Source organism: Melanerpes formicivorus, unplaced genomic scaffold (assembly GCF_026170545.1).
Source record: "Melanerpes formicivorus ecotype bairdi unplaced genomic scaffold, bMelFor1.0.p_v2 SCAF_166, whole genome shotgun sequence".
Taxonomy (NCBI): Eukaryota; Metazoa; Chordata; class Aves; order Piciformes; family Picidae; genus Melanerpes; species Melanerpes formicivorus.
This window is the reverse complement of record NW_027142518.1, coordinates 370,404-510,443: the sequence shown is the minus strand read 5'-3', so window position 1 is coordinate 510,443 and position 140,040 is coordinate 370,404. Positions and strand designations below refer to the sequence as shown.

Here is a 140,040-nt window from a genome sequence, read left to right as displayed (position 1 = left end):
CAAGCAAGGAGGAGCAAAAGCAAGAATGGAGTTGTGCTAGAAACTGTGGAAAGGTCAAGGCAGGAGGTTTGCAGAGCAGGGAGAGCAGAATGAGTGAGGTAGGAGCCTGGCCTCAGCAGGTCAGGAGCCTGGCCTCAGGAGGTTACCAACCTGCCCAGGCACAAAGTCATAGGATGCCAGGGGCTGGAAAGGAGCTGCAGAGAGCATCCAGGCCAAGCCCCTTCCAGAGCAGAAGCACCCAGGGCAGCTCCCACAGCAACACAGCCAGCTGGCTTTGCAATGCCTCCACACAAGGAGACTCCACAACCTCTCTGGGCAGCCTGCTCCAGCCCTCTCACACCCTCACAGCCAAAAAGCTTTCCCTCCTCTTCCCCTGGCACCTCCTCTGCTCCAGCTGACACCCAGTGCCCCTTGGGCTGGCCTTGCACATCCCTCAGCAGAGCCTGGCTGCCTCCTCCCCACACTGCCCTGCACATCTTCAGCCCCAGCACTGAGGGCAGCCCTCAGGCTCCTCTGCTCCAAGCTCCAAGCCCCAGCTGCCTCAGCCTGGCCTCACAGGGAGATCTTCCACTGCTTGCAGCAGCTTGGGGGTCTGCCATCGACTCTCTCCAGCAGTTCACATGTTCATTATAGAGCCTGCTTGTACTGACCTCAGTGAAGCCCCAAGCCATCTTCAGAAGCTGAAGTCCTATGTCTGGTGGGAAGGTTTAGCTTTCTTTTGCCTGGGGGAAGAAAGAGAGAAACAGGACTCCTGAGCCATTTTCCAACAGATTTGAGGACCACCATAGAGCTGGTGGGAGCCTCTTCTCCCCTGTGGTAGCAGCCAACACACTTAGAATCACAGAATCATAAAGTTGTCAGGGTTGGAAGTGACCTCAGGGAGCAGCCAGTCCCAACCCCCTGCCATGGCCAGGGACACCTCACACTACAGCAGGTTGCTCACAGCCACAGCCAGCCTGGCTGCAAACACCTCCAGGCAGGAGGCTTCCACCACCTCCCTGGGCAACCTCTGCCAGGCTCTCACCACCCTCATGGCCAACAACTTCTTCCTCACATCCAAGCTCAATCTCCCCACTTGTAGTTTTGCACCCCCTGCACTTCCACACACTGTTGATTACAAGGTCAAAAGCAAAAAAGCATGAATCACTCTGGACATGAAGCTCTGACCCAGCTCCGTCAGCAGCACCCACAGAGAGGTGCTCCACTCACAGCCTGAACTGCCTCCCAGTCCAGCCCTCCACATGGAGTTGGTTTAGACTTCCCTGGGATGTCATCAATGCCTCTGCTATCTGCTTTTAAGGTGCTCTGGAAGATGTTTTGGCTCTTACAGCTCTTGGCTGCAGCAGACAATCTCCTGCTTGATGGATTCCCCTTTACTGTGATGTTCTGCCCTTGAAACTCATCCAGTTGGAAGGACACAGCTCCCAGTACCTGTTGGCTGTACCCCATGCTGCAGTGCTGCCAAGGTAACCCCAGCACACCAGGAATGCAACTGGAGTTGAAATAAAAACATGCAAGGGCAGTTTTTAAGGCCTGACTTCATCTAGGGGCCTGTAGATGAAACTTGAAAGGACAGCAGATAAGGAACAAAAAGCTTCTGAGCTGTAGCTTCACATAGAAATGAAAGATGAAAGCTTTCCAGAGGTGAGGACAGCTGAGGTATGTGGAATTTTAACCTCAAGGTGTCTTCAGGGTGTGCATCATGGTGGGCAGGAGGGGAGTGGGCAGAGTCCTCATTTCTCCCCAGACTTCCCAGCTTCCATCTCTAGGGACACTGGCTCCTGCTAAGGGGTTGAGAAAAGCAGCCCTGAGTCAAAGCAAAAAGGAGCTGCTGCTGGAGAGATTCAGTTCAAACTCTGTCCTCTTATCTGTGTCCAGAACTTCTGGCTTTGAATCCTTGAGTCACCAACCCTGGAAGGGTTTCTAGCTGGTTTGGATGTGGTGCTTAGGGATATGGTTTAGGGGTGAAGCTTGTAGAGTAGGGTTAGTGGTTGGACTTGGTGACCCTGAGGGTCCCTTCCTTGGACTTGGTGACCCTGAGGTCCTGCTCTGGCAGGGGGCTTGGCCTGGCTGCTCTCTGCAGCTCCCTTCCAGCCCTTGGCACTCTTTGATTCTGTGATCTCAGAGGAGTTTTGAGTCTGTATGGTCCCTTCTGTGTTTGTGCATCCCTGCTATGGAGCCTGCTCTACTTCCAAGTCTTGCAGGTGCTATGGCAATTGAGGCCATAGCTGGTAGTAAACAACACAGCCTCCTACACAGGAGGTCTGTATGAGTGAGAGCAGATGACTGAGAGCAGGACTCAGGATCCTTTCAGCAGGGGATGCAATTAATTTGTTAACATTTCCCTGCAGCCTCACAGAGAAGCTGAACCACTTGGAAGTCTAAACTGGGTACTAAGCAGAGGCTGTTGTTTCACCTCAGCCCTCAGGTCTTACCTATCCTATCTTACCTATCCTTACCTATCCTTTCCACTGAGCCTCTTGAAGCAGATTCTCATCTGCTGCAGGTGCCCAACACATCCTGCAGACCCTGAGGTCCTTTCAGACATTCCCAAAACTTGCCACCAAGGCAGATCTTGCAGACTTCATAACTCAGGGCAGTTTGCTGTGGGGGTGGGATGTGTGGCACTGACCAACATCCCTGTCCACTGCTCTCCAGCCTGCCCCTTGCAAAGCCAAAGGTCTTGATCTAGCTGCAGAAGCATCCTTTGCAAACCTCTTTGGTCAGGGATTGGCAGATGCCTCCTGTCCTCTCCAGAGTCCTGCCTCCCAGGGGCAGGTTGTGATAAAGTCCACCTTTGGGAAGCACTGCCTGGCTGAAAGGCCAAAGGGAAGCAAACAGAGAGATGGCAGCAGCTGCTGGCTACCCCAGAGTTGGGGATGCAGGGGGCAGGAGTGCCTGCATGCTGTGAAAAGATGCTTGGAAGGAGCAAAAGGAAGTGCACCCCAGCCCGTGTACCTTACCTCCCCAGGTGTGCTACAGATCTCCACTGCAAGGAGAAGACTCCTCAGAGACATGCTTGTACACTTCCTTGTAGCCCTCTGTGCTGCTGGGGTCAGGGGAAGGCTCTGCAGCAGTCACTGCCAAGCTGAGACACAGAATGGCTTAGGCTGGAAGGGACCTTAGAGGCTGGGAGGCATCTAGCTGGTGCTGAAAAGACTGAAGAGCATTTTACAATATCACAGCACCACAGGAAGGAGAGGTTGGAAGGGGCCTCCAGAGAGCATCCAGTCCAGCCCCTCTGCCAGAGCAGCACCATGTAGGAACACATCCAGGTGGCTTTGGAATGTCTCCAGAGAAGGAGACTCCACAACCTCTCTGGGCAGCCTGCTCCAGCCCTCTGTCACCCTCACCGTCAAGAAGTTTCTCCTCATGCTGAGCTGAAACCTTCTCTGTTCAAGTTTGTCTCCATTGCTCCTTGGCTTATTGCTGTGCACCACCCAAAAGAGCTTGGCCCCCTCCACTTGACACCCACCCCTCAGATATTGATAGGCATTGATCAGATCCCCTCTCAGCCTTCTCTCCAGAATAAACAGCCCCAGGGCTCTCAGTCTCTCTTCACAGGGGAGATGCTCAAGTCCCCTAAGCATCCTCCTGGCTCTCTGCTGGACTCTCTCCAGCAGGTCTCTGTCTCTCTTGAACTGGGGAGCCCAGAACTGGACACAGGATTGCAGGAGTGGTCTCAGCAGGGCAGAGCAGAGGGGGAGAAGAACCTCCCTAGCCCTGCTGGCCACACTCTTCTTGCTGCACCCCAGGATCCCATTGGCTCTCTAGGGCACATTGCTGTCCCATGCTGAACTTGCTGCCCACCAGGACTCCAGGGTCCACTCCAAGGTTTAGCTCCTATTGTTGACAAAGCAACAACAATTGCCATTAGCAAGGGGCTGCCCTATTGGACTGGAAGAGACAGCTTTGAAGACCCTTTGCTGCAGCAGTGCTGTGCTGGCAAGGAATTGCCACCCTGGCAGCAACACAGTGCTCCAGCAAGTCAAAAGAGCTTCATTTGAAGCTGCTTTCCTGAGAACCTCGGTGGTGAGCTCATCCTCCAGCCGAGCAGTGGACATCCCTGCAGCTGCTCCCAGCAAGGAAGGAGCAGCTCAGAGGTCCTCCTCCTTCTCCTCAATCCTGGATTTCTGATTCCACACAGCTTATGCTTCTGACAGCTCACATAAATAGCCTCATGTGAAGCAGAACCTGATGATCTCCTAATGCTTTTCTAGGCTAAGGTTTCAAAAGAGAGTTTTTCCCCTCGAATTTGCTTTATGGCAGGGCTGCCTTCTGCAGCTGGTTTTAATGTATTCCTGGAGAGCACTTGAGTCCTGAGGTATGCAGATCAGATGGAGCCACAGCCACCCTGCCCTGGCAAACTGGGAGATCAAATGAGCTGAATCTCCTCTGCTTTATTGCCCTAATTCATTCTGGAGCGATCAGCGAGGTGCAGGAGTGGGGAAGCTGCCAGGCTGGGTCACACTCTGAGCCCTGTGCTCAGCACTGCTTAGGCCACATCTGGAATCCTGTGTCCAGTTCTGGGCTCCTCAGTTTAGGAAAGATGTTGAGCTGCTGGAAGGTGTCCAGAGAAGGGCAACAAAGCTGGGGAGGGGTCTGGAGCACAGCCCTGTGAGGAGAGGCTGAGGGAGCTGGGGTTGCTTAGCCTGGAGAAGAGGAGGACAAACTAAACCATGGCTTCAAGTGCCACATCCAATCCCCTCTTGAACACCTCCAGGGATGGGGACTCCACCACCTCCCTGGGCAGCACATTCCAATGGCCAATCTCTCTTGCTGGGAACAACTTTCTCCTCACCTCCAGCCTAAACCTCCCCTGGCACAGCTCAAGACTGTGTCCTTTTGTTCTGGTGCTGGATGCCTGGGAGAAGAGACCAACCCCCACCTGGCTACAGCCTCCCGTCAGGGAGTTGTAGAGAGTAGTAAGGTCTTACCTGAGCCTCCTCTTGTCCTGTGCAAGCCAGCCTGGCTGCAAGAAGCTGTATGAAGGGCCATGAGGATGAGCAGAGGGCTGGAGCTGCTCTGCTGTGAGGACAGACTGAGGGAGTTGGGGTTGTGCAGTGTGGAGAGGAGAAGGCTCCCAGGAGACCTTCTTGTGGCCTTCCAGGATCTGAAGGGGGCTCCAAGAAAGCTGGGGAGGGACTTTTGAGGGTGTCAGGGAGTGATAGGACTGGGGGGGATGGAGCTAAACTAGAAGTGGGGAGATTGAGCTTGGATGTGTGGAAGAAGTTGTTGCCCATGAGGGTGGTGAGAGCCTGGCAGAGGTTGCCCAGGGAGGTGGTGGAAGCCTCCTGCCTGGAGGTGTTTGCAGCCAGGCTGGCTGTGAGCAACCTGCTGTAGTGTGAGGTGTCCCTGGCCATGGCAGGGGGGTTGGGACTGGCTGCTCCTTGAGTTCCCTTCCAACCCTGACAATTCTGTGATTCAGCCAATTTGGCTAAGGGGGGGAGGTGGAAGCCTCCCTGGCAAGGAGTCTGGATTGTCAGGTGGTGTGGCTATGCCTGGTCCTGGGATGAAAGGTGCAGGTGAAGCTGCATGAATGAATGCCACTAGTTCCATGCAGTGTGCACACAAACCTGGGGCAAACCTCCCTGGGAGCATAACTGAGGTCAGGGGCATAACCTCTTTGTTTCCATGAGTGCAAAGGAAAAAAGGGCCAGGGGCTGATAAAACATTCAGGAGCTGACTCTGGGTCTTAGTGACTGCCCTAGGTTTGGAGGTCAGGCAATCAGCTTTGGACAGCTATCCTGGGTGGCAGGCAGCTCTTCTCCAGCAGCAGATTGAAGCTGTTGGAGAGGAGCCAGCTGGAGGTGTGGGAGCCTAGAACTGCAGTAAAGAGCAGCAGCAGACCCAAGGCACAGGTTCTGTAACAGCCCTGGGGCAGGTTTGCTCTTCTGCCTTTCCCAAACGATCTGCCAACCAGCAAAAACTCTACACTAATGCCAGCTGACCAGCTCTGCAGGTTCCATGGTTCCACTCCAGGTGCCCAGGGACCTTGCTTTGCCTTACCACCCTTCCCTCCCTACCCCGTCTCCTGCTACCTGCAGGCCTGTTGCACTGTGGCACCTCAAGGAGGCAATGCTGCAGCAGGCAGGGCTGCCAGCCCTGCACACAACACCCTGCCTGGGGCTCCTGCAAGCCTTTCAGGACACTCCCTGTCCTGCACAGCCACGGGCACTGGTGCAGCTTGGCTCATGCCAGCATCACTGATGGAGGTGCTCAGGATTCTTGTGGTCAAGAGAGCCAATGGGATCCTGGGGTGCAGCAAGCAAAGTGTGGCCAGCAGGGCTAGGGAGGTTCTGCTGCCCCTCTGCTCTGCCCTGCTGAGACCACTCCTGCAATCCTGTGTCCAGTTCTGGGCTCCCCAGGTCAAGAGAGACACAGACCTGCTGGAGAGAGTCCAGCAGAGAGCCATGAGGATGCTTAGGGGACTTGAGCATCTCCCCTGTGAAGAGAGGCTGAGAGCCCTGGGGCTGTTTAGTGTGGAGAGGAGAAGGCTAAGAGGGAATCTGATCAATGCCTATCAATATCTGAGGGGTGGGGGTCAAGTGGAGGGGACCAAGCTCTTTTGGGTGGTGCACAGCAATAAGCCAAGGAGCAATGGAGACAAACTTGAACAGAGAAGGTTTCAGCTCAACAGGAGGAGAAACTTCTTGACAGTGAGGGTGGCTAAGGCTGGAGCAGGCTGCCCAGGGAGGTTATGGAGTCTCCTTCTCTGGAGACATTCCAAACCCACCTGGATGCATTCCTGTGTGGACTACCCTGGGTGCTCCTGCTCTGGCAAGGGGCTTGGACTGGATGCTCTCTGGAGGTCCCTTCCAACCTCTAATGCACTGTGTGATGCTGTGACCTCTTGGCTCCCTTCTCCTCTGTGCTGTGCTAAGGCTCCTTGGACAGAATCACACAAGGATGCCATCCTAAGTGAGCTAGCATAGAAGGGAAGCTTTGACTCAGGGAGCATTTCTTTGCTCTGGCTGCAAAGCTCTGCCCTGCCTGCACCACTGGAGCCTTCATCAACAGATCCAGAGCTGTGTTTGCACACTCAGCACCTTTGCTGGCATCTGAATTTGTTCCAGACCAACCAAGCTACACAGCTCTGGCTGATAGGTCTGGAGCCTACAAGCTTCTTTTCCCGCCCCTCTCCTCCTGTAATTGCTGCCTGCTGGTGGTTAGGCTGCTAATTAGGTAAGGCTGGACCAGAAAGAAGAGAAGACTAATAATAAAGAGAAGTGCTTTTAACTCCAAGACATGACCCCCAGGCACATCATTTAGGGCTCACCCTCTCCTCTTGTGTTCACACTTCACGTGGCATGCCACCTCCTGCACCCTCTCTCTCTCCAAAGACTTGAATGCAGCAGAAAATTACACTTCATAGTTTTTAACAACCTTCCAACCTGAACCCCAGCCTCACAACCACAGAAAGGAAGAGACCTAGGGGAAGGAAAACCACTGAGAGGGGAAATTTACATTAGCCCTGCAGCTTGCTTGGGACTAGTGCAAGGCTTTCAGCACCCTAATGAAGGTTTGGCTCCTTGGGCTTGCTCATGCAGAGCCACCTGGAGTTACAGAGCTCCAGCAGATGCAAACCCAGCAGCACCTTCCCTGCCATACACAACACTGCAGCACCAGGACAGCCTTCTATGTTTATGGGCTAAGAAGAACAAGAATTACTTGGTCCACATCGCCCTCCTCTAAGCAGCAACACGACGTGAGCTCACAGCACGGGAGGCAAGTCACAGCCTGGGCTGCATCCAAAGCAGCAGAGCCAGAGAGGTGATTCTGCTACTCTGCTCTGCTGAGACCTCACCTGGAGTGCTGTGTGCAGGTCTGGAGCCCTCAGTGTAGGAAGGACATGGACCTGATGCAGCAGGTCCAGAGGAGGGCCAGGAAAATGATCAGGGGGTTGGAGCAGCTCTGCTGTGAGCACAGGCTGGGGGAGCTGGGGGTGTTCAGCCTGCAGAAGAGAAGGCTCCCGGGGCACCTCAGAGCTGCCTGCCAGGACCTGAAGGGGGTGACAAGAAAGCTGCAGAGGGGCTACAGGAAGGGTGGAGAGAGACTGTTGCCAAAGGCCTGCAGGGCCAGAACAAGGGGCTTCAAACTAGAGAAGGGCAGATTGAGACTGGATATGAGGAAGAAATTGTTCTTCAGTATGAGGTGGTGGAACACTGGAAGAGGATACCCAGGGAGATGGTTGAGGCCCTTCCCTGGGGATATTCAAGGTAAGGCTCGACAGGGCAGCCTGATGTAGCTGGGGATGTCCCTGCTGACTGCAGAGAGGCTGGACTGGATGAGCTTTGGGGACCCTTTCCAGCCTGGACCATTCTGTGATTGGATGCAGCCTCTGCCAGAGAGCTCCTGGTGCTCAGAGAGCTCACAGAATCACCAAGGTTGGAATAGACCTCAAAGATCATCAAGTCCAACCTGTAACCACAGACCTCATGACTAGACCATGGCACCAAGTGCCACATCCAATCCCCTCTTGAACACCTCCAGGGATGGGGACTGCACCATCTCCCTGGGCAGCACATCCCAATGGCCAATCTCTCTTGCTGGGAAGAACTTCTTCCTCACCTCCAGCCTAAACCTCCCCTGGCACAGCTTGAGACTGTGTCCTCTTGTTCTGGTGCTGGGTGCCTGGCAGAAGAGACCAACCCCCACCTGGCTACAACCTCCCTTCAGGGAGTTGCAGACAGCAAGAAGGTCTCCCCTGAGCCTCCTCTTCTCCAGGCTAAACACCCCCAGCTCCCTCAGCCTCTCCTCACAGGGCTGTGCTCCAGACCCCTCCCCAGCTTTCTTGCCCTTCTCTGGACACCTTCCAGCAGCTCAACATCTTTCCTAACCTGAGGGGCCCAGAACTGGACACAGGACTCAAGGTGTGGCCTCAGCAGTGCTGAGCACAGGGCACAATGACTTCCCTGCTCCTGCTGGCCACACTCTTCCTGATGCAGGCCAGGATGCCCTTGGCCTTCTTGGCCCCTGGGCACACTGCAGGCTCCTGTTTAGGCAGCTGTCAATCAGCACCCCCAGGTCCCGTTCTGTGCTCACAGAGCTCTGGGTGCTCACAGAGCTGCTCACAGCACACAGCCAGCTCTAGCTCCAGCTCCAGCTCCTCTCCCCGGCAAGGGGCAGAAAGGATGCAAGCCGCACTGCTTCCATCGGCAGGGTCCTCCTGGAGGACCACACAAGCACATTCCTCTGCAGCCCCGGGAGTGCAAAGCGGCCTCCAGCCTTTCCCTGCGTCAGCACAAAGAGGAGCTCGCATTCGCATGCAGATGAAGGCGCTCGGCTAATCGCAGCGCAGCGGTGATGCTCGGGGTGTAATTACACGCTGGAGTAGGCAGTCAGCGCTGCGGGGAGGGCGAGGGCTGCTTGCAGAGAGGAAGGGGGCTGGAAGGGTATTACCCAAGGTTGGCAGGACAAAAGGGCAGTTCCAGACCTGCTGCTGCCGTGTTTTGCCCAGACACTGAGCTGCAATCTGGCTCTAGCTCAGTGCAGTCCTTGATTCAAACCAAAAAGGAGCTGCTGCTGGGGAGATTCAGTTCAAACTCTGTCCTCTTATCTGTGTCCAGAACTTCTGGCTTTGAATCCTTGAGTCACCAACCCTGGAAGGGTTTCAAGGTGGTTTGGATGTGGTGCTTGGGGATATGGTTTAGGGGTGAAGCTTGTAGAGTAGGGTTAGTGGTTGGACTTGGTGACCCCAAGGGTCTCTCCCAACCTGAGTGTTTCTATGCTTCTGTGAACACAGGTGGGAAGGGACCTCAAGGATCACTGGGTTGATCCCTTCCTGGGAAAAGCAGAGTCCTCATTTCTTCCCAGACTTCCCAGCTTCCATCTCTAGGGACACTGTTTCCTACTGAAAAGCCAATGGAAGGATGAGTGCAAAGGGCTGCCCACCTCCAATCCTCCAGCACTACAGGAGGCCTCTGCACAGGGATCTCCACCATGCTGACAGCTGAAGCTGCCTGGCCTGCTGGATTATTACTAAACCTGGTCCTACAAAACACCTTCTGTGGGCAGGAGGATGCCCCTGAGCCAGCAATGTGCCCTGGTGGCCAAGAAGGCCAAGGACATCCTGGGCTGCATTAGAAGGGCTGTGCTCAGGAGGTCAGAGAGGTTCTCCTGCCCCTCTGCTCTGCCCTGGGGAGGCCACAGCTGCAATCTTGTGTCCAGGTCTGGGCCCCTCAGGTCAAGAAGGAGCTGAGGGAAGTGCTGGAGAGAGTCGATGGCAGAGCCCCCAAGCTGCTGCAGGCAGTGGAAGATCTCCCTGTGAGGCCAGGCTGAGGCAGCTGGGGCTTGGAGCTTGGAGCAGAGGAGCCTGAGGGCTGCCCTCAGTGCTGGGGCTGAAGATGTGCAGGGCAGTGTGGGGAGGAGGCAGCCAGGCTCTGCTGAGGGATGTGCAAGGACAGCCCAAGGGGCACTGGGTGTCAGCTGGAGCAGAGGAGGTGCCAGGGGAAGAGGAGGGAAAGCTTTTTGGCTGTGAGGGTGTGAGAGGGCTGGAGCAGGCTGCCCAGAGAGGCTGTGGAGTCTCCTTGTGTGGAGGCATTGCAAAGCCAGCTGGCTGTGTTGCTGTGTGAGCTGCCCTGGGTGCTCCTGCTGTGGCAGGGGGCTTGGCCTGGCTGCTCTCTGCAGCTCCCTTCCAACCCCTGGCATTCTGTGATGTTCAGTGTCTCACTTTCAGAAGTTCTGAGCAGCTGTGCTCCTCAGACAGCAAGAGATTAACAAGTCCCTGGTATCCCTCAATCCCAGGACAGCTTTGTCTGACATCTGTGAGTGAAGGAGAAAGATGGAGGGTAGAAATGGGCTAACATGAAGCTGAAATCAGAAGGTGCTTTCCCCTATTTCTTAAATGTATGGAGACAAGTGCAACCCAGAACTGAGGAAGAGATCAAAAGACCAAAAAAAAAAAAAAAGGTAGAGCAGAGGCCCTGAGTCAGGTGCCAAGGAAAAGGTGGAGACAGCAATTCACAACCCAGAGGCCACAAGGCACAGGAGAAAGCAACTCACAAACCTGAGGCCACAAGGTCCAGGCAAAATCTTAGGTATCAGCACCTCAACTGCAAGAGGGATCCACACAGCCACAAAATCTGAGGCTGCTTTCCAAACCTGAAGAGTCAGGCCAGGAAATGCTGAGGTCTTTAAAAGAAGAGCAACTTCTACCCCAGTTCCTAAGCCTGGAGAAGAGACCTCCCCCCAGCCCCCACCCCAGCCTTCTTTTCTTCCAAGCTATTTTCTGCTCTGCTGTCAGCACAGCCAGAAGCTCCCAAGTCAAGTCTGAAATTCCTGAGCAATTAGCTGGCTTTCTAAGAGACACTAAATATGAACAGAGCCATGAGAAAGCCCTCTGCACTGGCCAGGCAGAGCCAGGAGCCCCTCACGTCAGAGGGGCAAAGGGAATTGCTGACTGAAAGCAGGGCAGAGCTCCCTATAAATCCTGCATGAGGCAGTGACTCCCTGAGTGACCTCTGGAAAACACTTGGCTCGTGGGTTGTTCCTCTGTCTACTCAGCTGGAAAACTGGGTTAAAAAGAAAGAGGAAAAAACCAAAACTAAGGCAGCAGCAGCAGGAGCTGACAGAGCAGCAGATGCTTAGCATGAGCTAAGCCTCTCCAGGTAGATAAATGATCTTACACCGCTGATGATAAAAGGAAAGGTTCAGCATACCTCCCGCTCTCCTTGCTGGATTTACTGCTCAGCCCAAGCCCACCCAGCCCCAGGGGAATGCAGATGATGACAGCTGAGAGGAGGGATCCGGTGCCAGGTCAACAAGGAGAGCCATCAATCCATGCAGGGAATGCCAGGCTGCCAAAGACAACAGTGTGATCACAGAGAATCCCACCCAGGCTCCCAGCCCAGCCCATGGATGAGGCCAAAACACAGCATCACAGAGCGTCAGGGGCTGGAAGGGAGCTGCAGAGAGCAGCCAGGCCAAGCCCCGTGCCAGAGCAGGAGCACCCAGGGCAGCTCACACAGCAACACAGCCAGGCTGGTCTTGAATACCTCCAGAGAGGATGTGGAGGTTAAGCGGAGCCCCTGGTTCAGCAGCAAGAAGCAGCATGGAGACAGACTGAGAGAGTTGGGGTTGTGCAGTCTGGAGAGGAGAAGGATCCCAGGAGACCTTCTTGTGGCCTTCCAGGGTCTGAAGGGGGCTCCAAGAAAGCTGGGAAGGGACTTTTGAGGGGGTCAGGGAGTGATAGGACTGGGGGGGATGGAGCAAAAGTAGAAGTGGGGAGACTGAGATTGGATGTGAGGAAGTTGTTGGCCATGAGGGTGGTGAGAGCCTGGCAGAGGTTGCCCAGGGAGGTGGTGGAAGCCTCCTGCCTGGAGGTGTTTGCAGCCAGGCTGGCTGTGGCTGTGAGCAACCTGCTGTAGTGTGAGGTGTCCCTGGCCATGGCAGGGGGCTTGGAACTGGCTGCTCCTTGAAGTCCCTTCCAACCCTGACAATTCTGTGACTCTATAATATATTCTACCAGTATGGATGTCAGAGACTACAGCTAAGGCTCAAACTGTGTTAGAAAGCTACAGTCGAAGCAGCTGTGCTGCTTTCCCTGCTCTCCAGCTCCCTGCCTTGATGGGGTCACAAGGATGTTGCCTTCTGAGAGTGGAGAAAGCTAAGGGAGAAAGGATTTTTCAAATCATATTTGGGGTTTCTCAGCCTGATCTGCAACTTCCCTGCCTGCAAGAGGCTCTACTGAAAACAAACCTTTAGCTTCACTGATTTTCTTCCTCATTTATGGGGCAAATATTTTTCTGCCTGCATAGGACAGGTATCACAGACTGTGTTCAAATGGAGTGTGAGGGGTTGGAGGGGAGCTCCAGAGAGCAGCCAGCCCAAGCCCCCTGCCAGAGCAGGAGCACCCAGGGCAGCTCCCACAGCAACACAGCCAGCTGCCTTTGCAATGCCTCCACACAAGGACACTCCACAACCTCTCTGGGCAGCCTGCTCCAGCCCTCTCACACCCTCACAGCCAAAAACCTTTCCCTCCTCTTCCCCTGGCACCTCCTCTGCTCCAGCTGACACCCAGTGCCCCTTGGGCTGTCCTTGCACATCCCTCAGCAGAGCCTGGCTGCCTCCTCCCCACACTGCCCTGCACATCTTCAGCCCCAGCACTGAGGGCAGCCCTCAGGCTCCTCTGCTCCAAGCTCCAAGCCCCAGCTGCCTCAGCCTGGCCTCACAGGGAGATCTTCCACTGCCTGCAGCAGCCTGGGGGCTCTGCCATCGACTCTCTCCATCCTCTGGGCACTCACCCTACACCTCTTTATCAACATGAATGAGGTCGATCCTCAGGCTCCTCTGTTCCAAGCTACAGAGCCCTCAGCTTCCTCAGGCTCTCTTCACAAGGAAGATGCCTCCTGTGTAGGGGTCTTCAAGACCAGGCTGGATGAGGCCTTGAGCAGCTGAGTGGAGCTGAGAGGTGTCCCTGGGCATGGTGGGGAGCTTGGAGGGGATGAGCTCTGAGCTCCCTTCCAACCTGAGCCACTCCATGTTTCTATGAGAGTTTGGGGACATATCCCAGAAGCAATAGAGGGGTGAAAAGAAGTCGATTTGGGGTTTGGGGTCAGGATTTTTGTGTGTGTGTGGCTTTGATTCACCGCCAAAGGTCACTAAGCAGCAGTTATTTACTGCTGCTGGCAGGCTGAGCGTGCAGGCTGCCCAACAGATTTATCTGCAGTACAGCTGGGTGGTCACCATGCTTGTGTTGGAAGATTAATTGTACAGGCTCCTAGGGCACTTGGTACAGGGAAGTTTAAGCTATTTAAGGAACATAATAATGCATTTTTCTCCATGGCCCCATCCATCTGCACCGGGGAAGTCAGGGGCTGCAGCAGACGAGCCGTGCAGCTCCACAAGCCGCAAGGAGGAGCAGGGGCTGCCACAGAGCAGGGAAGGGTTGTGTCAGACCTTATCAGATCATCCTCCAGGCTCAGCAAGGCAAGGCAGAGCTGAAAATACTGAAAACTTGCCTTGCTGCTCCCTGTGTTCCTATGGGAACACAGCTGAGGGCTGTAAATATTTCCCTCTCAAGGACTCACCAGAGAACGTGAAACAAGTGCCTGGCTTGGGATCACAGAGTGGCTCAGGTTGGAAGGGAGCTCAGAGCTCATCTCCTCCAAGCTCCCCACCATGCCCAGGGACACCTCTCAGCTCCACTCAGCTGCTCAAGGCCTCAGCCAGCCTGGCCTTCAACAGCCCCAGCAAGGAGGCAGCCACAGCCTCCCTGGGCAGCCTGGGCCACACTCTCACCACCCTCACCCTCAACAACTTCTGCCTCAGCTCCACTCTGACCCTGCTCTGCCTCAGCTCCAAACCATTCCCCCTTGGCCTGGCTCCAGACCCCCTCAGCAAAAGTCTCTCTGCAGCCTTCCTGCAGGATGCCTTCAGCTCCTGGCAGGCAGCTCTGAGGTGCCCCTGGAGCCTTCTCTTCTGCAGGCTGAACACCCCCAGCTCCCTCAGCCTGTGCTCACAGCAGAGCTGCTCCAGCCCTTGCAGCATCTTTGGGGCCTCCTCTGGCCTCATCCCAGCAGCTCTGTGTCCTTCTCCTGCTGGGGACCCCAGAGCTGGAGGCAGGATTGGAGGTGAGGTCTGAGCAGAGCAGAGTCCAGGGTTAGAACCATCTCTCCTGCCCTGCTGCCCACACTCCTCTGGCTGCAGCTTGGCACACAGCTGCCTGCTGGGCTGCAGGAGGGCACTGCTGGCTCCTGGGGAGCTGCTCAGCACCCAGCACCCCCGAGGCTCTCTCTTCAGAGCTGCTCTCAACCCCCTCTGCACCCAGCCTGGATTTGTGCCTGGATCCTGTTAATTGCGGTGTGTGTTTTTTTCAGTAGTTCTGAGGGTGAGGACACAAGCCAGCCACCTCCCATGGATCTGCACTGGCAGTGGCCTCCCTGCCAGCTCCTCTATCAGCTTTAACAAAGCTTCCAGGCCCTTGCCAGCTCAGGATCACTGGATGCCATTTTTCTGGAGCGTGTCGATTGCTGGCTGGGATTTTCCCCTCTTTTTGCTACTTCAGTGACCCCTGCTTGGCACAGCATCAGCCTCTCAGTTCTTTACAGCTGAGTGGGCAGTGACAAGAGCTCCAGCACACAGGGACTGCTGCTAGCCCAACAGCCACACACAGCAAGCAGCACAAGCCTCACAGTACAGCAGCCAGACTGCAGGCAACAAAACCCCTCCTGGGCTCCTAATGCTCCAGCCATGGTACAGAAGAGCCGCCCCAGCCCGCGCTCCCGCGGGGCCAGAGCCGCCCCAGCCCGCGCTCCCGCGGGACCAGAGCCGCCCCAGCCCGCGCTCCCGCGGGACCAGAGCCGCCCCAGCCCGCGCTCCCGCGGGACCAGAGCCGCCCCAGCCCGCGCTCCCGCGGGGCCAGAGCCGCCCCAGCCCGCGCTCCCGCGGGGCCAGAGCCGCCCCAGCCCGCGCTCCCGCGGGACCAGAGCCGCCCCAGCCCGCGCTCCCGCGGGACCAGAGCCGCCCCAGCCCGCGCTCCCGCGGGGCCAGAGCCGCCCCAGCCCGCGCTCCCGCGGGGCCAGAGCCGCCCCAGCCCGCGCTCCCGCGGGACCAGAGCCGCCCCAGCCCGCGCTCCCGCGGGGCCAGAGCCGCCCCAGCCCGCGCTCCCCCGGGAGCAGTGAGCTCTGGCCCTACAAGTGAGATGGAAGCTTCCCACCATTCACCAAGCTGCTGCAGGCTTGCCAGCAAGCACAGCATCCTGTCTGCTCTCATGCTGACCAAACATCCCAGCATGGCTCTTCCTTACCCTCCATAATTCCCCTTCCCAGAGACATCTAAAGGTTCCTGCAGCACCTCTGCAAATCGAGCCCTTCCCTTTTGCCTCTCCTCTGCAGCATTGCCCTAGCTCGGGCTGCAGCCCTTGCAGCCCGCTCCAAGGAGGAGATCTTGCTCAGCATCCCTGCAAGCATCCCCTCAGCAAGGCACCCTTTGCCAGCTTTGACTTGGAGCAGGCTCAGCCTTTTCCCTTCCCAGCTGCCAGGCCAAGACAAGAGTGATCACAGCAAGGCTGTCACACTTGCACAACACATTCCAAATCAGACTTGTCACACTAAGTTCCAGCACCTAGAACCCCATCCATCAAAGGCACAGCACGAGCAGGAGGGTGAGAAGGCATCAAAGAACTGCAGTGAGTGTCCTTTAGCTAGCCCTGGGGAACCCCAGGACTGCAAGGGCAGCAAAGGAAGGGGAGATCTGCTGCAGGCAGGAGAAGCTCTTCAGCAGATCTGTGGACAAGCTTCTGACTTGTTGGTCCACTGAAGGACCTGCCTGGTCCTGCAGCAAACCTTCTTGGTGCCATGGTTTAGTTAGTCATGAAGTGTTGGGGGATAGGTTGGACTTGAGGATCTCAGGGGTCTCTTCCAACCTAAAGTTTGGTGCAGTCTGGAGCTTTGTTAAGAATATGAAGGAAGCAGCCAGGAAGGCCAAGGGCATCCTGGCCTGCATCAGGAAGAGTGTGGCCAGCAGGAGCAGGGAAGTCATTGTGCCCTGTGCTCAGCACTGCTGAGGCCACACCTGGAGTCCTGTGTCCAGTTCCGGGCCCCTCAGGTTAGGAAAGATGTTGAGCTGCTGGAAGGTGTCCAGAGAAGGGCAACAAAGCTGGGGAGGGGTCTGGAGCACAGCCCTGTGAGGAGAGGCTGAGGGAGCTGGGGTTGCTTAGCCTGGAGGAGAGGAGGCTCAGGGGAGACCTTCTTGCTGTCTGCAACTCCCTGAAGGGAGGTTGTAGCCAGGTGGGGGTTGGTCTCTTCTGCCAGGCAGCCAGCACCAGAACAAGAGGACACAGTCTCAAGCTGTGCCAGGGGAGGTTTAGGCTGGAGGTGAGGAAGAAGTTCTTCCCAGCAAGAGAGATTGGCCATTGGGATGTGCTGCCCAGGGAGGTGGTGGAGTCACCATCCCTGGAGGTGTTCAAGAGGGGATTGGATGTGGTGCTTGGTGCCATGGTTTAGTTGATGAGATGGTGTTGGGTGACAGGTTGGACTTGATGGTCTCCAAGATCTCTTCCAACCTGATCTATTCTATTCTATGAAGAAGAAGGAGGAAAGGCTTTCAGAGGTTGCTCCTCTTGGGCAGCCTGAGTCACTCATCACCTCTGCTTCCCAGGTTTCTTTCTTCCAGCAGAGTTTGGGGCAGGCCTTCAGCAGCCTTCTTAATAAGAGATGATTGCTGTAAGAGGGAGCAGGGAGGGAAATAGGAAGCAGGAAATGTGGCTTACATACATGGATGAGAAGCACAACCAGGGAGGCTTGAGCACACCCCAATCACACCATAAAAGCGCGCACACACACAAAGAAACCCCAGAGGATTGGTTCTGGAGCCATGCAGAGCAGCCAAGAGCTTGTGCACTCCCCAGATTAGCTCTGTGGTTTGGAGATCTCAGTTCAGACCACACAGCTCAGAGGGAGCTGGAAATGGCAGAGGGTGGGAAGGGAGAGACCCACAGCAAATGAAACCCTAGAAGAGCTGTGTAGGAAGCGCCTCAGCCACCGAGAAATCCCTTTCAAGTGGGGCAGGAGGGAGAGCCCCTGGCTGCCTCAGCATCCTGCTGCACAGCTTTGGAGCAGCCTGCTTGGGTACTGAGGGCACCAACAGATGGAACAGATTGCCCAGAGAGCTCTGCAGCTTTCTCCTGCGGTACAACAACTTCTCCCACATCAGCCACGAGTGTAAGAAATCATTCAGCAAAGAGATTCTTTTGCCTTCAGGAGGCTCTAGCTTTAGCTTCACTGCACACAGAGGAGGAGGAGCTGGGCTGGCTACCCACCCTCCTCCGTGGCTGAGATCATTGGCCAAGTGGCAACTCACTGTCCAGAGTGTGAGGGGTTGGAAGGCACCTCCAGAGATCATAGCATCAATCAGGTTGGAAGAGATCTGAAAGACCATCAAGTCCAACCTGTCACCCAACACCTCATGACTACTAAACCATGGCACCAAGTGCCACATCCAATCCCCTCTTGAACACCTCCAGGGACATTCCTCTTTGTGGTCTCAGCACCCATCTCTAAGAAGCCAAGATGCCTCCATTCCAGCTGCTGTGAGCCTTGGAGATCATTAAGTCCAACCTATCACCCAGCACCATCTCATCAACTAAACCATGGCACCAAGTGCCTCAGCCAGGCTCTTCCTAAACACCTCCAGGCATGGGGACTCCACCACCTCCCTGGGCAGCACATCCCAATGGCCAATCTCTCTTGCTGGCAAGAACTTCTTCCTCACCTCCAGCCTAAACCTCCCCTGGCACAGCTTGAGACTGTGTCCTCTTGTTCTGGTGCTGGTTGCCTGAGAGAAGAGACCAACCCCCACCTGGCTACAACCTCCCTTCAGGGAGTTGCAGACAGCAAGAAGGTCTCCCCTGAGCCTCCTCTTCTGCAGGCTAAGCAACCCCAGCTCCCTCAGCCTCTCCTCACAGGGCTGTGCTCCAGACCCCTCCCCAGCTTTCTTGCCCTTCTCTGGACACCTTCCAGCAGCTCAACATCTTTCCTAAACTGAGGAGCCCAGAACTGGACACAGGACTCAAGGTGTGGCCTCAGCAGTGCTGAGCACAGGGCACAATGACTTCCCTGCTCCTGCTGGCCACACTGCTCCTGATGCAGGCCAGGATGCCCTTGGCCTTCTTGGCCCCTGGGCACACTGCTGCCTCATGTTCAGCTGCTGTCCAACCAGTCACCCCAGGTCCCTCTCTGCCTGGCTGCTCTCAGCCACTCTGACCCCAGCCTGGAGCACTGCCTGGGGTTGTTGTGGCCAATGTGTAGAACCTGGCACTTGAATTTGTTCCCAGCAAGAGAGATTGGCCATTGGAATGTGCTGCCCAGGGAGGTGGTGGAGTCACCATCCCTGGAGGTGTTTAGGAAGAGCCTGGATGAGGCACTTGGTGCCATGGTTCAGTTGATCAGATGATGCTGGGTGATAGGCTGGACTTGACCTCAGAGATCTTTTCCAACCTGGTTAATGCTATTCTATTCTATGGCTGTCCCGTTGGGCTGGGACTGGGATCCTGGGAACTGATCCCATGGTTTCTGACAGACAGGTGATATTCCCTAAATCTCTTCTCACTCCAAAGCAACTCAGGCTCCATAGCTTTCCTGACACACACCACAGAAGCTACTTCTGGGAAGACTTAAATTCACAGAGCAAGGTCCTGCATCTGGGATGGGCCAGTCCCAGGCACAAATCCAGGCTGGGTGCAGAGTGGGTTGAGAGCAGCTCTACAGAGAGAGCCTTAGGGGGTGCTGGGTGCTGAGCAGCTCCCCAGAAGCCAGCAGTGCCCTCCTGCAGCCCAGCAGGCAGCTGTGTGCCAAGCTGCAGCCAGAGGAGTGTGGGCAGCAGGGCAGGAGAGATGGTTCTAACCCTGGACTCTGCTCTGCTCAGACCTCACCTCCAATCCTGCCTCCAGCTCTGGGGTCCCCAGCAGGAGAAGGACACAGAGCTGCTGGAGGGAGGCCAGAGGAGACCACAAAGATGCTCCAAGGGCTGGAGCAGTTCTGCTGTGAGCACAGGCTGAGGGAGCTGGGGGTGTTCAGCCTGCAGAAGAGAAGGCTCCAGGGGCACCTCAGAGCTGCCTGCCAGGAGCTGAAGGCATCCTGCAGGAAGGCTGCAGAGAGACTTTTGCTGAGGGGGTCTGGAGCCAGGCCAAGGGGGAATGGTTTGGAGCTGAGGCAGAGCAGGGTCAGAGTGGAGCTGAGGCAGAAGTTGTTGAGGGTGAGGGTGGTGAGAGTCTGGCCCAGGCTGCCCAGGGAGGCTGTGGCTGCCTCCTTGCTGGGGATGTTGAAGGCCAGGCTGGCTGAGGCCTTGAGCAGCTGAGTGGAGCCGAGAGGTGTCCCTGGGCATGGTGGGGAGCTTGGAGGAGATGAGCTCTGAGCTCCCTTCCAGCCTGAGCCATACTATTGGATACAAACCCCAGATCCCCCCTCAGTGCTCACTGGTGCGGGCCCATCTGCCCACACTGTGCCAGCTGGAGCGGCACTGCTGTGGTGCATGCACAGACCCCTGCCTGCTGGGCAGGATGGCAGCAGGGAAAAGCAGCTCTCCACAGAGGCTTCCTGCTGGAACAGCACAACAGCTCAGGGAGATTTCCACTGCTCCCTATCAGCCTTAAACCACACATCTGTCATCTGGCTGGTCCTGCTGACTGCAACCCCCGGGTGTGTTGTTCTCACACACAGACACCCTGCAGCTGGGCTCAAAAGGTAGCAGAGGTTGGACCTCAGTTCTCACAGTGGCCTCAACCATTTAGCTTTGTGCTGCTGTAGTTACATAAAAACAGAGGGTTGCAGGTCAGCACTGCCTTGAAACTGCTGCTGCACACAAGAGGAAAGGGATATCTCTCTCTCCTCACTTAAAGAAATGCAAGACCAAGGCCATGCCCTGAGCACAGAAGTGCCCTTAGCAGAGTAAGGCCAAGAGAGACAAGCAAGCAGCATCTCTCTTCCCTCTTTTTAAGGAGCCACCTCCCTAGCCCTTGCCCAAGAACAAAAAACTGCTCCAGCAAGAAGGTAGCAGAGGCAGCAGGCAGGACCTGGATGTCTTCCCAAGAAGCCTGCATGGGTCTGGGCTCTAAGATTCATTTCCCTCAGCCATGCCAGGCAAGAGCAGGCACAGCAAGGCTGCTCCAGCTTGCTTTTTTTTGTTGGTGCCTGGCAGACAGAAGCTCAACAGCTTCAGAGTTTAACACAGCTGGGGATATTCAGCTCCAGTGACTAAATTTGCCTGCAAGATGTGGTGGCTGCCTGGGAGGGTTTAGCTTTTATTCTGCCCAAAGCTTTGCTGTCACCGCAGGGAGCCAGCCCTGCTCAGCCTCTGTGAGCACCAAAGACAAGGCTCCGGGTTTCCCTGTCTGTGGGTGAAGGACAGAGTCCTTCAGAGGGGGAGCTTGCAAGGTTTCTCTTCGAAGGAAAAGAAAGCACAGAAGCTCACAGCTGCTTCTGAGAAGGCCTTCAAGGCAGCTATGGATTCCCAGGGATCAGCAGAGCTGAAGGCAGGAGGGGAATAAAAACCACTCCTAAGAAATGTGCAGCTTGCTCTCTGCCATCAGCAAGCTGCTGCCCAGCTCTGGGAACACAAAACAGTTCTTCTCCCCTCCCCACTTCCTCTGACTTGCTCAAGTTGTACCTGGCCTTACCTTCCCCAGGCACTGTCACCAGCACTGCCTTCTGCTTCTGAGATGGTCCTGCCAGAGCCAGCACCTCCCAGCCTCTTCCCCCTCCTGGGGCACTAAAGGGCTGATAGCTCCTCCTCACCAGCACTGATTGCCCCACACTGAGCACAGGTGGAGATGGTTCCCACTTCAGGGTAAATAGAATTGTCAGGGTTGGAAGGGACCTCAAGGAGCAGCCAGTCCCAACCCCCCTGCCAGGGCCAGGGACACCTCACACTACAGCAGGCTGCTCACAGCCACAGCCAGCCTGGCTGCAAACACCTCCAGGCAGGAGGCTTCCACCACCTCCCTGGGCAACCTCTGCCAGGCTCTCACCACCCTCATGGCCAACAACTTCTTCCTCACATCCAAGCTCAATCTCCCCACTTCTAGTTCTGCTCCATCCCCCCCAGTCCTATCACTCCCTGACACCCTCAGAAGTCCCTCCCCAGCTTTCTTGGAGCACCCTTCAGACACAAGAAGGCCACAAGAAGGTCTCCTGGGAGCCTTCTCCTCTCCAGACTGCACAACCCCAGCTCCCTCAGTCTGTGCTCACAGCAGAGCAGCTCCAGCCCTCTGCTCATCCTCATGGCCCTTCTCTAGACACCTTCCAGCACCTCCAGATCCTTCCTGGCACAGAGGCTCCAGAACTGGCTGTCCTCCCTCACCTCCCTCACTTCATTGTGCTCAAGGGATGGTTACCACCACCCTCTCAAACCCCTGCTCTGCATAATCCCTTGGCAGCCCGGCAGGGTGCTGGGTGGGGATGGAAGGGATGAGTGGGAAAGGGTGAGGGAGAAAGTGCAGCCAGGAAGTCTGGGCAGAGCTGAAAGAGGAGCTGCTGCCTGGTGCAGCTGTGCACAAGGACATGAAGCTGTGTCTGTGTCTCACTGCTGGAGACACAAGTCACTGCAAGCAGCCACACTCTGCTCTGGGAAGGATTCCCCTGGTTAGAAAATGAAAACCAAACCCCAAGCTGGAGGGAGGCTCAGGAGGTGCCCTGCCCAAAGCCATCAGAAGAAGGTTCTCAGTTCCCTTTTGAGTGTGGAGTGTGACTGGAGATGGCACAGCAGCTCTGGGCAGCCTGGCCCTCTGCTCAGTCATCTTCTCTGGGACTGATCAACATTTCTCATGCTGTAATCCATACCCAGCACCTCCTGCCCTTCCCCTGTGCTGCTCTGAGGGGAGCCTTGCTCCACACCCTCCCAGGCAGCAGCTGCAGACAGCTAATGGATTCTCCTCCGGGGTTTCTTTGTCAGGATGAACAAATCCTGCTCCCTCACCCCCTGCTCACTGAACAAGTTCTCTTGCCCCTCACTATCTACCTCCATGGCTCACCACTGAGGTCTCTGCCGGGTGAGAGGTGCACCAGCCCTCCTCCAGCAGTGAGGGAGTTTGGGAGCTTTGGCACTGCCCTCTGCTCACTGCCACCCCTGCCTGCCTGCATGCCAGGGGTGCTGCCTGATGTGATGAAGGCTCAGTGCATACTGCATGGGCTGCTCCACCCTCAGCTCCACCTCAGTCATGCAAGGCCCTCTCTGGGGATGGGGAGGAGCCCTGTGAGGAGAGGCTGAGGGAGCTGGGGTTGCTTAGCCTGGAGAAGAGGAGGCTCAGGGGAGACCTTATTGCTCTCTCCAACTCCCTGAAGGGAGGCTGTAGCCAGGTGGGGGTTGGTCTCTTCTGCCAGGCACCCAGCACCAGAACAAGAGGACACAATCTCAAGCTGTGCCAGGGGAGGTTTAGGCTGGAGGTGAGGAGAAAGTTCTTCCCAGCAAGAGAGATTGGCCATTGGAATGTGCTGCCCAGGGAGGTGGTGGAGTCACCATGCCTGGAGGTGTTCAGAAAAAGCCTGGATGAGGCACTTGGTGCCATGGTTTATTTGATCAGATGGTGTTGGGTGAGGGGTTGGACTGGATGATCTCCAAGGTCTTTTCCAACCTGGTTAATTCTATTCTATTCTATTCTATTCTATTCTATTCTATTCTATTCTATTCTATTCTATTCTATTCTATTCTATTCTATTCTATTCTGTTCTATTCTGTTCTATTCTATTCTATTCCATTCCATTCCATTCCATTCCATTCCATTCCATTCCATTCCATTCTATTCCTTTCCATTCCATTCCATTCCATTCCATTCCATTCTATTCTATTCTGTTCTATTCTTCTATTTTTCTATTGCCTCTGGTGAGAGTGAGCCCTGTTAGGAGGGCAGGAACAGTTTACAGCAGGCTCCTGGGCTGTCCCCATGGGTGCTGGGCTGAAGGCACCAGCAGCACTGCCCCAGCAGCACTGCCCCAGCAGCACTGCCCCAGCAGCACTGCCCCAGCTGGCATCCTGCATGGTTTGCAGTTCTCTTGTCCATGTTCATAGAACCATAGGATCATGGAATCACAGAATGGGTTGGAAGGGAGCTCCAAAGGGCATCCAGCCCAACCCCCTGCACTCAGCAGGGACATCCTCCACCACAGCAGCTTGCTCACAGCCTTCTCCAGCCTCACCTTCAACAGCTCCAGCCATGGAGCCTCAGCTCCCTCCCTGGGCAACCTGTTGCAGTCTTGCAGCAGCCTCCTGGGGCAGAACTTGTTCCTCACAGCCAATCTCCAGCTGCTCTGCTCTCCTTTCAAACCCTTGCCCCTGGTGCTGTCCCTGCAGGCCTTTGGGCACAGTCCCTCTGCAGCCTTCTTGGAGCCCCTTCAGGTCCTGGCAGGCTGCTGTGAGGTCTGCCTGGAGCCTTCTCTTCTGCAGGCTGCACACCCCCAGCTCCCTCAGCCTGGCCTCACAGCAGAGGTGCTCCAGCCTCCCCCCTTGATCCTCTCCTTCACAGAGAGGAATGACAGGCCAGAAAATCTCCTACATCCTGTCTGCAAAAATAGAGTCAAAGTAGGACATCTCCTGTGCCACTCCAGGGCTCATCCCTTTTGTCACTGAAGCACATCACTGGAGCAGCTTGCAATTAAAACCATCAACAGCATGGAAGGGCCAGGGCACAATGGCTTTGTAGTCAATGATTTGATTTATAATTAAACATCTACAATTGCAGCTTACTGCCTGGAAAAGTAGGACAAGCCCTTTCTGGCTGCCTGTTTCTACCACACAGAGACAGACAGACACACACACACAAAACCCACCCCAAAGCCAAGCAGGAATCCAGGCTGCCATTCCTCTAGCATGGCTAATTTCTGTCCTCCAGCAAGGGCTGTCTAGACAAGGAGCAGGTTAGAACAAGGTAAGGTTTGGGATGTGTGTGTGTGTGTGTTGCAGGGTTACCATGGCAACGATTAGAAACCCACCCACCCCCCCCCCCCCCCCAAATATACAAGCTCGGAAGCAAGCTTGGATCACAATCAGGCAGCACTGCAGCCCTGCACTGTGATGATGCTCTCCTGGACACTCCTCAAGTGCTGCCATCAGCCCTCACAGCACAGTTGGTGGTGCACAGTGAGTCAGCAAGCTCAAGCTGACCCCTCTTCCAGCTGCCTTTCCTCACTCACACATCACTGCTCCATTATTCTCCCCCCCTCTCCCTGCCTCTCCTGTGTGTGGGGGGGAAGTCTCAGAGCTGGACACAGCCCTGCAGGTGAGGTCTCCCCAGAGCAGAGGGGCAGGATCCTCTCTCTCCAGTTCTGGCAATGGGCACTGGCAGCCCAGAAGGCCAAGGGCAGCCTTGGGGCTGCCCTTGGCCTTCTGGGCTGCCAGTGCCCATTGCTGGCTCCTGCCCAGCTTCTCCCCATCCCCCCCCAACCTCATTTCTCCATCTTTTCCTTACTCTATCATCTTTTTTCCCCTCCCCACCCCAAATCAACTTCCCAGCTTCAGAGGGCAGCAGTTGAAGTATGAAGCAACCAAGTGGGATGACTTTTTGTGTGTGGGGGATGACTAAATCTTTACCCCCACCACCACCCCCAGGGTCTGGGGAACGTTTGCAGCAGCTGCTGCCAAGTCATGCCTGCCTCCCAGCTAAGTGCAAGGCCATGGCCTCTTGCTGAGGAGGGGAGAGATGCTTCTCAGAGCCCTCTCAGTCCAGCAGGAGGTGACTCAGAGTGGCATGGAAGACATCCCCAGCTCCCAAGTGCAGTTATTTACCTCTCTGCAGGACTCATTTTCCATGCCAGGGGGTCCAGAGGAGGGATACCAAGATAAGGAAGGGGCTGGAGCAGCTCTGCTGTGAGGACAGGCTGAGGGGGGGGGGGGGGGGGGGGGGGGTTGGACTTGATGATCTTTGGGGTCTCTTCCAACCTTGGTGATGCTGTGATACTGTGACCTCAGTCTGCCATGTGAGTGCCATGTGAAGCTGCTTACCTGAGACACTGGGGCATGAAGAGCACAGAAGGCTGCTGGGGAGCCAGGAAATCTATCAGCAGCTTCAGGACTGATCACCTTTGATGGCTGTCAGAGCTGCAGGGAATGGAGGCAGAGATGGATTTGTGCTGGCTTCCCCCTGCCTGAACTACCAGGAATTTCTTATTCAGGGGGCTTGGGGCAGCTCTGCTCTGAGCACAGGCTGTGGGAGCTGGGGGTGTGCAGCCTGCAGAAGAGAAAGCTCCAGGCAGACCTCACAGCAGACTGCCAGCACCTGAAGGGGCTCCAAGAAGGCTGCAGAGGGACTGTGCCCAAAGGCCTGCAGGGACAGCACCAGGGGCAAGGGTTTGAAAGGAGAGCAGAGCAGATGGAGATTGGCTGTGAGGAACAAGTTCTGCCCCAGGAGGCTGCTGCAACACTGCCACAGGTTGCCCAGGGAGGGAGCTGAGGCTCCATGGCTGGAGCTGTTGAAGGTGAGGCTGGAGAAGGCTGTGAGCAAGCTGCTGTGGTGGAGGATGTCCCTGCTGAGTGCAGGGGGTTGGGCTGGATGCCCTCTGGAGCTCCCTTCCAACCCACCCCACTCTCTGATCCTATTTCATTTGGCAGGCACAGGACACAGGACTGTTTTCTGCTGTTCTTCCCCATCCATGCCCTGGCCCTTCAGTCAAACATGGAGCTTGCCACTTCACCAGCTCTGACTTGAATCCATTGCCCCCTGGCAAGCACTGAATGCTTCAGTCTTTAACCAGGGTCTGTAATTTCTCTTGCTTGGGCAGCAGCTGCCTGCTCTCTGGCTTCCCACATGTGTCTAACTGCAGAGAAGCTCTCTCTGGGCCAGCCTCGGAGGGCAGCAAGGGGTAGATGCTTCCTCCCTCCAGCTAGCTGTGTGTTTGCTTTCCTGTGGCCAGCAGGCATGAATCATTTACCCCAGCCAGGTGTCTGAGTCTCACCCAGCGTGGCCTGGCTGCCTCCCAACAACCCAGAGCTGCTCTCACTTCACATCCAAGCAGCAATTTGTCTCTGCAAGCCTGCAGAAAGCCCAAGCAGTTCTCACTGGTAATTGGCACCAAAAAAGACCCCATGGTTGTCTGCTTCTCACCAGGCTTGCTAGATCTCATTACTGGAACTTCATTGCTAACAGCCACTCTGCTGGACATGGGCTTGGGGCACATTAAGAAGCATTAAAGCTCTGGCAGCAAGGGTCCAAAGGCAGCCTGTGCTGCCAAGCCTCACACCTTGCTCTGCCATCCTGCTCACTCAGCTGCAAAAGCCCACTTGCTTATTTGTGGGGAGTGTGAGAGCCTTCAGGGGGAATTAAAGAGGATCTGCTGAGGCTGAGGAAGAAAAGCTAAAGCATCTGCACAGGAGGGAGGGAGGGGAAACTGCTGCACATTGGTTTAAGGCTGTATAATTAGAGCTGAGCACGCTCCTTGGAGAGCAGAGGGTGCCTGCAATCCAAACCTGTGGTCCAGAACCAATCTGGTGCTGGAAGTGCTGATCTCCATCGTGTGGCTTCTCAGCCAGGGAGAGGATAATTTCAGCCTGCAGGCTCCTGAGCACAGCACAAGCAGGGAATAAGACGTGGCAAGGGGAGAGCCAGTGGCACTTGGTTATCCCTGAGGGGAGGCAGGGAGGGATATAGAATAGAATAGAATAGAATAGAATAGAATAGAATAGCATAGAATAGAATAGAATAGAATAGAATAGAATAGAATAGAATAGAATAGAATAGAATAGAATAGAATAGAATAGAATAGAATAGAATAGAATAGAATAGAATAGAATAGAATTAACCAGGTTGGAAAAGACCTTTGAGATCATCCAGTCAAACTTATCACCCAACACCATCTGATCAACTAAACCATGGCACCAAGTGCCTCAGCCAGGCTCTTCCTAAACACCTCCAGGCATGGTGACTCCACCACCTCCCTGGGCAGCACATCCCAATGGCCAATCTCTCTTGCTGGGAAGAATTTCCTCCTAACCTCCAGCCTGAACCTCCCCTGGCAGAGCTTGAGACTGTGTCCTCTTGTTCTGGTGCTGGGTGCCTGGGAGCAGAGACCAACCAGGCCAGAGGAGGCCACCAAGATGCTGCAAGGGCTGGAGCAGCTCTGCTGTGAGCACAGGATGAGGGAGCTGGGGGTGTTCAGCCTGCAGAAGAGAAGGCTCCAGGGGCACCTCAGAGCTGCCTGCCAGGAGCTGAAGGCATCCTGCAGGAAGGCTGCAGAGAGACTTTTGCTGAGGGGGTCTGGAGCCAGGCCAAGGGGGAATGGTTTGGGGCTGAGGCAGAGCAGGGTCAGAGTGGAGCTGAGGCAGAAGTTGTTGAGGGTGAGGGTGGTGAGAGTCTGGCCCAGGCTGCCCAGGGAGGCTGTGGCTGCCTCCTTGGTGTTGAAGGCCAGGCTGGATGAGGCCTTGAGCAGCTGAGTGGAGCTGAGAGGTGTCCCTGGGCATGGTGGGGAGCTTGGAGGAGCTGAGCTCTGAGCTCCCTTCCAGCCTGAGCCACTGTCATTCCCTGTCCTGCTGTAACTGTCAGACCTAGCAGCTCACTACCCAGCTCTGGGATCTTTGCAGGAATCTCTGAACTCTCTGCATGTGATCTCCCCAGGGGAGCTTTGGCTTTGCAGGGATCAGCTGTGAGCTCCGTTCAGCGGCACTGAGCTCTCATGAACACCTACATAAAACACATGCAGGAGTGGGAAAGTTGTTCTTTAAGGACTGAAGTTTCAGTTTGATTCTTCCAAGAGATTATTGCAAATGACTGTGGGAAAAGGGGGGGAGGGGGGGTTGGAAATAATGCATCTGGAGTGCTTTTGTAATCCTTGTGCTGAGAATTACAACAAAAGGCAGAGATCTCCCCTTTTGTCTCCCTTTCCTTGCACAATCCTTGGTGTTAAAGCTGTGATTGTATCTCTAAGCCCTTCTCTTAACAATGGTTGGCTGCTGTGCTCCAGCCAGGTTTGCTCAGATCCTAGGCTCAGATCTGGCTGTGCAGAGCATTCACAGACTGCCTCCTCCCTCCACTCAGCTCCCAGTCCAACAAGGCTCAGCCCATGCTTGGAGAAATGCTGCAAGCCAAGACCCTTCCAAACAGTCTCCCCCAGACCATGCAAGCTGGTGGAGCAGGTCCAGAGGAGGCCATGAAGCCCTACTGGTGAGCTGAGGTGCAGCTCTGTAACCCAGCAAATGTTCCAAGAGATGTCAACATCTTTGGTTTCACAAGAGGAAGAGCAGAGAATGAGTTTTGGTCTCTGAATGTGTCTCCTGTTGCTGCACCCCAGGGATATCCCCACAGGCATTCCTGGGGAGTCTGTTAGCAGAGAAGCTTTGCAGGAAAACCACTTCCAACCTAAGCTGGGCAGGGACTGGCTGGAGAGCAGCCCTGAAGGAAAGGCCTTGGGGTGCTGGGGGAGGAGAAGCTCAACAGGAGCCAGCAGTGAGCACTTGCAGCCCAGAGAGCCAAGCAGAGCCTGGGCTGCAGCAAGAGAAGTGTGGCCAGCAGGGCCAGGGAGGGGATTCTGCCCCTCTGCTCCACTCTGCTGAGACCACAGCTGCAGCTCTGGGTCCAGGTCTGGAGCCTCTGTGCCAGGAAGGGTCTGGAGGTGCTGGAAGGTGTCCAGAGAAGGACCACGAGGATGAGCAGAGGGCTGGAGCTGCTCTGCTGTGAGGAGAGACTGAGGGAGTTGGGGTTGTGCAGACTGGAGAGGAGAAGGATCCCAGGAGACCTTCTTGTGGCCTTCCAGGATCTGCAGGGGGCTCCAAGAAAGCTGGGGAGGGACTTTTGAGGGGGTTAGGGAGTGATAGGACTGGGGGGGATGGAGCAAAAGTAGAAGTGGGGAGATTGAGCTTGGATGTGAGGATGAAGTTGTTGGCCATGAGGGTGGTGAGAGCCTGGCAGAGGTTGCCCAGGGAGGTGGTGGAAGCCTCCTGCCTGGAGGTGTTTGCAGGCAGGCTGGATGTGGCTGTGAGCAACCTGCTGTAGTGTGAGGTGTCCCTGGCCATGGCAGGGGGGTTGGGACTGGCTGAGCCTTGAGGTCCCTTCCAATCCTGCCAATTCCCTGTTTCTATGACTGTGATTCTGTGGTTCCCACTCAGCAGCCTCCCTGACTGCTGAGTGATCAGCAGGTTGAGAGCAGCACGTGGACCTTGGAGTCTTCCTTCAAAGAATAATAAATTATAAGCAGATCACAATACTCAGACCCTGCAAGGCACATAAACAGCTTCTCAATCCCTCCCTTGGGAGAAAAGCAAAGCAAAGCTGTGGTCAGCAGACTTAAATTCCCCCAGGCAGGGATCCTTTCCCCCAGGGACAAAAATGCTAAAGGCTCAAAAAGCTAAAATGGTTCTAAACTACCCAGCTTTACACAGCAGGTTTGCTCTTGTCCCTTGTGTCTGGGATGTGATCTTAATTACTGAGAGATAATTATGTCAGAATGAATCCACAGCCTCCCTGGGCAGCCTGTGCCAGACTCTCACCACCCTCACACTCAACAACTTCTTCCTCAGCTCCACTCTCACCCTGCTCTGCCTCAGCTCCAAACCATTCCCCCTTGGCCTGGCTCCAGACCCCCTCAGCAAAAGTCTCTCTGCAGCCTTCCTGCAGGATGCCTTCAGCTCCTGGCAGGCAGCTCTGAGGTGCCCCTGGAGCCTTCTCTTCTGCAGGCTGCACACCCCCAGCTCCCTCAGCCTGTGCTCACAGCAGAGCTGCTTCAGCCCTTGCAGCATCTTTGTGGCCTCCTCTGGCCTCCCTCCAGCAGCTCTGTGTCCTTCTCCTGCTGGGGACTCCAGAGCTGGAGGCAGGATTGGAGGTGAGGTCTGAGCAGAGCCTAGGGGCAGAATCCCCTCTCCTGCCCTGCTGCTTGGAGCATCTTTTGCATCACTTCTGTATCCCATCAGAACTAACAGCTCACAGCCTTTGGAAGTCTCTCAGGCTCTGTGCTCCCTACTGCTCTGCCTTGCTCACCTTGAGCAAATCCAGAGGCTCTCACCCACCCCCAGCTCAGGCAGTCTGTGCAGCTGGGACTGCCAATGGCCTACAGAGTAGCTGAGGGGTGAGAGCCAAGGGTCACTTCTAGGGAGCCATCCCCAAAACACTGGCAAGCTGCCTTCAGTTGTGGCCTCAGAAGGGATCAGCTCTATTCCTGTCCTAGGATGGACCACTCAGGGGAGAACAGCTCTGCTCACCTCAGAAAGCCTGGCCAGATAAAAGAGACTCCAGGCTCTGCTTCAAGAATTGTCTGTACATGTCAGCAGAACACAGCCACCCCGTGGTGGCAGGGTTATTCTCTTCCTCTCCTCCTCACCTAATTCATATGTATTGATTACATGAAAGGGGAACAGCTCCAAGCTTGACAGATCTGTTCTTGGGACTACTTTCTGACTGATTCAATATTATCCAGGACTAAATCTCTTCATGACAGGAGGTAATCCCACAGCCTGTACAAGATCTTCCTTTGCCACTGATCAGCTCCTAGCAGTGATGGAGAGCATGATCCCTTCTGGAGCTTTGCAGAAGGACTTTCAGGCATTTATTGCTAGGAGAAGGGCTAAGGGGTCTCAATCTGACTACTGAAGGCCAAGGCCAACATCCAGCCCAGCCCCCTGCCAGAGCAGGAGCACCTAGGGCAGCTCACACAGCAACGCATCCAGCTGGCTTTGCAATGCCTCCACACAAGGAGACTCCACAACCTCTCTGGGCAGCCTGCTCCAGCCCTCTCACACCCTCACAGCCAAAAAGCTTTCCCTCCTCTTCCCCTGGCACCTCCTCTGCTCCAGCTGACACCCAGTGCCCCTTGGGCTGGCCTTGCACATCCCTCAGCAGAGCCTGGCTGCCTCCTCCCCACACTGCCCTGCACATCTTCAGCCCCAGCACTGAGGGCAGCCCTCAGGCTCCTCTGCTCCAAGCTCCAAGCCCCAGCTGCCTCAGCCTGGCCTCACAGGGAGATCTTCCACTGCCTGCAGCAGCTTGGGGGCTCTGCCATCCACTCTCTCCAGCACTTCCCTCAGCTCTCTCTTGACTTGAGGGGCCCAGACCTGGACACAAGATTGCAGCTGTGGCCTCCCCAGGGCAGAGCAGAGGGGCAGGAGAACCTCTCTGACCTCCTGACCACAGCCCTTCTAATGCAGCCCAGGATGCCCTTGGCCTTCTTGGCCACCAGGGCACGTTGCTGGCTCAGGGGCATCCTTCTGCCCACCAGCACCCCCAGGTCCCCTTCCCCTGTGCTGCTCTCCAACAGCTCAGTCCCCAACCCACCCTGCTCCATGGGGTTGCTCTTTCCCAGCCTTGGGAAGCTGAAGCCTTGTGCCTTGATTTCCCAGAGCCTGCTGAGCCCTCAGATCTCCTGTTGGATTCAAAGGAGCTGGAGGTTCTCGGCACTGAGATGAGTCTCAGATGAGCCTGTGCCAGTTTTTGCTAACAGAATGATGCCATGCTGCACTTAAAAATAAACATTTCTCCCCCCTACCCCTACCCCTATGTCCCATTTTAACTCCCTCCCCCCTTTCCCCCCCCCCCCCCTTGTATTTTATCCCTGGTTATCTGAGTCTGAGCAAAGGGAAGGAAGTGCCTAGCTTTTAACTAATTAATCTTTCAGCCCACAGAAGAAAGCTCAGCAGAAAGTGCTGTGCAGCCTCTTAGCCTGAGCTGCAAAACCAAGATGCAGGCAACACCACCACCATGGCCTGCAGGAAGATCCTTTCAGCTGCTCTCTTTAGTAAAGCAATATCTGAACCCTTCTTGTCTTACTCTCAGTCTCCAGCAGCTCAAATGTTTGCTCTACCACAACTCTGACAATGTCCCTTTAAGTTTCCTGACTCTGGAGGAAGATGTAGCCCAGGGCTTTCTTGGCTTAGACACAGCTCTTGTCAGAATCCTTCAGACTCTCTTCCTGAAGGGGCTGATGCTCAGTGGTTTGCATTCCCCAACCCCCCACCCCTATTATTATTCCTTCCCAGAATGACCTTATTTCCAGCTTCAATTTCATGAGACTCACAGAATTGTCAGGGCTGGAAGGGACCTCGAGGAGCAGCCAGTTCCAACCCCCTGCCATGGCCAGGGACACCTCACACTACAGCAGGTTGCTCACAGCCACATCCAGCCTGGCTGCAAACACCTCCAGGCAGGAGGCTTCCACCACCTCCCTGGGCAACCTCTGCCAGGCTCTCGCCACCCTCATGGCCAACAACTTCTTCCTCACACCCAAGCTCAATCTCCCCACTTCTAGTTTTGCTCCATCCCCCCCAGTCCTATCACTCCCTCACACCCTCAAAAGTCCCTCCCCAGCTTTCTTGGAGCCCCCTTCAGATCCTGGAAGGCCACAAGAAGGTCTCCTGGGATCCTTCTCCTCTCCAGACTGCACAACCCTAACTCTCTCAGTCTGTCCTCACAGCAGAGCAGCTCCAGCCCTCTGCTCATCCTCCTGGCCCTTCTCTGGACACCTTCCAGCACCTCCAGATCCTTCCTGGCACAGAGGCTCCAGACCTGGACACAGAGCTGCAGCTGTGGTCTCAGCAGAGTGGAGCAGAGGGGCAGAATCCCCTCCCTGGCCCTGCTGGCCACACTTCTCTTGCTGCAGCCCAGGCTCTGCTTGGCTCTCTGGGCTGCAAGTGCTCACTGCTGGCTCCTGTGGAGCTTCTCCTACCCCCCATAAATGTGCTCCTGTCAGAATTTTCCTTTGGAGAGACTCTCCATGTTAGGGGTCTGACAGGAGACTTTCCAATCCCATGCTTTGATCTGAAGTTTCTCTGCTTCTTTTCCCTCTCCCAGTGTTTAATCTGACAGCCTGGAGGACACGTTCTCCAATGGGCAAAGCAGAAGGCAGTGCATGAGGGGATCTGGCTGCTATTTCTGGTCTAATCTCCAGACTGGCTGTGTGATTGCAGCAGTATGAATTCATTAAGGCTGTGTCTCTGGGTGCATTTCACTGTGCCTTGCCCTATAAATACATAAATAGGCACTTAAGCAGGCAGCTGTGTGCACACAGGGCAGGGATGCTTCTCCATCCTCTTTCTATGAATGCTGCTGAGTGTTTTAAAGCCTCTTGGTTGTGAGAGGAAAAATGAATCAGAGAAGCTATTAACACACCTGAGCATTCTGCTGTCTCCTCAGCAGCTGGGGTTTGCTGTAATCAAAGGAAAGGTTGAGGGAGTTGTGTCTCCTCAGCCTGGAGAAGAAAAGGCTCTGGGGAGAGCATAGAGTGGCCTCCTTCAGATCCTGAAGGGGACCTACAGGAAAGCTGGAGGGGGACTTATTACAAGGGCATGGGATGAAAGGACAAGGAGCAATGGTTGAAGGATAGGACAGGATAGGATAGGACAGGATAGGATAGGATAGGATAGGATAGGATAGGATAGGATAGGATAGGATAGGATAGGATAGGATAGAATAGAATTAACCAGGTTGGAAGAGACCTTGGAGAACATCAAGTCCAACCTATCACCCAGCACCATCTGATCAACTAAACCATGGCACCAAGTGCCTCATCCAGGCTCTTCCTAAACACCTCCAGGCATGGGGACTCCACCACCTCCCTGGGCAGCACATCCCAATGGCAAATCTCTCTTGCTGGGAAGAACTTCTTCCTAACACCCAGCCTAAACCTCCCCTGACACAGCTTGAGACTGTGTCCTCTTGTTCTGGTGCTGGCTGCCTGGCAGAAGAGACCAACCCCCACCTGGCTACAACCTCCCTTCAGGGAGTTGCAGACAGCAAGAAGGTCTCCCCTGAGCCTCCTCTTCTCCAGGCTAAGCAACCCCAGCTCCCTCAGCCTCTCCTCACAGGGCTGTGCTCCAGACCCCTCCCCAGCTTTGTTGCCCTTCTCTGGACACCTTCCAGCAGCTCAACATCTTTCCTAAAGCCTCCTGCCTGGAGGTTTTTGCAGCCAGGCTGGCTGTGACTGTGAGCAACCTGCTGTAGTGTGAGGTGTCCCTGCCCATGGCAGGGGGGTTGGAACTGGCTGCTCCTTGAGGTCCCTTCCAGCCCTGACCATTCCATGCTGCTGTGGTTTTAAGGTCCTTTCTAACTCAAGCCATTCTCTGATTCCATGATGTAACTTATGAGCCAGAGCCAGCTGCATGAGGTGCAACAAGTCACAGAGCAAGCTCCTGCAGCTGGGTTGGGCCAATCCCAGGCACAAATCCAGGCTGGGTGCAGAGTGGGTTGAGAGCAGTTCTGAAGAAAGAGCCTTGGGGGTGCTGGGTGCTTCCCAGGAGCCAGCAGTGCCCTCATGCAGCCCAGGCTGCCACTGGCTTCTTGGGCTGCCAGTGCCCATTGCTGGCTCATGCCCAGCCTCTCAGCCAGCAGCATCCCTGAGGCAGCCAGTGGCAGGCAGGCTCAGGAGCTGTGTGCTTGCAGGGCCACCTCAGGTATTTGTAACTGAGCCCAACCTTTTCCCCTCCCAGCTGTCAGCCAGAAGTGGGAAGGGAAGCTGGGAAGCCACAATTATGTTTTCACAGAGCAGCTCTGCTCTCATTCATGGATTGGAGCAGAAGCAGGGGGGCTATTTGCAACCTGGTTATTAGCTGAAAGGGGATCTGTGTCACTGGTCACATCAGTCATGCTGATTCTCTCTCAAACCAAACAATCCCAGGGCCATAAAAGAGGTTTCAGCCTTGTCCCCTCAGCCTTGGCAGGGAGACTCCCCAGGTGATCACTGTCAGCTGTGTTTTCACCTGATTTTCATGACACAGATGGATTTTCTAGGGGGGAGAGGGGGCAAAAAGAGAGGAAAATGAATCTCCTTGGATGCCTGTGGAAAGCACTTCCAGGGACATCTGATACTGTAAAAGAGAATGTGCTCTTGTCCTCAGATTCTGGGTTGTGTCAGCATCTGTTCACTCAGAGGTGCTTTGTCTCCTGCTCCCAGGCAGAGTACCAGCCCTGATGAAAGATCTGATTCATCTCCACTCATATTCAGTTGCAGAACAATGATAGGAGTGCAAGAAGAAGGGTGGCTCTTCCATCTCTGGCAAAGCACTCCAAAGAGCAGGAGTCTGGGGAATGGGAGAGACTGATTCAAGTGCTGCCAGGGCCTGAAAGCCAAAGGAGGTTGCTCTCGGTCTTGTGGATTCATAGAATGCTTTAGGTTGGAAGGGGCCTCAAAGATCCTCTGGTTCCAACCTCCCCACCATGCCCAGGGACACCTCTCAGCTCCACTCAGCTGCTCAAGGCCTCATCCAGCCTGGCCTTCAACACCCCCAGCAAGGAGGCAGCCACAGCCTCCCTGGGCAGCCTGGGCCAGACTCTCACCACCCTCACCCTCAACAACTTCTGCCTCAGCTCCACTCTGACCCTGCTCTGCCTCAGCTCCAAACCATTCCCCCTTGGCCTGGCTCCAGACCCCCTCAGCAAAAGTCTCTCTGCAGCCTTCCTGCAGGATGCCTTCAGCTCCTGGCAGGCAGCTCTGAGGTGCCCCTGGAGCCTTCTCTTCTGCAGGCTGAACACTCCCAGCTGCAGTGCCTGAAGGGATCCTACAGGTCAGCACTGCTGCAGTGCCTAGCACTGGGCTCTGTGTCCTGGAGAGGGAGCAGGGAGAGCGGAACTATGGCAGAAGGAGAGCAGCACTGAGCTGTGGGATGCTAGGGCTGGGTACTGCCAGCCTGGAAGGTTTGTGCAGGCATGGCAGAGTCTCAGGTCTGCCACAGCAAAGCTGAGGGAGCACAGCTGCAGGTGCTGGGGCAAGCTGGCACACCAGCAGTGCTCCTCTGGGGCCTCACTCCTGCCAGGACGGTGGTGGAGTCCCCATCCCTGGAGGTGTTCAAGAGGGGATTGGATGTGGCACTTGGAGCCATGGTTTAGTAGTCATGAGGTGTTGGGTGACAGGTTGGACTTGATGATCCTTGAGGTCTCTTCCAACCTTATTGATTCTACTCTATTCCTCCTAGTGAGGGGGACCCCAGCAGGAACCACTGTGAGCAGCATGGGTGACAGGGGGGTTTGACCCTGACTGCCAACTGGATGTGGTTTGATAGCACAAAGGCACCTCAGGCTGCTGGCATGAATCATCCCTTGGAGGCTCTTGTGGCTCCAGACACAATAAAGAGAGCTGAGCAGCCAGGCAGAGCTGCACAGCCTGCTCCCAGCTCTGGCTGGATGAGAGGAGCCTCACTGCTGGCTCAACCCTTCCCAGCCTCTCCCCTCTTGTACTGTGTCTGCTGGGGAAGGAGCCAAAGCCACACAGAGCTGGATCTGCTCCTCATGGTCCTCACGTTGCCACTGCTCAGCCCCAGGGCTCTGGGTTGGCCCTTCAGAGGCACTAAGGCCAGCAGGGGGAACTTGGACCTCGATCAGCTTTCTGAAGGAGTGGGTCTGGATCCAGGGGAGGCTCTTTTGAGCCCACCAATGTTTGCTACAGTACAACCCCCTCGTTTCTGTCCTGACTTCCACTTGCTGTGTTGGTGGTCTCTTTCCCTCTGCTTGCTCAGAGTCTTTTCTAATAAACTGAACCAAACCAAGTTTCCTGGATCTGCTGAGTGACTCCAGGACACTTTCTGAGGGCTGTCTTTCACCCCTGCCTGGCCTCTGTGCCTCTGCTCCTTACTGCCCTGCAAGGATCTTTAATGTGCCCTCCCCTGGCCCCGCTGAGCCGCAGCCCCTCAGCTCTGTAAGCACTGAAGCAGGCTGCCATGGGCTGGGCTCTCTGACAGAGCAAGGCTTCAGGGTGTCCCCCTGCTGCTCTGAGAGGAAAATCCCTTCCCTTGACACTCAGCTCTGATTTACAGCCCCTGCCCTAGGTGACCAGCTCCCCATCCTCTCTTTAGGGGGCTGGTTTGGAGGCAGCAGCTCACCAGGTCTGTCCTGAGGCACCTTACCAACCAGAAACTCATCACCCCACGCTGATGGATGGTGCTGGAGGTGGGAAACATTCCCTTTCCCATGCCCCAAGCCCAGGTGGAGCTATGCCTGCCCTTCCAAGGTCAATGAGGCAGAACCCTCCCTGGCAGGCAGGTCTCCCTCCCCAGCAAGCTCTGTGCTCCTTCTTCTCCCTCCCTGGGTGCCTGTGACCTACCTTTCTGCACCCTTTTTACTCCTCTCTGGCTGAATGCCCTTCCTTGACCTTGCAGGAATGTGGTGAGTGTGTGCTAAGCAGAGGGATCTATAAAACCTCTCAGCCTGCACGTGATACCATGTGAAGCTGCTTACCTGAGACACTGGGGCATGAAGAGCTGGGGAGCCAGGAAATCTATCAGCAGCTTCAGGACTGATCACCTTTGATGGCTGTCAGAGCTGCAGGGAATGGAGGCAGAGATGGATTTGTGCTTGCTTCCCCCTGCCTGAACTACCAGGAATTTCTTATTCAGGGGGCTTGGGGCAGCTCTGCTCTGAGCACAGGCTGAGGGAGCTGGGGCTGTGCAGCCTGCAGAAGAGAAGGCTCCAGGCAGACCTCACAGCAGCCTGCCAGGACCTGAAGGGGCTGCAAGAAGGCTGCAGAGGGACTGTGCCCAAAGGCCTGCAGGGACAGCACCAGGGGCAAGGGTTTGAAAGGAGAGCAGAGCAGATGGAGATTGGCTGTGAGGAACAAGTTCTGCCCCAGGAGGCTGCTGCAACACTGCCACAGGTTGCCCAGGGAGGGAGCTGAGGCTCCATGGCTGGAGCTGTTGAAGGTGAGGCTGGAGAAGGCTGTGAGCAAGCTGCTGTGGTGGAGGATGTCCCTGCTGAGTGCAGGGGGTTGGGCTGGATGCCCTTTGGAGCTCCCTTCCAACCCATTCTGTGATTCTATGATCCTATGGTTCTATGAATATGGACAAGAGAACTGCAAACCATGCAGGATGCCAGCTGGGGCAGTGCTGCTGGGGCCTTCAGCCCAGCACTCATGGGGGCAGCCCAGGAGCCTGCTGTAAACTGTTCCTGCCCTGCTCTGGATGCTCTTTGGAGCTCCCTTCTGACCCAAGCCATGCTATGACTTAGTCATTAACTGCTCACACAGACTCTCCTCCCCCCAAACACTGCACTTACACCACCACCCCTGAAGTTACCCTGCCTGAGTGTTTTGCTTTGTTTTCAAAGCCTCTGCAACGAGAGGGCAAAAAGTGTCGGAAACAAACAGACAGATGTTTGGGGGTTGGGTTCCCCCCCCCTTTGGTTCTCCTTGTTTCATTGTGTTCCAGCTGGCCAGCTGCAAAGCCTTGCTCTGTGCCTTCCTTGTTGTTTTGAGCTGCTGGAGGTTCTCTTTCCCCTCTGCTGGATGTCAGCTCAGCCCTTTCTTGCCGCTGGACGGCGAGCGGCGAATCAAACCTGCCCTCGGCTCTTTGATGTGGAGCTGAGGGCTTATCTGTGTCTCTCTGTAATCCAGGTGCTCGCCAGTGTTAATGAGCCCGGCCCCAGCTCACCGAGGAGCCAAGCTGCAGGGAGCTGCTGCGCTCAGTTAGAGGAGGGGAGAGGCTTCGGTCAGCACGGCCAGGGGCATGCACAAGCAGCACGCCCAGCACCGACTGCCAGCGCAGCCTCTCTCAACTCGCTGCCTCCTCTGCTTTGATCACTGGGCAGGGAGAGTGATGGCTAAGCCCTGGCAGGTGCCATGGCTCCTTTGTAGATGGAAAGAGTGGTCACAACAGTGAGAACGCAGCCTGGAGAAGCAGGAGTCATCTTTAAAGTACTGTAAGAGCAGAACCAGGGCCTCCTAGGTACAGATTTAGCTCTGGGATCACTGCTCAGGCTTGCTGCAAATGCTCATCTGCTCTGCTTCCTCACAAGAGGAGGCTCAGGGGAGACCTCCTTGATCTCTACAACACCCTGAAGGGAGGTTGTAGCCAGGTGGGGGTTGGTCTCTTCTGCCAGGCACCCAACACCAGAACAAGAGGACACAGTCTCAAGCTGTGCCAGGGGAGGTTTAGGCTGGAGGTTAGGAAGAAGTTCTTCCCAGAGAGAGAGATTGGCCATGGGAATGTGCTGCCCAGGGAGGTGGTGCAGTCACCATCCCTGGAGGTGTTTAGGAAGAGCCTGGATGAGGCACTTGGTGCCATGGTTTAGTTGATCAGATGGTGTTGGGTGATAGGTTGGACTTGATGTTCTCCAAGTTCTCTTCCAACCTGGTCTATTCTATTCTATTCTACATACTCCCAGAGTTCAGGGTGTTTTTCTCCTGGGAATTAAGGATGTGCATTAAGAGGACTGCAACATTGCCCCCTCAGAAAACAGTCCACTTGCATTGTGCTCAGCCTGCAGCACAGCCTGCAGAGCATCCTGAGGGACCAGAAATAGAATCACAAAGTCATACAATCCCAGAATGTGGGGGGCTGGAAGGGAGCTGCAGAGAGCAGCCAGGCCAAGCCCCCTGCCACAGCAGGAGCACCCAGGGCAGCTCACACAGCAACACAGCCAGCTGGTTTTGCAATGCCTCCACACAAGGAGACTCCACAACCTCTCTGGGCAGCCTGCTCCAGCCCTCTCACACCCTCACAGCCAAAAAGCTTTCCCTCCTCTTCCCCTGGCACCTCCTCTGCTCCAGCTGACACCCAGTGCCCCTTGGGCTGTCCTTGCACATCCCTCAGCAGAGCCTGGCTGCCTCCTCCCCACACTGCCCTGCACAGCTTCAGCCCCAGCACTGAGGGCAGCCCTCAGGCTCCTCTGCTCCAAGCTCCAAGCCCCAGCTGCCTCAGCCTGGCCTCACAGGGAGATCTTCCACTGCCTGCAGCAGCTTGGGGGCTCTGCCATCCACTCTCCCAAGCAGTTCCCTGAACACAGGACTGATCTAAAACACCAGGACAGAGCAGCACAAAGCAGAAAAGATCCAGCAGCAACTGCAGAGTTGTCAGAGGCTGGAAGGGAGCTGCAGAGAGCAGCCAGGCCAAGCCCCCTGCCAGAGCAGGAGCACCCAGGGCAGCTCCCACAGCAACACAGCCAGCTGGCTTTGCAATGGCTCCACGGAAGAGCAGAGCACAAGCAGCCAACAATGTCTTTTTGCTGCAGAAACTGCAAGCACTGAGCCAGGGTAGAGCACCAGAAGCACCACTGATAAGCCTGGGGGGGACATGGGAAGCCTGACAGAGCTGCAGGATAAACCAAGAGCAGAAGCAGCCTGGTTGCTGGCAAGGGGCAGGTCGCTTTGGTGTGGCTGCCCAAGCTTGGCCACTGAAATGCAAGCTCAGGAGAGCCCCACTGAGAAATGACTTTGAAGCTGGTCCTTAGAGATCACACAAGACAGCAGCTGCTCAAGTGCAGAATGATTTCAGATCCACTGCTGTGTCTCCACACCCTCCAAAAGCTGTCATTCCAGCTTTAAGGAATGAAAGGTTGTGTGGTCCTGGGGATGGTGTGGTCTGTGCCCAAGACAGAGCTTCCTGCACAGCTGTGCCTTGAGCTGCAGGGGATGGTTTCACAACCTTCAGTGCAATTCATGACTCCTGGCTCTGCTCCTTTAGTGGCCAGAGCTGCTGCCTCCTGCAGCCAGACAAGTGGCAGGACTGGGGCAAGGACAGCCAGGGAGGTGAGGAGTGTGTGCTGATGACCAGGACCTGCAGGAGGCTGCATGGGGGATCCCAGGGGTGGAGGAGAATGGGCTCTGCCCTCCTGCAGCAGCAGCTAGCTACTAATTGAGCTCATCCACAAGCCATTCCTTGCAGAGCAGAGAGAGATCAGACAGCAGTGGCATCTGGACAGCTGAGTCACTTTTACCACCGCAGGGGAAAGCTGCTGAAAGCTCTCCTGGCAAGTTCAGTGCTTCAGGCAAAAGTGGTGAGGCCTCAAAACAGCAACTGCAAGAGAGGTGTCAGCTTGGAAGCCTCATTACTGGGGAGAAAACAAAGGCAAGCTCTGCTATCAAGCTCTCACAACAGCATTAGCATTAGGCTGGTATCATCCTCCTAGGAGCAGGGATGCAAGTTTTAATGAGCAGAATGTGGACAGGAGGGGGAGAAACAAAAACAACAACAACAGCAACAAGGGAAATCTGCATTTGTGCTCCAGGTTGGTTTGATAAAGCAACAAACATCTAATGGATGATGCCTTCAAAACAAAACCTACAACAGGGTCATGGAAAGGTTGGGAAGAGAGTCAAGTACAAGAGGAACTAATTGGGCAGCTGTGGAATTGCTAAGCTGGTTCTGAAGAGGGGAAGGTAAAGGCTCACAGGAGCACAGGAGGTGAGGGGTTGGAAAGGGATCTCCAGAGAGCTTCCAGTCCAAGCCCCTGCCAGAGCAGGAGCAGAGAATCCAGCACAGGTCACACAGCAACACATCCAGACAGGGCTGGAAAGGCTCCAGAGAAGGAGACTCCACAACCTCTCTGGGCAGCCTGCTCCAGGGCTCTGGCAGCCTCACAGGGAAGAAGTTCCTCCTCATGTTGAGCTGGAACCTCCTGTGCTGGAGTTTATAGCCATTGCCCCTTGGCCTGTCCCAGGCTGCAGCTGAGCAGAGCCTGTCCCTGTCCCCTCCCTCCTGCCCCCCAGCCCTCAGCTATTGATAGACATTGATCAGATCCCCTCTCAGCCTTCTCCTCTCCAGACTAACCACCCCCAGGGCTCTCAGCCTCTCCTCAGCAGGCAGTCTCCAGTCCCTTCAGCATCCTTGCAGCCCTCCCTTGGACTCTCTCCAGCAGATCCCTGTCCCTCCTGAGCTGGGGAGCCCAGAACTGGATGCAATGTTCCAGGGGAGGTTTCAGCAGGGCAGAGGTGATTAAGAGGAGCCTGGATGAGGCACTTGGTGCCATGGTTTAGTTGATCAGATGGTGCTGGGCGATAGGTTGGACTTGATGATCTCAAAAGGTCTTTTCCAACCTGGTTTATTCCATTCCATTCTTTGCTTCACTATTTTTAGGTAATTTCCCAATCTGCCTGCTTTTCAGCTCTCTATTTGCTCAAAGTGATGTCTTACTTATTGTGTGCTGGATCTGAGCCCTGCAAATGTTTTCTGACCTCAGCACAGCTCTCCCCCTACTGTGGGAGAGATCCCCAGGGGCTGCACAGTCACCCACTCATGGGTTGCTGCAGGAGGAGGTGCAGCTCAGTGCCTTCCCTCACCCTCTGCCGTGCATCTGCCCTGCCCAGTGAACCAACAACAACCATCAAATCAATAAACAGTGAGCTTGATGCTCCCAAATGCTTAGAAAGCAAAAGCTTTTCCCCTGTGAGGGTGCTGGAGCCCTGGAGCAGGCTGCCCAGAGAGGCTGTGGAGTCTCCTTGTGTGGAGGCATTGCAAAGGCAGCTGGCTGTGTTGCTGTGTGAGCTGCCCTGGGTGCTCCTGCTCTGGCACGGGGCTTGGCCTGGCTGCTCTCTGCAGCTCCCTTCCAGCCCCTCAGGGTCTGTGATTCTCTGGTTCAAAGCTGCCTTCTGTGTTTGAAACAAGGGCTCCCCGGGCTGCAGCCAGCAGTGGGCAGTGGGAGAGGTCAACCCTGGCAGTGCCACTGAGTGAGCTGCCAGTGGTGGCTGCCATCTGTGTTGCCACAGTAAAGCTGTTCAGAAGCCACGTTTCCTTACCCAGGCAGGGAAGCTTCTCCTTGACCCCAAACCAGGACAGCTCACAGGCTGTTTGCAGGAGGAGCTACACCCAGGACAAAGCTGTGATGGCACGGAGCTGAGCCTCACACCTTTCCTTGCCCCCATCTCTTGAGTCTACAGAAGTGAGGAAATCTCACTCAGGGTCACATCTGAGCATCTGTGTGGATGTTCACAAGCCTGTCAAGGTTTGGCTCAACAAACAGCACCGAGCTGTGGGGCTGAGACAGCTCCAAGCCAGGCTGCTGCGGCAGGGAGGGAGCTGAGGAGCAGCAGAGCGGGGAGGGGGAGCTGCGTTTGAGCTCCTCGGGGCGGTCTGCCTTTCACACTCCCGTGCAAACCGGGTGGGTTTGCACTTCCAGGGAGCAGGGCTGCCCTCCAGCAAGAGAGAGAGGTTTATCTGAGCTGGCACTGCCCACAGCACCGGGCTGCTGCAGCTGCCACCTTGGTTTAGGGCCAGCAGGAGCTCATGCGCCGCACACGCTGCCGAGGCTGGGGGCGCTGCGGGGAGAGCTCCGCAACTGCCGACAGAGAGCCTGTGCAGGAGCCCCGGCCCCAGCCACCGCCTGAGCTCCCAGCGCCACGGAAGTGCCAACTGCCCCTTACACAGCAGACAGGATTTGGAATCTCCACACCCTTACTGACAAGGTCTTGCTTGGAAAGGAACCCAACACAGCCACTGCAAACCACTCTGTGAGCTTTGGCTTTTCCTCTTTGGGTTTCTTCCTCTCACATTTGTGACTCAACAACCTGGCAGCAAAAGGCTCCTCTCATCTCCTCTGCTCTCCTCTCCAAACCTCCCCCCTCTCTTCATGCAGCCAGCAGGGCAGGAGAGGGGATTCTGCCCCTGGGCTCTGCTCTGCCCAGACCTCACCTCCAATCCTGCCTCCAGCTCTGGGGTCCCCAGCAGCAGAAGGACACAGAGCTGCTGGAGGGAGGCCAGAGGAGGCCACAAAGATGCTCCAAAGGCTGGAGCCTCCATGAGAAGGGAAAGTCAGAGAATGACAGAATCATCACAAAGTCACAGAGTGGCTCAGGCTGGAAGGGAGCTCAGAGCTCATCTCCTCCAAGCTCCCCACCATGCCCAGGGACACCTCTCAGCTCCACTCAGCTGCTCAAGGCCTCAGCCAGCCTGGCCTTCAACACCCCCAGCAAGGAGGCAGCCACAGCCTCCCTGGGCAGCCTGGGCCAGACTCTCACCACCCTCACACTCAACGACTTCTTCCTCAGCTCCACTCTGACCCTGCTCTGCCTCAGCTCCAAACCATTCCCCCTTGGCCTGGCTCCAGCCCCCCTCAGCAAAAGTCTCTCTGCAGCCTTCCTGCAGGATGCCTTCAGCTCCTGGCAGGCAGCTCTGAGGTGCCCCTGGAGCCTTCTCTTCTGCAGGCTGCACACCCCCAGCTCCTAAAGAAAAATGTCTTCCTCCTCTCCAGTCTCAGTCTCCCCTCCCCAAGCTTCAACCCATCTCCTCTGGTCCTATCACTCCAAGCCCTTGTCAAAAGTCCCTCCCCAGCTTTCCTGCAGGTCCTCCTCAGGTGCTGGAAGGCTGTGCTGAATAAAGTGCAGATCTCTCTCTGTCCTTGTTGTTTGGTTCAAGAGAAAGGGAAGGGTGTCCTGGTTGCCTTCTAGGGGGCTAAAGAATCCACTCCACAAGCTTAAAGGAGTAGATGTCTAGGAAGAGAGGATTTCAGACAGCTTTGTGGAACTCTCCCCATTGCCTGGTGCAAGAAAATAATCTCCTTGGCTGGGCTCATCCTGCATTAGCTTTGCCCCCTTCATCTCCTAGACTCTTGAGCCAGGGCCATCCATGCTGGATCAGCTGCCTGAGTCCCATGGCACCTGCCACACTCATGTTATTAGGTCACTGCTGATTAAACAACACAGCCTGCCTCAAAAAGGCAGTGCTCAAAGAAGTGGGTTATGAGCTGGGGCCACCCTGCTGGCCTCAAGGCAGGCTGGTGGTACTGCCCACTGCTGTTGGGTTGAGGTTTGTGATGGAGGGGAGAGCTGCAGTCTCTCCCCAGCCTCACTGCAAAGAATTTCTACCCACTCTCCAGTCTCAATCTGCCCTCCTCAAGCTTCAATCCATTCCCTCTCATCCTATCACTCCCAGCTCTTGGCAAAAGTCCATTCCCAGCTTACCTCCAGGCACTGAATCAGTAAGAACTGGAGCAGCAGCCAGGTCTGCAAGGGGACTTGATGCCATTTCTTAGCTGCAGCTCATGGCTTGGAGACAAGAGGCCACCTGAGCTCATTAGGGGATCAGTAATGACAGACAGCTGTGTCCATGCACAAGAGGGGGCCATGGGCAGGGACACCTCCCACCAGCCCAGCTTGCTCAAGGCCTCATCCAGCCTGGTGCTTAACGCCTCCAGGCAGGAGGCAGCCACAGCCTCCCTGGGGCAACCTGTGCCAGAGTCTCCCCAGCCTCACTCTAAAGAATGTCTTCCTCCTCTCCAGTCTCAATCTGCCCTCCTCAAGCTTCAATCCATTCCCTCTCATCCTATCACTCCCAGCCCTTCTCATAAGTCCCTTCCTGGCTTTCTTATAGCTCCCTTCAGGTACTGGGAGGCTTCTCTGAGGTCTCCCAGGAGCCTCTCCTCATGGTCCCATCCTGCTCCATGGGGTTGTTCTTTCCCAGACCAGACTGCTGAGAGCAGAGCTGCTGGCTTCAGCAGCTGCCTCCAGCACTCTCAGAGCCATGCAGGAAGCCAGCTCCACCTCTCCTGTCTCCCCCACCTTCTATCCTCTTATGAGGTGCAGAATGAGAGCCTTGTCACAACCCACCAGCCACCACCACAGACATCCAGGCTGAGGATTAACACAAATACCTTGTGCCCCTCTCCCAGATGAGAGGATGAGATGCTATCCCATAGTGCCAGGCAGTAAACAATCGCCCTGATTCCCTTCAGCCAAGAGCCACATTGCAGGCCTGAATGATGACTTCCATCCCTAATGATAAAAGACAGCTGCAGAAAGGCAACCCAGGCAGTGGTGTCTGAGCACACACCAAGAAATGAGAGCAGCTCTCAGAAGGCTTAGCTCAAATTCAAAGTGGAGCTCCTAAATATTCCTGGTTTGGTGGGGGGAGGGGAAAAATAAACCTGGAGATGTTTATTAATTTGATCAGAACTAATGCTGGTAGCTCAGCTCCTCTCCTGCCTTTGATCCCACGTCCTCTCCTGGAGACTAAATGGATGAGACTGCTAATGAGACACCTCAGGATGGGAAACCACCTGCCAGACTGTCCTCCTTGGCAGCTTCCCAGGCCCAGGCTCAGAGTTGCCATTACCAGAAGCTGCAGAGCAGCTCCTGAGCCTGAGCTTTGCATCCTCAGGAGATGGGCTGATACCTGAGGGAGCAGGAAGCAAAGCACACCAGGGCACAGGACAATTTATATCTGTCTGAAGAGACATCTTTGCCCTGGCATTGGTTTTCAGGGAGATGCAGGTTCTCAGTCAGCTAAGGCAGAAGGTTTCTCTCTTCCCATGCAGTTCACAGAATCCTAGAGTGTCTCAAGGTGGCCAAGAAGGCCAAGGGCATCCTGGCCTGCATCAGGAAGAGTGTGGCCAGCAGGAGCAGGGAATTCATTGTGCCCTGTGCTCAGCACTGCTGAGGCCACACCTTGAGTCCTGTGTCCAGTCCTGGGCTCCTCAGTTTAGGAAAGATGTTGAGCTGCTGGAAGGTGTCCAGAGAAGGGCAACAAAGCTGGGGAGGGGTCTGGAGCACAGCCCTGTGAGGAGAGGCTGAGGGAGCTGGGGTTGCTTAGCCTGGAGAACAGGAGGCTCAGGGGAGACCTTCTTGCTGTCTCCAACTCCCTGAAGGGAGGTTGTAGCCAGGAGGGGGTTGGTCTCTTCTCCCAGGCACCCAGCACCAGAACAAGAGGACACAGTCTCAAGCTGTGCCAGGGGAGGTTCAGGCTGGATGTTAGGAAGAAGTTCTTCCCAGCAAGAGAGATTGGCCATTGGGATGTGCTGCCCAGGGAGGTGGTGGAGTCACCATCCCTGGAGATGTTTAGGAAGAGACTTGATGGGGTGCTTGGTGCCATGGTTTAGTTGATCAGATGGTGCTGGGTGATAGGTTGGACTTGATAATCTCAAAGGTCTCTTCCAACCTGATCTATTCTAGTCTAGTCTAGTCTAGTCTGGCGGGAAGAGAGCTCAGAGCTCATCTCCTCCAAGCTCCCCACCATGCCCAGGGACACCTCTCAGCTCTCTACTCAGCTGCTCAAGGCCTTCAACACCCCCAGGCAGGAGGCAGCCACAGCCTCCCTGGGCAGCCTGGGCCAGACTCTCACCACCCTCACCCTCAACAACTTCTGCCTCAGCTCCACTCTGACCCTGCTCTGCCTCAGCTCCAAACCATTCCCCCTTGGCCTGGCTCCAGACCCCCTCAGCAAAAGTCTCTCTGCAGCCTTCCTGCAGGATGCCTTCAGCTCCTGGCAGGCAGCTCTGAGGTGCCCCTGGAGCCTTCTCTTCTGCAGGCTGAACACCCCCAGCTCCCTCAGCCTGTGCTCACAGCAGAGCTGCTCCAGCCCTTGGAGCATCTTGGTGGTCTCCTCTGGCCTCACTCCAGCAGCTCTGTGTCCTTCTCCTGCTGGGGACCCCAGAGCTGGAGGCAGGATTGGAGGTGAGGTCTGAGCAGAGCAGAGCCCAGGGGCAGAATCCCCTCTCCTGCCCTGCTGCCCACACTCCTCTGGCTGCAGCTTGTTTTGAAGCTTCTCTTTCCCAGGTCCACTAAGAAGGGCTTTGCCAGAGCAGGGAGATGTATCAGTTCAGGAGGATAATTGCAGGCATGAATTCAAACGTGGCAAGGCAATGCAGACCTGGATGATGGCACTCCAGAGTGCCATCAGCTTGTGAAAACCAAGAATGGAGGAGCCATCTAAATCCATCCTGCTGCTGCTGCAGGATAGCTCCCTGCAGGCTATTTACAGGTTTTTAACACCTTGGCCCGGTGCCTCACGTGCACCACAGACACACTTCCAGGCCAATAAAACATCCCTTGTCAGGGCTTAATGCTGCTAGAATTAATTTATCACTAATTATTTCCTCCTTTAAAGCTCTGCTCTTTGCATAGCTGTGACACAACTCTTGCAAATCACAACAGTTAAAAGAGCAGGAGCCCAGGGGCCCCTCCTGCTCTCTGCCCACCCAGGGCAGCTCTCCAAGTCTTTTCCTTTTCCCAGCTTCACTGCAGCTCATGCAGGTGAGGAGGAGCCCAAAGCAGTGGGAGGAATGGCTCCAGCCCTGGTGCTGCTCCTGCCTGGGCACCCTCTGACCAAGGCTCTGCTGGAGGCTTGGAATGGTTTTGCCTTCATCTTGGTGCCATTCAGGTTAGCAAAGGGTGCAGCTCTCCAGGCTTCACCATGGAGCTGAGGCTGAACTCTGACAAAAGCAGGCCTGACCAAGCAAAAACCAAAGTTTTGACTTAAGTGAAACCTAAGGAAATCAGTTTCCTCCTTCAGCAGGTCTCACACACATTCCCCATGCAGGGGTTTCACAAATCCACAGAATGGTTTGGATTAGAAGGGACCCTGAAGATCATCCAGTTCCAGCCCCCCTGCCATGGGCAGGGACACCTCCCACCAGCCCAGCTTGCTCAAGGCCTCATGCAGCCTGGTGCAGAACACCTCCAGGCAGGAGGCAGCCACAGCCTCCCTGGGCAACCTGTGCCAGAGTCTCCCCAGCCTCACTTCAAAGAATTTCTTCCTCCTCTCCAGTCTCAACCTGCCCTCCTCAAGCTTCAATCCATTCCCTCTCATCCTATCACTCCCAGCCCTTGGCAAAAGTCCCTTCTCAGCTTTCTTGTAGCCCCCTTCAGGTACTGGGAGGCTGCTCTGGGGTCTGCCTGGAGCCTTCCCCAGGCTGAACAGCCCCAACTCTCTCAGCCTGTGCAACCCTCTGGTATTTTTCCACAGCAAGTCACAGTTTCTGTGCTCCTGGCAGACCTGCACATCTGACACCCTGAAGAAACCCAAACCAGAGCAATCTGAAGGAGCTGGATGCTTTTATTTTAAGGTAGCACCCAGCACCACCTCCAGAGTGGTGAGGGGTTGGAACAGGCTGCCCAGGCAGGTGGTGGAGTCCCCATGCCTGGAGGTGTTCAAGAAGCTGTAGCTGTGGTGCTTCAGGACATGGTTTAGTGGCCATGGGAGCTGGGTTAGGATTGGACTCCATGATTGTAAAGGTCCTTTCCAGCCTCAGTGATTCCCTGATATGAAGCAGAGCCATGTTCAGGATGGGTAAGAGGTAGGTGACATTCCCTTGTGGTGAAGCACACACTGTGTCCATGGAGGAAGCAGGGCTGACATGGTGGCATCTGAACTCACCCAATCTAAGAGTACTGGCCCAAGAATCACAGAACTGTCAGGGTTGGAAGGGACCTCAGGGATCACCCACTTCCAACCCCCCTGCCATGGGCAGGGACACCTCACACTACAGCAGGTTGCTCACAGCCACATCCAGCCTGGCTGCAAACACCTCCAGGGATGGAGCTTTTAGTCAGCCAGCTTCCACTGGCAGAAGTGAGACCAAAGCCAACACCCATGGATAAACCCCCACAGCACTCAGCTGGCCCTGGGATCAGACCCAAGTTAAAAGCTGCTTTTTGCCTCTTCCTTTAAGGCACCAGCAGCTTCACCCTCCCAGCAGCGAGGTGCAAATGAACCTCAACAAAAGGCTGTTGTAGGGAACAATCATTTCCATCACAACATTTGATAACCTCCTCCTTGTTATCTTCCTCCTTTTGGCAGCACAGCTCTGGTCCACACACCTGAAACAAAGCCGCAGCTATGAAGGCAACAAAAAGCAGGCTTAAGACACAAGTACTTAGAACAGCTTTTATCAAAAGTGCCCCCAATGCATTTCTTTTTTTAGCCTCTTGTTACAAATATGCTGGTGGGTAAAAAAAAAGGCAAAACAAAGCAAAGCAAAACAATACAAAACAAAACCAAAGCAAACCAAACCAGTAGAAAACAAAACAAAACCAAAGAAAAACAGAACAGAACAAAACAGTGGTCCCTTCCAACCCTGAATGAAACTGTGAAACTATAAGAAACAGAACAAACCAAAACCAAAACAAACAAAACAGAACCAAACCAAAACAGAACAGAACCAAACCCAATCAGAACAGAACAAAACAGAATAGAACCAAAACAGAACAACACAGAACAGAACAACACAGAACAGAACCAGAACAAAACAGAACCAAACCAAAGCAGAACAGAACCAAATAAGAACAAAACAGAACCAAACCAAATCAACACAGAACAAAACCAAACCAAAGCAGAACAGAACAACACAGAACAGAACCCAACAGAACAGAACCAGAACAACACAGAACAGAACCAGAACCGAACCAGAACAAAACAGAACAGAACCAGAACAAAACGAGAACAAAACAGAACCAAACCAAATCAAAACAACACAGAACAAAGCCAAACCAAAGCAGAACAGAACAAAAGAGAACAGAACCCAACAATACAGAACCAGAACAGAACAAGAGAACCAGAACAAAACAGAACAGAACAGAACCAGAACAAAACAGAACAAAACCAAACCAGAACAAAACAAGAGCAAAACAGAACCAAACCAAACCAAACAAAACAGAACCAAACCAAACCAAACCAAAACAGAACAAAACCAAACCAAAGCAAAACAGAACAAAACCAAACCAAAGCAAAACAGAACAGAACCCAACAGGACAGAACAGAACCCCACAGAACAGAACCAGAACAACACAGAACCGGAACAGAACAAACCAGAACAAAACCAAACCAGAACGGAACAAAACAAGAACGAAACAGAACAAAACCAAACCAAACAGAACCAAACCAAATCAGAACAGAACAAAACAGAACAGAACCAAACCCAACAGAACAGAACCAGAACAAACCAGAACCAGAACAACACAGAACAGAACAAGAACAAAACAGAACCAAACCAAACCAAATCAGAACAGAACAAACCAGAACCAAACCCAACAGAACAGAACCAGAACAAACCAGAACCAGAACAACACAGAACAGAACCAGAACAGAACAAAACCAAAACAAACAGAACAAAACCAAATCAGAACAAAACAGAACAGAACCCAACAGAACAGAACAGAACCAGAACAACACAGAACAGAACCAAATCAAAACAAAACAGAACCAAACAGAACCAAACCAAAACCAAAACCCAAACCCAAACCAAACAGAAGCAAACCAAAACCAACCCAACCAAGGAATAAAACAAACCCCCCCAAAGAAAAATAATAACAATAATAAAAGCTCTAACTCAGTGATCTCAAAGAGACTAAAGGTATGCAGAGACAGTGGGAGTTGCAAGCAGGTGATCAAGCACTGGGGATAGGAAATAGTTCTAGCTCCAGAACCAAAAGGATTTTTCTCCTTTTTTTTTTTTTTTTGCTTTGCAATTTCCAAAATAAGTAAATTTTAGCCTTTTTTTTGTTTTGTTTTTAATCATTATTATTATTATTTATTATCCCCCCCCCCGCTGTCTCTCTCTGGTGTGATTTTGCACTTCTCCAATCCAAAGTTCTCTGCCACCAAAAGGCAGCCACGGTGCCATACCAAACAGCCCTAAGTAAATAATCATCTGAGCAGTGCCTGCAGATGCAGACTCTGTGTGTGTGTGTCCGTCTGTCTGTCTGTCTGGTGAGGTGTTCTTGTTCGGGTCCTGTCAGAACATCCAGCCCCCAAAGTTCTCCCCCAGGACACCAACACCTCTGGCCAGCGGCGCCATCCAGAAGCCCCACCTCAGGAGGATGAGTTTGGAAACTGAAGCAAGAATTCAGCAATGCAGTAGGCTCTTCGTGGTCGTGGGCAGGAGGTCCTGCCAGGATGCAGAGGAAATCAGGAACTCTCTACATAAATAAACCACTCTCAGGTCCTTCATTTCCAGGTGGAGAGGAGGGAGGAAAAGAGGGCAGAGCAGCCCTCTGCTCACGAACACTCTGCAGGCAGGTGGTTGCTTTCTGTACCTTCTTTCACCTGCAAGAGGCAGGGCCAAGGGAGACCCCACAAGCTGGTCATCACTGCCTTGGCAGAGGCCCTGCCTGGTGCTCCTCTCCTGGGCATGCTGCCAGGCCATGGGCTCTGCTGCCGCTGCTGTAGGGTGGGAAGTCAGAGTACAGTGACAGGTCGGAGCTGCTCCAGCTGGGTCTCCAGGGCGATGCGCTCCTTGTGCACCTCCTGCAGCACAGAGAGATGTGGGTAGGGCACCACAGAACCAATCAACCAGGTTGGAAGAAACCTCAGACATCATCAAGTCGAACCAATCACCCAACACCATCTAACCAACCAGACCATGGCACTAAAGTGCCTCATCCAGGCTCCTCTTGAACACCTCCAGGGATGCTGACCTCACCACCTCCCTGGGCAGCACATTCCCATGGCCAATCACTCTCGCTGTGTAGAACTTCCTCCTAACCTCCAGCCTAAACCTCCCCTGGCACAGCTTGAGACTGTGTCCTCTTGTTCTGCTGCTGGGTGCCTGGCAGAAGAGACCAACCCCCACCTGGCTACAACCTCCCTTCAGGGAGTTGGAGAGAGCAAGAAGGTCTCCCCTGAGCCTCCTCTTCTCCAGGCTAAGCAACCCCAGCTCCCTCAGCCTCTCCTCACAGGGCTGTGCTCCAGACCCCTCCCCAGCTTTCTTGCCCTTCTCTGCTGAGAACACTGTCACTGGATGGAGGCTCAGGGCTCTGCTCTTCAAGGAGATGTTGATGAAGAGCATGGTTCAGACAGTCCATAGCTCTACCAGGTGCCAGACTCCAGGAGACAGCTCTGCAGCACAACTGACCAGAAGACAAGCAAGCTGTGCCTGAGCCGCTCTCCTGTGCCAGGTGACACCATCTCATTGCTGAAACACAAAGTTCACCCCCACACATCAAACTGGAGGAGCTGGAGGGCCCAGAGCTTACAAGACTCCCCAGAAAGTGACAGCTTGGACTTGATGATCTTTGAGGTCTTTTCTAACCTTGCTGATTCTGTGATTCTATTCTATGATCCCATTGCTGTATTGAGATCTTTATACTGTGCAGCACAGTTTGCTTGCTCTCTTTTTGCTGCCCTTTCTCACTGCTCTGCTCTGGGTTTTGGGCTGATGCTATCCTCCCTCTGACCTTGGTTTCTCTGAGGTACAGAGAGGCAGAGAGGGAGCCTGTGTGGCTGTATGGTCTTCTGGGACCCTTCTGTCCCCTCCTGGGGGACAGAAGAGCCAAATTAAGATACAGGGCAGGGGGCTGTGCTGTTGTTGTGTATATCTATATGCAAATGCACTTTGTAAACCTTTATTGCTTGTTAGACTTCTCTCTTTAGTCTCTTTTTCACTTCCAGGTTGAGAGTGTGCTGACTTTGCTCTCGGGGGGGGTGGGGGGCAGATTTCCAACCAAGAACCCAAAGGGTTATCAGGGAGAGATCCAATCCAGCTCACGAGAGGGTGAGACTGAAGTGGCTGTAAGGAGCTTTGCCCAGTGGTGCTGGTGCAGTGCTTACCTTCAGCTGCTGCTGGAGCTCACTGTTGAGCCTGGCCAGCACGGCGTTGGCCTCCTTGTTCTTGCGGATGGCTGTCTGGATTGCCCTCTTCTGCTTGGAAGACTGCCTGCCAGACACACAGACACAGCCCTTCAGCTCCACACACCCCCTTCTGCCCCTCTGAACACCTCCAAGGCAAGCAGGAACTACAGATGTTTGTAAAGATCTGAGGGGACAGGCTCTGCTCAGTGGCACCCTGTGATAGGACAAGGGGCAATGGGTCCTGGGGGGCATTCGGAGGAGTGCAGCCAGCAGAGCCAGGGAGGTTCTCCTCCCCCTCTGCTCTGCCCTGCTGAGACCTCCCCTGGAATATTGCATCCAGTTCTGGGCTCCCCAGCTCAGGAGGGACAGGGATCTGCTGGAGAGAGTCCAAGGGAGGGCTGCAAGGATGCTGAAGGGACTGGAGACTGCCTGCTGAGGAGAGGCTGAGAGCCCTGGGGGTGGTTAGTCTGGAGAGGAGAAGGCTGAGAGGGGATCTGATCAATGTCTATCAATAGCTGAGGGCTGGGGGGCAGGAGGGAGGGGACAGGGACAGGCTCTGCTCAGTTGCACCCTGAGACAGGCCAAGGGGCAATGGACATAAACTCCAGCACAGGAGGTTCCACCCTGTGAGGCTGCCAGAGCCCTGGAGCAGGCTGCCCAGAGAGGTTGTGGAGTCTCCTTCTCTGGAGCCTTTCCAGCCCTGCCTGGATGTGTTGCTGTGTGACCTGTGCTGGATTCTCTGCTCCTGATCTGTCAGAGGGGTTGGACTGGAAGCTCTCCAGAGATCCCTTCCAACTCCTAACATCCTGTGAGGTTGAACTCCACATTCAAGAGAAGCAAAACCTACCACTGAAATGATCTGGCTGCACCAGGTGAGTGTTGGAGAGCAAACCAAGCACACTTGTGAACCTGCCTGACAGGAACACTTCAGCCTGGCTCAGCTGTTTCCAAATCACTGCACTCTGATTCAGGTTAAGAACAGTCCCTGTGCTTACTGCAGTGTCTCTGCACTGGCTGCTTGCAGACACTTGTGCAGCTGGAAGGTTCACAAGTGCTTAACAGCAAAGACAAAAATCCATGTGGAAAGAAAGGGCATCTGCAGGAAAATCCTGCCTCCCAGTTTTGGGGCTTCTTTACCTCAGAAGTCCATCTCTCTTTCATTCAGAGCTGTCTCCTCCACCAAAACCATCTCATGGCATGAACTGCTAGATGGCTCATGCACTTTCTTCTTCTCTTTGGATGCTTAAGTAAAAGATATCTCTCCTGTTATTATTATTACTTCATAGAATCACAGAGTGGCTCAGGCTGCAAGGGAGCTCAGAGCTCATCTCCTCCAAGCTCCCCACCATGCCCAGGGACACCTCTCAGCTCCACTCAGCTGCTCAGGGCCTCATCCAGCCTGGCCTTCAACACCCCCAGCAAGGAGGCAGCCACAGCCTCCCTGGGCAGCCTGGGCCACACTCTCACCACCCTCACACTCAACAACTTCTGCCTCAGCTCCACTCTGACCCTGCTCTGCCTCAGCTCCAAACCATTCCCCCTTGGCCTGGCTCCAGACCCTCTCAGCAAAAGTCTCTCTGCAGCCTTCCTGCAGGATGCCTTCAGCTCCTGGCAGGCAGCTCTGAGGTGCCCCTGGAGCCTTCTCTTCTGCAGGCTGAACACCCCCAGCTCCCTCAGCCTGTGCTCACAGCAGAGCTGCTCCAGCCCTGGGATCACCTTTGTGGCCTCCTCTGTTTCTCTATAGTTCATGGGAAGTGATCTGGAGGAAATTACAGTGAGGCAGACAGGTACAAAAAGAGGCAGCTCTGTATGGGAGGTGATGGTTGGACTTGATGATCCCATGGTCTTTTCCAACCAGGCTTTTCTGTGAGTCTATGACCAACAAAGAGAGGCAAAAGCAGGAAAAGGGAACGAACAGTCAGGAAACAGGAGCTGAATATCTAAACCTTGTGCCAAACTAATCACCTGAGAGTTTCACATGAGGCCTCAGGAGCTCTTTGATCACCAAACCTGAGCTGGAAGATATGCCCCTGTTAAATGAGGTCCTCAGTGGGACACAGTCCCCATGAGCAGAGCTGGTGGCACTGATCCTTGCACAGAATCAGCACAGAGGGTTTGTTACATCCCATTGAGCTCTCAGGTTTTCTGCTTCAAACTACTCTCCATAGGCTGAAAATTAACAATGGTAGGAAACCCCACCTGGAGCACTGTTACAACAAGGATCTGGAGGTGCTGGGGCATGTTCAGAGCAGGACCATGAGGATGAGCAGAGGGCTGGAGCTGCTCTGCTGTGAGGACAGACTGAGAGAGTTGGGGTTGTGCAGTCTGGAGAGGAGAAGGCTCCCAGGAGACCTTCTTGTGGCCTTGCAGGATCTGAAGGGGGCTCCAAGGAAGCTGGGGAGGGACTTTTGAGGGGGTCAGGGAGTGATAGGACTGGGGGGATGGAGCAAAAGTAGAAGTGGGGAGATTGAGCTTGGATGTGAGGAAGAAGTTGTTGGCCATGAGGGTGGTGAGAGCCTGGCAGAGGTTGCCCAGGGAGGTGGTGGAAGCCTCCTGCCTGGAGGTTTTTGCAGCCAGGCTGGCTGTGGCTGTGAGCAACCTGCTGTAGTGTGAGGTGTCCCTGGCCATGGCAGGGGGTTGGGACTGGCTGCTCCTTGAGGTCCCTTCCAGCCCTGACAATTGTATCACTCTAAACCTGAAACCAGACCAGGGCCATACACCTCAGTGGTCACTCAGACATGGTAGCAAAGACAAGCCAGGATGAAGCTGGGATGCTAGCAAATGCTGCTGTTTCTCTGAGGCAACACAGAATATGCATTCCCAAAGCACAAAGCAGCATTTTGAAGGCATCCTAGGAGTCCTGTTACTTATTCTTATCTACAGTTACACAGCAGAGAGTCAGTCCTGCTGATAAAGAGCTTGCCAAGCCTTGCTCAGCTGATGATAGAATCACAGAACTGTTAGGGTTGGAAGGGACCTCAAGGATCATGATGGGGGCAGCCTGGCTTTGTTTCAGAGTTCTCTGCAAGGCTGTGGGTGAAGCTGGGCTATAATGTTTCAGCTGAGGGAGATGTACAGATCCAGCAGGGTTTCAGGTGCCTTCACTTACCCTTTGTAACCTCCTTTCTCCACTGTTATTAAATAAAGCTACAGTGAAAGCCCTGCAAGGCTTTGTTGCTGACAGCTTCGACAGCTCTGTGACAGCAAACACCACTTGCTGGGGCTGCCACTTATTAGCTTATCATCAGTGGTCTGTGGCTCAGCTCACACCAGTGGCAAGCTCATTTCCAACCTGCCTTGTGAGGAAGAAATACCACAAGGATGTGACTCCATTTCCTGGGCATTTGTCTGGTCCTATCTGTCCATGCGAATGAGCAAAATTCCAGAAGGTAGATGCAAGGCAAAGGACACAAACCCACAGAGCTACAAAGAGTTGTCTTAGGGATGCTGGGTGGGCAGCCTGGCTTGCTCTGACCAGAGACAGACACAGGACACACAATCACAGAATCACCCAGGTTGGAAGAGACCTCCAAGATCATCAAGTCCAACCAATCACCCAACCCCAACTAGTCACAGAATCATAGAATCAATAAGGTTGGAAAAGACCTCAAGGATCATCAAGTCCAACCTGTCACCACAGACCTCATGACTAACTAAATCATGGCTCCAAGTGCCACATCCAATCCCCTCTTGAACACCTCCAGGGGTGGTGACTCCACCACCTCCCTGGGCAGCACATTCCAATGGCCAATAACTCTGTCTGGGAAGCACTTCTCTCTAACATCCAGCCTAAACTTCCCCCTGCACAGCTTGAGACTGTGTCCTCTTGTTCTGGTGCTGGGTACCTGGGAGGACACCAACCTCCACCTGTCTACAACCTCCCTTCAGGAAGTTGGAGAGAGCAAGAAGGTCTCCCCTGAGCCTCCTCTCCTCCAGGCTAATCAACCCCAGCTCCCTCAGCCTCTCCTCACAGGGCTGTGCTCCAGACCCCTCCCCAGCTTTGTTGCCCTTCTCTGGACATGTTAAGTACCTCAGTGTCCTTCTTCAATTGAGGGGCCCAGAACTGGACACAAGTCACCACAGCCCAGTGCCACTCGCACTTGCTCGCCTGGACTCCAGAAGGCTAACAGCCACCAGGCTTCACCTGAGCCTGCCAGCTCAGGCATGGGCAGCTGTACCACCTGGATTTGCAAGCTGGCAGGTCTGGCTCCTGCAGGGCATCTCTGAAGGCCTTGAGCAGCTGAGTGCAGCTGAGAAGTGTCCCTGCCCATGGTGGGGAGCTTGGAGCACATGAACTCAAGGTGTGGCCTCAGCAGTGCTGAGCACAGGGCACAATGACTTCCCTGCTCCTGCTGGCCACACTGGTCCCATCACAGGGCTTGTGCTCCAGAGCCCTCCCCAGCCTTGCTGCCCTTCAAAGAGGCTCTCAGTCAAATATTACCACCTCAGAGAGTCACCACAGACTTAAGCCTGCCCTTGAGAACTCCGACGTAGATTTCAGGACCTAGCGGGAAACCAGAGTGCAAAACTAGGCCGAGAGCAAACCCTGCCACATCAGCTCTGGTGGTGCAGTGTGGTGTGCTTGCCACAGGTCTTTACTTTTGGGCTGGGAGGTGAGCCTTGGCTGTTGTCAGGGCAGAAGTCACACTGATAGTGGGAGAAAGCTCGGGGGTCTCCAGCCCCTGCGCCTCCGTCCGGAGCTTCCTGCGGGCAGGTTTGGAGGGCGGCTGAGTGAGGACCACCTCCTGCAAGGGACAAGCACAGCAACGTTAAGTCAGGCCATCTGCATCCTATCACTGGCTTGTGACACAGAAATTGCTGGCAGCTGGCCTAAGGTTTCAGAGTTTAAAGAGGTCCAGAGCTTCCCTCAAATGTGGTAACAGCCTCTCAGGTTTCTGACTCCTGGAGGGAAGGAACAATGCCTCCTGCGACCTCTCGGCCAGCGGAGCGACTGTGCTGCTGCTCCGCCTGCATCTGGAGGGCAGGACTGGGCTGGAAGAGCTCTCTCTGCACTTGGGGTGGGGTATAAACCCAAACAGCAGCCCCTGGCTGAACCAAAAGCATTCAAAGCAAAGCAAGGTGTATTTTTCACAATGCTTGGTTGGTAGGAATCAATGATCAATCACTTGCAGTCCACCTAGACTACCTCACCCCCCCGGCAGGGAGCCTCTCCCTTTCTAGCCTCCTCTCTTACCTGGAGCAACACTCAGAACAGCTTAGAAAGACAAAGGTAGAACATGATGCATGCAAAATTCACAGGTGAGAAGGGTAGGAGAGCAGCTGGTGCTGTGCTTTGCAGGCAGAACAAAGACTCTGGGAGCTTTGTGGTTGCAGTGGTAGGAAAAGTTTGTTTGAAATGAAGATTTCCTTCCTCTTGCAAGGAGAAGGACTTTGGATGCCCGAGAGCTGAAGCAGAAGGAGATCCTTCTCACTGCATTTCATTCTTGAATCTTTCCCTTTTCTTAACAGGAAATGGAACTATTGCTGCCCCATTTCATGAATGAGGAAGCTGACTCAGAAAAGAAATGCAGCAAGGTGGCAAAGGTTGGACATTTAGTGACCCAGGCAGGACCAGAGAGCAAAGGTTCTGTGATTCCATGATGTGGAATCCTTTCACTGGCCCAGACCATCACTGGCCTCACCATGGTCTGCACAGATTTACAGAATGGTTTAGGTTGGAAGGGACCTCAAGGATTATCCAGTTCCAACCCCCCTGCCATGGGCAGGGACACCTCCCACCAGCCCAGGTTACTCAAGGTCTCATCCAGCCTGGCCTTGAGCACCTCTAGGGAGGAGGCAGCCACAGCCTCCCTGGGCAGCCTGTGCCAGAGTCTCACCACCTGCACTGGAAATGGCCAAATGTTAACAAATGGAGGAAAATAAGTAAATGAGGAAGCATTTAATGACACAAAAAAAAAAACCCAGGAGAAAAAAAGCCTGACCAGCAGAAGGGACTCCTATGAGTGACACAGAATGAAACCAACATAAAACTACCAATAACTCATAGGATCACAGAATGGCTCAGGCTGGAAGGGACCTCAAGCTTATCCCCTCCCCACCATGCCCAGGGACACATCTCAGCTCCACTCAGCTGCTCAAGGCCTCATCCAGCCTGGCCTTCAACATCCCCAGGCAGGAGGCAGCCACAGCCTCCCTGGGCAGCCTGTGCCAGACTCTCACCACCCTCACACTCAACAACTTCTTCTTCAGCTCCACTCTGACCCTGCTCTGCCTCAGCTCCAAACCATTCCCCCTTGGCCTGGCTCCAGACCCCCTCAGCAGAAGTCTCTCTGCAGCCTTCCTTCAGGATCCCTTCAGGTGATGGAAGGGAGGCTGGGAGGTGTCCCAGGGCATGGTGGGGAGGTTGGAGGAGATGAGCTCTGAGGTCTCTTCCAACCTGAGCCACTCTAGGATAAGCCTCTCCCTCAGAGTTTAATTGCTTTAAAAGCTACAGCACCCCTCATTTGTGGGTGAAGGCAAACCACCCCACCCTGGTACAAGCTGAGCAGGTCTCACCTTTTTTGCTGGGCTGTTCTCTTCTGCCTGTGCTGGGGCTCTGTTCAGCTGAGGATGTAATTCAACCTCAGAGGGCTGCTCTGTCTGCAACAACAAATCAGTCACTGCTACACCCAGGGAAGGACCAGCAGTCACATGCAATAAAGGCCATGAAAGGAAACGTTAAGCACAAAAGAAAAGTTACTTTAGCAATTCAGCAGCAGGGGAAATGGAGAGCTATAGGGTGACAGCTGCAGGGATGACAGCTGCAGAGTTTAAATGCAGCCTTCTGCTTGCTTTTGATAGGGCTAGGAAAAAAGGAGAGCAAAGCCTCTCTGTGAAGAATGGGAGAACCACACCTCAGAAGGTGAAGCACCTAGCAGCCAGCATTTATGGCAGCCACCCTCATGGCCTAAATCACTGTGAGGGTGTGAGAGGGCTGGAGCAGGCTGCCCAGAGAGGTTGTGGAGTCTCCTTGTGTGGAGGCATTGCAAAGACAGCTGGCTGTGTTGCTGTGTGAGCTGCCCTGGGTGCTCCTGCTCTGGCAGGGGGCTGGGCTGGATGTTAGCCTTGGCCTTCAGCAGTCAGATTGAGACCCCTTAGCCCTTCTCCTAGCAGTAAGTGCCTGATGTGTTCCTGTGTGACCTGCCCTAGGTGCTCCTGCTCTGGCTCGGGTGATCTCCCTTCCAACCCCTAACATTCTGGGATTCTAAATACTGAAAGGAAGACTAAGGGGGGGGGGGGAGGGGATAAAAGCTAGGCAGATCTCAGATGCACCCTGGCACCTCATTACCTCCTGAAACTGATGGAAGTTCATTGCAGTGAGGCAGTGCTGCTGAAGTTTGCACAGGATCCCATGGTTCCTCACTCTGTTGCTTTGCTGCACAACACAGGGCCAGGGCAGAGCTGTCCAGAGGTCAGCTCCCCAGTGACATTTCCTGCCCAGGGGGCACTTTGCATCCCCCTGCACTGACCAGCTGGGCAGGTTCTGCTGCTCACACTCTTGTTGGGAGTCTACACTAAACCTTGCACCAAAAGCAAGAATATCTGAACTTAACTCCACAGCAGGAAACAGGAGAGCAAACCCCCACAGTATTTATATATTCAAGAACCCAAAGTCTCCAACTGTGTTAGCAGGCTGGTGTTGGACAATGGCCATGGCAAACAAGCAGCAGAGCTGACATGCCAAGAATGTGGGAAGGGGAAGGGGATAAGGGGAAGGGGATAAAGGGAAGGAAATAAGGGGAAAGGGATAAAGAGAAGGGGAAGGAAAGGGGAAGGAAAGGGAAAGGAAGGGGAAAGGAAAGGGAAAGGGAAGGGGAAGGGGAAGGGGAAGGGGAAGGGGAAGGGGAAGGGGAAGGGGAAGGGGAAGGGGAAGGGGAAGGGGAAGGGGAAGGGGAAGGGGAAGGGGAAGGGGAAGGGGAAGGGGAAGGGAAAGGGAAAGGGAAAGGGAAAGGGAAAGGGAAAGGGAAAGGGAAAGGGAAAGGGAAAGGGAAAGGGAGGGAAAGGAAGGGAAGGGAAAGGAAAGGAAAGGAAGGGAAGGGAAGGGAAAGGAAAGGAAGGGAAGGGAAAGGAAAGGAAGGGAAGGGAAAGGAAAGGAAGGGAAGGGAAAGGAAAGAGAGGAAAAGGAAAGGGAAAGGACAGGAAGGGAAAGGAAAGAGCAAATGGGAAAAAGAGAAAAAAGGGGGGAAAAGGAAAGAAAAAAGTAAAAAGAAAAAACAAAAGGGGGAAAATGAAAAGGAAAAAGGGGGGGGGGGGAAGGAAAAAGAAAATAGAAGGGAAAACAGAAAATACAATAAATAAGGAAGAAAAAAAATAAGAAAAAACACTAAAAGAACCCCAAGAAGATAACCCCCCCCCAAGACCCCCAAAGCTCTGCAGAAGCAGAGCACCCCCCACCCCTTTTGTTCCTCATGGTCTCATTGGAGGAGAATATTATTTTACACTGAAGGGACCTGAAAATGGGGGGGAGGAGGGGAAGGGGCTAAGTGTGGTGTGGTGGTGGAACTGACTGCATCCTGCAGTGCTGCTGCCCCAGAGGCTAAGATCCCCAAACTCCCAAGCGTTTGCTGCCACTGCTGCCAGGCTGAGTGCTGGGCTGCGACTGGCAGCCTGGGGCTGTGCCGCTGGGCTGGCTGCTCCCCACTGCTGCAGCACACCAGGATGGCAAAGCTGGGCAGGGGCTGGCTGGAGCAGGCAGGGGGGGACAGTGAAGAAATTAATTCCCTCTGACCAGAAGAAGATAGTCCCCATCCCTGGAGGTGTTTAGGAAGAGCCTGGATGAGGCACTTGGTGCCATGGTTTAGTTGATCAGATGGTGTTGGGTGATAGGCTGGACTCAATGATCTCAAAGGTCATTTCCAACCTGGTCTATCCTATCCTATCCTATCCTATCCTATCCTATCCTATCCTATCCTATCCTATCCTATCCTATCCTATCCTATCCTATCCTATCCTACCCTATTTTATCCTTATTCTATTCTACTCCATCCTATCCTATCCCTATCCTATCCTTATTCTATTCTTATTCTTATTCCTATCCTATCCTATCCTATCCTATCCTATCCTATCCTATCCCATCCCATCCTAAGGAACCGCTAACTCCTGGCCTGAAGCGGTGTGTGTGCTGCAGCTGATGCAGTGGATGTCCTCCAGCGGCTGCCGTGTCCCTGAAGTGCCACCTAGTGGCACACGGCACAGCCACCCGAGTGCTGCGCTCGCAGCAGAGGACCAGCGAGCAGCTGCCCGCGGGGCTCGGAGCCTGCGCAGCCTGCCCTGGACTGGGCCGGGAGAGCCTCGGCTCTTTGCACAGCCTCCGTGCCCCCTCTTGCTGCAGCCAGCTCTGCACAGCAGCCATCCCCCAGCAGAGCTTCTCCTCTAGCAAAGATCTCCATCCTCAGAGCGCTCCATTGGGCTCCCCAGTTCAGGAGGGACAGGGATCTGCTGGAGAGAGTCCAAGGGAGGGCTGCAAGGATGCTGAAGGGACTGGAGACTGCCTGCTGAGGAGAGGCTGAGAGCCCTGGAGGTGGTTAGTCTGGAGAGGAGAAGGCTGAGAGGGGATCTCCAAGGTCTTCACAGAGAGAGTTGTTAGCCATGGGAATGTGCTGCCCAGGGAGGTGGTGGAGTCCCCATCCCTGGAGGCGTTCAAGAGGGGATTGGATGTGGCACTTGGAGCCATGGTCTAGCCATGAGGTGTTGGGTGACAGGCTGGACTCGATGATCCTCGAGGTCTCTTCCAACCTTAGTTATACTGTGATACTGTCTTTTCCAATCTGGTTAATTCTATTCTATTCTATTCTATTCTCTATCAATATCTGAGAGCTGGGGGCCAGGAGGGAGGGGACAGGGAGAGGCTCTGCTCAGCTGCACCCTGGGACAGGCCAAGGGGCAATGGCTACAAACTCCAGCACAGGAGGTTCCAGCTGAACATGAGGAGGAACTTCTTCCCTGTGAGGCTGCCAGAGCCCTGGAACAGGCTGCCCAGAGAGGTTGTGGAGTCTCCTTCTCTGGAGCCTTTCCAGCCCTGTCTGGATGTGTTCCTGTGTGACCTGTGCTGGATTCTCTGCTCCTGCTCTGGCAGGGGGCTTGGATTGGAAGCTCTCCAGAGGTCCCTTCCAAGCTCTAACATCCTGTGGTCCTGTGATCCATCCTCCTGCCTCTGACACAAGTGCCCAAGCACAGGAACACAGCAAGCAGTTGTAGGGGCTTTTGTTCAGGGACCAGCCCAGGCAAAAGCCTTTTGCTAAGAGCAGCATGCACCGATGCACAGAGGGTTTCTGCTGCTTCAGCTAACCCAGCAAAGCCCTTTAGGCATGGCCCCAGAGGCTGCACAAATCCATCTGCAAGCTGATGTCTCCACACAGATTGTACAGGGAAAATAAATCCCACTTTTTCTTTTGGCAGAGGGATGGATTCTTCTCAGATTTCCTTCCCTGCACTGCTCTGGGCAGGGGGTGCAAGCCAGGCCCTGTAGCATGGAGCAGGGTGAGGCTGAGGGAGCTGGGGGTGTGCAGCCTGCAGAAGAGAAGGCTCCAGGGGCACCTCAGAGCTGCCTGCCAGGAGCTCAAGGCATCCTGCAGGAAGGCTGCAGAGAGACTTTTGCTGAGGGGGTCTGGAGCCAGGCCAAGGGGGAATGAGGCAGAGCAGGGTCAGAGTGGAGCTGAGGCAGAAGCTGTTGAGTGTGAGGCTGGTGAGAGTCTGGCACAGGCTGCCCAGGGAGGCTGTGGCTGCCTCCTGCCTGGGGGTGTTGAGGCCTTGAGCAGCTGAGTGGAGGTGAGAGGTGTCCCTGGGCATGGGGGGGAGCTTGGAGGAGATGAGCTCATTACAGATGATGCAAGATGGCCTTCCAAATGAAAACTGAGTGGCTCTAGTGCAAAAGTGCTTCCATGCAAAGGTCTTGCTCCTGCCCCCAGAAGGGAGGAAGCTACTGACACAGCAAGCAAGTGCTGCTGTGCTGGCTGGGTCCACACCCAGGCAGGCAAAGGACATCCTGTTCAGGTGCACTATGTGCAGTGCAAAACAGCTTGCAGGCAGAGCCTAAGAGTATCTTGCATTTAGGAAGTGTCCTGTTCAAACCTGAAGAGCTCTTTGAATGATCATAGCTGAGTTCTGAGCTGGCAGTGTCCCAGTTATAACAGTATCGCCCAGGTTGGAAGAGCCCTCGAGGATCATCGAGTCCAAACTGACACCACAGACCTCATGACTAGACCATGGCACCAAGTGCCCCCACTGCACTCTCATTTCCTGGCAGCAGCCATGCCCTCCTCCTTCTTACAGGCAGATCAAACTGGCCAACAAAGTTTCTCCTCAGTGGCCACAGGCTGGGCTCTGCCTGTGGCCTCCAGCCAATACTGAGCATTAGGTCAGGTAATTGCCCCTGGCTAAGGAGAGCACCGGGAACTGCTGCCCCTCCTTTCTGCATGGCCTGATCCCTGACCAGCTCCTCCTCATCTCCTCACTGCTTCCTCTGCCAGCACTTCCCAGCACCTTCCCAAAGGATCATGTAATGCTCACTGAGTGCTTTAAAAGCCTGGGATGAAAAGGTTTTCCTGACTCCAAGAGAATGCATTACCTTAACACCTGCTGCTTGGCTCCCCTTTCCAGCCCTCCTGCTTTGCAGTGCTGGATTATGTGCAGATCTCACCCCCACCTTTCAAGACAACCCACAACTGATCTTCCAGGACAGGAGGAGCTTTCCCATTTGTTACCTGAAAGCATTTTTGCTAGAGGTGAAGTGTCTGTTCAGTCTTCCTCACCACTCAGCCTCACCCACACTTGGGCTCCAGGCTAACTTTACAAGGGGGATCAGTCCCATTGTAGTCAGTGGCAGCAGGCAGAGCAGTGACATTTCTCTGTGCACTCACAGGAACAGCCCAGAAGGGTTCTCTGTGCAGGGTCACTGCTTAGCCTTGCAAAAAGAAAGTGTTGAGAATAGCTTATAGAATCACAGAATTGTCAGGGCTGGAAGGGACCTCAAGGAGCAGCCAGTTCCAACCCCCCTGCCATGGCCAGGGACACCTCACACTACAGCAGGTTGCTCACAGCCACAGCCAGCCTGGCTGCAAACACCTCCAGGCAGGAGGCTTCCACCACCTCCCTGGGCAACCTCTGCCAGCCTCTCACCACCCTCATGGCCAACAACTTCTTCCTCACATCCAAGCTCAATCTCCCCACTTCTACTTTTGCTCCATCCCCCCTAGTCCTATCACTCCCTGACCCCCTCAAAAGTCCCTCCCCAGCTTTCTGGGAGCCCCCTTCAGATCCTGGAAGGCCACAAGAAGGTCTCCTGGGAGCCTTCTTCTCTCCAGACTGCACAACCCCAACTCCCTCAGTCTGTCCTCACAGCAGAGCAGCTCCAGCCCTCTGCTCATCCTCATGGCCCTTCTCTGGGCACCTTCCAGCACCTCCAGATCCTTCCTAGCACAGAGGCTCCAGACCTGGACACAGTGCTCCAGGAAGAAAAAGTAGGCTGCTAAATATGCTTAAGGTTCCCACAAAGATGTTGAACAAGCCTGGTCCCAGAACTGATCCCTGAGGGACTCTGCTTATCCCTGGCTTCCACTGGGACATGGACCCATGGACAGCCACTCTTTGGCCATCAAGCCAGTTCCTTATCCATCTAGTGGTCCACCCATCAAACCCATGTGTCACCAGCTTGGAGACCAGGATGTGGTGCAGGACAGTGTCGAAGGCTTTGCTCAGCTCCAGGTAAACGACATCAGTTGCTCACCCCTCAGCTATTAATGTCGTCACCTGTTCAGAGAAGGCCACCAGGTTGGTCAGGCAGGATTTGCCCTTGGTGAAGCCATGCTGACTGGATGATCCTTGAGGCCCCTTCCAACCCCCACAATTCTGTGTCTGCTGCCAGGCTCAGCCCCTTCTCAGGGGAAGGGCAGGGCACAGATGGAAGCATTAACAATCTGGTTTAGTGCCCCACTTCCACAAAACCAGATTAAGCTCAGCCACAAAGGGGTATGAGACACAGGCACAGGATCCTCAGTGGGGTTTGGTTGTTGTTTTGCTGAGAGATGGGGGGCTAAATGAAAAAGATCATCACCAGACATCTTCATTAAGGCACACTTGCCCTTCTCCCACTCTGCCACACACCTCTTCACAGGAGCAGCCATCCTCAGCTGCTCCCCCAAAATTCAATGTCAGCTGTGCTGCTTCCCACCACTTCTTAAAAGCATCAGTTATTTGGCCTGGCCCTTGCAGAACTGCTGGATCATTTTCCTGAGAGGAAGATAATCCACTTGCATCATATTAAGGTGGCAGATGGCAAAAATCTTTCATCTCACAGAAGAATTTCAGCTTTGTTTCAGTTCCAGGCTTCTTCAGCACCTACTGCACTGATGACACAACAGAAGATATTCTGCAGCCAAAACCATGAAGATCAAAAACAACAACCCCCAAAAGTCATCCTCCCCTTGCCCAGAGGTTATAAATGCAAGGTAGAGAAGTAGTCCCTTGGTTTCATATCCAGTGGGTGGCTGCCAAAAGGAAAAGCTTCACTTGTTGCCTTGGCTGCTTTTCTACAGCCCTTGGAATTCCTCACCTCATTGTACACAGCCAGGCAGCACAGCAGCTGCCTCAGGATATTCTCCACACAACCTTTTAACAGAGGTGAGCAAACCCAACCTTATCCTCCATGTATCTCTCTGCTTTGCAGAGTCACAGAGTGTCAGGGGTTGGAAGGGAGCTCCAGAGAGCAGCCAGGCCAAGCCCCCTGCCAAAGCAGGAGCACCCAGGGCAGCTCACACAGCAACACAGCCAGCTGGCTTTGGAAGGAGACTCCACAACCTCTCTGCTCCAGGGCTCCAGCACCCTCACCATACACAAGTGTCTCCTCCTCTTCAGGTGGCGCCTCCTGGGCTCCAGCTTCTCCCTGCTGCTCCTTGTCCTGGCACTGGGCACCATCAAGCAGAGCCTGGCACCTGCACCCTGACCCCCACCCCTCAACTATTGATAGACATTGATCAGATCCCCTCTCAGCCTTCTCTTCTCCAGACTGAACAGGGCACTAAGTCTTGCTTCACACCAGAGATGTTCGAGTCCCAAAGATGTTGGCAGCTTGAGACTGTGTCCTCTTGTTCTGGTGCTGGGTGCCTGGCAGAAGAGACCAACCCCCACCTGGCTACAACCTCCCTTCAGGGAGTTGCAGACAGCAAGAAGGTCTCCCCTGAGCCTCCTCTTCTCCAGGCTAAGCAACCCCAGCTCCCTCAGCCTCTCCTCACAGGGCTGTGCTCCAGACCCCTCCCCAGCTTTGTTGCCCTTCTCTGGACACCTTCCAGCAGCTCAACATCCTTCCTAAACTGAGGGGCCCAGAACTGGACACAGGACTCAAGGTGTGGCCTCAGCAGTGCTGAGCACAGGGCACAATGACTTCCCTGCTCCTGCTGACCACACTCTTCCTGATGCAGGCCAGGAGGCCCTTGGCCTTCTTGGCCACCTGGGCACACTGCTGCCTCATGTTCAGCCTACTCTCAACCAATACCCCCAGGTCCCTTTCCGCCTGGCTGCTCTCAGCCACTCTGACCCCAGCCTGGAGCACTGCCTGGGGTTGTTGTGGCCAATGTGCAGAACCTGGCACTTGGATGTGTTCAATCTCCTGCCCTTGGACTCTGCCCATCTGTCCAGCCTCTGCAGAGGTCCCTCTGCAGAGCTCTCCTGCCCTCTAACAGATCAACTCCTGCCCCCAGCTTGCTGTCATCTGCAAACTTACTGCTGATGGACTCAATGCCCTCCTCCAGATCATCAATAAAGATACTGAAGAGGCTGGGGCCCAGCACTGATCCCTGGGGGACACCACTGGTGCCTGGCTGCCAGCTGGATGTGGCACCATTCACCACCACTCTCTGGGCTCAGCCTCCAGCCAGTTCCTGACCCAAACCTGTCTGCATCTCTCACAGAAGCCTCTGCTGTTACTCTTTTAACCAGAAAAGAGAATAATATCTTATTACTGTTGGCTTTTAAGCCTACAGAAGTAATTCACCACAGCTGCTTGCTGTGGGAGGTTTAGTAACATATTTATGCTAATAGGAATTAGGGGTGAACACTGAAGAGCAAATACAGCTTTAGGCTCTTATCCAACATCATCTCCCTCACTGCAGCATTGCCCAATTAGATCAACACTGCTTTATTTAAATGGCTCTATTTTGGTATCTTCCTGTCTGCTAATGAAGGCAGAGCTGCAGCCCTGCCTGTGCTGTACAAGGGGATCTGAAAACAGTGGGGCTGGAAGCAGACCTTGTGTATCTTGGCTGGGGAGTCTGCTGGGCCTGCTCTCTTTTCCCAGAGTCTGTTGGTTTTGTAAATTCACACTGCTCTGTGCTGGGCTTTTCTTTCTGGGGCTGCTGGGAACCTGCTTTGCCCACTGCTTCCATGCTGGCAGTTTTCACAGGCTCTGAGAGAGTCATGGGGGAAGGCAGTGTTCAAGTGAGGTGGAGCAGGCTAAGATGCACCAGGGGAGGTTCCGGCTGGATGTTAGGAAGAATCTCTTCACAGACAGAGAGATTGGCCATTGGAATGTGCTGCCCAGGGAGGTGGTGGAGTCGCCATCCCTGGAGGTGTTTAGGAGGAGACTGGATGGGGTGCTTGGTGCCATGGTTTAGTTGATCAGATGGTGTTGGGTGATAGGTTGGACTTGATGATCTCCAAGGTCTCTTCCAACCTGGTTAATTCCTCTCCTCTCCTCTCCTCTCCGAACCGAACCACTCTGAACCTCTCCGAACCTCTCCTCTCTGAACCTCTCCTCTCCTCTCCGAACCTCTCCTCTCCTCTCTGAACCTCTCCTCTCCTCTCCTCTCTGAACCTTTCCTCTCCTCTCCGAACCTCTCTTCTCCGAACCTCTCCTCTCTGAACCTTTCCTCTCCTCTCCTCTCCGAACCTCTCCGAACCGAACCTCTCTGAACCTCTCCTCTCCGAACCTCTCCTCTCTGAACCTCTCCTCTCCGAACCTCTCCGAACCTCTCTTCTCCTCTCCGAACCTCTCCTCTCCGAACCTCTCCTCTCCTCTCCCCTATCCTATTCCATTCTATTCTATTGGGTCCAGCAGAGTTTTATTCATGAGCACCTAAAGCTGCTCCCTGTCTGAAATCTGTGACACTGCAAAGCAGCTCAATACCTCCTCCTCCCTTCCTCCTGAGTCTGTCACCTCCAAGGCAACACAGACTTTATGTACAGCCCTGGGTCCACACAGAAGTTTTAGAGCCACCTCTTCATGTCAGTCCTCCTGAGGGAGGGACTGGGAGGGGATTTAGGGATACTGGGAGGGACTGGGAGGAACTGGGAAGGGATTTGGGGGGCATTGGGAGGAACTGGGAGGGGATGCCTAAGTGGAAACTTGGGGGTCAACTGGTCCATACTGGTTCATACTGGGATTTCCCAGGGAAGGTGTTCTAAGCAATTTTTGTTTGTACTGGGCCACTAGCTCCCCTAGGGACTTGTTTTCTACTCTACACTTCACCTTGAAGAGTAATATCTGAAGCCCACTGCTGCCTAAGGCTCCTCAGAGCCCACACCATCAAAAGAGGATGATGTTGATCCTCTCACTTCCTAAAACATGAAGCAGTCTCTGGATGAAGATCTAAATGATGCAGCCAATTTGCTTTGTGCTGTGGTTGTGTGATGCTCTAGAAAAAACCCAAACCCCAAACAACAACAACAAAAAAGCCCCAAACCAAACAAAAACTCATCCCAAAAGCACACCACTAATGGCTGGAAACCTCATTCCCCAACTGGCACAGCCTCCTGTTGTGCTGCACTCTCTGCTCCTGCTCTGGCAGGGGGGTTGGACTGGCTGATCTTCAGAGGGCCCTTCCAACCCCTCACCTCCTGTGATCTGTGTGAGTCTCACAGGTGAAACAGCCTCTCAGATGCTGTGGCTCCCTCAGCAGATGCCCTCTGAGCTTTTGGAGCCTGAGGAGTACACAGCAGGCATCAAGCACCATCCCTGCCCTTCAGGCTTGGAGCTCCTCCCAGCCTTCCTAGCCTCACATGCACAGCTTTGCCCAGTGGGTGCATGCCAGCTCCACTACAAAGAGATGGATCACAGATCACAGGAGGTGAGGGGTTGGAAGGGACCTCTGAAGATCATCCAGTCCAAGCCCCCTGCCAGAGCAGGAGCAGAGAATCCAGCCCAGGTCACACAGGAACACATCTAGATGGGTCATGAAAGTCTCCAGAGAAGGTGACTCCACAACCTCTCTGGGGTTTGGGATTAGGATGGAACTAGACACTGCAACCCCTGGCTAGGCAGGGCAATGGAGAAGGAGCTGTGTGGAGGAGGCAGAGCAAGCTGCAGGCTCAGATTAACTTGGAAGGAAGCACATCTGCCACGGGCAAGCCAGCTTGTGCCAACCACCGCAGCAGGAACACAAACAGGAGGAGACCACAAAGCGAGATGCTGAACCTTTGGTGCATACCTGAGAGACTGAAGGTCGAGGGGGCAGTGCAGGTGGTGGTGGAGGCAGCCAGCCAGACCTCACAGCTGAGCAGGGAGAGAAGAGGAAGAAGATCAACAACACCAACCCAGCAAACCCACAGTCAGCCCCAACAACAGCTGGGTTAAGCTCCAGCGTAACTCCTGGGGAAGAGGCAGCATTCAGCATCTTCTGAAGAGAAAGCAAATGTGATCTTCACTGAGCAAAGGCTTGTTTGAGAGGTCTTCATGAGCAGTGACTCAATTGCTGCAAAGCCCCCACAGTGTCATGACAAAAAGCAGAGGTGGAAGCCAGTCAGCTACAAAAAGCTGCAGAGAATGCAATCTAGCTCCAGTTGAAGATCCCAGGAACAAGACTTTCCTGCCCTTGAGACTGCTCTTTGCCAGTAACATCACTGCACACTGCAGCAGTGATGCTTTAGCATCTGATGCAGGCACCAATGCCCACCCCAGATCCAACACTGGATGGCAGGGACTGAAGCCTGCACAAAGACATCTGCCATGGAATTCATGGCACAGGCATCCAACTGAACCAGAAGGAAATCTGTTTCTTTGGCTTTGTGTTTAGTATTTGTATGGTATTGCTGTTGGGAGGCATTTCACTGAGTCACACAATGCCAGGGGCTGGAAGGGAGCTGCAGAGAGCAGCCAGGCCAAGCCCCCTGCCACAGCAGGAGCACCCAGGGCAGCTCACACAGCAACACAGCCAGCTGGCTTTGCAATGCCTCCACACAAGGAGACTCCACAACCTCTCTGGGCAGCCTGCTCCAGCCCTCTCACACCCTCACAGCCAAAAACTTTCCCTCCTCTTCCCCTGGCACCTCCTCTGCTCCAGCTGACACCCAGTGCCCCTTGGGCTGGCCTTGCACATCCCTCAGCAGAGCCTGGCTGACTCCTCCCCACACTGCCCTGCACATCTTCAGCCCCAGCACTGAGGGCAGCCCTCAGGCTCCTCTGCTCCAAGCTCCAAGCCCCAGCTGCCTCAGCCTGGCCTCACAGGGAGATCTTCCACTGCCTGCAGCAGCCTGGGGCCTCTGCCATTGACTCTCTCCAGCACTTCCCTCAGCTCCTTCTTGACCTGAGGGGCCCAGATCTGGACACAAGATTCCAGCTGTGACCTCCCCAGGGCAGAGCAGAGGGGCAGGAGAACCTCTCTGACCTCCTGACCACAGCCCTTCTAATGCAGCCCAGGATGCCCTTGGCCTTCTTGGCCACCAGGGCACATTGCTGGCTCAGGGGCATCCTCCTGCCCACCAGCACCCCCAGGTCCATTTCCACTGTGCTGCTCTTCAACAGCTCAGTCCTCAACGTGGGGCTGGGCTCTTGCTTGCACCTTGGAGACAGACCTGCCCCTGTATTTGCTCACTCCCAGAGCCAACAGAGTGATGCCATCTTCCCAGCTGTCTCCCAGGTACAAGCCTCCTGCTGATCCACATAAAATCCTGTGGGTAGCTGCTGCTGCTGCTGTCCTCTTAGGGCAGTGACACCAGAGAAGGCCACAGGAGCATTCAGCACCTGTCAGAGCCTTTTATTGCCCTGTTGCAGGGGGAGGTTTCTTGCCCAGTCCTGAGTCCTCAGAAAAGCCAACTGACTTTTGTTTTCCACTTGTGCTGCCATCAGCTTCATCTCCCTTCACCAACAGGCCACAGAGGCTCTGCCACAGCAGGAAGCTGAGGAATAAATATTTCATGTGTAGCTTAAGTCAGAATTTGCAGGATTAAAAAGAGGAAAGTAGGTCAAATGCAGAGGGGGGAAGCACTCAGTTTCTTTAATGCTGACTCCATAGATCTTGCATTTGGAGAGCTGAGGAGGCAGGGCTTTGGAGAGGGGGTTGAGGCCTTGGGTTGGGGTTTGTGTTTTGCCTTTTGTTTGTTTTTAAATGTGACCCTTTTACACAGAAATGATTTTTCACATGACCTTTGTGGCTGGAAAAGACCTGTAAGATCACTGAGTGCAGGCATTAGCTTAGCACCACCACAGCCACTGAACCAAATCCCAAAGTGCCATCCCTTGGGGATGTTGTGAGGCAAGTGCCAGGAGACTTGGGGCTTTAGAGGAGTCATAAAATCATAGAATCAATAAGGTTGGAAAAGACCTCAGAGATCACCAAGTCCAACCTGTCACCCAGCACCTCATGACTACTAAACCATGGCACCAAGTGCCACATCCAATCCCCTCTTGAACACCTCCAGGGATGGGGACTCCACCACCTCCCTGGGCAGCACATTCCAATGGCCAATCTCTGCCTGGGAAGAACTTTCTCCTCACCTCCAGCCTAAACCTCCCCTGGCACAGCTCAAGACTGTGTCCTCTTGTTCTGGGGCTGGGTGCCTGGGAGAAGAGACCAACCCCCTCCTGGCTACAACCTCCCTTCAGGGAGTTGGAGAGAGCAAGAAGATCTCCCCTGAGCCTCCTCTTCTCCAGGCTAAGCAACCCCAGCTCCCTCAGCCTCTCCTCACAGGGCTGTGCTCCAGACCCCTCCCCAGCTTTGTTGCCCTTCTCTGGACATGTTAAGTACCTCAGTGTCCTTCTTCAATTGAGGGGCCCAGAACTGGACACAAGTCACCACAGCCCAGTGCCACTCACACTTGCTAGCCTCCAGAAGGCTAACAGCCACCAGGCTTCACCTGAGCCTGCCAGCTCAGGCATGGGCAGCTGTACCACCTGGATTTGCAAGCTGGCAGGTCTGGCTCTTGCAGGGCATCTCTGAAGGCCTTGAGCAGCTGAGTCCAGCTGAGAAGTGTCCCTGCCCATGGTGGGGAGCTTGGAGCACATGAACTCAAGGTGTGGCCTCAGCAGTGCTGAGCACAGGGCACAATGACTTCCCTGCTCCTGCTGGTCACACTCTTCCTGATGCAGGCCAGGATGCCCTTGGCCTTCTTGGCCCCCTGGGCACACTGCTGCCTCATGTTCAGCCTACTCTCAACCATTACCCCCAGGTCCCTCTCTGCCTGGCTGCTCTCAGCCACTCTGACCCCAGCCTGGAGCACTGCCTGGGGTTGTTGTGGCAGCAAGTACTTACAGACAATGGCCACAGCCCTTCCCCCACTTGGTTGTGGAAGGAGATCAGATCAGTCAGGCAGGACCTGCTTTCACAAACCCTTGTGAGTGGACCTGACCCCTCCTGGCTGTCTTGTGTGTGCCCTGTGATGGCACTCAGGCTGCCCTGCTCCACACATCCCTTGTGGCCACGCTGATGCACAGCAGCAAAGCTCTTCCCTTGCTCCTGTTCTGTGGGCACTATATTTGGAGCAGAGGAGATGTTCCCTTATTTGGCAGCCATAACTATCCCAGCAGAGCCAAGCAGAGCTTCCAGACCTGTCTGCAGTGAGGGGAACATCATCCCTGGCACAAAACACTGCCCTTGGATGAAATGCTACCTGGGACTGCCCTGTGCCAAGTGTGGTGCTTAAGACCTTTTAAAAGGGAGAAAAGTCCCAGAACATCAGCCCTACATGGCTGGCTGAAGCCAGCAGCCTGGAAGGAGCCAACCCAGGTTACAGTAAGAGTTTGCTAACAAGCAGACAGGGAGGCTCAGGGGAGACCTTATTGTTGCCTACAACTACCTGAAGGGAGGTTGTAGCCAGGTGGGGGTTGGTCTCTTCTGCCAGGCACCCAGCACCAGAACAAGAGGACACAGTCTCAAGCTGTGCCAGGGGAGGTTTAGGCTGGAGGTGAGGAGAAAGTTCTTCACAGAGAGAGTTGTTAGCTGTTGGAATGTGCTGCCCAGGGAGGTGGTGGAGTCACCATCCCTGGAGGTGTTCAAGAGAGGATTGGATGTGGCACTTGGTGCCATGGTTTAGTCATGAGGTCTGTGGTGACAGGTTGGACTTGATGATCTCTGAGGTCTCTTCCAACCTTGGTGATTCTGTGATTCTGTGAAGTGGTGCCAGCATTCCATGAGCTCCTCACAGCAGGCACAGCCACAGCAGGAGAGGAGCTTTAGAGGCAAATCAGTGCTGAAAACTTGCAGGCAAAAATTCATGTGCAGGAAGGTAAATGGCTCTGTGGATGAACTGTGCAGAGCTACTCAATCTGCTTCCATAGCAACACCAAACTCCACTGCTTGCAACCCCTCTGTTGTTTCAGCACAGCAAATTCCCTTTGCTAAGCCAGCAGCCTCTGCTCAGCAGAGCTCCTCACTACAAGTTCTGCCATTCAGAAGCGAGACTGAGTGGGAAATACTTTTTAATACAGAGGCTGACAGAAGGGTTTGGGTTGGAAGGGACCCCAAAGATCATCCAGTTCCAAGCACCCTGCCATAGGCAGGGACACCTCTCACCAGCCCAGCTTGCTCAAGGCCTCATCCAGCCTGGTGCTGAACACCTCCAGGGAGGAGGCAGCCACAGCCTCCCTGGGCAACCTGTGCCAGAGTCTCCCCAGCCTCACTGGGAAGAATTTCTTCCTCCTCTCCAGTCTCAATCTGCCCTCCTCAAGCTTCAATCCATTCCCTCTCATCCTATCACTCCCAGCTCCTGGCAGCTTTCTTGGAGGCCCCTTCAGGTACTGGAAGGCTGCTGAGGTCTCCCTGCAGCCTTCTCTTCTCCAGGCTCAACAACCCCAACTCTCTCAGCCTGTCCCCACAGCAGAGGTTCTGCAGCCCTCTCATCACCTTTGTGGCCTCCTCTGGACCCTCTCCAGCAGCTCCAGGTCCCACTTCTGCTGGGGGCCCCAGAACTGGAGGCAGTGCTGCAGGTGGGGTCTGAGCAGAGCAGAGGGGCAGAATCCCCTCCCTGTGCTGCTGCTCTCCCTGCTCTGGATGCAGCTCAGCACACAGCTGCCTGCTGGGCTGCCAGGGACCACTGCTGGCTCCTGGGGAGTTTGTCACCACCTGACACCCCCAAGGCCTTCTCCTCCAGGCTGCTCTCAAGCCACTGCTCACCCAGCCTGGATCTGTGCTTGGGATTGCCTGACCCAGGTGTATGACCTTGCTCTTGGCCTTGTTGAACCTCCTGACCTTAGTTAAGTAGTGGGGACATCCCAAAGGGTCCCTTGCCAATCAGGATGCTACTTTTCATTCACAGGATGATTTTTTTGGGGGGTAGGATTTAAATTCTTCTTTCATTTGTGTTCCAAGAGCAAATTAAATCCAAGCCTCTTTCCTTCCAGTTCTACTTTCAGTCTGAATTCAGAGAGGATTTGCTGCCTCAGAAAATGTGCACTTGGCTCTCTTTGGAGTTTTATTTAGCTATATAATGAAAGCAAAATCCACAGAGTGGTTTGGGTTGGAAGGGACCTTAAAGACCATCCAGTTCCAACCCCCTGCTCCACCTACCCTGCCAAAGAACAGCTGCTGCTTTTCTCTGGCAAAGCTGGATCAGAATATTCTAGACCTAAAATCTGAAGGCAAAAAGAGGAGCTGCAGTGGCAGTCAGGAATTGCTTCTCTGAGTCAAAAAAGAGAACAGAACCAAAAGGGACTCCTCTCAGGTTTCAGCACACACAGCAGGCCTCCTGAATCCTCTCTGCTGTGTGCACAAAAAACCCCAAGTCCCATACAAGTATGAAGTGAAATTCTGTTCTTTTCTGCTCCAACCACCACATCAGAGAGCCCAGTTCAAACATTCCTGGCCACAGACAAACCCTGGCTGTCTTCTGAAGCACAACCACCACCAGGTTAAAGCCAGTCCTTGGCTCAGATGATTGGTGTGCACTGCAGGAAGGCCTGGCCTGGGTCAAGGGGAGTGCTATGGCACTGGGGCACTGCTGCCCTGAGCAAGCAGCTCCCCTCTCCATCCACCACTCACTGTGCCAGGCAGGGACCACTCAGACACTAACCTGCTGCAGACAGCTTTCAGCTCACTCTTCACAGCTGCTCTCCAACATTTTCTTTCCCTCCCCTCACCATGCACCCCTGTCAAAAGAAACCACCCTTGCTTTTTACTCAGAGAATGGTTTCTCCTTGCCCCCAAGGCATATGGAAGAGTTTAACATCAAAAAAAGCTCTGCACGTGAGGAATTTCATTTGCTTCCAGTTTAAAAGTGAAGAGTTTGCTTCCTGCTTCTGAACTTGCAAGGAACTGCTGGAGAGACTCCAGCACAAAGCCACCAAGCTGCTGCAGGCAGTGGAAGATCTCCCTGTGAGGCCAGGCTGAGGCAGCTGGGGCTTGGAGCTTGGAACAGAGGAGCCTGAGGGCTGCCCTCAGTGCTGGGGCTGAAGCTGTGCAGGGCAGTGTGGGGAGGAGGCAGCCAGGCTCTGCTGAGGGATGTGCAAGGAGAGCCCAAGGGGCACTGGGTGGCAGCTGAAGCAGAGGAGGTGCCAGGAGAAGAGGGGGGAAAGCTTTTGGGCTGTGAGGGTGTGAGAGGGCTGGAGCAGGCTGCCCAGAGAGGTTGTGGAGTCTCCTTGTGTGGAGGCATTGCAAAGGCAGCTGGCTGTGTTGCTGTGGGAGCTGCCCTGGGTGCTCCTGCTGTGGCAGGGGGCTTGGCCTGGCTGCTCTCTGCAGCTCCCTTCCAGCCCCTCACACTCTGGGACTCTGTGAATGAGCACAACATAAACATCACCAAAGATCCCAAATCTATTGCAGCTCCTGATGAGAACAACCCAAAGAGGCAGAGCAACTCCAGCCAGGCAGTGATGACAGACTGCTATATGTTCAGCCCTAATAGTGCCAGAGAAGGTTATGATCACCTTAATTACAGCAACTGCAACTGAGGGGAGAGATGTGCAACTGCAAGGCAGTGCAGCTTCTCCTGTGCTGCAGGGTGTGACTGCCCGGAGCAGAGGCAGGCAGCTGCACACCCTGCCAAGAGCAAGCTGCCAAGTATGCAGCTCAACCTAAAGGCTCTGAGAAGAAGGGGCAGCAAGCAAGCAAGCCTTACCTTGGGTGTTTTGCTGAAATATTTTATTCAGATCCAGAGAGGAAGCTCTGGAATGTGATTTCTGTGGCCTTGGGGGCGGAGTTGGGGGCTCCTCTCCCTTCTTCATGGCATCTTCTAGGGATGTGCTGGAGTAGGACCTAAGGGAAAGCAGAGAGGACAAAAAGCAGAGAACATTTTAGCTGAGAAATTCACCTCAAACGACCACAGGGCACAGCAGCTACAAATACAGTGACCAGGAGGCAGGGTGAGAGGGGCAACTCCCTGCCCTGATGACTACTGAACTCTCCCCTCATAAAAAGAGAGATTGATTTGGCAGCAGAGGGCCCTGTGGAGAAAGGAACAAGCCATGCTCCCAGGGCTGGGAGTTTTTAAGGCCTCATATGTCACAACCTCAGCCTTTCTTATCCAACCTGAACAGAGGAACTGGAGCAAGTACTCTGAATTAATCTGAGTCAAATTCCCCCCTGGCTCCTTACAGCTGCTGCTGCCTTTCCCAACTGCAAGGGCAGTGTTTATACAGGTGTGGCTTCAAGCCCTCTCTCACAAGTGCACATTTGGTACTGTAGAACATTCTGACTGTTAAGAGGAAGATTTGATTGTTATATTTTTTTTCCCAGAGCAAAGTCACCAAATTCCACAAAATCCAGAAAAACTGAATGGCTCCAAAGTGCCCAAACCTGGGCAAACACAGGGCTGAGCATGGAGCACCTCTGCTACCAGGGCAGGCTGAGGGAGCTGGGGGTGTTCAGCCTGCAGAAGAGAAGGCTCCAGGGGCACCTCAGAGCTGCCTGCCAGGAGCTGAAGTGGGATACAGGAAGGCTGCAGAGGGACTGTCTAAAAAGGCCATAATTGCTTCAAAATCCACGTGACACAGAACCTCTGCTGATGCTGAGCTGTTTGTCTTGGTAGAGTTTTCAGTGCCATGTCCTTATTGTAAGTGACCTCACCAGAATGAGTGACAAGGCAGCAGCTCTTGGGCAAAAACCACAGCAGTGACAACACAGAGCCCTGAGACAGTGTGAGGAGTTGGAAAGAAGCTGCAGAGAGCAGCCAGGCCAAGCCCCCTGCCAGAGCAGGAGCACCCAGGGCAGCTCAGACAGCAACACAGCCAGCTGGCTTTGCAATGCCTCCACACAAGGAGACTCCACAACCTCTCTGGGCAGCCTGCTCCAGCCCTCTCACACCCTCACAGCCCAAAAGCTTTCCCCCCTCTTCCCCTGGCACCTCCTCTGCTCCAGCTGACACCCAGTGCCCCTTGGGCTGTCCTTGCACATCCCTCAGCAGAGCCTGGCTGCCTCCTCCCCACACTGCCCTGCACATCTTCAGCCCCAGCACTGAGGGCAGCCCTCAGGCTCCTCTGCTCCAAGCTCCAAGCCCCAGCTGCCTCAGCCTGGCCTCACGGGGAGATCTTCCACTGCCTGCAGCAGCTTGGGGGCTCTGCCATCCACTCTCTCCAGCACTTCTCTGATGTCCCCTAGCTAGCACCAAAAAAGCCAGCTTTGAAGGTGAGTGCCTGATATGGTTCTACACCAGGGTTCTGCACTGCCAGGCTCAACATGTAATCCATTTCTACACAGTGTTTTCTAGCACAGATCCCTCTTCCCAAGCATTCAGATTCAGCAAGTGTCACTTCCAGTGCACCAGAGTCTAAGCCCATAGCTCCTTCCACCACAGTTCAATCAGCTGCAGTCAGGTATGAACACAGCAGTGAAAAGATTCACTCCCCCCACAGCTGAGAGCTGAGCTACTATTGCTAGCGCAGGGGCTCCCTCCACATGCAACCACTCTGAAGGCTTCCACAGCACACAACAGCTGAGAGTGCTCCCTCTGGTCCCCACCACTCCACCACAACACTCCTGGGCTGGGCTAGAAGCAGTCACCACCCTGGCAAGGCAGGCAGGCAAAAGTTCCAAGCCCCTTATCACCAGAGACCAGAGGGCCCTAGAGCAGTGTTTCTGCAGGGTTCAGTGCTGACAGATCCCTCCTGGTCAATCTGTCTGATCCCAGTAAAACACCAAGTAAAAACACCAAAACCATCCCAACCCCCCTCAAAACCCAAAGCAGCAGTTGTTACACCTTGTGTCCAACACCAGAGGAACTTAAGTCTTCCCCTGGAAGAGAAAGGAAAAGCAGTACCTGGAGCGTGGTCTGGCTCTGAGTGCATTAGATTCCTGAGCAGCTGGAACAGAAGAAAAGAGAACTGCTTAAATATCATCCTTGAAACAAAAGCCCTTAGCTGCAGAGTCAGAGCTCATCACACAGGAGGATGTGAGAGGCTGCTGATCTCATGTGAGCAGTGAGGACGCATTCTCACTTCTCCTTCCCTTTTGGTTTCAGTTGTCTGTGAATGTCCTGAGGCCTGCAAAGCCCACAGGTAGAAGCAGGGAGCTTCACCTTTGCATTTGGCCACCAGAAGGCAGGATAAGCCCTAGGTCTGAGAGCTGCACTCCTGCCTGCTGTTGTGACAAAGCATGGCTTGATCCAGCCTGGCCTTCAACACCCCCAGGTACAGCCTCCCTGGGCAGCCTGGGCCAGACTCTCACCACCCTCACACTCAACAACTTCTGCCTCAGCTCCACTCTCACCCTGCTCTGCCTCAGCTCCAAACCATTCCCCCTTGGCCTGGCTCCAGACCCCCTCAGCAAAAGTCTCTCTGCAGCCTTCCTGCAGGATGCCTTCAGCTCCTGGCAGGCAGCTCTGAGGTGCCCCTGGAGCCGTCTCTTCTGCAGGCTGCACACCCCCAGCTCCCTCAGCCTGTGCTCACAGCAGAGCTGCTCCAGCCCTTTGTGGCCTCCTCTGGCCTCCCTCCAGCAGCTCTGTGTCCTTCTCCTGCTGGGGATCCCAGAGCTGGAGGCAGGATTGGAGGTGAGGTCTGAGCAGAGCAGAGTCAAGGGGAGAGAGAAAGCTTTACAGGCTAAGTTTTGATCAAACCCATTTCTATCAACATAAACATTGGCTTCTTTTCTGCATGCCAAACATCCAAATATCCTGCCACATGCAGCAGGAAAATAACAGAGCTGAGTTCTCTGGTCTGAGTAGCTCCTTGAGGCTGTGCCTTGGTTTATAGCAGGTTTTTTTGTGCCTTTTTTTGTTCCTCTCCTTACTAACATCAGAGATGTTTGAGAAAGCATCTCTGTGTGATGGCTTTGCAGTTCAGTCCACTGAGATATCCTCAAGGCACCGCAGCAACATCAAGGATCCCAGTGCAGACCTGAAATGAATCCTGGTACTTTGCCCATTCTTCTGGTAATCAGTAAAGCAAACAGGTTAGGGCAGCGGGGAAAAAGAGAAAGAAAGAAGTAAATCTGAGAGTTTCTAGGTTCCTGCATTTATGTCTGCTTCCAAACCAGATATAACTACTAGACAGCACAGACCTGGGACTGCCAGATCCTCCAGAACACAGAGCAGGAGCTACAGTATCACACTATCGCTAAGGATGGAAGAGACCTCAGAGATCATCAAGTCCAACCTATCAGCACAGACCTCATGACCAGACCACGGCACCAAGTGCCACATCCAATCCCCTCTTGAACACCTCCAGGGGTGGTGACTCCACCACCTCCCAGGGCAGCACATCCCAATGACTAATGACTCTCTCAGTGAAGAACTTTCTCCTCACCTCCAGCCTAAACCTCCCCTGGCACAGCTTGAGACTGTGTCCTCTTGTTCTGGTGCTGGCTGCCTGGCAGAAGAGACCAACCCCCACCTGGCTACAACCTCCCTTCAGGGAGTTGCAGACAGCAAGAAGGTCTCCCCTGAGCCTCCTCTTCTCCAGGCTAAGCAACCCCAGCTCCCTCAGCCTCTCCTCACAGGGCTGTGCTCCAGACCCTCCCCAGCTTTCTTGCCCTTCTCTGGACACCTTCCAGCAGCTCAACATCTTTCCTAAACTGAGGAGCCCAGAACTGGACACAGGACTCAAGGTGTGGCCTAACCAGTGCAGTGTACAGGGCACAGTGACTTCCCTGCTCCTCAGCTCCCTCCCTGGGCAACCTGTTGCAGTGTTGCAGCAGCCTCCTGGGGCAGAACTTGTCCCTCACAGCCAATCTCCATCTGCTCTGCTCTCCTTTCAAACCATTGCCCCTGGTGCTGTCCCTGCAGGCCTTTGGGCACAGTCCCTCTGCAGCCTTCTTGGAGCCCTTTCAGGTCCTGGCAGGCTGCTGTGAGGTCTGCCTGGAGCCTTCTCTCCAAGCCTCAAGCTGTGCCAGGGGAGGTTTAGGCTGGAGGTGAGGAGAAAGTTCTTCCCAGAGAGTTGTTAGCCATTGGAATGTGCTGCCCAGGGAGGTGGTGGAGTCACCATCTCTGGAGGTGTTCAACAGAGGACTGGACATGGCACTTGGTGCCATGGTTTTGTTATGAGGTGTTGGGTGACAGGTTGGACTTGATGATCCTTGAGGTCTCTTCCAATGTTGGTGATTCTGTGATTCTGAGATGGTCAAGGTGAGGCTGGAGAAGGCTGTGAGCAGCCTGCTCTGGTGGAGGATGTCCCTGCTGAGTGCAGGGGGTTGGGCTGGATGAGCTTTGGGGCTCCCTTCCAACCCAACCCATTCTGTGATTCCATGATACAGTCATGATGAGATAAAACATAATTTCAGTAGTGCAATGGTATGGGAGCAAAAGCATGTGAAAGAATCAACCCAATGCCACTCATTTGGGGCCTACTGAGGGAGAAAACTATTTTAGCAGAGTTCTGACGGGAGCAGCAGAATTATTGGGTTGGATTTTTTTTACCTGTTTTCATGGTCAAGTGCTGAAATTCCTTTGGTATGGTTTTGAGAGCAGCACTTCCTTGAAGAGCTGAAAGGGGACAAAAATGCAAACCATGAGAGTTACTTCAGGTATCTGAAGGTAAATTCTGCAGGTTATCAGCTCTGAGGAAAAGGAGCATTTAGGCCAGGGTTAGAACAATTCAGAATGCCAAACATGCTTGGAAAGGAACCAAACACCCTCAGAACACTTAGGCACTCAAAAAGTAAGTCTCTAAAAGCATGACAGTCAAGAACAGGAAGGTTTATGCCCAGGTTGCCTCAGGGTTTGAGTATTTGGGAGTTTGAGAGCAGCCTCAATCTGCCCTCCTCAAGCTCCAATCCATTCCCTCTCATCCTATCACTCCCATCCCTTGCCAAAAGTCCCTTCCTGGCTTTCTTGTAGCCCCCTTCAGGTACTGGAAGGCTGCTCTGAGGTCTCCCTGGAGCCTTCTCTTCTCCAGGCTCAACAGCCCCAACTGTCTCAGCCTGTCCCCACAGCAGAGGTTCTGCAGCCCTCTCATCACCTTTGTGGCCTCCTCTGGACCTTCTCCAGCAGCTCCAGGTCCCTCTTCTGCTGGGGGCCCCAGAACTGGAGGCAGTGCTGCAGGTGGGGTCTGAGCAGAGCAGAGGGGCAGAATCCCCTCCCTGTGCTGCTGCTCTCCCTGCTCTGGATGCAGCTCAGCACACAGCTGCCTGCTGGGCTGCCAGGGACCACTGCTGCCTCCTGGGGAGTTTGTCACCAACTGACACCCCCAAGGCCTTCTCCTCCAGGCTGCTCTCAGCCACCCCTCACCCAGCCTGGATTTGTGCTTGGGATTGCCCTGACCCAGGTGTATGACCTTGTCCTTGGCCTTGTTGAACTTCCTGACCTTTGTTAAGTAGTGGGGACAGCCCAAAGGGTCCCTTGCCAATCAGGATGCTACTTTTCATTCACAGTATGACTTTTTTGGGGGAGGATTTACATTCCTTCTTGTCCTGTCTCTCCAAGGCCTTTGCAAAGGCCAGGCTGGAAGAGGCCATGTGCAGCCCAGTCTGGTTGAGAGGTGTCCCTGCCCATGGTGGGGAGGTTGGAGGAGATGAGCTCTGAGATCCTTTGCAGCATTGCCTGAATCTGTGATTATTCACATCTGGCAGAGGCCATTTGGAGGCCAACTCAGAGACTGTTTTGCCTGAATCTCAGCTGCTCTCAGGGAGCTGTCTCTCTAAATGCACAGCATCACACAACCAGCTGAGAAGTGAACCACACCACAGCTTCTGGCAGCAAATGTGCAGCATCACCAGAGCCACAAGGCTTAACCCATCATGGAAAATAAACCCCCAGAGGTGATGGATTTCTTTGCATACCTTGTTTGTCATCTTTCTTTCCATCTTGTAACAGGGCAGAGCTAGCAGGAGCCTCTTCAGCTGATGTCTTCTTAAAGAAAGGAGATTTGTTTATTTATGGATCCAGCTCATGTTTCCAGTCAAACACTGAAGGGCACAGCTCAGCACAAAGGAAGGGGATATCCTATCCTGCACCACAGTTTGCTTTGTCAGACAGAGCAGCAGAGAGGACCATCCAGGCCAACCTTTGACACAGCACTGCAGGGTCAGCACCAAACCATGTCCCTAAGTACCAGCTCCACACACTGCTACAACACCCCCAGGGATGGTGACTCCAGCACTGCCCTGGACAGAACATTCCAATGGTTGAGAGCCCTTCCAGGGAAGAAATATTTCCTAACACCCAGCCTGAACCTCCCCTGGTGCAGCTTGGAACCATTTCCTCTGCTCCTGTCCCTTGCCACCAAGGAGCAGAGGCTGTCCCCTCCTGACTCCAACCTCCCTTCAGAGAGCTGTAGAGAGCAATGAGGTCTCCCTCAGCTTCCTCTCCTCCAGCCTGAACACTCCCAGCTCCCTCAGCCCCTCCCCATGGCTCCTGTGCTCCAGGCCTTTCATGAGCCTATCAGCCCCTTCCAAACTCTGAACAAACTGCTGGGAGATGGCTTAATGGGAAGCTTGGAGACTCCTAAAGTCATAGAAATCATAGAATCAATAAGGTTGGAAAAGACCTCAAAGATCATTAAGTCCAACCTGTCACCACAGACCTCATGACTAAACCATGGCACCAAGTGCCACATCCAATCCCCTCCTGAACACCTCCAGGGATGGTGACTCCACCATCTCCCTGGGCAGCACATTCCAATGGCTAACAACTCCCTCTGCAAAGAACTTCTTCCTCACCTCCAGCCTAAACCTCCCCTGGCACAGCTTGAGACTGTGTCCTCTTGTTCTGGTGGCTACAACCTCCCTTCAGGGAGTTGGAGAGAGCAAGAAGGTCTCCCCTGAGCCTCCTCTTCTCCAGGCTCTTCTCAGAGACTCACAACTCTGGTGCCACCTGTGGCAGTGCCAGGCTGAAGCTGTCCCATACCTCTGCACTCCTCATGGCAAAGCCCCTGCTTGCTCCTTCTCACCTCTGCACGGCTGAAGTCCCGACTCTGCTGAGCCCCTGGCAACGCCTCAGAGTAGGAATCAAACAGTGTGCAGTCATGGATGGGCTTCAAGGAAGCTGCAAAGAGAGAAGAAACCAAACCAAACCATCAGGACAGAGATGTGCCAAGGCTGTGGTCAATACATGCTGCTGAAAAACCAACTCCAGCATCATTTCGCCTTTCACTTCTACAGAGCAGAACTTGGGCTCAAAGCCATGGATGACAAACATCACAGGGAAAATAATCCTACCTGGTATCCCATTAGAGGGGCATAGGGATCACCTCTGGGGTAGAGATAGTTGGGACCTTTGAGAGAAGCTCTGAGGAAATAGACCTGGGGGTGCTGGTGGGGGAGAAGCTGAGCAGGAGGCAGCAATGGGCACTGGCAGCACAGAAGGCCAAGGGCAGCCTGGGCTGCATCCAAAGCAGTGTGGCCAGAGCTGGAGAGAGAGGATCCTGCCCCTCTGCTCTGCTCTGGGGAGACCTCAGCTGCAGGGCTGGGGCCAGCTCTGGAGCCCTCAGCACAGGAAGGACATGGACCTGATGGAGAGAGTTGAGAGGAGGCCATGAAGATGCTCCAAGGCTGGAGAACCTCTGCTGTGAGGACAAGCTGAGGGAGCTGGGGGTGTTCAGCCTGCAGAAGAGAAGGCTCCAGGCAGACCTCACAGCAGCCTGCCAGGACCTGAAGGGGCTCCAAGAAGGCTGCAGAGGGACTGTGCCCAAAGGCCTGCAGGGACAGTACCAGGGGCAATGGTTTGAAAGGAGAGCAGAGCAGATGGAGATTGGCTGTGAGGAACAAGTTCTGCCCCAGGAGGCTGCTGCAACACTGCAATAGGTTGCCCAGGGAGGGAGCTGAGTCTCCATGGCTGGAGCTGTTGAAGGTGAGGCTGGAGAAGGCTGTGAGCAAGCTGCTGTGGTGGAGGATGTCCCTGCTGGGTGCAGGGGGTTGGACTGGATGCCCTTTGGAGCTCCCTTCTGACTCAAACCATTACATGATTCTAGGAAGATGGTGAAAGCCCCATTGTGAATGGGACAAATGGGAGGGGAGGGGAAACCCAGTAGAGGACTCCCATGGAAAGACCACAGCTTCCCATGCTCCTTCTCTCACTGACATCCTAATTCCCTACTCCTAGAACTCCTTACTTCCATTGCAGGTTTACCCCTAAAGGCTTATTGTGAAGACACACCAAGAAGCTCCTGCATGGAGGCACTCAGAAGCTAACTCTTCCTGAGAACAGGGGGAGAGCAGTGGACAAGCTGGTGGTGCTGGAGGGAAAAGAGAGGTTGTAATTATGGTCAGAGAAGGTAGTTAGAGAGACTAAAAGTGCTGAGGCCTTGGAAAGTGCAGCTCTTGCAGGAGCTCTCACTTTGGATAGGAAGCCAGTAGATTATATGAAGCCAGTGGCTTGTAGGGAGGATGACTCCACCAGGAGTGACTTCCCCAACCTGATCCAGGCTGAGCACTTTATTTTCCTACCTGGAGCTTGATTTGGCTCATTTTTTCCTGTCTTTATTTAATAGACTCTGTGCCATCAAATTGAGTGGAGATTTGATTAGGTCTTAAAACACTACCCCTCAGCACTGTTACTACCAGCTGGGATTAATCCTCCTTGCCCTAGAAAGCCAGGCACAGTTTTGAGCTGGAGCAGGAAGGGTTCCAAAGTTCATTTCTAATTAAAAGGGACCTAAGGGAGGGGAAGATAGGGCAGGGGAGGCTTCTCCCTGCACATTGTTACTGAGGTGTCTTAAGAGTTTGACCTGATTCATCCTGGTGCTGCACCAACTGCTGTAATCCCCTCCCCACTGCTGCAATTACTGACAGGAGGACCTAGGGGTTACCTGAAGTGGAGTTACAGAAGCCTTCAGCCTTTGAAACAGGCAGCAACTGCATCTAACAGCATCTGTGAGCACAGTAGATTCCACAGCAGCCCAGCAGCATTTTAATCATAGAACAGAATCAACCAGGTTGGGAGAGACCTCCAAGATCATCCAGTCCAACCTATCACCCAGCCCTATCCAATCAACCAGACCATGGCACTGAGTGCCTCATCCAGGCTTTTCAACACACTCTCAAAAGACAAGACACCTGAGGGGGGAAAAAAATAATCAAAAGAGCCTTGTAAACCTTGCTGAATTATCCCAAACTATCACAGAGCTCCAAGCTCATCCAGTCCAACCCTTCACCCAGCACCAAACCGTGTCCCTAAGCACCAGCTCCACACACTGCTGCAACACCCCCAGGGATGGTGACTCCAGCACTGCCCTGGGCAGAGCACTCCAATGGTTGAGAGCCCTTCCAGGGAAGAAATATTTCCTAACACCCAGCCTGAACCTCCCCTGGTGCAGCTTGGAACCATCTCCTCTGCTCCTGTCTCTTGGCACCCAGGAGCAGAGGCCGCCCCCTCCTCACTCCAACCTCCCTTCAGGGAGCTGTAGAGAGCAATGAGGTCTCCCTCAGCCTCCTCTTCTCCAGCCTGAACACCCCCAGCTCCCTCAGCCCCTCCTCTAGCCCAGGGGCTCCAGGTCTTTCTCCAGCCTCGTTGCCCTTCTCTGGACAGGCTCCAGCCCCTCAGTGTCCTCTCTGCAGTGAGGAGCCCAGAGCTGAACACAGCACTCAGCAGTGCTGAGCACAGGGGGATGGTCACCTCCTGTCCCTGCTGCCCTCCCTGCTTCTGCTCTAAGCCAGGATGCCCTTGGCCTCCTTGGCCACCTGGGCACTGCTGGCTCATGGTAGTTAACTATCACAGAATCACAGGATGTGAGGGGTTGGAAGAGACCTCCAGAGAGCATCCAGTCCAAGCCCCCTGCCAGAGCAGAAGCACCCAGGGCAAGAGAAGCAAACACCCAGGACCATCCAAGTGGCTTTGCAATGCCTTCACACAAGGAGACTCCACAACCTCTCTGGGCAGCCTGCTCCAGGGCTCCAGCCCCCTCACCATACACAAGTGTCTCCTCCTCTTCAGGTGGCGCCTCCTGGGCTCCAGCTTCTCCCTGCTGCTCCTTGTCCTGGCACTGGGCACTACCAAGCAGAGCCTGGCAACTGCCTCCTGACCCCCACCCCCTAGAGATTTACAGACATTGTTAAGAGCCATGGCACAGCACTCAGCACATCCTGCTGCAGGACTGGACATGAAACCTCTCCTGCAGGCAGGATGGGCTGCTGAGGTGGCTACAGGAGCCCAGCCTGCCTCGGGGCCATTACCTGCTTGCAGGTACTCAGGCAGCAGCGTCTCTGGCAGCCTCTCTGGCAGCTGGTAACCATTCTTCCTGGCAACCACCAGGTGGAAAGCAGCACAGAACTCTGGCAGTGTCAGGGCCCCGTCGCAGTCCACGTCGCTCAGCTCCCTGCAGGCACGACAGGAAGAGGGTCCCCCAAGGCATCAGCTCAGGCAACAGAGGTGTGCACAGTGAGGGAGGCAGCAGCACGACTCCAGGAAGGGATATTTCAACACCAGACATCTGCAGTTGATCCTAGCATCTGCATTTCTCTTGAGGAACATGAGCCAAGTTCATTTCCCACTACGACCTTCGGAGGCCCCTTCCAGGCGAGGCCATTACAGCTCTGTGATTCACAGAACTGTCAGGGCTGGAAGGGACCTCAAGGCTCATCCAGTCCCAACCCCCCTGCCATGGCCAGGGACACCTCACACTACAGCAGGTTGCTCACAGCCACAGCCAGCCTGGCTGCAAAAACCTCCAGGCAGGAGGCTTCCACCATCTCCCTGGGCAACCTCTGCCAGGCTCTCACCACCCTCATGGCCAACAACTTCTTCCTCACATCCAAGCTCAATCTCCCCACTTCTACTTTTGCTCCATCCCCCCCAGTCCTATCACTCCCTGACACCCTCAAAAGTCCCTCCCCAGCTTTCTTGGAGCTCCCTTCACATCCTGGAAGGCCACAAGAAGGTCTCCTGGGATCCTTCTCCTCTCCACACTGCACAACCCCAACTCCCTCAGTCTGTCCTCACAGCAGAGCAGCTCCAGCCCTCTGCTCATCCTCGTGGCCCTTCTCTGGACACCTTCCAGCACCTCCAGATCCTTCCTGGCACAGAGGCTCCAGACCTGGACACAGAGCTGCAGCTGTGGTCTCAGCAGAGTGGAGCAGAGGGGCAGAATCCCCTCCCTGGCCCTGCTGGCCACACTTCTCTTGCTGCAGCCCAGGCTCTGCTTGGCTCTCTGGGCTGCAAGTGCTCACTGCTGGCTCCTGTTGAGCTTCTCCTCCCCCAGCACCCCCAAGGCCTTTCCTTCAGGGCTGCTCTCAAGCCAGTGGATACTACAGATTCTAGGATACTGAGTTGGTTGCCTTCTCTTTTAGTGAAGTCCATATATTGTTGTCTATCATAGCACACAGTATGACCTTTGGAGGTTCCTCCCAACCCAAACCCTTCTATGTCTCTCTGATTCCATCTATATTTTAATATGAAACCCACAACCACTACTACCAAGGACAAAATTCAGTTTGCAGTGGATGCAAGCACTTTTGGTTTGGTTTGGAAGGCTCCAGGCAGATCTCAGAGCAGCCTGCCAGCACCTGAAGGGGCTCCAAGAAGGCTGCAGAGGGACTGTGCCCAAAGGCCTGCAGGGACAGCACCAGGGGCAAGGGTTTGAAAGGAGAGCAGAGCAGATGGAGATTGGCTGTGAGGAACAAGTTCTGCCCCAGGAGGCTGCTGCAAGACTGCACCAGGTTGCCCAGGGAGGGAGCTGAGGCTCCATGGCTGGAGCTGTTGAAGGTGAGGCTGGAGAAGGCTGTGAGCAAGCTGCTGTGGTGGAGGATGTCCCTGCTGAGTGCAGGGGGTTGGACTGGAGGAGCTTTGGAGCTCCCTTCTGACCCAACCCATTCTATGATTCTCTCACTCTATGATTATCACTTTCCCAACTGACAACCCACTCTGAAGAGGTTCCAGACATACTCTTTGACCCCTGAGAGACTTTCAGGCCCTTGTAAGCTTTTTGTTCTCCTCTCCCTCCATAATAAGCAGGTACAAAATAAAGCCTGCCTCAGCATTTCTGGTCAGTGTTTAATGCTCTTTGCTCCTGCTGGCCAAGATGCCAGAGTGAGGCTCAATCACACAGCACCATGTGCACAGAACAGGAGCCTTTGTCACATTTCCTCATGGTCACTTTCACCTGCAATGGTTTCTGAATAAGCTCATTAAACCCAAGTCTGCTGGTTCATTAGGAGAGCACTGATGAATTATGCACTTGTGCTCTCCAAAATAATTAAGGCTTAATTAGGCCTCTTCTGGCACAACCCAGCCAGAGACATGAAACCAGCAACACATCTAAACCATTGCAGAGGTGCTCCTCCCTCGTGTCATGGATAACAGCCAGTTGGTTGAGCTAATGATGCTCCCTGCAATGTACTGAAGAGCAGCTCTCACTCCTAGCCCTGTTCAAACCTCCCCCCAGCACACCCCTCCAGGAAACAACTGTGCCAGGGAGATCAGTGAGCACCCCGCTGCTCGGGCCTGAAAGGCACTCTGGAGGGAAGAGCAAGGGTTGGAACTGAAGGCACTTTGCACAGTGAAGCAACTCTTGAATTAAGCATCTCTTAAAACCAAAGAAGCCCAGCCAACAACCCAGCCTGGCTAGAGGGCCCCAGCACTACTCACCAGATGTGAGAAAGCTCTGGGATGGGCAGCTTGGATTTCGTGAAGAAATTCTTTGCCACTGAACCTGTTGGGAAAGAAAACCTGTTGGAAATGAATCCTCCAATGACTGACCACTGGCCAGGCCTGCTGGGCCAGAAGCACATCTGAGAGGACACTGAGACACAAGACCAAGGGCCAGGCCCTTCACTTCGCTCACAGCAACCCCAAGCAGCGCACCGGGCTCAGAGCAGAGTGGTTGGAAAGCAGTGGCAAAGGATCTGAGGAATGCTGGCAGACAGGAGGAGGAACATGAGCCAGCAGTGTGCCTGGGTGGCCAAGAAGGCTAAGGGCAACCAGTGTGGGCAGCAGGAGCACGGCAGTGCTACTCAGCCCTGGGGAGGCCACAGCTTGAGCACTGAGTTCAGTTCTGGGTGCCACAGCACAAGAAAGACATTGAGGGGCTGGAGAGTGTCCAGAGAAGAGCAACCAGGCTGGGGAGGGGATTGGGGGCATCATACAAGGAGCAGCTGAGGGAGCTGGGGGGATTCAGTGTGGAGAAGAGAAGGCTGAGGGCAGAGCTTATTGCTCTCTGCAGCTCCCTGAAAGGAGGCTGGAGTGAGGCTGGGGTTGGTCTCTTCTCCCAAGCACCCAGGGACAGGAGGAGAGGCAATGAGGTGAAGCTGTGCCAGGGGAGGGTTAGGTTGGGCATGAGGGAAAACTCCATGAGTGAAGAGAGTGGTGAGGGGTTGGAACAGGCTGCCCAGGGAGGTGGTGGAGTCCCCATGGCTGGAGGTGCTCAGGAAGCTGCAGCTGTGGTGCTCCAGGACATGGTTTAGTGAGCATGAGAATTGGGTTATGGCTGGATTTGATGATCTTACAAGGTCTTCCCCAGCCTTAATGATTCTCTGATTAACTGGATGCTGGTACAGCTGTCAGCTCATTTGTCTCTTGCTGAACAACAAAGGCAGACAGAGCTGTTGACCTCATTTCCCCATTCCCTCCATATGGGAAAAATAAATAAAGGAAAACATGCTTCAGTACTGGTGACTGGAACTAGCATCACCAACCCCAGAATCACAGAACTGTGGGGGTTGGAAGGGAGCTCCAGAGAGCAGCCAGGCCAAGGCCCCTGCCACAGCAGGAGCACCCAGGGCAGCTCACACAGCAACACAGCCAGCTGGCTTTGCAATGCCTCCACACAAGGAGACTCCACAACCTCTCTGGGCAGCCTGCTCCAGCCCTCTCACACCCTCACAGCCAAAAAGCTTTTCCTCCTCTTCCCCTGGCACCTCCTCTGCTCCAGCTGCCACCCAGTGCCTCTTGTGCTGTGCTTGGCCATCCCTGAGCAGAGCCTGGCTGCCTCCTCCCCACACTGCCCTGCACATCTTCAGCCCCCAGAAGGTAAACACAACCAACTTCCTTAAAAGCTCCCTCCAGAGATTAAACAAAGAGTTCATTTGTCTACTCAGCATTTCTGACCTGCCTGCCTGGTCCCTACACTGGCCACCCATGGCGCTTGGGAAAGCTCACCTGAAATGAAGGAGCTGAGGTCAGGCTGCAGGGACTTGAACTGGTTGACGTAGTAATCTCTCTGCTCCTCCGTTATCCTCCAAGGGTCATCTGAGTAGTGGCTGCTGCTGTCCTGATGCTCCTGCTCCACTGAAAGAGACTGCAGGCAGGGACACTGGCACCAGCCACAGCTGGCACTGGGAAGCTCAGGAATCCAGGCTTCACTCTCTGCTGTTAGCAGGGACACTTAAAGAAGGTGAGAAGCAGGAAGGGCCACGCCGATGACCACCCCACTGCTCAGCTGCTGAAGTTGAGGCTAACCCTTGGCATCCTTACCCAGGCAAGGAAAGGCAGTTTTACTTGACCAGAGCTCAAAGCAAGAGGAAAATCCTCCTCTCCTCCAACCCATTCCATTCCATTCCATTCCATTCCATTCCATTCCATTCCATTCCATTCCATTCCATTCCATTCCATTCCATTCCACTCCTACCCTACCCTACCCTACCCTACCCTACCCTACCCTACCCTACCCTACCCTATCCTATCCTATTTCATCTCCAGGGAGGAGGCACCCACAGTCCCTCTGGACCTCAGAGTCTTTGAGTCCTGTTTAGTTAGGAGAAGCTCTCCTTCAGGAGAGCTTTGTCCTTCCAGAGGGCAAACTACCCATCTGCCTAGTCAGTGCTCAGCAGGCCCTGGGAAGATCTGCTGGTGCAGCCAGCAGGAAAACATAACAGCAAACAAGTAACCAAAACTTCCTTTGACATGTGAGTTAACCAACTGGGCTGAAAACCAACCAACCCAGCCCAGACTATCAGGCCATAAACTCTGTGCCTGGGTTACAGCTGGCATGCTACAACAGGCAGGAACCTCTGTGAAACCTCAGCTGTGTTAACTGGAATGGTTTACATTTGCTAGGATAGCCTCAGCTGTAAATCCTCTCCTTTGAACTGAAGATTCTCAGTCTGCTTTTCCTCCCTGTGCTGTTTCACATCCTGAAATGGGTTGGAAGGGACCCTCCAAGGGCATCCTGTCCAACCCCCCTGCAGGCAGCAACTAGAGCAGGCTCCCCAGGGACACATCCAGGCTGAGCTTGAATGTCTCCAGGGACCTCCAACACATCTCTGGGCAGCCTGTTCCAGGATCTCACCACTCTCATTGTAAAGAACTTCCTATTTGGGTGCTTCTCATTCTGCTTCAGCAGCTGAATTCATTGGAATCTCTAAGGTCCTCTTCCCATCCACTTTGGGGTTTGATTGCTCTCCACATACCACAAAGCACACTTCTGCCCCAAGTCCAAAAAAAGCACCCACAGGGAACACTGTTCACTTTTGAAGTGAGACTTCTCCTGCCTCCCTAAGAAGTAAAACAGACAACCTCCCTGTTATTAGTGGCAGAAGTAAATAAATCCATGCAGTGGTTACCCTGCTGAGAGTTGAACAGGCAAGGGCAGGTTTGGCTCCATAGCTTCCTGGTCCATCCTGCTGGTGAGCAGAGTGCCTGACTTCATAAGGAGCTACAGACATTAAAGACAAAGAACAGATGATAAGATAGCAACAAAAAAGACTCTACTAGGCTAAAGGAGATCCCATGCAGAGCTATAGGCTGGGGTCGGAGTGGCTGGAGAGCTCCCAGACAGAGAGGGACCTGGGTGTGCTGATCGACAGCCACCTGAATATGAGCCAGCAGTGTGCTCAGGTGGCCAGGAGGGCCAATAGCATTCTGGCCTGCATTAGGAATAGTGTGGCCAGCAGGAGCAGGGAGGTCATAGTGCCCCTGTACTCTGCTCTGGTTAGGCCGCACCTTGAGTACTGTGTCCAGTTCTGGGCTCCTCAGTTTAAGAAGGACATTGAGACACTTGAGCGTGTCCAGAGAAGGGCAACAAGGCTGGTGAGAGGCCTTGAACACAAGCCCTATGAGGAGAGGCTGAGGGAGCTGGGATTGTTTAGCCTGGAGAAGAGGAGGCTCAGGGGTGACCTTATTGCCCTCTACAACTACCTGAAGGGTGGTTGTAGCCAGGAGGGAGTTGGCCTCTTCTCCCAGGCAACCAGCACCAGAACAAGGGGACACAGTCTCAAGCTGCGCCAGGGGAGGTTCAGACTCGAGGTGAGGAGGAAGTTCTTCACCGAGCGAGTCATTCGGCATTGGAATGGGTTGCCCAGGGAGGTGGTTGAGTCATCGACCCTGGAGGCGTTCAAGGGCAGATTGGACGTGGCACTTGGTGCCATGGTCTAGTCATGGGGTCTGCGGTGTCAGGTTGGACTCGATGATCCTCGAGGTCCTTTCCAACCTAAGTGATACTGTGATACTGTGATACTGTGAAATATGACAAGGTTAAGGATCCAGCTTGTGACCCCAGCCCCACCACCTCCAAGGCCAGCTTGGCAAGCACCCAGCAGGGACTCTGCCACCACAGTGCCAAAGCACACTTTGGCTTCTGCAACACAATTCCAGCCACACACCTGTGCTTCACATCACATCACATCACTCCTCTGCAGAGATGTTTCACAGATGGCACTGGGTTGGAAGGGACCCTCCAAGGGCATCCTGTGAAACCCCCTGCAGGCAGCAGGGACAGCTCCAGCCAGAGCAGGCTGCCCAGTGACACATCCAGGCTGAGCTTGAATGGCTCCAGGGACAGAGCCTCAAGCACCTCCCAGGGCAGCCTGTTCCAGTGTCTCCCCAGCCTCACTGTGCAGAACATCCTCCTGATGTCCAACCTGACTCTGCCCTGCTCCAGTTCCAAACCATTGCCTCTGGTCCTGTCCCCACAGCCCCTTCTGAACAGTCCCTCCCCAGCCTGCCTGCAGGTCCCCTGCAGACATTGAAATGCAGCTCTAAGGTCTGCCTGGAGCCTTCTCTTCTGCAGGCTGAACAGCCCCACCTCTCCCAGCCTGGCTTCATTGCAGAGGTTCTCCAGCCCCTGATCATCTTCATGGCCTCTTCTGGAGCCTCTCCATCAGCTCCAGGTCCCTCTTGTGTTGAGGGCTCCAGGGCTGGACCCAGCCCTGCAGGTGAGACCTCAGGAGAGCAGAGCAGAGCAGAGGGGCAGGATGCCCTTCTTCAGCCACTGCTGGCAGAAACAGCCAGTTCCATAGTGCTAGGTGGCAGCAATCATTGTTTATCACACTGGAGTCTATGTTGACATACTGTGTGCATATATATCATGTATTACATATGAATTCCATATGTTATTCTGTATGAATTATGCTATGCCTTAGAGAGGAACACATTTTCTGTCCTCATGGCCATATAAAGCACAAGAATGAGTCACAAGTAAGAAACAATCCAGCTGAGCTGAAAAAAGTTAAATAAATTAAAACCCCTTCCTTTGCCAATGCTCTCAACCAGCAACTCCCTAACGTTCCACATGCTCTTCCTACCCTTTCCCTCATTCCTGCTGGCTATCCCAACACAGGACTCACCCCTTAGAATAGAATAGAATTAACCAGGTTGGAAAGACCTTGGAGATCATCGAGTCCATCCTATCACCCAGCACCATCTGATCAACTAAACCATGGCACCAAGTGCCTCATCCAGGCTCTTCCTAAACACCTCCAGGGATGGGGACTCCACCACCTCCCTGGGCAGCACATTCCAATGGCCAGTCTCTCTTGCTGGCAAGAACTTTCTCCTCACCTCCAGCCTGAACCTCCTCTGGCACAGCTTGAGACTGTGTCCTCTTGTTCTGGTGCTGGGTGCCTGGGAGAAGAGACCAACCCCCACCTGGCTACAACCTCCCTTCAGGGAGTTGCAGACAGCAAGAAGGTCTCCTCTGAGCCTCCTCTTCTCCAGGCTAAGCAACCCCAGCTCCCTCAGCCTCGCCTCCCAGGGCTGTGCTCCAGACCCCTCCCCAGCTTTCTTGCCCTTCTCTGGACACCTTCCAGCAGCTCAACATCTTTCCTAAACTGAGGAGCCCAGAACTGGACACAGGACTCAAGGTGTGGCCTCAGCAGTGCTGAGCACAGGGCACAATGACTTCCCTGCTCCTGCTGGCCACACTCTTCCTGATGCAGGCCAGGATGCCCTTGGCCTTCTTGGCCCCCTGGGCACACTGCTGCCTCATGTTCAGCCTACTCTCAACCACTACCCCCAGGTCCCTCTCTGCCTGGCTGCTCTCAGCCACTCTGACCCCAGCCTGGAGCACTGCCTGGGGTTGCTGTGGCCAATGTGTAGAACCTGGCACTTGGATGTGTTCAATCTCCTGCCCTTGGACTCTGCCCATCTGTCCAGCCTGGCAAGGTCCCTCTGCAGAGCTCTCCTGCCCTCTACCAGATCAACTCCTGCCCCCAGCTTGCTGTCATCTGCACATTTACTGCTGATGGACTCAATGCCCTCCTCCAGATCATCAATAAAGCTATTGAAGAGGCTGGGGCCCAGCACTGATCCCTGGGGGACACCACTGGTGCCTGGCTGCCAGCTGGCTGTGGCACCATTCACCACCACTCTCTGGGCTCAGCCTCCAGCCAGTTCCTAACCCAGCTCAGAGTGCTGCTGGCCAAGCCAGGGGCTGACAGCTTGGCCGGGAGCTGGCTGTGGGGGATGGTGGCAAAGGCCTTGCTGCAGTGCAGGCAGACTACATCCACAGCCTGCCCCACATCCATCAGTGCTTGGGGTACAGTTAGGAAAGCAGAGTAACAATTCCTTCTTCTGCTAAACAGAGTCTCTTGCCTTCCCCTGCAGCAAGTACAGTGAGTGGTGACACAGCAGCACACTTAAGAACAAGGTTTTAAAAATAGGTCAAGTACCAAAACACCAAGGAAAATCACTTGCAAACTCTGAGGGAGCTGAAAGCCTTCTGCTGCCAGTCTGCTTAGAATGTACCACTGCAGTGCCAGGCTACATGAGACAGGATCTGAAAGACTCTTGATGAGAAGTGAGCTCAGGAGGGCCTCATAAATGATCCCCCCCTTAAGTCCCTCACTTCCCTAAGTGCTTTTATCCCCTACTGATACCCATTTTTATAGCTGTGCAAGTAACTTCTGACTTCAGAAAACAACACAGGAAGGAAGTTGGGAAGCCTCCAGGAGCCCTTGCAGGGGAGGCAACACTGCTGGGCAAAAGCTTCCAACACTTCCAAGAAAAACACTGCCACAGGTTGCCCAGGGAGGGAGCTGAGGCACCATCCCTGCAGGTATTCAAGGTGAGGCTGGAGAATGCTGACAGCAAGCTGCTCTGGTGGAGGATGTCCCGGCTGAGTGCAGGGGGCTGGACTGAAGCAGCTTTGGAGCTCCCTTCCAACCCAAACCATTTTAGCCTGGAGAAGAGGAGGCTCAGGGGAGACCTTCTTGCTCTCTCCAACTCCCTGAAAGGAGGTTGTAGCCAGGTGGGGGTTGGTCTCTTCTGCCAGGCACCCAGCACCAGAACAAGAGGACATAGTCTCAAGCTGTGCCAGGGGAGGTTCAGGCTGGAGGTGAGGGGAAAGTTCTTCCCAGAAAGAGTAATGTGCCATTGGGATGTGCTGCCCAGGGAGGTGGTGGAGTCACCATGCCTGGAGGTGTTCAGGAGGGGATTGGATGTGGCACTTGGTGCCATGGTTTAGTTAGCCATGAGGTGCTGGGTGACAGGTTGGACTTGATGACCTCTGAGGTCTTTTCCAACCTTATGGATTCTATGACTCTGTGACACCCCCAAAGCCTTCTCCTCCAGCCTGGATTTGTGCTTGGGATTGCCCTGACCCAGGTGCAGGCCCTTGCCCTTGGCCCTGTTGCACTTCATGACTCACAAAGGCTTTGTCTCTGGGATGACTGCAGGTAGTCTTGTCAGAGACTGGGAGTTACCATTTGCCTGGGGGCAAGGCCACACAAATCCAACTTACCAGAGAGCAACCATGACTGAGCAATGAAAACAAACTTAGATGCCTGAGCTGTTTTGCCAAACACAGCTCTAATGAACTACTCAAATCTGAAGGCTGACTCTCAGCTGCATCTGAAATTTGGATGCATCTGAGGACCCAAAAATCCCCAACCCCCAAAACTTAAACCCCAGAAGTAGCCAAGGTGGACATCTCAGTTTCTGCCCTACCTCCATGCTGCTGCTCCAGCCCACTTCTTGATTTGCCATATCCATAACTCAAGGCCATTCTCTGGTAAGTAGATGGAGAAGCAGGAGGTGAGCAGATTGGAGACAGTGGTGGGGACTTGGCTTCCTGTGCCAGAAACAACACAGAATGGAACTCTGAGATGACAGCAAGGCAACCAGGTAACCCTGCATGGCAGCCTGAATGCCCACAGCAGGACAAAGAGCAGGCCAGAGGCTGCTCCTCCCTGGGGCTCCTTATTCCCAACAAAGGCTTCTCACAAACCAAAAGAGAGAACTTGGCATCAAGCCCTCCATGAACCACAGACTCACAGAACTGGCAGGGTTGGAAGGGACCTCAAGGAGCAGCCAGTCCCAACCCCCCTGCCATGGCCAGGGACACCTCACACTACAGCAGGTTGCTCACAGCCACAGCCAGCCTGGCTGCAAACACCTCCAGGCAGGAGGCTTCCACCACCTCCCTGGGCAACCTCTGCCAGGCTCTCACCAACCACATGGCCAACAACTTCTGCCTCACATCCAAGCTCAATCTCCCCACTTCTACTTTTGCTCCATCCCCTCCAGTCCTATCACTCCCTGACCCCCTCAAAAGTCCCTCCCCAGCTTTCTTGGAGCCCCCTGCAGATCCTGGAAGGCTCCTGGGAGCCTTCTCCTCTCCAGTCTGCACAACCCCAACTCCCTCAGTCTGTCCTCACAGCAGAGCAGCTCCAGCCCTCTGCTCATCCTCATGGCCCTTCTCTGGACACCTTCCAGCACCTCCAGATCCTTCCTGGCACAGAGGCTCCAGACCTGGACACAGAGCTGCAGCTGTGGTCTCAGCAGAGTGGAGCAGAGGGGCAGAATGCCCTCCCTGGCCCTGCTGGCCAGACTTCTCTTGCTGCAGCCCAGGCTCTGCTTGGCTCTCTGGGCTGCAAGTGCTCACTGCTGGCTCCTGTGGAGCTTCTCCTCCCCCAGCACCCCCAAGGCCTTTTCTTCAGGGCTGCTTTCAAGCCAGTCCCTGCCCAGCCTGTATCAGTGCTTGGGATTGCCCTGAGCCAGGCAATCAAGAATGGCAATGCCACAGCAAAGCCTGCAGTCAACAGCTTAAGATATTTCACTTTCAGAGACACCTCAAGAAGCATATCTCTGACTCATGGAATCATTCAGCTTGGAAAAGACCCTTGAGATCACCAGGTCCAACCATGAACCCTGTTTCACCAAGTTCACTACTAAACCATACCCCCAAGCACCACATCTAAATGACCTTCAAACACCTCTAGGGATGGTAACTCCACCACCTCCCTGGGCAGCCTGTGCCAAAGCCTGACCAGTGAAAAACATTTTCCTGAACTGAAGCCTAACCCTCCCCTGGTGCAGCCTGAGGCTGCTCCCTCTGGTTCCATCACTATCTCTGGGGGGAATGGAGCAAAACTAGAAGTGGGGAGATTGAGCTTGGATGTGAGGAAGAAGTTGTTGGCCAGGAGGGTGGTGAGAGCCTGGCAGAGGTTGCCCAGGGAGGTGGTGGAAGCCTCCTGCCTGGAGGTGTTTGCAGCCAGGCTGGCTGTGGCTGTGAGCAACCTGCTGTAGTGTGAGGTGTCCCTGGCCATGGCAGGGGGGTTGGAACTGGCTGCTCCTTGAGGTCCCTTCCAACCCTAACAATTCTATGGTTCTGTGTTGCTTGCTTTGTCATTCCTGAGGTGATGCTGATGCTGCTGAGGGGCTACAGCCATGTGTAGGCTCAATGCTGTAAGAGCAGCCTGGGGTGCAGTACAGACTTTTGAGGGTGTCAGGGAGTGACAGGACTGGGGGAGGGATGCATCCAAGCTAGAGGAGGGGAGGTTTAGATTAGACATCAGGAAGAAGTTGCTCCCCATGAGGATGGTGAGAGACTGGCACAGGTTGCCCAGGGAGGTGGTGGAAACCTCATCCTTGGAGGTTTTTAAGGCCATGCTCCTTGAGGTCCCTTCCAACCCTGCCAATTCTGTGATTCTATGATTAATTACCTTGAGAAGGCTTCATGTGAGCAGGCATCTTTGAATGTATTAAGTGTGCCTGCAGTCCTGGTGGGGGAGCATTCCTCATGCCCAAAAAGAGAAACACAACTTATCAAGAAATTAAACTAAACCTCTGAATCAGTACTTTAAACACGCTGGGGATTTGCAGCCATTACTGGGGAGCCATCCTGAAGCTTCCTCTTTCCCCTGACTGGCAGAGATTAAGCAGAGGAAGTGATCCTCCAACAGTCTGCTGAATAAAAAGCAGAATGCACCATGACACACAGCCTGGAATGAGGCAGGGGCTTGAGGGCACTGCTCTGCTTCAGCATCAGCAGACACAGGCAGAGAGGCATTCATGCTTTTCTTCCTCTTCCCGTTATTCCCCTCATCCATCTCCTCATCAGCTCCTTCCTGCTGGCTGACCTCAGGCTGGAACTGCTGCTCACACCAACACTCTGTGTGATAAATGTTCTGGGAAGATAAGAGCACCTGCCAGCAGGCACTGATGTGACACCAGAGGAGCTGCTGCCAGGCCTGGGGAAAGGGATGCACATCCAGGTGGTGCTGTGAAGCTGCTTGGCTGTGAGTAAGCACTCTCAGCTCCCCTGAACTCAGGCAACACAAAGCTGCCTTAGCCAGCTCCGTTGGATTGGCAGCTCAGAACAGGGGCTCCTGGGAAGATGCTACACACAGGACAAAAGAGCAGCAGATTTCCTCTGGGGGAGATTGGAATGGAAGGAAGCCTCTTGGTGGCCTTATTCCACCCAGAAACAGTGGCTCATGGTTCAACCTCTTCTCCAACTGAGTATTTCTGTAGTGACTAAGGATCACATTAGCCACAAGCAATCACTCACTTTCCTCTACTGCTCCCATCCCAAGGGCCTCTCCAAGAATCAGTGCTGGGATAAGGAGGAGGACAACACTGAAACAACTTAGAATATATACAGAATGGCTCAGGCTGGAAGGGAGCTCAGAGCTCATCTCCTCCAAGCTCCCCACCATGTCCAGGGACACCTCGCAGCTCCACTCAGCTGTTCAAGGCCTCATCCAGCCTGGCCTTCAACACCCCCAGCAAGGAGGCAGCCACAGCCTCCCTGGGCAGCCTGGGCCACACTCTCACCACCCTCACACTCAACAACTTCTGCCTCAGCTCCACTCTGACCCTGCTCTGCCTCAGCTCCAAACCATTCCCCCTTGGCCTGGCTCCAGACCCCCTCAGCAAAAGTCTCTCTGCAGCCTTCCTGCAGGATGCCTTCAGCTCCTGGCAGGCAGCTCTGAGGTGCCCCTGGAGCCTTCTCTTCTGCAGGCTGAACACCCCCAGCTCCCTCAACCCAGAGGCTGAGAGCTTTCTGCAAGCTCAGATAGTAAAGTTCTCTTCAGGGCTGCAGCTGGGATGCACCAGAGCAGAACACAGCCCCAGTGGACCTTATCTGAGTGCCAGGAGTTCCTCTCCTGCTGAGTACTGCACGACTGAGTCAGCACACCTGAAGGCATCATTTCCAGGGCCAGATCCAAAAAGGAGCCTGAATAACACCACCCTGGCCTGCAGCAGAGCAGCCTGTTACCTGCTTGTCCCCTTCATCTGCCCTTTTGTAGGAGTTTTTTTCCAAGGCTGCCTGTGGGAGCTGAAACTTCCCTGGATGGAGCTCTGCAGGGGTCCCATACCAAGCTTCGCTGTCAGCTTTCAGCGCCGGGAACCGCGGCAGGGGCAGCTCTGCAGGGAGAGAGGGAGAGGGAAAAGGTCAGTGGAGACTGCACAACACTGCAAGGGCTTTGAGCAGAGCCACCTTGGAGGTTTATCCATCCAAGAGCAGCACTGGCCTGCTGTGATGCTTGCAGCTCCAGCGGTGATTCTGTGCGCCGAGAGGAAATGCGGGCGCTGCACAAAGCTGCACTGAGGAGCTCAGCGCCAGCAGGGCGGGAAGAAGCCAGCCGTGTGCACGGCAGGGCTGAGGCGAGCAGCAGGCTCGTCTCCTGCCTCCCAAAGGCTGGCTGCAGGGACAGGAGCAGATTCCCACAGAACGTGGGGGGCTGCCGAATTCACCAGCCAGGATCGGCAGCACCCTCGCCGCTGCCCCGGGGAAGGAGCCAAGGAAGAGCGGCAGGGGCCAGCGAGCACAGCCAGGCCCCGGGGAGCCAGCTGGGGCAGCAGGTCCCCGCTCACACCTGCGCTCTGCAGCAGGAGAGGGACACTGCCACTCTGTGAGGCACAGAATGGCTCAGCCTGGAAGGCAGCTCAGAGCTCAGCTCCTCCACCCTCTCCCACCATGCCCAGGGACACCTCTCAGCTCCACTCAGCTGCTCAAGGCCTCATCCAGCCTGGCCTTCAACACCCCCAGGCAGGAGGCAGCCACAGCCTCCCTGGGCAGCCTGGGCCACACTCTCACCACCCTCACTCTAAAGTATTTCCTCCTAATCTCCAATCTCCATCTGCCCTCCTTTACCTGAAGTAACTGGTATAAAAGAGGGAATAAGAAACAGAGTGGCTGGGCAGAGTCCTTTCACCTGCTCAAGAAAGCCACCAGGAGCTGGTCTGCACCTTCAGAACAAGAGGACACAGTCTCAAGCTGTGCCAGGGGAGGTTTAGGCTGAAGGTGAGGAGAATGTTCTTCCCAGAGAGAGTTGTTGGCCATTGGAATGTGCTGCCCAGGGAGGTGGTGGAGTCACCATCCCTGGAGGTGGTCAAGAGGGGATGGGATGTGGCACTTGGTGCCATGGTTTAGTAGTCATGAGGTGTTGGGTGACAGGTTGGACTTGATGATCCTTGAGGTCTCTTCCAACCTTATTGATTCTATGATTCTATGATTCAAGTCAAAGTAACCCAAAGACTGAGCTCCAGCCCAGTGCCACTGACTGCCTCAGCCAACATTGCTGAGCTCCACCAAAGCCACAGGCAAGCACTCTGCACTCAGCCTGCATGGCAGGAGGAAGGGCTGGAAATCCAACTGGTTTAGAGGCATGCTAGAAGAAAGAAAAGAGCTTCCCACCAGAGAGAGCTGAGAGGCCTTACAGGAAGTCAGGAACAAGTGCCCAGAGCACTGCAAGCAGAAGTTTGCTACTTACCATTCTTAATGCTCTCAATTCGCACTGGGAAGCCAGACTGTGCTGCTGCAATTAGCTTCAAAGCAAGGTAGAACTGGGCAGGCCCAAAGTATCCCACACGCTTGGCACCACACACCTCTGTGATCTGAGAGAGAACACACACCAGGGGGTTAATTCCACTCTCCCAGGGAATGGAAACAGCTCCCTGCAAGCAGAGGCAGGGGGGGAAAAACAACTCCTTTTGAATGCCAAATGCTTGCTGTCACAGAGTGTGAGGGGCTGGAAGGGAGCTGCAGAGAGCAGCCAGGCCAAGCCCCCTGCCACAGCAGGAGCACCCAGGGCAGCTCACACAGCAACACAGCCAGCTGGCTTTGCAATGCCTCCACACAAGGAGACTCCACAACCTCTCTGGGCAGCCTGCTCCAGCCCTCTCACACCCTCACAGTAAAGTTTCTCTTCATGTTCAGCTGAAAGCTTCTCTGTTCAAGTTTGAACCTGTTGTTCCTTGTCTTATTACTGCACACCACCCAAAAGAGCTTGGCCCCCTCCACTGGACCCCCACCCCTCAGCTATTGATAGGCATTGATCAGATCCCCTCTCAGCCTTCTCCTCTCCAGACTAGACAGCCCCAGGGCTCTCAGTCTCTCTTCACAGGGGAGATGCTCAAGTCCCCTAAGCATCCTCATGGCTCTCCCTTGGACCCTCTCCAGCAGGTTTGTTTCAACTCAGGACGTTGCTGTCCACTTCCCCTTAGTACATCAGAGCCAGGTAGGTAGTTGTTAAGCTTTTGAGGAGCACTGCTGGGTAAGACTGCTGCTCTGAAGCAGCTGGGGAGCTTCCAGCTGAAATCACAAGGTCAGTAAAGCATCAAGGAAAACATTCCTGGAGCAGAGGTTATGGAGTCACAGGGAACTGTGCTTACTAAGAGCTCTCACAATGGCAGTTCAGGCAGTACCCCACCTACAGCACTGCCTCCAGTTCTGGGGCCCTCAGCACAAGAGGGACCTGGACCTGCTGGAGAGGCCACAAAGATGATCAGAAGGCTGCAGAACCTTCCCTGTGGGACAGGCTGAGAGAGTTGGGGCTGTTGAGCCTGGAGAAGAGAAGGCTCCAGGGAGACCTCAGAGCAGCCTCCCAGTATCTGAAGGGGGCTACAAGAAAGCCAGGAAGGGACTTTTGCCAAGGGCTGGGAGGGATAGGATGAGAGGGAATGGATTGAAGCTTGAGGAGGGCAGATTGAGACTGGAGAGGAGGAAGAAATTCTTCCCAGTGAGGCTGGGGAGACTCTGGCACAGGTTGCTCAGGGAGGCTGTGGCTGCCTCCTCCCTTGAGGTGTTCAGCACCAGGCTGGATGAGGCCCTGAGCAAGCTGGGCTGGAGGGAGGTGTCCCTGCCCATGGCAGGGGGTTGGAACTGGAGGGTTTTTAAGATCCTTTCCAACCCAACCCATCCTGTGAATCCAGATTAATTGCAGCACAGACAGTTTCTCTTATCACTTTCCTTGTAAAGCTACAGGAGAGGGTCTTGGGGTCCTTCCTGACAGCCTTTCACACCACTGCTTGGAGCTGTCAGCAGGAAAGCAGCTCCTCTCTCCAGCAAGCACAGAAGGAGGTGGCAGATTAGGCTTTATCCAAAATGAAATCCCCACAACATGCTGCCTGCTCAGACTTCCACAGCAGCTTCAGCTGAATGCTGCATCATGGTTCTGGTGCCTGGGCTTGCTTTCCAAAGGGTCAGTGCACACAGCCTGCCCCCAGGCAGATTCCAGGCACTGATATGCAGGGATGCAATGGAGCTAGCTTGCACCATCAAGTCTCCAAGCTCCATCTGAATTCAAGGCATTGCCTGTGACAGGGTTTTTGATCAACCTGAAACTGGACTGTTTATCTCATACAATAAAGAGAACTTTGGAATAAAGCTATATGTCCCTGAAATACCTGGGTTGGAGCAGTCCTCATTATCAATGCAGGCTGGGGGATGAGGAGATCGAGAGCAGCCCTGCAGAGCAGGACCTGGGGGTGCTGGTGGGGGAGAAGCTGAGCAGGAGGCAGCAACGGGCACTGGCAGCACAGAAGGCCAAGGGCAGCCTGGGCTGCATCCAAAGCAGTGTGGCCAGAGCTGGAGAGAGAGGATCCTGCCCCTCTGCTCTGCTCTGGGGAGACCTCAGCTGCAGGGCTGGGGCCAGCTCTGGAGCCCTCAGCACAGGAAGGACATGGACCACATGGAGAGGCTCCAGAGGAGGGGGACAAAAATTACCAGGGGGTTGGAGCAGCTCTGCTGCAAGGACAGGCTGAAGGAGCTGAGGTTGCTCAGCCTGCAGAAGAGAAGTCTCCAGGCAGACCTCACAGCAGCCTGCCAGGACCAGGAAGGCTGCAGAGGAGCTGTGCCCAAAGTCCTGCAGGGACAGCACCAGGGGCAAGGGTTTGAAATGAGAGCAGAGCAGATGGAGATTGGCTGTGAGGAACAAGTTCTGCCCCAGGAGGCTGCTGCAACACTGCAACAGGTTGCCCAGGGAGGGAGCTGAGGCTCCATGGCTGGAGCTGTTGAAGGGGAGGCTGGAGAAGGCTGTGAGCAAGCTGCTCTGCTGGAGGATGTCCCTGCTGAGTGCAGGGATGCCCTTTGGAGCTCCCTTCCAGCCCAGACCACTCCATGATCCTATGATATTTGTTCACACTGAAACTAGAGTCTCTCTGATACAACAAAGAGCACTCAGGAAGGAGGTTAAATGAAAACATCCCTTGAAATATAGAGGAACCACCAGGTCTGCTTTCATTCAACTGCTGCTTGAAACCAAATCCTTTCTGTCCTCTCCTGTTGTCAGTGTGGGCCTCACCCCAGTCAGCAGACTGGCAAGGGAAGAACTGTGGCTTTTTTTTCAGCTCACACACTGCTAGGCAAACCAGAAACAGCTTGCAGGGATTTGAACACAGAGCTCCTCACACTCAATTGCCACTGCAATTCTTCAGCAGACAAACTGCAATCCCCCAGGGACAGCCAAAGAGAGAAGGGAAGTCTGATGAAGAACATCTTGGAAAGGATTGCTTTCATGGTGGCAGGCTGCAGATCCTGCTTGCCAAGAGGAGCCTCAGGATGATCACCACAGCTAGCAGAAATGGGATGTGCTAACAGCTTGCAAGGCAAGGACATGATGGAAAGTGGACTAAACCCAAGTCTAAATTTGCTGCAAGGACTAAGCACTCAAGTGAAACAATTACACAGGTCATCTGCCAATTAAGGAAGAAGAAGTTCATTTCACCAGTTTCATATCATCATGGGGAGAAAAAACACAACAGCTGCCAGAGAAGGATGAGAAGCTGTAGGGTCAGTGCTGTGTGTGATCTCACCCAGTCCTCAAACAGCAGGATTTGAGCAGGTTGCCTTAAAACACAGCTGTACAGGCCCTGCAGCACCTTCACACAGCACCACAGGGTGAGAGGGGCTGGGAGGCACCTCCAGAGAGCAGCCAGGCCAAGCCCCTGCCAGAGCAGGAGCACCCAGGGCAGCTCACACAGCAACACAGCCAGCTGGCTTTGCAATGCCTCCACACAAGGAGACTCCACAACCTCTCTGGGCAGCCTGCTCCAGCCCTCTCACACCCTCACAGCCAAAAAGCTTTCCCTCCTCTTCCCCTGCCACCTCCTCTGCTCCAGCTGACACCCAGTGCCCCTTGGGCTGGCCTTGCACATCCCTCAGCAGAGCCTGGCTGCCTCCTCCCCACACTGCCCTGCACATCTTCAGCCCCAGCACTGAGGGCAGCCCTCAGGCTCCTCTGCTCCAAGCTCCAAGCCCCAGCTGCCTCAGCCTGGCCTCACAGGGAGATCTTCCACTGCCTGCAGCAGCTTGGGGGCTCTGCCATCGACTCTCTCCAGCACTTCCCTCAGCTCCTTCTTGACCTGAGGGGCCCAGACCTGGACACAAGATTCCAGCTGTGGCCTCCCCAGGGCAGAGCAGAGGGGCAGGAGAACCTCTCTGACCTCCTGACCACAGCCCTTCTAATGCAGCCCAGGGTGCCCTTGGCCTTCTTGGCCACCAGGGCACATTGCTGGCTCAGGGGCATCCTCCTGCCCACCAGCACCCCCAGGTCCCTTTCCCCTGTGCTGCTCCCCAACAGGTCAACCTTATCTCCCAAGCAGTCACATGAAAGGGAGAAAGAGCAAGCCCCAGATGCCTGCTCAGCCTTCTGAAGGGCCAGAAGTTTTTCTATGACTGTAAAAATGATGCTTTAAAAACACCAAACTAACCCCAAACAACCCTGTGACCATTTGAGGCTGTGCCTTTAAGAAAGAGACAGTGCTGGGACAGTATGGCTGAACCCACCACAAACCCCAAAACCCCAACCCAAGCAGCACCACAAACAGATCCCCAACTCAGCAGCACTGGAACTGAACACTGGAGATGTGGATTGCTCAGAGGACTGCCTGGCTTCAATTCCCACTCTCCCAGTGATCTCCAGGCACAAAAGCTTTGCATCTGGAGATGCTGCAGCACCAAGCAGACCCTGGAGCTCATTCTCCAGGCTCTGCTCTGTGGACTGACACTCACTGTTATTTTTGTCCCTGCTCCTTCAAGACGTCCCAACATGAAGCAGTTTTTCTCAGCACAGTCTGACCTTGTTCCAGCCCTCCCTAGCTCGCTCCAAACAAGTTTCCACTGCAGGCTCCAAGAGCAATGACCTCTCAGACACCATGGGCAGGTCTCATTTCCATTGCAAGAATTCAAGTGTAGGAACTGAACACAGAGCTAGTGCCTGATTAAAAAGAATTAACCAGGTTGGAAGAGACCTTTGAGATCATCCAGTCAAACTTATCACCCAACACCATCTAATCAACTAACCCATGGCACCAAGTGCCTCATCCAGGCTCCTCCTGAACACCTCCAGGGATGGTGACTCCACCACCTCCCTGGGCAGCACATCCCAATGGCCAATCTCTCTTGCTGGGAAGAATTTCTTCCTAACATCCAGCCTGAACCTCCCCTGGCACAGCTTGAGACTGTGTCCTCTTGTTCTGGTGCTGGCTGCCTGGGAGAAGAGACCAACCCCCACCTGGCTACAACCTCCCTTCAGGGAGTTGTAAACAGCAAGAAGGTCTCCCCTGAGCCTCCTCTTCTCCAGGCTAAGCAACCCCAGCTCCCTCAGCCTCTCCTCACAGGGCTGTGCTCCAGACCCCTCCCCAGCTTTGTTGCCCTTCTCTGGACACCTTCCAGCAGCTCAACATCTTTCCTAAACTGAGGGGCCCAGAACTGGACACAGGACTCAAGGTGTGGCCTCAGCAGTGCTGAGCACAGGGCACAATGACTTCCCTGCTCCTGCTGGCCACACTCTTCCTGATGCAGGCCAGGATGCCCTTGGCCTTCTTGGCCCCCTGGGCATACTGCTGCCTCATGTTCAGCCTCCTCTCAACCAGCACCCCCAGGTCCCAGGGCTGGTGGGAGGTGTCCCTGCCCATGGCAGGGGGTTGGAACTGGAGGGTTTTTAAGATCCTTTCCAGCCCATCCCATGAATCTATGAATCCAGATCAATTGCAGGCACAGACAGTTTCTCTTATCACTTTCCTTGTACAGCTACAGGAGAGGGTCTTGGGGTCCTTCCTGACAGCCTTTCACACCACTGCTTGGAGCTGTCAGCAGGAGAGCAGCTCCTCTCTCCTGGTTCTGGAGAACCTCCCCTGTGGGGACAGGCTGGGAGAGTTGGGGCTGCTCAGCCTGGAGGAGAGAAGGCTCCAGGGAGACCTCAGAGCAGCCTTCCAGTACCTGAAGGGAGCTACAAGAAAGCTGGGTTGGACTGGATGATCTCTCAAGGTCCTCCCAAGCCCTAACATTCTGTGGTTCTGGGAATTACCACTGGTGTGATGGTGCAGAGCTGAAGAACCTAACCCATAACAGAGCCTCTTCCTCTGCACAGCTGGGACATACCAGCTCCAGCACATTCCTCCTCCTGCTGCATCCCCAGGCAGCAATCCTCCTGCATCCAGGCTATGTTGTGCCTTCCTTCTCTTTAAATAATGGATAAGTAGAGAGCCCTGGGCTCCAGGTAGGGTTACAGGCCTGTGAACAGTGATCCCTTCAGAAATACCTGGTCAGGAATGCAGCAAAACTTGTCTGCAACCAGCAGATCAAAGAGTCTGCAAACACCAGCACAGGGTGAAGCAGGTCAGGTGTTTGACAGGCTTGAGATAAGCTGCTGATAAAAGCCTCTGCTGCCAATGTTTGCCTCTGGAACAGTTAGAAGAGCTCAGCTGATGGAGAAGGGTGCCTGAGGTTGCTCTGGGGTTGAAGTCTGAGGTGTGGTGTGAGGGCTGATGGTTCTCCAGAGAGTGCTGGGCAAGGAGAGCACTGGCTGAGGGCACTGCTGCTCCACATGCTCCTGAAAGCACAGAAGCAGCTGAGCTGGAAGAGCCTTCCAGCCTCATTGTAGCTTGTTCTTGGGCTCCCCAGCTTAGGACAGTAGTTGACAGGAGGCTGAACATGAGGCAGCAGTGTGCCCAGGGGGCCAAGAAGGCCAAGGGCATCCTGGCCTGCATCAGGAAGAGTGTGGCCAGCAGGAGCAGGGAAGTCATTGTGCCCTGTGCTCAGCACTGCTTAGGCCACACCTTGAGTCCTGTGTCCAGTTCTGGGCTCCTCAGGTTAGGAAAGATGTTGAGCTGCTGGAAGGTGTCCAGAGAAGGGCAACAAAGCTGGGGAGGGGTCTGGAGCACAGCCCTGTGAGGAGAGGCTGAGGGAGCTGGGGTTGCTTAGCCTGGAGAAGAGGAGGCTCAGGGGAGACCTTCCTGCTGTCTCCAACTCCCTGAAGGGAGGTTGTAGCCAGGTGGGGGTTGGTCTCTTCTGCCAGGCAGCCAGCACCAGAACAAGAGGACACAGTCTCAAGCTGTGCCAGGGGAGGTTTAGGCTGGAGGTGAGGAGAAAGTTCTTGCCAGCAAGAGAGACTGGCCGTTGGAATGTGCTGCCCAGGGAGGTGGTGGAGTCACCATCCCTGGAGGTGTTCAAGAGGAGACTGGATGTGGCACTTGGAGCCATGGTTTAGTTGTCAGGGGGGTGTTAGGTATTAGGTCACAGGTTGGACCTCTCTGAGGTCTTTTCCAACCTGGTTGATGATTCTATGATTCTAAGAGAATCAGGGATCTGCTGCAGAGCCCAACAGAGAGCTGTGGGGGTGACTGGGGGCATGGACCAGCTCTGCCCTGAAGCAAGTCTGCTCTCACGCGGTGGCCCTGCCCCAGGACACTGCCTGGCTGGGGGAGCAGCAGGCAAACCAAGGCCATTCTCACTTGCTGGCACCACTGAGAGGCCCCCCAGGAGGGCCCACAGCCAGGACTGCAGCAGGCTGCTGCTGCCTCCACAACAGCTGCTTTATTATTTCCACATTTCTCTGCAACCACAAGAAGGAAACAGTGCAGGAGCTTCACTCTCAGATGCTGTGCCAGCAGAACTTCATGACCTGTCCCATTTGCAGGCATTTTCACAGCTGAAAGCACACCAAGAGTGCCCAACAGCAAACCTCAGGACAATTAATGGCACATTTACACTTCCAGGCCAAAAAAAACCCCAAACCACTCATTTCTCTACTTCTTTTTTCCCTTCTCAGCAAGTGCCCTGCTGCTTGTTCAGGGGGTGCAAGCCCTGCAGCCAGCACTGCCTGCACCCACACATCTCTGCCCAATTAGACATGAACCAGCTCTTCATCTCAGATGATAAGCAGCCAGAGACAAGACACAGAATCACAGAGCCACAGAATGGGCTGGGCTGGAAGGGACCCCCAAAGCTCATCCAGCCCAACCCCCTCTGCAGTCAGCAGGGACACCCTCGGCTGGATCAGGCTGCCCAGAGGCACTCAGATGCTGAGGCCTACAGACCAGGGTTTAACTCACAGAGTATCTGTGGGATCAAACTGAATCACAGAATCAGCCAGGTTGGAAATGACCTCAGAGATCATCGAGTCCAACCTATGACCTAATACCCCCTGACAACTAAGCCATGGCTCCAAGTGCCACATCCAGGTTCAACTCCCCTGCCAGGGGCAGGGGCACCTCCCACCAGCCCAGCTTGCTCACAGCCACATCCAACCTGGCCTTGAAGACCCCCAGGGAGGAGGCAGCCACAGCCTCCCTGGGCAGCCTGTGCCAGAGCCTCCCCAGCCTCACTCCAAAGAATTTCTTCCTCCTCTCCAGTCTCAATCTGCCCTCCTCAAGCTTCAATCCATTCCCTCCCATCCTATCCCTCCCAGCCCTTGGCAAAAGTCCCTTCCTGGCTTTCTTGTAGCCCTCTTCAGGTACTGGAAGGCTGCCCTGAGGTCTCCTTGCAGCCTTCTCTTCTCCAGGCTCAACAGCCCCAACTCTCTCAGCCTGTCCCCACAGAGGAGATTCTGCAGCCCTCTGATCACCTTGGTGGCCTCCTCTGGACCCTCTCCAGCAGCTCCAGGTCCCTCTTGTGCTGGGGGCCCCAGAACTGGAGGCAGTGCTGCAGGTGGGGAGGACAAACACAGGACATGCCTAAAGCTGTCTAGAAACATTGCCCAGGGAGGCTGTGGCTGCCTCCTCCCTGCAGGTGCTCAAGGCCAGGCTGGATGAGGCCCTGAGCAAGCTGGGCTGGTGGGAGGTGTCCCTGCCCATGGCAGGGGTTGGAACTGGATGATCTTTAAGGTCCCTTTCAAGCCAACCCACCCTTGCTCTGCAAGGACTCATTGTGCAATGTATAAGGCAGAGAGAGCTTGGAGAAGAGAGAGAGGCTGCTGGCTCCAAGACACGAGCTGACATGCAACACAGGCTCAGGTTTTGGTATCCTGTCATTTACTGTAAGCAATCATTCACTTCAAGGCTTCTGCCTCCATATAAAGCTTAACCAGAGCTGCAGAACAAGAAAGCAAACCAAGCACTTTAAAAGGACATAAAAAAAGGGATTGCTAAATGGTTCATTCACTGTCCTGGTGCCCAGGCTCCATTTGCAGCACTGCAGCTAAAAATGAGCAGATCCTGTAGCAAAGCTGCATGGGACAAGCTCTTACAGATCCTTTTTATTCTCCCATGTAGCAATGTGTCCAGATGACTGTCTGGTTTTGGCTAGATTAACTCCACCAAGTCCTCTGAAAGTCACAGAAGCCTTGCAGCTAACATTTGGGAGCACCTTGCCTGCTGTGAGAGCTGTCCTAATAATGGAGCTGCATTAAAATAAGCAGCCTCTAAGTTGGGGCATTAACAGCCAAGAAATGAGAAACTCTGAATCACTGACAGGCTGGAGCCCAGGACAGCCTCATGAGGTTCAACAAGATCAAGGGCAAGGTCCTGCAGCTGGGCCAGGGCAATCCCAGGCACTGATATAGGCTGGGCAGGGACTGGCTGGAGAGCAGCCCTGAAGAAAAGGCCTTGGGGTGCTGGGGGAGGAGAAGCTCAACAGGAGCCAGCAGTGAGCACTTGCAGCCCAGAGAGCCAAGCAGAGCCTGGGCTGCAGCAAGAGAAGTGTGGCCAGCAGGGCCAGGGAGGGGATTCTGCCCCTCTGCTCCACTCTGCTGAGACCACAGCTGCAGCTCTGTGTCCAGGTCTGGAGCCTCTGTGCCAGGAAGGATCTGGAGGTGCTGGAAGGTGTCCAGAGAAGGGCCAGGAGGATGAGCAGAGGGCTGGAGCTGCTCTGCTGTGAGGACAGACTGAGGGAGTTGGGGTTGTGCAGTCTGGAGAGGAGAAGGATCCCAGGAGACCTTCTTGTGGCCTTCCAGGATCTGAAGGGGGCTCCAAGAAAGCTGGGGAGGGACTTTTGAGGGGGTCAGGGAATGATAGGACTGGGGGGGGTGGAGCAAAACTAGAAGTGGGGAGATTGAGCTTGGATGTGAGGAAGAAGTTGTTGCCCATGAGGGTGGTGAGAGCCTGGCAGAGGTTGCCCAGGGAGGTGGTGGAAGCCTCCTGCCTGGAGGTGTTTGCAGCCAGGCTGGCTGTGGCTGTGAGCAACCTGCTGTAGTGTGAGATGTCCCTGGCCATGGCAGGGGGTTGGGACTGGATGCTCCATGAGGTCCCTTCCAACCCTGACAACTCTCTGGTTCTATGATTCCTTGCATGGCTGAACTGGAAATGCTGTCCAAGAGCTGCAGGGTTCAGAAAGGTTTCTCTCTCTGAGCTTCACATCCTGCAGCCCCAGGCACATGCAGCAGGCAAGCTCACAAGCTGAGAGCTCCCAGGTTTAACTGCTGTGGTAGCTTGGAGCCTAACTAAGAACAAGAGTACTTAACTAGAGACTCTTTCCCCCATTTTCCTTGCCTCCATCATGTAAACCCCTGAGAGTGCAAGAAACACTTAAGCTTTTAATTCCCTCAGTGCTCCTGCACAGGAATCTGTTGGCTTAGCAGCTTTACAGCAGCCACTTTGTGAAGCCTAAGCAGCAAGATAAGAAGGGAAGCCCTGTACCCAATGCTCCCCTTCAGTCCCACCTACCAAACAGTGCCCTACCTGCCAAGGGTGCTGCCACACAAACCCCTGGCAGCTTGGGGTGCCTTCAGCTTCACTTCACTGCAGAAAGCTACATTTCAGTTGTTCTTATCACTGACAGCTGCCAAAAAAGCATGAGGAAATCTAAGAGGGAAATATTTCAGACAGAAGAGACATTATTGCTGTGCTTCTGCTCTGTGGCTCAGGTCCAGGGGGCTGTAGAAATCAGGTCTTCAGTCAAAAAGCAGCAGTGTTTGTTTCACATGCCTGAGGCCTTATTTAGGTGGCACTGCAGCCCTGCTCTTGGGCTTGGCTGAGGGGAGGCAAGGAGAGGGGGCAAAAGGGGAGGCAAGGAGAGGGGGCAAGAGGGGAGGCAAGGAGAGGGGGCAAGAGGGGAGGCAAGGAGAGGGGGCAAGAGGGGAGGCAAGGAGAGGGGGCAAGAGGGGAGGCAAGAGGGGAGGCAAGAGGGGAGGCAAGGAGAGGGGGCAAGGAGAGGGGGCAAGGAGAGGGGGCAAGGAGAGGGGGCAAGGAGGGGAGGCAAGGAGGGGAGGCAAGGAGGGGAGGCAAGGAGGGGAGGCAAGGAGGGGAGGCAAGGAGAGGGGGCAAGATGGGAGGTAAGAGGGGAGGCAAGGAGAGGGGGCAAGGAGGGGAGGCAAGGAGGGGAGGCAAGGAGAGGGGGAAAGGAGGGGAGGCAAGGAGGGGAGGCAAGGAGGGGAGGCAAGGAGGGGAGGCAAGGAGGGGAGGCAAGGAGGGGAGGCAAGGAGGGGAGGCAAGGAGGGGAGGCAAGGAGGGGAGGCAAGGAGGGGAGGCAAGGAGGGGAGGCAAGGAGGGGAGGCAAGGAGGGGAGGCAAGGAGGGGAGGCAAGGAGGGGAGGCAAGGAGGGGAGGCAAGGAGGGGAGGTAAGAGGGGAGTTGAGCTAAGATACTGCTTATTTTACTCATTTTTCCTTTCCATGTTGCTGGGGTTTGCACAGCTGCAGGGGAAAAATACCAGTTTGAGGTCTGCTGCCATGTCTGACCCCTCAACCAAGCACAACCATGGAACGGTTGGAAGGGAGCTCCAAAGGGCATCCAGTCCAACCCCCTGCACTCAGCAGGGACATCCTCCACCACAGCAGCTTGCTCACAGCCTTCTCCAGCCTCACCTTCAACAGCTCCAGCCATGGAGCCTCAGCTCCCTCCCTGGGCAGCCTGTTGCAGTGTTGCAGCAGCCTCCTGGGGCAGAACTTGTTCCTCACAGCCAATCTCCAGCTGCTCTGCTCTCCTTTCAAACCCTTGCCCCTGCTGCTGTCCCTGCAGGCCTTTGGGCACAGTCCCTCTGCAGCCTTCTTGGAGCCCCTTCAGGTGCTGGCAGGCTGCTGTGAGGTCTGCCTGGAGCCTTCTCTTCTGCAGGCTGAACACCCCCAGCTCCCTCAGCCTGGCCTCACAGCAGAGGCTTTCCAACCCTTGGATCATCTTCATGGCCTCCTCTGGAGCCTCTCCATCAGGTCCATGTCCTTCCTGTGCTGAGGGCTCCAGAGCTGGCCCCAGCCCTGCAGGTGAGGTCTCCCCAGAGCAGAGCAGAGGGGCAGGATCCTCTCTCTCCAGCTCTGGCCATGCTGCTTTGGTGCTGCCAGTGCCCCTTGCTGGCTCCTCCCTGTGTCTTCTAGAACACTCTGTAGCTGTTAACCACTTTTGCTACTGTGGTGGTGTCCCTGCAGGCCTTTGGGAGCAGTCCCTCTGCAGGCTCCTTGCAGGCCCCTGGTGTCTGCTGGCTCACCATGGTGTAAAGAAACTAAAAGAATCCCTCCAGCAGTGAGCTGCTTCTCAGCACTGCTGTGGGCTCACTCCTGATGAGCACAGATGGTTTTCCTTTCTCTGTTTCTTCAACTTCTTAGCCTTGCTGACTTGTAAGAAAATTGTTCTGTAACACACAGAAAAATTATTTTCAGCCCCTAGAAACAGAAATAGTTTAGAGAGAGAAAGCAAGCTCAGTGCTTACCCACAGGCACATTTCATTCCTCAACCAAAGCAGTGAGCTCCTGTTCTCTGACATCATCCATCAGACTCTCTCTCAGGTTTTATAGGCACTGCCACAGCAAGGGAAAATGACTTTTAAAACACCCTGTGCCTCACTCTTAGTTCACAGGGTCATGGAATGGGTTGGGCTGGAAGGCACCTTGAAGATCAGCCAGCTCCAACACCCCCCTGCCATGGGCAGGGACACCTCCCACCAGCCCAGCTTGCTCAAGGGCTCATCCAGCCTGGCCTTGAGCACCCCCAGGGAGGAGGCAGCCACAGCCTCCCCAGAGAGCTTCAGGCATCCCCTGTGTTTGACCCCTTGTCATCTGCAACCAACTTGATCCCACAGATTCACTGTGAGTTAGGCCTTGCAAGAACAGAAGGCTCCCCAGGGAACCTTCAGGTTGCCCAGGGAGGTGGTGGAAGCCTCCTGCCTGGAGGTGTTTGCAGCCAGGCTGGCTGTGGCTGTGAGCAACCTGCTGTAGTGTGAGGTGTCCCTGGCCATGGCAGGGGGGTTGGGACTGGATGAGCCTTGAGGTCCCTTCCAGCCCTGACAGTTCTGTGATTCTAAAACCTTTTGGCCTTTTGCAGAGGTAACTAACTGTCCTTACTGCACACCAAGAGGACAGATTGACTTCAGCTCCCACAAGAAGGTCAGGTTTGTTTTTTTCCCCAAGCTTGCTAAAAATGATGAGAGACATCTCCATGGACTATTAACCTTCACATTTTTGACACTGCCCATAGGAAATTGATTTTCTGTGTAAAAACCCTGGAAAAGACTGGAGAGGGATTCCTGTGCAGGGCTAGCTGCAGGAATTCAGATCCAAAGCCACAGCAGACAGAAGGCCAGCACACTGAGCAGGCTGCAGGAAAAGGGCAGCTGGAGAAGTCTCAGAGGACAGAAGCAGCCATCCAAGAGTCCAACTTCTCTCTTTGCCTCCTGATGAAGCATTCAGCAATGAAATTGTGTTCATGGTTAGGTGCTGAGCCCCTTCAGCCCCAGACAGGCAGCAGCATGGCAACCACACAACCATCCTGCCCCCATGGCCTTCAGCTGTGGCTCAGGGAGTAAGAAACATTTTCTCCTCAGCAAGATATGGACTGAATTCATTCCCTTAGAGAGGGGCTGGGCTTGGGGGGGTTGGGGTTGGTTGTTTTGAAGACAGTGGAGCCTATAGGTCACAAAAATCTGAGTGTGAGGGGCTGGAAGGGAGCTGCAGAGAGCAGCCAGGCCAAGACCCCTGCCAGAGCAGGAGCACCCAGGGCAGCTCACACAGCAACACAGCCAGCTGCCTTTGCAATGCCTCCACACAAGGAGACTCCACAACCTCTCTGGGCAGCCTGCTCCAGGGCTCCAGCACCCTCACAGCCAAAAACTTTCCCTCCTCTTCCCCTGGCACCTCCTCTGCTCCAGCTGACACCCAGTGCCCCTTGGGCTCTCCTTGCACATCCCTCAGCAGAGCCTGGCTGCCTCCTCCCCACACTGCCCTGCACATCTTCAGCCCCAGCACTGAGGGCAGCCCTCAGGCTCCTCTGCTCCAAGCTCCAAGCCCCAGCTGCCTCAGCCTGGCCTCACAGGGACATCTTCCACTGCCTGCAGCAGCTTGGGGGCTCTGCCATCGACTCTCTCCAGCACTTCCCTCAGCTCCTTCTTGACCTGAGAGGCCCAGACCTGGACACAAGATTGCAGCTGTGGCCTCCCCAGAGCAGAGCAGAGGGGCAGGAGAACCTCTCTGACCTCCTGACCACAGCCCTTCTAATGCAGCCCAGGATGCCCTTGGCCTTCTTGGCCACCAGGGCACCTTGCTGGCTCAGGGGCATCCTCCTGCCCACCAGCACCCCCAGGTCCCTTTCCCCTGTGCTGCTCTCCAACAGCTCAGTCCCCAACCCATCCTGCTCCATGGGGTTGCTCTTTCCCAGATGCCAGACTCTTGGCCTTGTTGGATTTTACAGTTTTTCTCCCCCTTCCCTAAGAATCTCACCCATATGGCTTTCTTTCTCCAATGCACCATTTGCATGGCTCTCTATCGTGTCACAGTGTTTTTCTGGTTGGAAAAGACCTTTAAGATCAAGTCAGTAAATGCTACCACAGATTCCTGAAGATAATTTGTCTCATCTTTCATTTTCCCAAGGCTTGCAGCAGGGACGTTTAAGTGACAGTTTGCAACATTAAGAGGCATGGTAGGAGTGGGCTTGAAAAGGGAGAGGAATAATCTGTTCTTCATATGCTCTGCAGACAGACCATAAACAACAGAAGGCTTAAACCCAGCCTTCTGAAATCTAAAGATAATGCAGCAGTAGGGAGCAGTGCAGAAGTTATGAGCTCTCATAGAACAGCTCAGGCTGGAAGGAAGCTCAGAGCTCATCTCCTCCAAGCTCCCCACCATGCCCAGGGACACCTCTCAGCTACAGCAGCACTGGGAGGGGATTCTGCCCCTCTGCTCTGCTCAGGCTCCTGCAGCACTGCCTCCAGTTCTGGGGCCCTCAGCACAAGAGGGACCTGGAGCTGCTGGAGAGAGTCCAGAGGAGGCCACCAAGATGATCAGAGGGCTGCAGAACCTCCCCTGTGGGACAGGCTGAGAGAGTTGGGGCTGTTGAGCCTGGAGAAGAGAAGGCTGCAGGGAGACCTCAGAGCAGCCTTCCAGTACCTGAAGGGGGCTACAAGAAAGCCAGGAAGGGACTTTTGGCAAGGGCTGGCTGGGATAGGATGAGAGGGAATGGATTGGAGCTTGAGGAGGGCAGATTGAGACTGGAGAGGAGGAAGAAATTCTTCCCAGTGAGGCTGGGGAGACTCTGGCACAGGTTGCCCAGGGAGGCTGTGGCTGCCTCCTGCCTGGAGGCGTTCAGCACCAGGCTGGATGAGGCCCTGAGCAAGCTGGGCTGGTGGGAGGTGTCCCTAACCCCATGGCAGGCATCTAGAACTGGATGATCTTTAAGGTACCTTCCAACCTTAAACCTTTCTCTGAATCTATGAAAAGCTGAGAGACTCTGAAGAGTTCTTAGGAGTGATGTGAAAGCCTCTGTGGTAAAAGGCAATGCTGTCAACTGTCCTACTGAAAGGACCCAAAGTGCCCTTGGTCTGTGTTAAACATTAAAGAATTCATTGAGGAGCTTCACCTCCAAGCAAAGGTGCAGAGGGGGCTGGGATCGGTCAGCAGCTGTGCTGCCCAAAGCCAGCTTCCTCTTGGAAGTGATGCAGCTAGTGAACAGTGCTGTGGGCATGAGAGAAAAGGCAGCCTGGCAGGGAGTGCAGAGGAGCTAGGGAGGAAGCTGAGCCTCTCCCTCTCTGCTCTGTGTGGCTATTTTTGTGCCCCCTCTCTGCACTCCCCTCCACGCCTCTTCCCACGCAGCTCCACCTGCGCTGCTCTTTGTTCCCCTTGCTCCCAGCTGGCCACTTCCACCAGCCAAGAAAGCTGCTGCTGAAGCACTTCTGCATCTGCCAGGAAATAAATAACCAGTGGGAAGAGCAGAGGAAGGGATGTGCTGCTGCTGCTCTTTTTGCCAGCTTTACTTAGGGCTTTTCAAATACCCTACCCAAATGTCCTCCTGGGGGATTCAGGCTCCTTCCTCGGAGCTGGAGCTGAATCCTGGGGCTCCCTTGCTTCCCTCAGGGTGTGCTGGAGGTGGATTCTGCTTCATGCAGCTGGTCAGTGTGCCACTGCCCTTGGAGAGCTTTGATGGGAGTTCCCCCAAAGGCTTGCCAGGCATAGGGTTCTGGCTGCAGTGTGTCCTCCACCTGCAGACCTGCAGGGAGCTGCAGCTCACACTTGGCCACTGCAGGGCCCTGGGACCCTTTGGGCTCTGGCCTGTTGATTTCTCTCTACCTCCACAGGAGGCTGAAGATGATCTGCTGTCTCTTGCTCTACTGGTGCTCCTGTTATGCCACTGCTTTCTCCTAGGGAGTGGGTTGGGTTACAATGGACCTTGAAGACCATCCTCATCTCCAGCCTAAATCCACTTCTAGTCTAAGCTTCCATCTCCTGGAAATGTTGTGGAAACAGTTAAGAGATTCAGAAGTTATCCCTGGGTTGAACTAACAGCAGCATTGCACAAGCCCCATTTCTTCTGAAACCCAGGCCACAGCAAGAAACCCCCAAGCTGTCACACAGGAAATTAGCTAATTTCAGATCAAATTATGAAAGCTGAAGTGGAACAACCCCTACTAAAGGGAGACCAGCTCAGGTTTGGGCTCATTTGTGAGCTGAATCTACACAGCAATGAAGGAAACAGGAAGACCTCTCAGGAATGCCATGAGCATAACTCTTCATATCAACCCAGGCTGGGGATGAGGAGACAGAGAGCAGCCCTGCAGAGAAGGATTGGGGGTGCTGGGGGGGGAAGCTGGGCAGGAGGCAGCAATGGGCACTGGCAGCACAGAAGGCCAAGGGCAGCCTGGGCTGCATCCAAAGCAGTGTGGCCAGAGCTGGAGAGAGAGGATCCTGCCCCTCTGCTCTGCTCTGGGGAGACCTCAGCTGCAGGGCTGGGGCCAGCTCTGGAGCCCTCAGCACAGGAAGGACATGGACCTGATGGAGAGGCTCCAGAACAGGCCATGAAGATGATCAGGGGCTGGAAGAGCTCTGCTGTGAGCACAGGCTGAGGGAGCTGGGGGTGTTCTGCCTGCAGAAGAGAAGGCTCCAGGCAGACCTTAGAACAGCATTTCAATATCTGAAGGGGACCTACAGGCAGGCTGGGGAGGGACTGTTCAGAAGGGCCTGTGGGGACAGGATGTGAGGCAAGGGTTTAAAACTGGAGCAGGGACCCTAAAGATCATCCAGTTCCAACTCCATGGGCAGGGACACCTCCCACCAGCCCAGCTTGCTCAAGGCCTCATCCAGCCTGGTGCTGAACACCTCCAGGGAAGAGACAGCCACAGCCTCCCTGGGCAACCTGTGCCAGAGTCTCCCCAGCCTCACTGCAAAGAATGTCTTAATTTGCCTGTCACTAATATTTGCACTTAGATAGTGCCAAACAATTTAAACTATGTAGATTTGGACACTTATCTTCTGCTTTTGCTCTCTGGGATGTTTCCAGCACTCAGAGATATTTACTTTAAGACCTGTCCTTCAGTATCTGAAGTGCAAGGTCCTGCATATGGGTCTGGCCAGTCCCAGGCACAGATACAGGCTGGGTGCAGAGTGGATTCCAGCTCTGGGGTCCCCAGCAGGAGAAGGATGCAGAGCTGCTGGAGGGAGGCCAGAGGAGGCCACAAAGATGCTGCAAGGGCTGGAGCAGCTCTGCTGTGAGCACAGGCTGAGGGAGCTGGGGGTGTGCAGCCTGCAGAAGAGAAGGCTCCAGGGGCACCTCAGAGCTGCCTGCCAGGAGCTGAAGGCATCCTGCAGGAAGGCTGCAGAGAGACTTTTGCTGAGGGGGGCTGGAGCCAGGCCAAGGGGGAATGGTTTGGAGCTGAGGCAGAGCAGGGTCAGAGTGGAGCTGAGGCAGAAGTTGAGTGTGAGGGTGGTGAGAGTCTGGCCCAGGCTGGCCGGGGAGGCTGTGGCTGCCTCCTTGCTGGGGGTGTTGAAGGCCAGGCTGGATGAGGCCCTGAGCAGCTGAGTGGAGCTGAGAGGTGTCCCTGGGCATGGTGGGGAGCTTGGAGGAGATGAGCTCTGAGCTCCCTTCCAGCCTGAGCCATTCTCTGACCTATGACCTTCACTCCAATTCCAGAATGCCTGATGCTTTGTTGCAGGGCTGGAGCTCAGTAGTTGCACTAAAATAGCCTTGTTAGGCTTAACATAAAGCTTTGCATCTTGCAACACTTCCCCTGCACTCAAATATGTACATAGTAAATGATGCAGTCCAAAAGCAGCTAATGAATACATTCTCAAGAAAAAAAAAAAAACATCCCTTTGAAGAATATCCTCCTCAAGGACAGCCCTGATTTAGATCACATCAAATAAAAGATGTAATTACTGCACTATAGCTGGGGCAGATTGATGGGCAGGGAGAGAAGGGAAGTAAGGGACTCCTAACTTGATGTGACATGAAGCATTATTATCCCGCTGGCAGCAGCACTGCTCTGTGCTGCAGTGTTTCCTCTAGCCACTGAGCCTGGCACCTGTCACACTGCCTGGTACCAGGTAGTCTAACATAGAGTCACAGCCTTTAGCCAGGCTGCTGCAGTGCAATAACAGCTGAAATCATAGACTCACAGACCTCTCAGGGTTGGAAGAGAAGTGAAGGCTCATCCAGTCCCAACCCCCCTGCCATGGCCAGGGACACCTCACACTACAGCAGGTTGCTCACAGCCACAGCCAGCCTGGCTGCAAACACCTCCAGGCAGGAGGCTTCCACCACCTCCCTGGGCAACCTCTGCCAGGCTCTCACCACCCTCATGGCCAACAACTTCTTCCTCACATCCAAGCTCAATCTCCCCACTTCTAGTTTTGCTCCACCCCCCCCAGTCCTATCACTCCCTGACACCCTCAAAAGTCCCTCCCCAGCTTTCTTGGAGCCCCCTTCAGATCCTGCAAGGCCACAAGAAGGTCTCCTCAGAGCCTTCTCCTCTCCAGACTGCACAACCCCAACTCTCTCAGTCTGTGCTCACAGCAGAGCAGCTCCAGCCCTCTGCTCATCCTTGTGGCCCTTCTCTGGACACCTTCCAGCACCTCCAGACCCTTCCTGGCACAGAGGCTCCAGAACAGGACATCATCACCTCCATGCTCCCCATTCCTCTCACAACACTCCAAACACATTCACAGGCCTGACTGCAAGCTCTGTTATTTTTTAAGGTATCTCCAAAAGAATTCACTGATTCATAAAATGGTTTAGGTTGGAAAGGACCTTAAAGATCATCCAGTTCCAACCCCCTGCCATGGGCAGGGACACCTCACACCTGCCCAGGTTGCTCAAGGCCTCATCCAGCCTGGTGCTGAACACCCCCAGGGAGGAGGCAGCCACAGCCTCCCTGGGGCAACCTGTGTCAGAGTCTCACCAGCCTCACTAGGAAGAGTTTCTTCCTCCTCTCCAGTCTCAACCTGCCCTGCTCAAGCTTCAATCCATTCCTTCTCATCCTATCACTCCCAGCCCTTGGCAAAAGTCCCTTCCTGGCTTTCCTGCATCCCCCTCCAGGTACTGGAAGGCTGCTCTGAGGTCTCCCTGGAGCCTTCTCTTCTCCAGGCTGAACAGCCCCAACTCTCTCAGCCTGTCCCCACAGGGGAGGTTCTCCAGCCCTCTGATCATCTTGGTGGCCTCCTCTGGATCTGTTCCAGCAGCTCCAGGTCCCTCTTACGCTGGGGTCCCCAGAGCTTGGACCCCACATGCTTGCACCTCACGTTGAAATCACAGAATCACCAAGGTTGGAAGAGACCTCAAAGATCATCATGCCAACCTGTCACCACAGACCCCATGACTACACCATGGCTTCAAGTGCCACATCAAATCCCCTTTTGAACACCTCCAGTGATGGTGTTTCCACCACCTCCCTGGGCAGCACATCCCAATGGCCAACGACTCTCTCAGTGAAATGCATCATTCAGGCAGTGATTCCCCACTTGTCTGCAGTTAAACCAAGTGTTCCTCCTCAGTTCAGCCAAAGAGCACAGGGCTTGACAGCAGGAGCAGACAGGGTCCAGGACAAGAGTGCCTGCAGTGCCCACTCACAGCATGGCAGCATGTTCTAGCCCAGTGGGCATCCTGACTTGGTTGGCATTTCCGGCTGCACACAGCGGAGCGAGAGCAGCCCATGGCTGTTCTGTTCATCCATCCAGATGTGCTCATCAGGGCAGCAATTTGCAGTGGGGGGAAAGTGGAGAGGACATTAAAAAACACCCTCAAATAAATCAATAAAAAAAACACATGAAGCCAGTGATGTCAAATTGTTGTGCTTCCCTCACCACTTCTTTTTACTGTTGGCATTTGTAATCTCCAGGCACCTCCACCTTTCCAGCACTGTGCTGCTGTTGCTGTGGGTAACAAACCAATTCTGCCTGGATCTGTCAGCCCACAGCTCCTCATCCTCTCTGCAGATGATGAGACAAGGTTGGATTCTGAAAGGTCCTCATCCTGGCTTCCCCAGGACTTCGTTGGAGAGATTATGCCAGGAGTAAATAATGCACGAAATGTGCAAAGCTACCTGTGCCAAAGCTGAGCTCACCCTCTCCTGATGGGGAAAGGGAGGCCTCAAGGAAAAGGATTAAGCAAAAAAACCAACCCCCAAGGTAAATGAATATGAAAGGCTCCTGCCAAAACCCACTTGAAATTTGTAACAACAGCAGCAGCATTAAGAATAATAATGGTAAGTAATGCTACAGACATTTGCTGTTGAAGGGAGGAATCAGCTCTGTGACTCACACCATGGTGAGCCAGCTGACACCAGGGGCCTGCAAGGACTGTGCCCAAAGGCCTGCAGGGACAGCACCAGGGGCAAGGGTTTGAAAGGAGAGCAGAGCAGATGGAGATTGGCTGTGAGGAACAAGTTCTGCCCCAGGAGGCTGCTGCAACACTGCAACAGGTTGCCCAGGGAGGGAGCTGAGGCTCCATGGCTGGAGCTGTTGAAGGGGAGGCTGGAGAAGGCTGTGAGCAAGCTGCTCTGCTGGAGGATGTCCCTGCTGGGTGCAGGGGGTGGGCCTGGATGAGCTTTGGAGCTCCCTTCCACCCAACCCATCCTAATCCATGATGACTCAGAGACATCTCCTTGGAAGGTGACACAAAAGAAGCCCAACTCACAGCGCTGTAGAATTGTTTGAGACATGGGGTGGGGGCACTGGGCTTTCAGTTGAGAGACCTTTGCTTGCCTCTTTCCTCAAGGAAGGGCAAATTTGGTGAGAAACACTGGAGGTACTGCTGAGCATATCAGGACATTAGGAAAAACTCCACAGAAAGCAGAGGCATTGGAGCAGGCTGCCCAGGGAAGTGGTGGAGCTGTCATCCATGGACAAATTTGAAAGACATGAGCCCTACCAGATGACAGAATTAATGGTTCTCATCCCTCCACATCCTTCCACCTCATTACTGCATCTAAACTGCAGGGGGGAGAAATAAATAGTTCCCAACAGAGTTCTCAGTTGTCTGCACTGGTCACCAAACAGCACTCCTGGAAAGAGAAAAACATTCCCTGTGCTAAGGAAGGGGAATTAGAACCATGGAATTGTCAGGGCTGGAAGGGACCTCAAGGCTCAGCCAGTCCCAACCCCCCTGCCATGGCCAGGGACACCTCACACTACAGCAGGTTGCTCACAGCCACAGCCAGCCTGGCTGCAAACACCTCCAGGCAGGAGGCTTCCACCACCTCCCCGGGCAACCTCTGCCAGGCTCTCACCACCCTCATGGCCAACAACTTCTTCCTCACATCCAAGCTCAATCTCCCCACTTCTAGTTTTGCTCCATCCCCCCCAGCCCTATCACTCCCTGACCCCCTCAAAAGTCCCCCCCCCAGCTTCCTTGGAGCCCCCTTCACATCCTGGAAGGCCACAATTAGGTCTCTTCAGAGCCTCTACCTCTCCAGAGAAGATTGCTGTTTGAGCACAGTTGGGTTTCTGCTCCAGCAATCTTTGCTAAGTTAATTATCCACTAACTCAGCTGCTCAGCTGTTTGAGTGTCTTCAGAAGTGGAACCAGCAGACCCTGCTCATTAATGTTCTCTTTTGCCATCCTGTTTGTGTGTTTAGATGTTAACACATCAAAGAAGCTTGCTTTACAAATACTGTAACAGGAAGAGCTCTCAATTCACAAGATTTAAAATTCAAAGAGGTTCCTTACCCCACTTCCTGAGCAACCTGCTCCAGTGGAGGACGCCCCTGCTGACTGCAGGGGGGTTGCACTGGGTCACCTGTAAAGGTCCCTTCCAACCCAAACCATCCTATGGTTGTATCATCTTGCACAACATGGTAAGACTGGACCCCAGCTCCCTCAGCCTGTCCCCACAGCAGAGCTGCTCCAGCCCTGGGATCATCTTTGTGGCCTGCTCTGCATTAAGTCATATCCCCAGGTTTGCTCCTTCCTGGCTCAAAGATGTCAGTAGGATGTAACTTCTCCATAGGTACTCTAAGAGAGTATCACTGCAAAAAAATCCAGATCCAGAGAGGTGATTCTGCCATTTTGACCTGGTGAGACCTCACCTGGAGCACTGGGTACAGCTCTGCAGCCCTCAGCATAGGAAGGAGATGGACCTGATGGAGCAGGTCCAGGGGAGGGAAATGATCAGGGGGTTGGAGCAGCTCTGCTACAAGGACAGGCTGAAGGAGCTGGGGGTCTTCAGCCTGGAGAAGGCCTTAGAGCAGCCTTCCAGTACCTGAAGGGGGTACGAGAAGGCTTCTGGGGGACTGTTCCCAAAGGTCTGCAGGGACAGGACCAGGGGCAATGGCTTCAAATGAGAGCAGAGCAGATAGAGATTGGATGTGAGGAACAAGTTCTGCACCAGGAGGCTGCTGCAACACTGCAACAGGTTGCCCAGGGAGGTGCTCGAGGCTCCATGCCTGGAGTTAGTCAAGGTGAGGCTGGACAGGGCTTTGGGCAGCCTGACCCAGTGGAGATGTCCCTGCTGACTGCAGGGGAGGTCGGACTGGATGCCCTTTGCAAATCCCTTCCACCCCAAACCATTCTGTGATCACTTTTTGCTGGGCTTCCTGTTAGCCAGCCAGCTAAGTGACATTGCCAGCAGCTGCACAGTGCCAGATTCAGCCAAAGGGCACCACTGAGCCAATCTGATCTTTAGCAATGCAAGGCCAGATTCCTCACAGCAGAAGTTACCATTTAAACTGCAACAAGCCCTTCCTCTTCTCTGCCTGTCCCAGGCAGAGAGAATCTTCCCACCCCAGCTACCTTTTCTGCCTGTCCCAGGCAGACAGAATCTTCCCACCCCAGCTACCTTTTCTGCCTGTGCCAGGCAGAGAGAATCTTCCCACCCCAGCTACCATGCAGGTACTAATTTGTGCTCCTGGGATTAAAAGCAAAAGAGAGAGAAAGAGTATTGGTTCTTTTCCAAAGAAGCATCAACTGAGCAGTTCTTGGTTTTCAACACCTCTCAGTGCTCCTGGCTGCTGAACACAAAGCCCCCAGCTAAGCTGCAGAGTTGTAACTATAGAGACAAAGTCACGACAAGCACAGCGGAACTCACGAAGCCCGGGGAAAGGAAAGCAGGATGGCTCTGCTCTGCTCCTCCACACAGAGCTGGGAGGAGAGTCCCAGCTTCTAATTAATGAATTCATTAATTAAATCAATGCAGGGCCTGTGTAGCTCCAGCCTCACACAATCAGTGCTTGTCCCCCTCAGAATTAAGGCAGTGTGCTCGTCTGCGGAGGGAAGGATGAGCTTCCTCAAGCCAGTTGGATCTCTGTGCTGAGAGCTCCAGCCCCACAAATAAGCCTTAAGGTTTGGAAAGCTGGGGCATTAAAGATAACATCAAGTGAAAATTAATCAAGGAACTAATAACAATAAAAAAAGAGATAAGCACTGCAGTGCAAATCTTGAGTGTAATCCTGCTCTCTAATTTCTCAAGACAAACAAAAACACTTCTCCAGAGGGCACAGCAATGCCAACAAACGCTGAAGAGCAGCAGCAGGGACCTCTGCTTTGCTGGGCACTGGATGAGGACTCCCTCAATCCACACAGACATCAGCCCACTGGGACTGGCACCCACCAGGAATGCCCTCTGGAGTCCCCTCCTCAAGGAGCAGAGGCTGTGCTGGCTGGGGGCCGGCTTCAAAATGATGTCACGAGTTGATTGCCCACAATGAGACAAGGCAAAGCAGCCACTGTCAACACCTGGGGCAACCCCTCTGGGTAACCTGTTCAACTCCTCTGGGCAACCTGTTCAACCTCTCTGAGCATCCTGTTCAACCCCTCTGGGTAACCTGTTCAACCCCTCTGGGCATCCTGTTCAACCCCTCTGGGCAACCTGTTCAACCTCTCTGGGCATCCTGTTCAGCCCCTCTGGGTAACCTGTTCAACGCCTCTGGGCATCCTGTTCAACCCCTCTGGGCATCCTGTCCAAGCCCTCTGCCACCCTTAAAGTGATTATTCCCCTCCCTTTATTAGGAGCCAAAGCACAGGGATCACCCTTTGTAACTTGCCCAGCAGAGGTAAACATGGATCTGGCTGATGCCAGAAGGGATGATAGGTTGGACTTGATGATCTCAAAGGTCTTTTCCAACCTGGTTAATTCTAGTCTAGTCTATTCTTCCCAGTGAGGCTGGTGAGACTCTGGATCAGGTTGCCCAGGTTGCCAGTGGATGCCTCCTCCCTGGAAGTGTTGAAGGCCAGGCTGGATGAGGCCTTGAGCAGCTGAGTCTAGTTGAGAAGTGTCCCTGCCCATGGCAGGGAGGTTGGAACTGGATGATCTTCAAGGTCCCTTCCCACCTAAAGCACCCTCTGAATCTATGAGCCTGTGAAGTGTATGGCACGTGCCTAGTCTGCTCCTTCTGTGTCAGAAACACTATGGAAAACAAGCCCAATCCTGGCACAAATCTTTCAGGCAAGAGATTACAGACATCTGAAAAGGTTCTTTAAAAGCCCCTGGTGAAAGATCTGCCACAGGCTTGGTGCAAGGCTAAATAAAACCTGCATGGTTCTGCCTTTAATCAGGCTCTGGGGCTTGTCAGAGGCTTTCAGTGCACAGGGGAGGTATTGGCTCCACAGCCATCAGCAACCATCCTGTCCTGTCCCTGCCAGGCCCTTCTGTAGCAGGCTCTGAAGTGTCTGACATTCTTAACCTCAGTGCTAACTCCAGCCATTTCCCAGATAGCTCCTGCTGAGTTCACTCTCTGAGCCCTTCTTTAAGGGAAATGGAAGAGCTCCAACTTCTGCTGCAGCCTGCTGCCCAGCAGAAAAGCTGGAGCTGGCCTTCAGGAGCCTGGCTGGGAGCAATCTGTCTTCAAGCACTGCATCCTTCAGCAAGACCCAGGACCCTCGGGTGCACACCATCTGCTGCCACTGACCTGGCTGCTCTTGGATGTCTTCCACTGATTCCAGCACTTCCTCCTCTGGCACAGGCTCTCACATTCCCTCTCTGCTCTCTCTCACCTAGCCTCTTTCATGTGAGGAACCTCTTGGGCCAAGCCAGACAGCTTTAAACCAAACCTAAACCTTGCTTCTTTGCTCTCCAGGGCACTGCTGCTCCCCCAGGAACTCACACAGTCACACAGCAGAACTCCAGCAGGGAGGGACCCACTGCAGAGGGACTCAGAGATATTTACTGTAAGACCTGCCCTTCAGTATCTGAAGTGCAAGGTCCTGCATCTGGGTCTGGCCAGTCCCAGGCTGGGTGCAGAGTGGATTCCAGCTCTGGGGTCCCCAGCAGGAGAAGGATGCAGAGCTGCTGGAGGGAGGCCAGAGGAGGCCACAAAGATGCTCCAAGGGCTGGAGCAGCTCTGCTGTGAGCACAGGCTGAGGGAGCTGGGGGTGTTCAGCCTGCAGAAGAGAAGGCTCCAGGGGCACCTCAGAGCTGCCTGCCAGGAGCTGAAGGCATCCTGCAGGAAGGCTGCAGAGAGACTTTTGCTGAGGGGGGCTGGAGCCAGGCCAAGGGGGAATGGTTTGGAGCTGAGGCACAGCAGGGTCAGAGTGGAGCTGAGGAAAAAGTTGTTGAGTGTGAGGGTGGTGAGAGTCTGGCACCAGCTGCCCAGGGAGGCTGTGGCTGCCTCCTTCTTGGGGGTGTTGAAGGCCAGGCTGGATGAGGCCTTGAGCAGCTGAGTGGAGCTGAGAGGAGTCCCTGGGCATGGTGGGGAGCTTGGAGGAGCTGAGCTCTGACCTCCCTTCCAAGCTGAGCCAGTCTAAGATCCTATGACTTCAGTCTAGACTGCAAACCCTGCCATTATAGTTAAGGGGGATGGAAGATGTCCTGTGATGTTTGGAAGCATCCTCCTGATCAACCAGAAATCTCCAAGAACATATAAAGGGAAGGCTCTTCCTTTCCCCAAGATTCATCCCACTCATTGCACAAGTACAGATCCCTGAAGACAGCAGCACAAGGTTCAAGACTTTGCCATGGCACTGACTGCCCGTCCTGGAAGCACACTGATGTGTAAAGCTGCTCCTCAGTGAATACCTTGAGAATAAAAAGCTGGAACTTGCACACTGCTTAGAAAGTGAACCACAGCTGCCTCTTGCTACAGCTCACACAAGGCACAGGGAACACTGCTAAGTACTTTCTGCATTGTGCAGCTTCTGCTGAGGAGAAACCCACAACAGGCTTCCAGTCCAAAGCTCCCTGTTTGTGGCATGGCAAAGCTCAGCATGACCACATCTCAGCCAGTCAGTAGGGATGCCTGTACAGGAAGCACTCACTGCCAGGTGTGCAGGCACTCTGCTCTCCTGAGACCCAGCCTAGAGCACTGCCTCCAGTTCTGCTGCTCCCCAGCAGAAGGAGGACCTGGAGCTGCTGGAGAGGGTCCAGAGGAGGCCACCAAAGTGATCAGAGGGCTGCAGAATCTCCCCTGTGGGGACAGGCTGAGAGAGTTGGGACCACATTTCAGTATTTGAAAGGGACCTAGAGGAAGGCTGGGGAGGGACTGCTTGGGGGGATAGAACAAGGGGCAATGGCTTGAAACTGGAGCAGAGGGCATTTAGATTGGACATCAAGAGGCAGTTCTTTACTGTGAGAGTGCTGAAATACTGGAACAGGCTGCCTAGGGAGGTGCTTGAGGCCCCTGGAGACATTCAAGCGCAGCCTGGGCAGCCTGCTCTGGCTGGAGGTGTCCCTGCTGCCTGCAGGGGGGTTGGACAGGATGTCCTTGGAGGATCCCTTCCAACCCAGTGCAGCCTGTGACTGTGAATCTCTGCCTTGTTCCCAGGATTGTGAGAATGGGGGGGGGGGGGGAGGGGAGGGAGTGGAGAAGGGTTAACCAGAAACTATTAGACTGCATTTCTGGGGGAGGATAAAACACAAAACATCAGCAAATATCTCCAACAACGTTGCAGGGCTTCCCTAGCAGAAGAGCCACATTGCCCACTTGGTTTTCAAACACAGTAATATTTTCTTGGTTATTTTTTCCTTAAGTTCTAGTCACTGTTAGCAAGAACATCTGTCAGCAGTGGGCTGTGAGGACAGGCACTGCAGCCACAGAAGAACATCTGTCAGCAGTGGGCTGTGAGGACAGGCACTGCAGCCACAGAAGAACATCTGTCAGCAGTGGGCTGTGAGGAACAGAACAGAGTAGAATAGAATAGAACAGAACAGAATAGAATAGACCAGACCAGACCAGGTTGGAAGATCATTGAGTCCAACCTATCATCCAACACTATCTAATCAACTAAACCATTGCACCAAGCACCCCATCCAGTCTCCTCCTGAACATCTCCAGTGATGGGGACTCCACCACCTCCCTGGGCAGCACATTCCAATGGCCAATCTCTCTTTCTATGAAGAGCTTCTTCATAACATGCAGCCTAAACCTCCCCTGGCACAGCTTGAGACTGTGTCCTCTTGTTCTGGTGCTGGTTGCCTGGGAGAAGAGACAGGCACTGCAGCCACAGGAGAACATCTGTCAGCAATGGGCTTTGAGGACAGGCACTGCAGTCACAGAAGAGAATGCAACTGAGTTTAATGCCATATAAAGAAGAGAGGCAAGGCAGGAAGGAGGTAAAGAAACAGCCCCAGCTCCCACAGGCCTTACTGCCTGAATATTCCTGAAGCCAATGACAGGTTTGGTTCCCAGTAACACTCTCCTCACAGCCTAAATATACCTGGAAATAATCCACAAGAGTAACAAAAAAACCCCAACATGAGCACTGAACCCACCCAACACTTCCAGGCCTGAAGTCAAACATTGCCATCAAAATGATCCCCAGAAGAGGCTCTGATAGCACCATGATAATAAATTTCACATGAATGAGAGGGTAAGGAACTACACAGTGAAAATAAGGAGGGGGTTTTTTGTTCATATTCTTTGGAGAATGAAGTAACTGATAGCAAAGTCACACATATTACAGCATCACAGTGCATTAGAGCTTGGAAGGGAGCTGCAGAGAGCAGCCAGGCCAAGCCCCCTGCCACAGCAGGAGCACCCAGGGCAGCTCCCACAGCAACACAGCCAGCTGCCTTTGCAATGCCTCCACACAAGGAGACTCCACAACCTCTCTGGGCAGCCTGCTCCAGCCCTCTCACACCCTCACAGCCAAAAAGTTTCTCCTCATGTTGAGCTGAAATCTTTGTTCAAGCTTGAACCTGTTGTTCCTTGTCTTATTATTGTGCACCACCCAAAAGAGCTTGGCCCCCTCCACTTGACCCCCACCCCTCAGCTCTTGATAGGCATTGATCAGATCCCCTCTCAGCCTTCTCCTCCCCAGACTAGACAGCCCCAGGGCTCTCAGTCTCTCTTCACAGGGGAGATGCTCAAGTCCCCTAAGCATCCTCATGGCTCTCCCTTGGACCCTCTCCAGCAGGTTTGTTTCAACTCAGGACGTTGCTGTCCACTTCCCCTTAGTACATCAGAGCCAGGTAGGTAGTTGTTAAGCTTTTGAGGAGCACTGCTGGGTAAGACTGCTGCCTGAAACAGCTGGGGAGCTTTCAGCTGAAATCACAAGGTCAGTAAAGCATCAAGCCTCTCTCCACAGCAGAGATGCTCAAGTCCCCTAATCATCCTCCTGGCTCTCTGTTGGACTCTCTCCAGCAGGTCTCTGTCTCTCTTGAACTGGGGAGCCCAGAACTGGACACAGTATTGCAGGAGCGGTCTCAGCAGAGCAGAGGGGGAGAAGAACCTCCCTAGCCCTGCTGGCCACACTTCTTGATGCTCCCCAGGACCCCATTGGTATTCTTGGCCCCCAGGGCACATTGCTGTCCCATGCAGAACTTGCTGCCCACCAGCACACCCAGGTCTTTCTCCATGGAGCGGCTTTCCAGCAGGGCAGCTCCTAACCAAGCTTTTAACAAGTTTCTTAAACATGCCTTTTTATCTGAAATTAAATGCCCAGTTTCTACAAAAGACCTACTCTTGGTGCCAGATCTGTGTGGAAGCTCTGCTTCCATCACTCAATTGAACTGCAAGCCCCAGCCCAAAGTGGGGCTCCAAAGGAAGCAGCACTTCAGTGTTCATTAACACTTTTGTTAACACAGGCTGGGTAAAACAGCACAAGAGAGGAAAAATGTTCTTGGACTATCCTTACTTTCCCTCACAGTCACCTGTGAATGTAGAAATCCTGACAATATGACCTGGCAGCTATCACAAAAGGAGGAGAAGAGTTTAGTACCTGGGTTTAACTCTAACTTTGGTCCAATTTTTGAGGTTAACTTTTTTCTCCCTCATTAAACAGACTACTGCAGGACAGAATCCCTGTAAATAAAAGTAAACTAGGGACAGCCTCCTTCTCTGTAGCTTATTGTCTGAAGTATTATGCAACTACAGCACGTTAGTCACATTGCTAATCCACAGGTGGAGAAGACCAGACCACAGAGCCGGTTCTGCCCTGGACAGCACAAAGCCTTCTCCTTACCCTGACCAAGCACTTCCTCAGAACCAAGCCTCGCAGCCTGCGTCGAGCACCTCTGACACTACCCAGCTGCTCTGCCTGTGCCAGAGCCTCCTCCTTCGTACCCCAGCGGCTTTGCTCCCAAGCACAGACATCCACAGGCCCCGGAGTCATTTCACCTACAGGGATGGGTCGTTTTGGGGTTGTTTTTCCACCGAAAAATACACCAGCAACCCCGGCGCCCCCGCCCCAGTGAGCAGGGTTAAGCCAGGAGTGATAGGCATCCCCTGTTCTCCGCCGGCACCGCTGCCTTCACGGTACTCCGGGATCCTTTGGAGGAAGTTAATGACATTACCGATCTGACCCAGGAGACCGCAATCCAGCCGCAGCGCCTCACGCCCGCTCCGGTGACTCCGGTGTCAAAGCCTGCCCGAACGGCACGCCGCCGGTCCCGGACAGCATGCGGGGGGGGGGGGGAAGCAGGAACGCGGCTACCGAAGGCTGCCGGTAGGTCTCAGGAGCTTGTTTGCCAACGGCAAGCGGACACAAAGCGGCCCCAGGCACCGCCATGCAGGCTGCCGCGGCGAGGAGCCGCTGCCCCGCTCCGCTCCGCTCCGCCGTCCGCACGCCGCCGCACTACGCCCGGAGCCGCCGCTCGTCCCGGCCCCGCGGGCAGCGCAGGGGGCGCCGGAGCCCCGGCCCGCCGCGCAGCCCCCAACTTTCCGGCGCAGCCCCTCTCCCTCGGGGCTGTGAGGGAGCGGCTCCCGTCCCGCCTCCGTCCCCCGACCCTCCGCACCCCGCAACTCGCAAGCGCCGCCGGCCGCCCCCTGCCCCACCTGGTGCAGCGTGTCCGGGGGCAGCTGGGAGGCCCGGAACAGCTCGCCCACGCTGCTGCCCCCCGCCGCCGCCTCGGGGGGCGGGCAGCACCGCGAGAAGAGCTCGGAGTAGCGCTGCTGCTCGCTCTCGCTCAGCGCCAGGAGCACTCCGCCGCTGCCGGCGGGGCTGGCGGCGCCGCCGGACCCCCCGGCCGGCCCCTGCTCCATGGCGGGGGTGCCGCAGGCAGAGCCGCACAGCGGGGCAGCGGCCGCCGGTGAGGGGGGTGGGAGGTGGCGGCGGACGGGCGGGCGAGAGGCGGGACCGCGCTGCGGCGGGGAAGGTGCAGGCGCCACCTCCCAGCCGGTGCGGGCCCCGCGCCGCCGCCGGGAGACGCTCCCGCAGCCGGCCCTGCTCAGCCCCCGCTCGCCCCGCACCCAGCGGCCCTGCTGGGCTCCCCGCCGGCCGCGGCTCCCCCACGCCCGCGCCGGTTGTGTTTGTTGTCTTTTTTTAGTCTTGTTCTTTTCTTTTCCTCCTCCCCCCCCCCCCCCCCCCTTCTCTCTTCAGTTGAGTCCTGTGCGACCTGCTGGAGCGTGTCCAGAGAAGGGCCACGGGGATGAGCAGAGGGCTGGAGCTCCTCTGTTAAGGAGACAGACTGAGGGAGTTCGAGCTATTCAGACTGGAGAGGAGAAGGCTCCCAGGAGACCTTCTTGTGGCCTTCCAGGCTCTGAAGGGGGCTCCAAGAAAGCTGGGGAGGGACTTTTGAGGCGGTCAGGGAGTGATAGGACTGGGGGGGATGGAGCAAAAGTGGAAGTGGGGAGATTGAGCTTGGATGTGAGGAAGAAGTTGTTGGCCATGAGGGTGGTGAGAGACTGGCAGAGGTTGCCCAGGGAGGTGGTGGAAGCCTCCTGCCTGGAGGTGTTTGCAGCCAGGCTGGCTGTGGCTGTGAGCAACCTGCTGTAGTGTGAGGTGTCCCTGCCCATGGCAGGGGGTGTGGAACTGGAAGCTCCTTGAGGTCTTTTCCAACCCTGACAATTCTGTGATTCTCTGGTCCTGCTCTAGCAGGGGGTTGGACTCAATGATCTTTGGAGGTCCCCTCCAACCCCTAGCATCCTGTGATGCGGTTCTAAGCTGCAGCCTGGACCACCTGCACTTGCCACCATTGGCTGCGGGGTGGGGACACTGTCACTGTGCCACGGGGCAGACCCATGGGCACCCAGACAGACACCCAGCACCACAGAGGCAGCATGGAAAGCTCTCAGCTGGCTTGGTGCCACCCATCTCACCCATCTCATCTTTGCCGTGCCCCTCTCAGCCCTCCCGGGATTGCCACCCTGCCCCTCTCTGGGGGCTGTGCAGAGGCAGTGCAGCAGAACCCATTTCCCCCCCCCCAGATACAAGGGGGAGGGAGGATGCTGCGTGGGTGCTGCAGCGGTGTGACACCTGTGAATTGGGTCCTAATGGGTCAGCCACCTTGGTTTAACACAGAAGCATCTGACTGTGTTCTCTCTATTTTGTGCTTTAACAGGGAGAGGACAGAGTCCCCTGTTTCTGCAGACAAGACTCCTCTTTTTCACTCCTCAGGCAGCAGTGAATCACACTGTGAATCTTCCCCTTGGAGGCTGAGTACTTCCTTAACAGCCAGCTCATCAGCCAAGGTGGGAGGGCTGGGTACATGATAGAATCAATAAGGTTAGAAAAGACCTCAGAGATCATCAAGTCCAACCTGTCACCCAGCACCTCATGACTACTAAACCATGGCACCAAGTGCCACATCCTATCCCCTCTTGAACACCTCCAGGGATGGGGACTCCACCACCTCCCTGGGCAGCACATCCCAATGGCCAATCTCTCTTGCTGGGAAGAACTTTCTCCTCACCTCCAGCCTAAACCTCCCCTGGCACAGCTTGAGACTGTGTCCTCTTGTTCTGGTGCTGGGTGCCTGGGAGAAGAGACCAACCCCCACCTGGCTACAGCCTCCCTTCAGGGAGTTGGAGAGAGCAAGAAGGTCTCCCCTGAGCCTCCTCTTCTCCAGGCTAAGCAACCCCAGCTCCCTCAGCCTCTCCTCACAGGGCTGTGCTCCAGACCCCTCCCCAGCTTTGTTGCCCTTCTCTGGACACCTTCCAGCAGCTCAACATCTTTCCTAAACTGAGGGGCCCAGAACTGGACACAGGACTCCAGGTGTGGCCTAACCAGTGCTGAGCACAGGGCACAATGACTTCCCTGCTCCTGCTGGCCACACTGCTCTGATGCAGGCCAGGATGCCCTTGGCCTTCTTGGCCACTTGGGCACACTGCTGGCTAATCCAACAGAGCTGTTTGTGGCTCCCTAATAACTTCATGTCATTTTACTAGGAAGTACTGGGTTGGAGTGCTATGGAGAAATCTTTGTTCCTTGAAGGACAGGGGACTGGATGATGGCATTTTTTTTCATCTTGAACTTCATCTCCTTTGAAAGGAGGCCAAACCTCTTCAAGAGTCTGAGTCTTGCAGACCAACTTAGTGGCAAAGATCTATAAGAGCTCAGAAAAATCTGTGAGTCCTCCTGAGAAGTCTCTGCAGAGAAGAGACTGAGTGACTCCTGGCCTACTAGGTTCTTTGCTTGGAGATGCCTGAGAGGCTGCTGGACACTTGCTGTCTCTTCAGACAGGTACAAGATCCTACTTGGAGGATGTGGTGCCAGCCATGTGGAGATGATGCAGGGCTTCACCTAACTATTCTCATGAGAGCTGTATAGATAAATATCTTCAAACTGACTTCTGGAGAGCAGCTGCCCTGCTGCTCCATTTGAATGAGAGAAGTGTTGTGCCCACAAGCAAAGGGAAATGCTGCCAACAATCTGTGCATTTGCCTGTGCCTGAAGATCACAGTGTCAGGGGCTGGAAGGGAGCTGCAGAGAGCAGCCAGGCCAAGCCCCCTGCCAGAGCAGGAGCACCCAGGGCAGCTCACACAGCAACGCATCCAGCTGGCTTTGCAATGCCTCCACACAAGGACACTCTACAACCTCTCTGGGCAGCCTGCTCCAGCCCTCTCACACCCTCACAGGGAAAAGGTTTTCCCTTCTCTTCCCCTGGCACCCCCTCTGCTCCAGCTGGCCATCAATATGCTCATCAGTAACTGACCAGTTCAGTACTTAGGATGCTAATGCCTCATCACAGCCAATTCTCCCTTCTCCAACACCCTCTTTCCCCCCCCACTAAGTGCTCCCAGTGTGAAGCATGGCAGGAAGACACTGGAAACACCCAGTGTCCCAGAACAGACTGATCTGGTTTACCAGCCACACCTTCATGCAAACAAAACCATCTGCTTTGGGGTTGGGAAATGCAAAGCTTGCATTCCTATCTCAGAATCACACAGAATCAACCAGGTTGGGAAGAGCCCTCCAAGATCATCAAGTCCAACAGATCGTCCAACCCCATCTAATCAGCTAGACCATGGCACTGCGTGCCTCGTCCCAGTCTCTTCCTAAACACCTCCAGGGACATCCCCCTCTCCTCTGAAACAGCCCAGAGGCTGTGGTCTGAACAGTCCACCCCAGTTTTGTCCCCTCAAGCACGTTGTTTCCAAGACACCACAGAAGTGAAGCCCCACGAGCTGACGGAGGGCAGGGGAAATCCATGCCTCTTATTTCTGCCAAGTGAGGGTGAGCTTATTAATGGTGTGAGCTGAACACCCTGTGGGCATGAGTGCACTTTTGGGGGGAGCAGGGGTGCTCAGGTGCTTGTTTGCCACCACTGAATGGCAGGAGTCCTGCAGCAGTGCCAGCTACACTGAGTTACACTGCTAATCCCAGAACAAGAGGGGCTTTAGATCCACCCTAGGTGCCAGAGCCACTTCATACACTGCAGTGTGCCTGGTGCAGTGGCACTGCCAGTCCTTGCATCCTTCACAGTGAGTGTGAGGGAGTGTGAGCTCAGGCCTGGGGGGCACTTCATGGTAACACAGGCCATCAGGGATGGCCAAGGACAGCCCAAGGGGCACTGGGTGTCAGCTGGAGCAGAGGAGGTGCCAGGGGAAGAGGAAGGAAAGCTTTTTGGCTGTGAGGGTGTGAGAGGGCTGGAGCAGGCTGCCCAGAGAGGTTGTGGAGTCTCCTTGTGTGGAGGTATTGCAAAGCCAGCTGGCTGTGTTGCTGTGTGAGCTGCCCTGGGTGCTCCTGCTGTGGCAGGGGGCTTGGCCTGGCTGCTCTCTGGAGCTCCCTTCCAGCCCCTGGCATTCTGTGGTGCTGTGGTTCCTTCTGGCACATCTCTGCAAACAGTGTATCTTTCACCAGGGCTTCAGTCTTGCTCCCACACACGCTCACACAATTGTCTGCAGGACTGCTGCTGCCTGGCTTGAGAGTAAATCACTGCCTTATGTGGGTGGGGAGGGAAGGAGGACCACACACAGATCCCCCCCACACTCTGATAAGTCAGATCTCAATACAGTTTACATTACTTTTTGTTGTTCTTGGTTTCCCCCCAGCAAACAATAAATCCTTGAATTGTTTTCCTTTCTGATGTGCAGCATGTCTTGGTCAGAGGGAACTTTCCTACCCTGTAATGGAGAAAGTTCTTCCCAGCAAGAGAGATTGGCCATTGGGATGTGCTGCCCAGGGAGGTGGTGGAGTCACCATCCCTGGAGGTGTTCAAGAGGGGATTGGATGTGGCACTTGGTGCCATGGTTTAGTTGTCAGGAGGTGTTGGGTATTAGGTAATAGGTTGGACTTGATGATCTCTGAGGTCTTTTCCACCCTGGTTGATTCTATGATGATCACAACTCCACTGTGACCAGGAAGGGAATTTTCCAGGATGGTTTCCATTAAATTCTATCGAAGTCCCTGGCACTATCTAAAATAACAGCTTCCTGTGGAGTTTGAAAAGAATGGATGTGCACATTTGCTATCTCTTTTAGGTTTGAAGCAAGTTTGAAGCAAGACTCTGCCTTTGCTTTTATATGATGTGCCTGCAAAAAGCCAACAAACCAAGAGCAGACAACAGGGTTCTCCTGTCAGCTGGGCTTCAAGATGAGACAACAGGATTCCTCTGTCACTTGGCTTTAACTCAGGAATTGCACAAAGCCTCCACCAACTAAGACTCCAAGGAGACCTTAGAACAGCCTTCTAGTACCTGAAGGGGACTGCAAGAAAGCTGGGGAGGAACTTTTTACGAGGCTCAAGGCCTCATCCAGCCTGGTGCTGAACACCTCCAGAAAGGAGGCAGCCACAGCCTCCCTGGGCAGCCTGTGCCAGAGTCTCCCCAGCCTCACTGCAAAGAATGTCTTCCTCCTCTCCAGTCTCAACCTGCCCTCCTCAAGCTTCAGTCCATTCCCTCTCATCCTATCACTCCCAGCCCTTGGCAAAAGTCCCTTCCTGGCTTTCCTGTAGCCCCCTTCAGGTACTGGAAGACTGCTCTGAGGTCTCCCTGGAGCCTTCAGAGATTCTTTGTTACTGCTTCAAGGGAGCTATTTTCCAGTTGGATGGCAGTCTTGTCAGACACAGGCAACTGCTGGACACTGAAGGGCAAATAAACTCAGGACATTGTTCCTAACTGACTTGGGAACTACTGCAGGTGGAATGGCAATCACAGAATCACAGAATCACCAAGGTTGGAAGAGACCTCAAAGATCAGCAAGTCCAACCTGTCACCACAGCCCTCATGACTACTAGGCCACAGCTCCAAGTGCCACATCCAATCCCCTCTTGAACACCTCCAGGGATGGGGACTCCACCACCTCCCTGGGCAGCACATTCCAATGGCCAATCTCTCTTGCTGGGAAGAACTTTCTCCTCACCTCCAGCCTAAACCTCCCCTGGCACAGCTTGAGACTGTGTCCTCTTGTTCTGGTGCTGGTTGCTAGAGAGAAGAGACCAACCCCCACCTGGCTACAGCCTCCCTGCAGGCCGTTGTAGAGAGCAAGAAGGTCTCCCCTGAGCCTCCTCTTCTCCAGGCTAAGCAACCCCAGCTGCCTCAGCCTCTCCTCACAGGGCTGTGCTCAAGGCCTCTCCCCAGCCTCGTTGCCCTTTTCTGGTCACGTTCAAGTGTCTCAATATCCTTGCTAAACCGAGGTGCCCAGAACTGTAGCTCAGCAGTGTCACACAGATGTGCAGCAGGAGTGGTTTGCACATGGGAGAATCTTCCCATGGAGAAATATGGGAACAGGGGAATGGGAAAAACTAGAAATGGGAAGATTGAGCTTGGATGTGAGGAAGAAGTTGTTGTCCATGAGGGTGGTGAGAGCCTGGCAGAGGTTGCCCAGGGAGGTGGTGGAAGCCTCCTGCCTGGAGGTGTTTGCAGCCAGGCTGGCTGTGGCTGTGAGCAACCTGCTGTAGTGTGAGGTGTCCCTGGCCATGGCAGGGGGTTGGGACTGGCTGCTCCTTGAGGTCCCTTCCAGCCCTGACTATTCTGTGATTCTCTGATTCTAACATAATCCCTAGAAGGAGAGCTCTAGAGAGAAAAATGATCACTGGCAGAGTAAAAAGCAAAGGCCAGGTTTCAGAAGCCGCTTCCAAAT

The 140,040-nt window shown here is 54.5% G+C and overlaps 1 protein-coding gene across 2 annotated transcripts; it reads right to left on the bottom strand.

The window, feature by feature from the left end:
• Positions 1 to 49,681: 49,681 nt before the first annotated feature.
• Positions 49,682 to 133,813, bottom strand: REPS2 (RALBP1 associated Eps domain containing 2). Of its 2 annotated transcripts, none has more exons than XM_068169172.1 (18): positions 133,576 to 133,813; positions 103,023 to 103,146; positions 101,525 to 101,673; positions 97,969 to 98,092; positions 93,369 to 93,460; positions 91,966 to 92,104; positions 90,457 to 90,520; positions 88,047 to 88,189; positions 84,827 to 84,921; positions 83,718 to 83,787; positions 82,357 to 82,422; positions 79,765 to 79,807; positions 77,629 to 77,765; positions 70,794 to 70,858; positions 59,893 to 59,976; positions 57,976 to 58,121; positions 53,356 to 53,461; positions 49,682 to 52,053 (listed from the first exon to the last, which is right to left on the bottom strand). In XM_068169172.1, the coding sequence occupies exons 1-18, from the start codon at positions 133,780 to 133,782 to the stop codon at positions 51,985 to 51,987; spliced, it is 1,923 nt and encodes a 640-aa protein (XP_068025273.1). In that variant the 5' UTR covers positions 133,783 to 133,813; the 3' UTR covers positions 49,682 to 51,984. The 2 variants fall into 2 exon arrangements, with proteins under 2 accessions (XP_068025273.1, XP_068025274.1); XM_068169173.1 differs by having other exon boundaries at positions 83,718 to 83,784; positions 133,576 to 133,812.
• Positions 133,814 to 140,040: the final 6,227 nt, after the last annotated feature.

What these genes read in the sequence shown, in the direction of transcription:
- REPS2 (XM_068169172.1), bottom strand. Translation starts at nt 133,782, where the DNA reads ATGGAGCAGGGGCCGGCCGGGGGGTCCGGCGGCGCCGCCAGCCCCGCC. An exon ending in AGAGCCAGACCACGCTCCAG is followed by an intron (nt 77,766 to 79,764) that starts GTACTGCTTTTC and finishes GCTTTCCCTTAG; the next exon opens with GTCCTACTCCAGCACATCCC. An exon ending in GCTCACCTCCCAGCCCAAAA is followed by an intron (nt 53,462 to 57,975) that starts GTAAAGACCTGT and finishes TGTGTCTGGCAG; the next exon opens with GCAGTCTTCCAAGCAGAAGA.